The following is a 144,179-nucleotide window of genomic DNA, read 5'->3' as shown; positions in this document are numbered from 1 at the left end:
ACTTATACTAGTAATCTAACCCCACCAAATCAAGCCAGACAATTCTCTAACACAACAAAATTCACAAGTTGCCTTATATGTATAGATCAAGAGAGTTTCCACTCCAAAGAATTCCCCACATAATTGAAATCATAGTTTTAGAGTAAATATATGTAAATATAAACATATATGTATTATACATGCATATACACCCTAAAATTTACTAAGTACTTTCCTCACAATTATTATCCCCAGTTTAGATTTGGGGAAAAAAAAAAAAAACAAAGCCTCAGAGAGGTAAAATGGCTTGCCCAAGATTACATAGTCAGTAATCAATGGATAAACATAGATTAAACCTACTATGTGCCAGGTACTGTGCTAAGCACTGGGAAAACAAAAAGAGACAAAAGACAGTCCCTGACCTCAAGGAGCTTACACTCTAACTGATAACAAGGATAACAAGGAAACAAATATGTAGGAACATGCCATATACAGGAAATAAGAGTTAAGAGGGGTTTGGGAAAGTTTCCAGTAGGAATTGGAATTTAGTTGGGACTTAAAGGAAGCCAGAAATGTCAGTAGGTGGAGTGGAGTCTTCTAGGTATGGAAAGCCAGAGAAAATGCCCAGAGCCAAGAGATGGAGTATCTTGTTCATGGAACATCCAGGAGGCCGGTGTCACTGGATAGAGAATTCTTGTTGGGCAGTAAAGTCCAAGAAGACTGGAAAGGCAGGAGAGGGCTAGATTATGAAAGGCTTTGAATGCCAAACAGTAATTCTTGTAGCTGAGATTTGGACCCACGTCTTCCTCACACCAGGACAGGAATCTTTTTCCATGGCATCAAGGGAGTCCTTCAAAAATACAGCCTCCTCTATATTGAACGATATTCATGCCAGTGTTATTTGTAATAATAATAAAAAAACCTGGAAGATAAATATCCAATGGTAGGGATATGATTAAATAAAGTATAGTACATTAACTGTATTATAATGCAATTAAGATGGACAAGAGGAAGAAAAAGAAATCCAGAAAAACCTTAATGAAATAATATGATGCAAAAATAAATAAAGGCAGAACCAGAAATATGGAGTACACACAAACTACAACCATGCAAGAGGAAAAGTAAATCAGGATGAAACAAGGAATCTTGACAGAGACTTAGAAGGAGTGACTAAAAAGTGGTTATGTTGTGAAAACCCCAGAGAACCAGGCCTATAAGAACAAAATATGATATAAATTGTCAGATGTGGTCACAGCATCTGATATTTCTATATAATTGGGTTTTTTCTATATGACAGGAAAAGAGTCAGTCTTGTGTGGTATAGCTACCTAAAAAAAAACTCAGAGGTATCTCAAGGTAGGAACAGAAAGTTTATTTCAATTCTCGAGAATTGGGTGTTCCTCTCACCAGGATATTTCTGATGAAGGAAGACAAGTACAGAAGCAGAAAGCCAGATTAAATAGCCCTAACAGTGAAAATTCCCCCTCCCTCCAACTATCCAATATTTGGCTTACAATCTATGCACGAAAATCTATTCCCAGAGACAGAGAACAAAGAAACAATATACATATCCATCACCTTAGTTTGCTGCAAAAATGAACAATTTAGAATGTGTGATCAAGCTAAACGCTGCCGTGGGAAGGAGCTAGACGCTGCTATGGGAAGGTCACCATGACTGAATTCAGGGGTACAGGGGGGTTTCAGACTTGGAAATCTTTAACTGCTGATGTCAGACTGTGAGAACAAGGGTACTATAGAAATCTGTACTTATCCTATACTGTCTCCTGAACTTATCTCCAAGTTTAGGATAACCTTATCCCAAACCTAAATTACACTGAGAAGTCTTCACAGGGGCATCCCACTCAGTCTGAAAGTCAAGGTTGAAATGACTGTGATTTAAAGACAAAAGGTATCAATAAAATGTAGTTTTAGAAAAGTAATTATATTTTATGCTTTTAATTTGATTAATTTAATTATAGTTAGTAAACAGGTCTAATTATTTGCATCAATGTTCAATGTTATGTTTATATTGTCATTTTCAAAAATAGAAATACAGCTTTTCAAAAAGTTATATTCTAAAAAATGTAGCTGTTATTCTGTGGATATGACCAGGAGTGAGACCATATGAAGCCTTTCCTGGTTCCCTGGCTGTTAGTGCCCTCCCTCTCAAAACCACCTTGTATTCACTTAGTTTATATTTGTATTTTTTTTCTTTTTGTATTTATAAAGGTCCTTGCTATCTCTCCCCTTCCCTTTTAGAATGTAAACTCCAAGAGTATCTGGGATATTTTGCATTCTTTTTTCCCTAGCACTTACTACAGCAATGCTTGAAGACTGGTTGATTGACCAGGCAACTTAACAAAGTTAAAGGCTGTTGTTTGGGACTTTGATTATTGATCCAGAGGCCTTAAGAGAGTGATCCATTACTTGGGACTTTGATTGAGGTTATTTTTACTCTGAGACACATCTGTGACTCAAAGTAGTATAGGGGATAGAAAGCTATTTCATAATGCTGCCCGAAAAACTGTTTGACCCTGAGCAAATTACTTACACTCTCTGATCATCAGTTTTCCCTATATTTCCCTATTATTTCTGTTAAACAGAAATAATAGCTTAATATAATGTTTTGTAAACCTTAAAGCACTATATAAAGATACTAATATTATAAGGCAGTAAACACATATACCAGAGGTTCAGAGAGCTCTAGAAACAGCTGAAACAAAAACGAAAGACGTGAATATTGGAATGGCCCTGAGGTACACCAACCCAGCCCCAACCCTAGGGATAGCAGCCTTGGAGCAACAATGGCAGGCAGAGTTGTCCACCCAACTTGAATCTATACATTTGTTGTTGTTGTTCAGTTGTATCCAATTATTTGTGACCCTATTTGGGATTTTCTTGGCAGAGACTCTGGAGTGATTTGCCATTTCCTTCTTCAGTTCATTTTACAGATGAGGAACTGAGGCATACTGGGTTAAGTGACTTGTCCAGGGTCACATAGCTAATAAGTGTCTGAGCCCAAATTTGAACTCAGGAAAATGAGTTTTCTTGACTTCAGGCCACCTCCACTCTATCCACTATACCACATAACTGCCCCTTGAGTCTATAATAGCCTGACTCAATCAGTGCTCCAGTAAGAAGACCTAGTGTGGATAGAATGTTGGACACCTGAGTTCAAATCCACCTTGGGCACTTATTGACTGTTCTTATTGTGAGCTTTCTCCTACCTTTTCTGATCTGGGAAGACTGAAATTCTTTAGTGAGAACGGTCACAGCAATCAGATCATGAGAACATGCCAATTAACTATACATCTCTGATTCCTGTGATTCCTTCCCTACCCACCACACTTTGTCTTCTCCAGTTAGAATGTAAGCTCTTTGAGAGCAGAATTTTTATATTTATGCCCCCAATATATAGCATAATGCCTGGCACACAGTAAATAATTAATCCTTTTTCATTAATTCTATCACCCAAACCATCAGTTGCCAAATCTTTTCAATTGTTTCTCCGCATCATTTTGTGAAATCATTTTCTCTACCTTCTCCTTTTATGCGGCCACTGTCTGGGTTTAGGCTACAATCACCTTTCCCCCGGACTATTGCAATGGCTTCCTAATTGTTCTCCCAGTCTCCATTTTCTCTCCCCTCTCAAATCTGTCATAGCTGCCAAATAGATATTCCCAACCACAGATCTGATCATGTTTCTCCTGCTCAAGAATCTCTAGTGACTATCAATACTAGAAGTACTAGGATAAAATATAAACTCCTCTATTTGGCATGTAAATGCCTTCATAATCTGGTTCCAGTCTACATTCCCAACATGATTTCATATTGCTCTCATTTATATACTCTTTGCTATGTCCAAACTGATCGAAATGCTGTTCCTTACATCAAACATTTCATCCCCTCCTCCATAATTTGTAGACATTCTCCTCCATGCCTAGAATGTTTCCCATCCTTACTTCTACCTCTTAAAATCCCCAGTATCCTTCCAAAGTTAGCTCGAGTCCCACTTTCTATGTGATGTCTTTCTTGATCTTCTAAGTTGTTATCACTCTCCAATTCCTGAAATTATTTTGTATATATATTGTAGTTGAGAAACTGTATGATGTAGTGAATAGAGATCTGGCTATTAGAAAGGCTTAGGTAGAAGGCCCACCTCTAATTCATACTAGCTGTGTGACTCTGGCCAAGTCACTTAACTTCTCAATCCAGTCAATTCTGTGAGATGATAAACTGCAGAATATTTGCATGTCCCAATGGGGAGAAGAAGTTTCCTTACCAGAAATTCTCCACACCAATGAAACCACAAGTACACATACTCCAGGCCAAAAGAAATTTTTATATTCATTTATCTATGTATACATTATTTTTGTCTTTCACACACATTCCCACCCCCAGAATAATGTAATCTCTTTGAGGAGAAGGATGTTTCATTTTCTCTTTATTTCTTTTCACATATGTGTGCGAGTGTTTGTGTGTGTACATATACACACATATAATTTCCAATTTCTACCATATAATAAGAACAATCTCTATGGCCAAGGGGCTAGTTCTGATACCTTCTCAAACCTTCTGAAGCAAACTTCCATGAAATTCCGAAAAGCATCATCCATTCATAGAACTTGATGGCGGATGTGAGCTGCTATATAGGAATGAAGAGAAGAACTGTTTCACAATAGTTTTGATGAGAGCATTCCTTCCCAAGATGCACATTCTATTGCCTCTACATCTGGTACTTCAGGCAATGAAAGAGTAAGGCAAAAGAAGACAGAAATAGTCTCTTAAAATAGTAATTAAAATAACAATAGTGCAAACATTTGTCAACTAAACATCAGAAAATTTCAGCAATTATCATTTTCCAAGTGTATGTTTAATTAAGAATTGAATTATGGAAACAGTAAGTGTATTGTGTGCAAGTACAATTTTCATATAAATAGTAATTGGCGGCTAATAGATTTAGTCTACTAATTGGAAAAGAGCCAGTTTTCTGCCCAGGCAATTAAAAATAGACTTCAATTGCCTAAATGTGAATGAAAGATAAACCTGCTCTAATGTTATTGCTGTTGGGTTTTTTTTTAATTTTAGTAACATTAACAAGGTTTAATAATAGATATGCAAATCAGCACAGGTCTGAAGGCTTATATTCTGAAAAAAAAAAAGGTGAACTCAGACATGAAAATAACAGGCTAGCATCAAGAAAGAGTTTAAATTAAAATGTCAGTTGTGGTCCAGGAGGCTAATGCTGGTATATCTTTCTATATATAGCATGTGTTGATACACGCAAATCACATATTTTAAATGTATGAGGAGGTGATTTTTACAAATTAAGGGAATCACACAATAAAAACTTCCTCAAAGTAAAAAAATCCTTTAGGATTACCAAACACTAACTCCTAATTTATTAGTTTCATAAGTTGAGATATGTTTCTTATTTTCTTAAAGTATGACACATCTGCATTTGTACTTAATTGTCACCATTATCTTAATTATTAATATATTATGAATGAATGAAAAAGTATTTATTAAATGCATACTATATGGCAAATACTGTGCTAAGCCCTCAAGATACAAGAGACAGTACCTGAATTCAAAACACTTGCTTCCTAATAGAGGAAGATAATACATATAATGGCACAGGGGTGCTGAAGCCAGCTTGAACCCTCTCTCAAGAGTTAATTGTTACCTTTTCAGTGTGAACATGTACACCTCAGAAATCAGTAAATGCTACAAACCAGGGCTTGATTTTTTGTTTTGATGACTGTTGACTTAAGAAAGTGATGGTGAAAAGGTTAATAATGCAGATTAAACTTAAAAATGGGTCATTAAACATTTACCAGCACACCCTTAAACATAGGAGACTTGTAGATAACAAGGGTTATTTTGTTTTGGAAAGGTACAGGATGTTGGAATGGAGACTTAAAAGAATGGATTGACATACCATTTCTAGCAACAAAGGCAAAATTAATTTGATTATGGTTTCAAAACTGGAAAGTAGAGGTGAAGAAGGGGAATGACAAGGTAGTTGGTGAGAGAATAGTGATGAAGTATAGTATGGCTGTAGCCAGCCTGGATATAGTGAACTTTGTGAGATGCTCACCAATCAGGAAGGGTGGGAGGCCACCAAAGGTAGGAGCTATGGATCTGAAAGGGTTAAATCTTCCAGGGCATGATCTTTGGTCTAGACAGAAAGGAGTCTGGTGAAAAGATGGAGAAAAATATTGGTAAGCCTTTTAGCCTAAGTGTTAGGCTGATTAATAATAGTATGTTAATCCTTGTGTCACAAGATTCCTAGTGTAGGTGTCTATGCCAAGTTAGAGGAGTAGGCCTATGCTGGGGGTGAATTTTTGTAGTTCACATTAGAGGCATAAATGATGATTATCAATATAATGAGTGATTTGATTCAACAAACCTGTAATGTTTAAATTAAGTTAAAATTAAGTTAAAATACACCAAGTTATATTTTAAGATTTACATGTATAACATGTGGAAAGATATTTAAAAACATAGTTATGGATATTCAGCACTTTGTATTTTTATAACCAAACACATACTCTGCCTGAGAGATAGATCCTTATGATATGATCTACATCTGTAATAACTAAGGAGGAGAAAACTGAGGCATGAAGAGAATGATTGCCAAGGGCACAAGGTTAGAATCATCCTCCAGCTCTGACTCCACCTTACTATCTGCCCTCACATTAAAGAGCTACACATATATCTTTTTTTTTTTTGGCATAGGGTTCTCCATTGGAGCCAGGATCAGGGGTGACTGGCCTTCAAGTATAGGTGAAGTATGACATCTGAATGCCTCAATTTTTAGAAATCTTAGGAAACTCAAATTGTGAGGAGATAATTTAATAAGCTATAATCACAGCTTCCATAGTATATGTAAAATTGGGGATTAGGGCATTCTATTCCCCAAACTCTCCCGAAAGTTGCAGGACAGCTCTAGATGTTGTCATGGGGGTTGATGGGTTGCAAACTATAAACTATGACAATAATAGCCAGTAAGTTATATGAATGGTATAAACTAAGCAAACTACTTTCTAGGTCTTCCAACTTTCCTGCCTCTCAGCATTTTATAATAATTTTTGTCTTATGTCTATGAACTATTGCAAAACAAAGTAATCAGAACCAGGAAAACAATATACGAAATGATCTCAGCAGTATAACTGGAAAGAACAAATAAGGGTCAAAACTGAATGGTTGGCCCTGGAGAAGAGGTATTCCCTCCCAATTTTGTAGAAATGGAGTGGGGGGAGTGCCATGGGCATGTTATTGTTCAGTCATTTTTCTCTCCTGTCCAAGTCTTCATGACCTCATTTGGGGTCTTCTTGGCAAAGATCCTGAGTGATTTGCCATTTCCTTCTCCAGCTTATTTTATAAATGTAGAAACTGAGGCAAACACAGTTAGGTGATGTGCCCAGGGTCACACAGCTAGTATGTTTCTGAGGCTAGATTTGAACTGAGGAAAATGACTCTTGCTAACTTCAGGCCTGGCATGCTATCCACTGTGCTACCTAGCTGCCCCAATTATTATACTATGGGCATAAAATGCTGCAAATAGTATCAGATTCATTTGATGTATTGGCTAATTTGAACTACTTTCCACCCTCTTTCTTACTTATTTTTTGTTTTATGAGATGACTCTGGAGCAGAGGCAGGGATGTATTGGGAAATGAAAGCTTGTAAAACCTAAAGATATTAATATAATTTTTTTAAAGTTTCTGTTTTGTAGAGATGAGTGGGAATGGAGAGCTAGGATATCACAAGATCACTACTAAGTCACCTATACTCAGGAAAGAAATAAAATAGAGGAGGTAGCTCAGAAGGTAGGTTCAGGTTTACCTGAATAGGACATGTGCTTAAAGCCTCTATTTTATTGCTGCTGGGTGGGGGAAGGGCACCAAGTCCCTTGTCACACACCTCCAGAGTCTCAAATAGTTTAGTCAGGGAAAAAGAAGAGAGAGTAGAAAGAACACTGGATTTGGAGTCACAGTTCCTGAGTTGGGGAATGGTTAAACAAGTTCTGGCATATGAATGTGATGGAATACTATTGTGTAGGAAGAAATAATGAAAGAGATAGTTTCAGAAGAACCAGGAAAACTTGTATGAAATGATGAAAAGTGAAGTGAGCAGAAACAAGGGAAAAATGTATACCATAATAGCAGTATCATAATGATAATCAACTTGGAAAATTTTAGTATCTGATCAATGCAACAACCAACCATAATTCCCAAGGATTCATAATATGAAACATTTTATCCACCTCCAGATAAAGAGCTGATGGACTCAGATTGCAAATTAAAGCATATTCTCTTCTCTTTCTTTTACTTCTTTCTTTCTTTCATTCCTTTTTTCTGAATATGGCTAATTCATGAATTCATTTTGCATATGTATTTATAATGTGTTTCATTTTTCTTGCTTTCTCAATGGGTAGAGGAGAGGGAGAGGAAAGGGAAAAATTCAGAATTGAAAATAAAATAAAATTGAATTTAAAAAAGTCTGGATTCCAGTTTTTGAGTAAAGAATTCTCAGTACAAACTGACAGTGCATAACAGTGAAATTATAATAGTCTTTGGAGCAGTCACAGAATAGAGCTCAAACGGCTGTTGAAATGTTTCTTGCCAGTACCTGAAGTGAGGAGAGAACATAATGAGATTATGTATGTTGTATGTATTAATTAGGGTTGAGTGTGTCTTGTATTTAGGCGATTAATGGACTCCTTTGACACTGACATGAACAAAACCTTCTTGTTCAAGGACAACAGTGGAAAGATTGGTTAAGTTTTCTCAAACCTGTTTGGGCCTAGGCACTCCTGGACTGCTAAACTGTTAAACTTCCCAAACATGCACCAAAGTCTTTTTCACCAGCTAGAGAGGAATTATGTCTACAAGATATTCTTCGGTCTATACTCAATTGGACCAGCTCTTGATTTTACTTCCTTCCTCACCTTTTCCTGGGGCTAGCATATACCTGATGGTCAGTGCAGTCTCCTATAGTGTTTCCCATCTTTCTCCTGCATAGTGTTGATTACAGTGGTCTTGCAACCAGAGTCAATCATTTTAATAGGAGAAAGGCACTCTGCCTCCTCCTCCTTTGCTATTAGCTGATGGTACAAGTTATTCAATAAAGACTAGGGGTTAAGAGGTGGGAGGGAGAAAGTAGATAAACACACAATACATACTTCCTCTTCCTTTCCCCCCCCAAAAACTCTTGCAAGTTCTCCCTATGACCATATAGGTTAAATCCTGACTAGGAAGTACTTTGCAATTTCGCTCAACTTAAAACCCTGGCTACCTCATATATATTACAGCAAATGCATCTTATCCTCCAATATCACCTTGAACAATCAGAAGCTGTAATTTAACTCTCCACAGCAAATTCTAAAGCATGCCCAGCCTGACCTCTTCTTTTCCCATAGGCACACCTTCTTTTTGTCACACCAAATACTGGGCCAGGCTTCCAGAATACCTGTGAAGTAAGAGTCAGAAGACAGATATTCTACGTTGGATTATTCCAAACTGATTTTCCACCAGTAATGAAGCATAAGTTATTTAAATTGTCTATAATTATATGCATTACAGATTGTCATTTCCTTCTCTGAAAATTAACCATAACACAAGATTATAAATTGAACTGAAGCTATGAAGGTAATCACAAAAGAGTCCTGACCATTCGGGGCTACTCACCTGGGCCTATTTCAGCAAGAGGAGAGAAACTAAACTTTATGTCCGAATCAGGTTTCAACTTACGTAATTACATCGTCTCCTTAAATTCCCTGTGTAGCTTTCCACAGCAGAAAGTATTCTTCCTCACTCTATCTAGAAGTAGAGCTCATAGAGACAGAGGACTGAAAAATGATGATAATTGGACATCTAAAGTGACCTTCGTCTCAACAAGATATTACAAATAAACCACCTTCAGAAAGATAGCTGACTATCCTTTTTTCTGATTTGTGTTCTGGTAGCTCACAATGGGTAAAATCAGAAAGTTCCTCCTCATAGGTAGCCTAAATCCATCTTATTACAATTTGATCTAGTTTCTTGCTGTTTTGTCTTCAATGGAAATATAGAAGAGTTATTCACCAATTAATTCTATCTGTAAGAATGTGGGTTGAGGGAAATGGTCTCATAAGGCCTAATAACATACCCCTTCACATACATGAAGTTCCCCTTCAGAGGCAACATGGCATAAAAATTTATAACACTTATTTTTGCCTCACTCTCCCTAAGTTGAGCAAACTATATCTCCCCCTCAGGATTCTAGTAGTATTCATGAGGAGTTGGGTCCTCTTTCTCTAATGCTGTCAGCTTGAGCCCCTATTCTGGCCTCATTCCCCAGAACTGTTAGCTGCCATCATCTAGAACCCCAGTTCCATTTAACCAACTAACATTAATTAGCTTTTACAAAAGGGTATTCTTTCAAAATATAGTACAAACAAAAGTACAAATATTCCCCCTACACACACACACACAAGTCAGGGATATAGTCTCCCATACATTACCTCAATCTCTGGGGACACTCAGCTCAGACCTAACAAAATTTCTACATAACAATGGTCCCATCAAGTTCTTATCCAAATGTAGCATTTCTATCAGATGAATTCTTCTTTCAGCTACCACTGGGCTAGATGCAGAAGGTAACTCCTCAAACGCTGGGGCATTTATGCTGAACTGGCTGGCTGCAAATTAGCACATACTTCACTCCCAGACATCCTGGTGGTTTGTTCTCCTGACCTATCAAAATTCACAAGGTTATAGCCTTCAGTTTCCTTCAGTTAAAACAGAAGAACAAGCACTGAAGCAAAGAACCAAGAACCACATTCACAGATTGCATGTTGGCCTTAGATGGGGAGGGCCTGAGGCCTTTCCCCTTAGAATCTTGTCTGTCTACTATCACCATAATGTTGTCAGTCACAAAGAAGACAGATTAAAGAAAAGGAAAAGATTCTGGCACACTACTGTCTTTCAAATGAATATCCCTTTCTAACTATGTGGCCAATCAAAGGGACTTCTCTTTATCACATGGTGAGCAGACCAGAACCAGTTATAGAATATGTTGTTATTGATGTTTGCCCTTTTCTAAAAGGACCGGTGACATCATGGGGGATGGCTTCACTTGTGCTTGAATTGGATCTAAGTAAGGCAGAGCTGCACAAAGTCATCAGCTTCACTCTCTCTTCCTGAGTCATCAAAGTCCAATGGCAGAATGACTGGTGATGTCCTGGGATGCATGGATCACCATAGCTTCTTCAGTGTCTGTTTCAGCCTCCTTCATGGCTATTGGAACAAATTGTTTTTATCTGCCCATTCCACCAGAGAAGTCTTTACATTCTAAAGAATGTGTATGCATGCTCTGAAGTCCATATGGAGAATTACATTGCACATGCTCACAAGGGTTAGGCTTATTGGCCAGTTTCCTCAACTTCCAGTTATAGATGAAAATATTCTAGACATGAAATCAGGAAGACCTGGATTTAAATCCTATGACAGATATGTACTAGTTGTATGACTATGGGTAAGTCATGTAACTTCCCTAAGCCTCAGTCTTCTCATCTGTAAAATGGGGATAATAATAACAACTATCTCAAGGGGTAGTTGTAAGGATCAAATGAGATAACGTATATAAAGTGATTTGCAAATCTTAATGTGCTAAATAAATGTCAGTTATTATTATTCAACTTTATCAGTTTTCTATAAACTCTCTAAATAATTCTCATCTCCTTAATCATTTCCATTTTTTTCCCCTGGAACTTCTATAAGTTTTCCACCTAATACTTAAATTGAAGTATCCAACAACTGGTTTTAAATGTTATTATTTAAATTAGCTACTGCATTCTCTATAAAAGTGGCTACGTTATATGGAGTGAGATGACATATATGGTCAAACCCTTGGTGATTATTGCCCTAAATAAAAAAGTATCATTTATGTTACAATACCATAGCTCCTTCATGTTGAGCTCCTCTTGAGCTTTTTCTGATAAATTCATAGAATCATAAAATGTCAGAAATGGAAAGAACCTTAAAGATCCAAACCCCTTCATTTTGCAAATGAGCAAACTGAGGCACAGAATGCACTTAATCGAAGGTCACAGCTGGAAAAGTAGTAGAGGCAGGACTGGATCTTATACTGTCCTACCTTAACAAATTTTTCAAAAATGGGTAAAAAAGAAAATCCCAGTGGTTATAGTTGTTATAATATCTAAACAAGAAAGATCAAATTCTTTCTAAAACATTAATGTCTGTTTAACATTTGCACTTCATACTTTGAAAAATGAGGGAGGATGGACGTTTTATGGATGAAGATAATGAGGCTCAGTAAAATATTTTGTCCAATTTCTTAACAATAGCTATGGAAAATTGTCCAGGCATTATTACCCCCATTTTACAGATGAGAAGATTAAGACTCAGGTTAAGTAATTCAGCCATAGTCACATGACTAGATAAGGGTCAGAGTCATGATATGAGCCTCCTGACACCACCATCCAAGAATTTGTCTACTGTACCATGTTATCTCAACATCTATTTTCTTAGTAAGACAGTGTCCAATCCAGTTTTTGTTTTTGTTTTTGCTTTTTTAATACTAGAGTCCAGATTCCCACCCTACGGTTCCAAATCTGTTGCTCTGTCCACTATATCACACTGGTGCTATCTTTGGGTTTTTTCCTCCAGATCAGTTTTTGCAGTAAGCTAATACCAACAACACAACCTGTACATCTACTAAATTAGGTCAAATTAGTAAAATATTCAGGAAGTAAACTGGGCCAAAATGATACTTGTTTAAATGTACTTCAATGAAATATGGGGGGTGATAGGAGGGAAGATTATGTTTTGTGCAAAATGTTATCTGTTGCCATTACTGTTGTTGTTCTTTGTCCTTTGTACTCTAAGAGGACCAAAATGATATCACTATGTTGGGGTCAAGGTACAGGGCTTCTAACTTTGGCTAATCAAACTAATATGAGTTTGGAAGCCTCTACCACAGGTGGGGCATGAATAGTTCATTTGAACATTTGGAGTGGAGATGTCTCTAGAATTGAGCATCTCATGTTTCTTTTGTGCTACTGAAATTCTGCTTTGCTTATAGATCACAGTGTCTTCTTTGATGTGGGCATGCTATGCTTGTCAATCCTTTGCAGTATCTCGCATGTCTCACAATTGATAGTAATGTTCTTCACAGACACCTTGAGAGTGTCTTTGTACTCTTCTGCTGTCCTCTTTGTGAACCTTTGTCTTGTCTGAGTTCTCCACAAAATAATATTTCAGGTAAACATACGTTTGACATTCAAATAATGTGACCAGCCCATTGGAGTTGGACTTTCTGCAGTAGAGTTTGAATGCTTGGCAGTTCAGCTTGAGAAAGAACCTCAGTATCTTACTTGCCTGATATCTTACCTTGTCAGGCAATCTTCAGAATCCTCCTAAGACAATTCAAATGGAAGCAGTTCAGTTTTCTGGCATGGCACTGGTATACTGTCCAGGTTTCACAGGCATATAACAATGAAGTTAGCACAATGGCTTTGTAGACTTTCAGTTTGGTAGGCAGCCTAATACCTCTTCTTTCCCACACTTTCTTTCTGAACCTCCCAAATGCTGAGCTAGCTCTGGCATCAATCTCATCATCTGTATGGACATCCCTGGAAAGTATACTGCCAAGGTAAATGAACTTATCCACAGCATTAAAAATTTCTCCATTTGCTGTAACCACTGGTCCACATATGGATATGCGGTGCTGACTGGTGGATAACCTCCATTTTCTTGGTGTTAAGGCCAAAATTAACACAAGTAGCAGAGAATTGATCTATACACCATTGCATCTCAGCCTCAAACATTACCTTGAATGCACAGTTGTCTGCAATAACAATGATTTTTTGGTAGGGGCTGGGGAAAGCGTGGTTCTTTGACTTATCTGGTGAAGGGATCTCCTCGTGGAGGAACTCTCTCTACCAAGGCAGATTAGTATGCTGCAATTTATCATCTTAGGAAGTCAGTTATTAAGAGATGAAGTGACTTGTTTGAGAACAACCAGTGTCAATCTTCCCCAAACATACATTGTTAAAAGAAGACATCATAGTGTCCAGTCACAAAATTATCTCTGTTGGTGATGATTGGAGGCAGTGACTATGCTTGAAGAAGGCAGGGGATGGGGGTAGGAGAAGGAAGGAGGAGTCTAAAGATATTTGTAAAGTTAATACCATTAGCACTTAAATCTGGGCTTTTTTGGGGGTGGAGGGAGAGCAGGCTTACTCATACCAGCAGATTCATCAAGAGACTCCTAGGATTATCATAGATCTTAAATACAGGACTTTTCTCCAAGGAATTTCTGGAAGCCAAGCAGGCAGAGAAGGCAGATCTCCAGGCTCTCTGTAGATGAACTGAAGCTTCTAAGGAGACAAAGAACAAAGGTCCAACAAAAATCAAAATATTCACATCAGCACTTTTTGTGGTAGCAAAAAATTGTAAACAAAGTGGATGTTCATCACTTGGGAAATGGCTGGCAAAAAGCTTTATGGTATTAGAATGTAATAGAATAGTAATCAGAAACCAGTAATTAGAGAAATTCAGAGCAACATGGAATGACTCCTATGAACTGATACAGAGTGGAATAAACAGAACCAAAAGAACTATATGCACTATGATTACAATTCTGCATGAAAGAATCACTGTAAGGAAGCTAAACTCTGAGGAGCTGAAACACTAATAATAGTCCTGGAGGACAGATAATGTCATGGCAAAGAGGTAAAACACTGCTCCTAAGACACTAATGATATTGTTTGCATTGTCAGAAGAGGTCTCTGCTTGATGGTTTTTCCTGTTATAGCTAGGTGGTATAGTGAATAGAGTGCCATATTTGGAGTCAGGACTTAGTGACTTCAAATCCAGCCTCAGACACTTACTACTTGTGTGACCCTGATCAAGTCACTTAACTCTGCTTGCCTCAGTTCCTTATCTGTAAAAAGGAAATGGCTAGGTGGTGCAGTGGATAGAGCACTGACCTTGGAGTCAGGAGGACCTGAATTCAAATCCAGTCTCACACCAGACACTTGACACTTACTAGCCGTGTGACCCTGGGCAAGTCACTTAACCCAAATTGCTTCCTCCCCCTCAAAAAAATGATAAATCACTGTGGTATCTTTGCCAAGAAAACTCATTTGGGGGTCATGAAGAGTCAGACACGATTGAAAAATGACTCAACAACAACAAATTTTGTGTTAAAAGGGAGGGTTCAATGTGGAGAAGGATAGAGAGGTATTTCATGAGATAACTATGATATAAAACCAAAAGTTATCAGCTAATCATTCTAACTAATCATCAATTAGTCCACAAGCATTATTATATTCTTACTATATACCTGGCACTGTGCTTAGAGAGCTACAAAGAAAGGCAAAAAATATAGTCTATGCCTTCAACTTATTTAAAATAAAAGTAATTTTTGAAAAGAATAAATTATGTCACTAACCTTATTTCCTTTTATTGACAAGATTATTAAGCTAGCAGATCAGGGATATATATATATACACACACACACATATATGTGAGTATATGAATTATATATATATATATATGTATCAAAATTGTATGTATATATATTACATATGTGTAGATAATTTGCCTAGATGTTTATGAAATATTTGATAAATTCTCTCACATTATTACATGGAAAATAAGGAGAGATGTGAGATGTGGGCAAAGTGATTATATAATTTGGTGTATTCAAACCTAGGTGAAGGGCCAGAGCCAAAGAGTAGTCATGAAAGTTTCTGTTTTAACTTAGAAGGAGTTCTACAGTGCAGTGCCTCAAGAACCTCAAGTTTGAACCTAGCTGTTCAAAATTTTTATCAGTGGCTTAGATCTAAGCATAGACGACATGCTTATCAGATTTGCAGGTGTAAATCTGGAAGAGATAGCTAACGTACTGGATAACAGAATCAGGATTTAAAAAATCTCAACAGGCTAGAACATTGGTTCAAATCTAATAAGATTAAACTTCACAGTGATAAATGTAAAGTTTTACACTTGGGTGTAAAAAATAATTGGATCTTGGGCTGAAGTGACCTTACATGCCATCCTGTTTAACATACTTCTTTTACAGATGTGAAAATTTGGAGAGAGCTTAAGTGATTTGCCCAGGGCCACACAGACAATGAGTATCAGAGGCACGTTTTAAACTTAGTTGTTTTTTTTTTCTGACTCCAGGTTTAGCCCTCTAATCACTATATCATATTGCATTTCTCAGATTTTTAAGACAGAGGAAGCATGGATGAATAGACTGCAGTTCATCTGAAAAAATTCTAGATAGTTTAGGGGAGTGTAAACCCAATATGTCAACATGGTGACCAAGAAAGCAAATGTTATGTTAGGCTACATGAAAAGAGACAATGCTTCCAAAAATAAGAAAATGGTGGTTCTACCGTTTATCTTGTCCTCTCAGATCACATCTCGAGTATTATATTCAATCTGGGAACCACATTTTAGGTAAGACATTGATAAACTGGAGAGTGGCTAGAGGGGAATAATCAGGATGGTGAAGGTTCGTGTCTTATGAGTTCATTCTAGATGAAGTTCAGTTGAAGGTATTGTAAACAGAGTCTGCACAGAGCAGACTTAGTAGGGGGCATTATAACTATCTTCCAGCATTTGCAGGGCTGCCATGTGGAAGGAAAATTCATCTGGCTCTACTTGGGCCCAGAGGACAGAACTAGGGGCAATGAATTGAGTATTTATTTCCAGAGGCAAATTCAAGGTTGCTGTTAGGAAAAACTTCGTAACAATTAGCTAGCAAAAGTAGAATGAAAAATTGTGAGTTCCTCCCAACTTGAGATGTTCAAGCAAAGGCTTGATGACCATTTTTCAGGTATATTGTAGAGGTGATCCTTTTTCAGGTGTGCATTGGAATAGATAACTTCAGAAGTTCCTTCCAATTCTGAAATTCTGTGGTCTACAGATAATTCCTTCTACTCTTTTTCCCTTCAGTGCATACTCTTTCCTATTATCCCATTTCTCTGATTCAAATATTGGCCAATGAGATATGGTTTTTCAATTTTGCTCCAAGAGACATGAATATTTCTTTCTTCTTGCCCCTTCTATCCCCAGTAGTTAGCGAGTTTGCTGAAGGAAGATTGCCCTGCACAGTGAACTCTGAAGTAGATATACCCTTTATACTAATAAGGAAAAAAGTAAAGGAAGGAGTACAGTGCTACTCCCCCCATTTTATCTTTTTTGTGCTTATTTCTAGAACAAGAAATGCCTAACTGCTCTTGGCCAAGAAGAGGAGAGAGCCTCTTGGTAGAGAGGTGGTAGACTATAGGTGCTGAATGAAGCATACGGGGTCAGTGTATTAGGTTGTTTCTGGTAACTATATTTTTTTAGGGAGGATTTTATTGGTGGTGATGATAGTGTGTGGGTGGAGGCTGAGGAGGAGGCAGTATTCCTTGAGAAATCATACCGATGCAAAAAAGTATTCAAAAAGCAAAATAATAATAATAAAAATTTACAAAAAAGCAAAAAAATAATAAAATTTACAAAAAGCAAATAATAATAATAATAAAGTATAAACAAAATATCTATTTTTAAAAAGTGGAAAAGACAAGTGAAAAGGGAGGGGGGAACAAACTCCAAAAGAAAATGAGCAGGTTCTTGCTTTCATTCATTTATCTCTTGCATAACCTCAGAGTATTATTATCCAGTTAGTTAAACAATTCATAAGAGACTATGTAGAAACTATATGGTGTTCAATATGTCAATGAGGCAGGAATGATTGCAGTAAAATAACTGGGGGATAGAGAAAGGCACCTTTTAATGTTGCTTGTGTCTTGAAAACTTTATATTTAGTTTATGAGGCATTGGACACTTATTTTCCTCAGCTCTCTCTAATATCTTCGATAGAGAGAATGTGTTAATTAAGGAAAGCTACCTACATTTTGCATATTCTGAAGTAAGGGAGGTAAGTGGAACCCTGTGGCTTATTTATCTTCCTGGTGTTTTGGTCTCTTTCCAAATCCTCATGAACTCCAGGGAGTCCTGTTTGGATTTTGGACCTTATGATGAAAAATAAGGTGACCTTACTTGTGCCCAAAATTGTGTTTGTCCTGACCTCTGCCTTGTTTGTCACAGGATCATAGATTTAGAAATGGAAGGGACCTAAGAGGTTATCTAGTCCAGCCCCCTTATTTCATAGATGAAGAAGCTGAAGTTTAGAGGGATAAAGACATGCTCATGGTCATATAACCAGTAAGCATCAGAGCCAGGAACTGGAACAAGATTGTGTAGTTTGAAGGGAAATAAAAATTATCATGCATTTTGGTTAGTTATTATGTTAAAAGATAACTGTACACATCCTATGCTATTCTAGACCTAAAGAACAAATGTTACATTTTACTCTTTACTATTTAGAAGTCATACCAAAGTAATCTGATGGCAGGAGGCATCTGATTTTTATCAATTCAATCCAATAAACATTTTTAATAGCTTGCAATGTACAATGAATCATTCTAGGGGCTGAAGACTGGAACAAAATATGTAAAATGTCTCTCCCCTCAAATAGCTTCCATTTTATTAGTATGTGTTATTAGTAGTATTATTAGTATGGATATGTACTCAGATAAATAGACACAAGAGAGGGAGAGAACACTAACACACCTTATGGAAATAAAGAAGTTTCAGAGAAAAAAATGGCAAGTGAGCTGAGAGGGAAAGAAGAAAAGGAAGCTCATTCCAGTCATATCAGTGCCTATCAAATACTCTAGAGGGTTGGTTGTTTTTCCTGGCTTGAATTCTTTAAAAAAAAAAATTGAACTTAACAAACATCAAATAAAACAGACATTTCCATTTTTATAGTAGAACAAAAAAAAAAGAGGGCTGTACATGAAACTGTGGGCCTATATTATGTCATATCCAACTTGTTTTTCTTTTTAAATATATAAAAATTCAACATGCAACTTTCAAAGTTGTCCTGATTGTCTGTGATTATTTCTGGCCTTCCTTCTGTTCTCTTCTGTACATTTAAAAAAATGTCTCAATGACCTTCTTTTCTTTTAAAAAATATTTTGGCTACCCTGTCGCTTGCCCCTTTCCTCCTCCCACTCCTCATTGGATAAAAAGAAAAAGGAAAAAAAAAAACAAAGCCCTTGTAACAAATATGCATAGTCAGGCAAAATGAATTGCCACATTGGCTATGTCTGAAAATGTCTTAATCTGCATCTTGAGTCCATCACTTCCCTGTCAGGAGATGGGTAGTTGCTTCATCATCATTCCTCTGGAATAGTGATTGGTCATTGCATTGATTGTACTCTGTAAATTTTAAAACAAGTCAGCTGATTGCAACCAGCTTATTCACAAGAATACAGTAAAAAAAATCTTCAAAAACTCTTTGTAATGCATGGATTACTCCATTTCTGATTGGCTCCAGAAGTCAAAAAGCAAGGAAATTGTATGATTAGAGTTGATAATCAAAGACTGGTCTCCTCCTTAAGTGAAATTGCTAGACCACTGAAAGTAAACCACAGTGCCTTAGTTTATCCATCTGTAAAAAACCTTCACCAACAGGAAAGCTTGTTGAGTACAGTGAGATATTGGCATGAAAGAAGCTAGATTCAAGTGCAAAAAACTGTAAGCAGAGTTAATATATCACAGGAATAATGAGCTCTGATTTTGGGAGAATGAATTAACTTCTCATCTGAATCAACTCATTATTATCATTCCTCATTTTTGCTCACATATATTAAATTATGAGTCTTGCATTCACAAAGGAAATGTAATGAAGCAATCATCAGTGATGAGGCATATTTCAAATGTAAATCAATAAGCTAGTTCAGTCTTAGGTTTGCCCTTCATACAGCACATTATTTAAAAGCTCAGCTCTTTGAACATAAGTATTGTTCATGCCCCAGAAGTGGCATAGGAAATGCATAAATAGCTCTTAGGATTCTATCAGTCTTATCCTACTAGAGGGAAGAACACGGTTACCATGAGACTCAGTAGGACACAGTTTTTAACACCATCTGGATTTTAGCCACATGAGGCAACTGGGACTTCATTTGTGTCTTGGCTCTGAATACTGGCATTTCAAACAGGTTAATGGCACTGGAAAATGTGACCTGCCAAAAAACAAAGGATTGACTCAATGGAGCATCCCTTATTCTTAGAGAAACCAGTACAACCAGTCTTTATAGCAGTTCATTGAAAGGGAAGTGGAGACATAGAAACTGTCAGACATCCAGCGTCAGACTAAAAATTGGTTTGAGAACTCAGAGGCCTGAGAGAAAATTTCAGGCTTCTAGTCTCTGCTCCAAGATACCTTGGCCTAATATATTAGTCTCACTGCTTTCAACATTATCATCATCATCATCAAAATCAAATAACATCGTTAAAAGTCTTTTCATACTCTCAGACCTATATATGTAGTGAAGTCTAATATGGAAGGGGTGAATTAATATATTACCCATTCATGTAACTACAGACCCCTTTTACTTATTCCTTAATCTTTCTCAGGGATTCTTAACCTGGGGATCTACGGACTTGATTTATATATGTGGGTGTGTCTCTGTGTGTGTCTGTGTGTATATGTACATAAATATGGTTTAGAATAATTGGTTTCCTTTGTAATCTTACATATTTTTGATTTATGAATTTCAGAGCATTATTCTGAGAAGGGGTCCAGAGTTTTCCCCAAATTGCCAAAATGGTCCATGACACAGAAAGGTTAAGAACCCTTGATCCATCTGATGATAGCTTTCAGGTAATTTTACTGTACATTAGCACCTGTACCAGAATTAGACTGATGATGATGATGATGTTAATGATAGCTCATATTTAAGGTTTGCAAAGTCCTTTATTTGCTTTATCTCATTTGATCTTCATATCAGCCATATGCTGCTTTTCTCCCCATTTTGCAGATGTGAAAACTAAGGTACAGAAAGATTAACTGACTTATTCAGAGTCACAGAGTTAGTGTATAAGAGAATTCTAACCCAAGACTTCTTGACGCCTAGTACAGGGGTCATTCCATTGAATCATTCTGCTAAAAATGAACAAAAGAAGATGAACTTAAATTTAGAATCTAAAAATCAGACAGTCATGCCACTGTACTTGTTATCCATTGATAGAAATGGTTTGGTGGGATAGGAAGGTAACAGCTGAAAAAGGAGCGTATGCTTTATAAATTTAAAGGTGGAAGACACCCTAGGGGCTATCTAGTGCAACCCTTTAATCTTACAGATGAAACTGAGATCCAGAAAGGTATTCCTCTCCATATTTACTTAGTTACCAAGTCTTATCATTTCATTTTCTCAACAGCTCTAACAAGTCCTTTTCTTCCTTTCATACCATAACATAGTCTCACACCTCACTCCTCTTCTCATACTCTTTGATCTAGTGACACTGGCCTCCTTTTTCCTTCAATAAGACACTCCCATCTCCTGACTCCTAGTATTTTCTCTGGCCATCCCCGATGCCTAGAACATTCTCATCTCAGTTTCCAGGCTTCTCTGGCTTCCTTCAGGCCATACGTATAATCCTACAAGAAGCCTTTCCCAATTCTCCTTAATTCTAGTGCCTTCCCTCCAAGATTATCTCCAATTTATCCTGTCTTTATGTTGTTTGAACATCGTTACTTGCATGTTGTCTCTCGTCTTACATTGTGAGCTCCTTAAGAACAGAAACTGGGTCTCCTTCCCCCTTCTTTATTTAGCACAGTGCCTGGCAAATAGTAGGTGCTTAATAAATGCTTGTTAACTTGGCTATCTGGGCTACTACAATAGCCTCTTAATGAGTCTCCCTGCATCCAATCTCTCCCCTCTTTAATTCATCCTCTATCTAGATGCCAGATTGATAATCCTAAAACACAGGTCTGACCATGTGTCTCTTCTCCTTCAGAAGTTTGAGTAGCTTTTCATTGCCTATATGATAATGTATAAACTCCTCTAGTTGGCATTTAAAGGCTTTCCTAAATTGACTCCAGTTTATCTTTCTAGGCTGATTATACATTACTTCCCTTGTGTACTCTATGCTCCAGGCAGACTAACCTACTTGCCATTCTTCGTACATGACAACCGTGTTCCTGCCTCTGTACCTTAGGACGTGCTCTCTCCCATTCCTCATTGTTCTCCCTCCTCAATTTTGCCCCTAGGAACTCCTAACTTCCTTCAAGACCTAGCTCAAGTGTCACCGCCTTCAGTGCTACCTTACCCTCTACCCCTAAATCCCTATGTATTTATTTTGTTTTTATCCTGTACTTATCTGTGAACATGTTATTTCTCCCTAGCAGAATGTTAGTTTCTTGAGGGCAGGAAATATCCTACTTTTGTCTTTGTATGCTCAGTGCCTACCACAGTGCTTAACCCATGGTCAATATCTAATAGATGCTTATTGATTGATTGTCCAAGATCACACAGTTAGTAAGCAGCAAAGATACAGCTGGGGATGGTCCAAGGTCCCTTTGGATTGGATTCTGTGTCATGGTGGCAGGATAGCAGCTAACCTTCCTTCTACCTATCATATATAATCATATATAATATATAATATCATATCATATAATAAAGCTGGGAAAAGCCTTGCAGAGGTCATTAAGTTTTCCTCATTTAACAGATGAGAGAACTAAGGCCCAGGGGAATGACATGCTCACAGTCACACTGCTAGCAAAGTGTTTGAGCCTGGATTCAAATCCAGGTCTTCCTGAGTCCAAATATAATGCTATCTCCTCTACACCATGCTTCCTCTAGTCCTTATGCCTAATAGATTTTCACAGCTTCCCACAGTTGGACAGCACCTTTGCCCTGGTCTAAGGTTTGCCAGAGAACTTGTTCCCCCTGCCCCCCCTCCCAGTGATGGTGAGGATATTATGGATGTTCAGTGAAATATGAGCAATATAGGCTTCTGGTTGGCATGGGCATCATCTGCCTCATTATAATCCAATCCTCTATTATTGCAGATAATTGAGACTTGGTTCTCCATAGCAAAAGTGGAAATCTAACAGAGAAGGGAGACAACAGCATGTTGATCAGGATTTTCAAGACTAGGCATTAAACCTGAAGTTATCCTTCAGACAGGACTTTGGATCACTACTGATCAACTCACTATTATTCAAAGTTCCTACCCAACTTAATATGTGGTTTAAAGATTCTGATTCAAGGGGCAGTATATATAATTGGAAGTAGATTTAAGGAGAAAATATTGGAAAATATGACTGTCACATTTTGTGCTTTGTTGTGTTTGCTTGTTTTTAACCAATTAAGTCTGAGAGACAAAGCAAGCTTTCATTAGAAACTGAGGTCCAGATGGTAGAAAGGAAGACAGGTGTTAGTCTCACCTAGTGTACAGGGGGAACAATCTAAATAGGGTGAGAGAAACTAGGGAACATCAAGGGAGAAATTAACATGACCTTAGTTGGCGAAAATTGTATTTAAAGATAAGAATAATCCCATATTTTGGCAAAGTGAGACTTTGGACAAAAACAGACCTAAGTGAAGCTATAGATATTGTGAAACTAACCCCTAAAATGCATTATGTAATAAGCAGCAGAAAATCTTTTGAAAACTTGCCTTTTGAGGCTAATAGTAATTTTGCTGAGCAGCTGAAAACAAAGGCTAGTATTCCCTTAAAATTCACAACCCAAACTGACCATGCTAGTGGTGGCCTTTTTGAAAAAAAGCCATTGGATCAGCTTCCTGAAGCCTTCTGGAGTTGGGTCAGGGCTTCTTTGAAAAACATAATCACAGTTTTGGAGTTTGAAGGGACCTTAGGGATCATCCAGTTCAACCCTGCTGCCCCTCCCCCATTTTATAACTGAAGCAAGGTGGTTGAGGAAAAGAAGTTAATAGTCAGTAAGTAGTATGCTAGAAGGTCTGAAACACTGGGCCAAACTCTGGCAACACATAACTGTCCTGATCAAGGAAATTAAAGTTGAAGATAGCTTTCCACAGCACTAAAATCAGCTCTTACCAATGGTCCCTATAGTAGGAGTGTGGGGTTTGGAGTTAGGAAGACCCGTGTCATTTCAACTCTAGGTGCCTCAAGTAATGTCTCAGGACATATCAATTAAATCAAAGAAGAGATTTAGAAGTGTAAAGAGACCTTACACTACATCTATTCCAACCTCATTTTACAGATGAGGAAACTGAGGTGCAGAGATGTTAAAATAACTTGCCCAGGGTCATACAATTGACAATCCGAGAATTTGAGCCCAGTTCCTCTGAGTCAGTCAATAAACATTTATTAAGCATTATGTGCCAGGATTCTAAATCCAGCTAAGTCTCCACCGGAATAGGTTGTCTCAAGAGTCGCAATATAGCTATCCACATCCAAAGAAAACTCTGGAGTTTGAAGCATACTATTTGCTATTTTTTTTCTTCTGTTGAGTTTTTGTTTCTTCTGTTAGTTCCTCCTATTTGTTCTAATTCTTACTTACAACATCACTAATGTGAAAATATGTTTAACAGGAATGTAAATGTATAGCCTATATCAGATTGTATGCTATCTTGGGGAGGGTGCTGGGGAGGGAGGGGGAGAAAAATTTTAAACTCAAAAGCATATGGAAGTGATTGTTGATAAATAAAAATAAATTAATTAAAAAATAAAAAGAGTTGCAACATAGTGGAGAACACTCCCTATGTTGACTGAATCACAGAGCCTTTCTGTTTTAGGGTACCAATGGTTCTTAGGAGAAAAAAAAATAATGAAAAAAGAAATTCTGCTAAATTGAACTTGAAGAACCCATCACAAAATGTGATAATTCAGGGCCCCAAGGAATGTTAAATATGTGATAACAACATCTCATGTGGTATCTAGTGAAAATATGGTTAGAGGAGGCATCCTAGTTAAGTATTTAAACTAGATGCATATGTTAACATTTTCATGAGTGAGTTGAGGAGTGTATACCTGGAGGCAGAAGATGCTTTTTTGTGGTATCCCACATGATATAGTCATGGTATGATTTTACTATTGGGTTGTTCCCTATTCTCTCCCTCCCCCTTTCAGTCACACTGTATGGCATGTATTAAAATTTTGGTGTTTAAAGTACTGATCTAGCTCTGTAACAGACATACTTACTAAAATATATAGTAAATATTGATGTTCCTGTTGGTGGGGGATGATGTTGTATTAAGCCTGTTTGTTTGACAGCTTTTCTGTAAACCTATATGATAGTCTTAGAAGCACATAGGGGGCAGCTAGGTGGTGCAGTGGATAGAGCACTGCCCTGGAGTCAAGAGGACCTGAGTTCAAATCTGGCCTCAGACACATAACACTTACTAGCCGTGTGACCCTGGGCAAGTCATTTAACCTCATTGCCTAGCCAAAAAAAAAAAAAAAAATCACAGGACTTAAAGCTGGGATGGTTCTTGGAGGTCATCTAAGTTCATCCAGTTTTTCACATAAGAAAACTGAGACCCAGAGACAGTGATTTGCCCAGTTATGTGATAGTAGGTAGTAAGAATCAGGATTCAAACCTAAGCCCTCTAATTCCCTTCCAGCTCTAAATTGTGTGAAACACCGAACTAAATAGCAAATACTGCCTCTCATGTAACTTCAACCATCCAAAGGATTTCATTTAAAAATTATTTAATAGGGTCTACAAAAACACTTTGTATTAGAGTCAAGTCAGAACTTCAGAGTAACCAAGAATAGACCTCTTCCAAGGAGAAAAAAGTCCAAATTCAAATACTTAAAACAAAGCCTTGTTATAATCATAGAATCAGAGAATTCAGAGCTGAAGAGATTTTAGCAATCATTTTGCCTAACCCTGTCATTTCATAGATGAAATAAGTAGTAGAGCTCGGATTTGAATCCATGTGCTTTAACCCCAAACCCAGTTATTTTTCCCCAAACTTTCCTTAAACTTTTAGTGCTCAGGATCCAAAGTTTTATTTTTTTTAAAATAAAAATACCCTAAAATTCAGAGGAAAATAACCATTGTAGTTAATTATTGGACTTCTTTGTGCTAAAAGTAAACTCATAGTTTCATTTTTGGTATACTTCAATAAAACTTTAAAATGTTAAAAAACACAGTTCAGGGTGCAGTTTTTGGAGCCTCTTTCAGTACCACAAACTAGGAAACTTATCTAATCTTGATTTGTCTATTGATTTTTTGGGTAGCTTTCTATCACTCCTGTCGAACCTATTATTCTGCTGTCATAAGAATCTTAAATTCTCTAGATATGAGATGTTTAATCAAGGGTTGTCGAAATGCCTGAAAATAATACATGCCCTCAACAAGAACACTGCTATTACACTTACTGTAGAATGTGATCTAGCCATCTAAATGAGTAAATTTTTTAAAAATCCATTTCTTGATTCTTTTTCTAATCACAGAAATTATGATCAAGATCTGTCCAACGGAATGTAAGCTAGGCTTCCCAAGAAGGAACCTGAAGTAAAATAATCTTTGGAAAGCAGAGGACGTTAGGATAGTAGACTTAAGAGCTGGAAGGAGGGGGCCTTTAGAGATCATCTAGTCTAGTCCAACTATCTCATTTTACAGATGAGGAAACTGAGGTCCAGGAAGGGGAAGTAACTTTTCCAAGTTCCTACACTAGTAGCAAATAGAAAAGACAGGACTTAAAATACAGGCAATCTAATTCCAGATTCCATGCTTTTTCTACTACACTTCTTGATAGATTTTGTGGAAGGTCTGCTGGTTTGCTCTAAACTAAAACGGACATTACAATTTCTATTCCCCTCCCCAATCCCCTTCTTTGGGGGTGGGGGAGAAACTGGAAAACTAGGGCATAGGGATTATGTAATTTGTAAAGCCAACACACAGTGAGTCAGTGTGTCCAGACACCCCATCAGCACTATCCTGGAAGCATCTGGGCCCTGCTCACTTTATAAGCGGCAGGGAAGCTTCCTGCTTTGATTGTCTCCTCTATCAAACACGGACGCGGGGAAAGGCTCCAAAGTGTGCGGCAGAAAGTTGGCTGGCAGCAGCGGGGCTAGGGCAAGAGAGGGGGCAACCAATCTCGGACGGCTTCTGTATAGAGGAAGAGAAAAAGGGCGGTTAAAAGAGTAAGATGCAGCACCCCATGCGACAAATACGCCTTTTAAACAAAATAAAAAGATTGGGTTTTAAAGTTATTACTGGGGACAATTTCTACGGACCCCATTAGTTGGCAAAAACAATGCTCATCATTCCAAATGGAAAACTCCTCCAGCACGAGTGAATCGCCATCCCCATTAGTCCCGGACGCAGCCGGTTCAGAAGCAGATCGCCCTCCCCTCTTCCTTCCCCTTCCCGTTCCTCTTCCCCCTCGCCAGCTAACAGGTGGGACGAGCGACAAGCCACCAGACGTCTACCTCCTCCCGATGAATGCTGGGAGGGAGAGTCCTTTCCGGTTGCCCTCGGGCTTAGGCCACCGCCTGCCGCGAACTTCAACTCCCGTCAAACCCCGGGAAAACCGCATCAGGGTCGCGCGACATCTGCCGGGATTCGTAGTCCTTCGGCTTCCTGCTTTCCATAGACTGGAACGGATAAGGAAATCGGCTGCGAACTACCAGGGCGAAGGTACGGGTGGCAGCGAGGGGTCAATCTGCACCGGGCTTGGGGTTGGTGGCGAGGGAGTCGGAGGTGGTTGGGGTTGGGTGGGGTGGGGTTGGGTTGGGGTGGGGTGGGGGGGAGGGAGGGAGGGAGGAGATCTGCACTCACTCGCACACACGAGGAGGTGGGGGGGGGGGAATTTGAGCCGCCGCCGTCGCCTTTGCTGCCGCCAAGGTAGAGTCGGGTCCAAAGCTGTAGCGGCGCCGCCGGGGTTTGTGTCTCTCTTCCCCTCTTCCCTCTTCCCTCGTCCCCTTCCCCCCAGTCAGCGCGCCCCGCTCGCCCCCCGTCCCTTCCCCCCTCCCCCATTTCCCGCCCTCTCCTTTCCACACACACGGCCCCCCCGACCATGGATCCGGGCAGCGGCGGCGGCGGGAGCAGCAGCGGCAGCAGCAGCAGCGACTCGGCGCCCGACTGCTGGGACCAGGCGGATATGGAAGCTCCGGGCCCCGGCGGCGCCCCCCCGGCCGCCACGGCAGTCGCGGCCGAGGCCCAGAACCTCAGCGCGGCCTTCAGCCGGCAGCTCAACGTCAACGCCAAGCCCTTCGTGCCCAACGTCCACGCCGCTGAGTTCGTGCCGTCCTTCTTGCGGGGTCCGGTCCAGCAGCCGCCGCCACCGCCGCCGCCCCCAGCCGGCGCCACCGCCGCCCAGGGAGACGGCACCGGAGCAGGAGGCCCCGCCGGCCCCAAGGGTAAAAGGCCCGGGACTGGGGCGCAGGGCGGGGCAGCCCCCGAAGTGGGAAGGGAGAGGGGGGGCCTAGGCCCCGCGGAGGGTGGAAAGGAGACCCAGGGCTGGCGGGCCGGCAGCGAAAGGGGGCAGGCAGGAAGGTAGGCCCCGTGGGGAGAGAGGAAGAGAGAAGGGGGAGAGCCGGCAGGAGGAGAGAGCCGGAGCTGGGGAAAGAGCATGGCCCACCCGGGGGCGGGGGGAGCCCACATGGAGTGGGGCAAGCCCGCCTCCCCGAGCACGGGGTGGGGGTGTGTGTGGCGTGGGGGCTGTGAGGTGGGCTCCGGAGGTTCCCCCCACGTGGGGTGGTGACAGCGGGCACATGGGGCCCGGCCGGGGCAGCCAGGGTGGGGCAGTAGCAAGCATGGGGACAGCAAAGATGGCTAAGGAGGCCGGGAGGAGGCCGCACTTGGGATTGTGCGGTGTGGACGGGAGAGGAGGGAGCGAGCTGGATAGGTAGGCTTCAGCCAGGTGGAGCAGCGTCTGCCATCTCTGCGATAGCCAGGACAGGAAGAAAGCAAAATTAGTGTGTGTGCCTTTAAGAGAGATCCGGAGAGTTGAGGGAGGAAAAAATCCTATACTTTTCCCTCATGTTTAAGTAAGGTCTGGTAGAGAGCTTTCATTGTCGTAACTTTTATCACTAAAATTATAACTATATATTAACTTTATAGCATGCCATATGCCCCTGAAGAACCCAGAGTGCATTGCAGCCTTTTGATAGCTCAGAGATTTTAATACTTTTGGTATAAAAACTTTTTGTTTAACAAATTATTTTTATAAGGTGTCAGAATAACTTAGGGTGGGGGACCTTGCTTAGGGACTGCTTTGTTTTGATGTTTTAAATTGTACTTAATTGGTTTGTATGCTCTTTCTTACCAAGTTGTATGTTTTACACCTAGGCAAATCCCAAATTCCTAAATATTAAAAGTTTCCATTCATTGTCTTAAAACCCCTTCATGTTGCTCAGGATACCTGGTGTTTGCCGTTTTACACATTAGCACTTCAGTAATTTGCCCAATTTTTTCCCCTCTTCAGACACTTGGACATTTATTGCAACTTAATAACTGGCCTTTTTTTTTTTTTGGCTCATAGTTTATTAACCATGTGCTCTATGATTTAATATTAAATAAAGATTGGACTGTCTTGTTAAATTTCCTAGTACTTATAAATTTCTTAAATGGTAGTGCTGTATATCTTCTAGGTGTTGGCTCTGAAGAAATGTCAAATGAGTCAACATGAAATACTCTAACCATTTAATGGTGATGATTTTGAAAACTATCAATGTTGCAATTGGCTGCATGCTCCTGAATTTTATTGAATTTTCAATATTTATATTTTGGGTAATGGTGAGCTAGATCATAGATTTACCAATTATTTATGTAAGCTATGGACAGACTTTTGGATTTCTTTTAAGAGAATTTGTGTTATGGTATTTCACAGGTAAGTGTAAATTGTAAAGATGCTATAGGAGTTGAGTTTGGATTGTGTTGCTTTGGAAATGTGTTAAAGTTGGGACAGAAAATCATGAGGTTTACAAAAAATTTATTTGTAGAGATTTAAGCACACTTTCATTTAAAGGACTTTTACACCAGCATTTTGTAGTTTAAGGATTTTGTTTTTTAAAAATACCTGTCTGGTTTTACTTTAGCTCCAGGTTTCATAGGTGGTCTGTGTTTTTCTTTTCTTTTTTTCTTTTTTTTTTAAGAAAAAGCTAAGCTTGTATTCTCTTCCTTGAAACAGGACACTTTGTTAATCTAAAACAATTCATTTAGCAGCCTGTAAATAATACTAACTGCTGATGCTTATGTAGTGCTTTTGGAATTGATGTTTGTGGCCTTTTTTTTTTTTCCCCCCAAAGTTTGCAAAGTGCTTTACAAGTGAATGGCTTAACACCTTTATGAAGTAGATACTGCTGGTATTATTCTCTTTTTACAAATGAGGAAAACTGAGGTTTGGAGAGAAGTTAAGTGAGTTTCTCATGTTCCACACATCTAGTAAGTTTTGTATCAGGATTGGAACTCAGTTCAGTTTGGACTCAAGTCCAGCACTCTTCTCTGTCAACATTAAAAATGGCTGTTACCCATATCTATTTGTGTGAGCTTGTGAATTCTTTCTGCCACACCATTTACTTTACTAGCCCGTCCTGCCCTTCTCAGGAGCCACAAGCATCACTTCCAAAACTCAGGCCAGTTTTGGCCTGACTTGCCATCCTAATAGTTGAGTTGTTATAAAAGTAGTTAAGATTTACTGTATGCATTTCCCTCTAAGCAAATGAGAGATAATTTCTGTGTGTGTGTATCTCTCTCTTCCTCCCTCTCTCCCTCTTCCTGCAACTTAACTTTTAATCCTTTTCTGTTTTAGTAGAGGTTAGGAATTTTAAAATATAGGGATTTCTTCATGATTAAGAAAATCCCTGAGTCCAGAAGGTACTACTTTACTTAAAAAAAAAAAAAAAAAAGAGCCATATTTTCTACCAGAAACCTATTTGCTGTTCTGGACCTTGCCAATTATATCTTTGAAATGTTGCAATTATATTTTAATGTTAATGCTGTTATGAGAGTATGTCTTTTAAGAAAAGAGTAGATGCTTGTAGATTAGTATTTCCTAAACTGAGGTCCAGTGTCTTTTTTGATAGAATTGTAAAGTTGAATGTTTTTGTTCAGGGCCAGAAAATCACACCATCATGGAAGGATCAAGTAGTAGAGTCAAGCAATTTTGAATACAGCCTAGAGTGAATCTTTCAGGGGGAACCCCCCTGATGTATTGTAGTCACTTGGCAGTGAGGAAAGGACACATCAGGAATCTAGCATATTTTTTGTGTTTAAAAAGCTGTGGAAGGACTTAAGGTGAAATTTAAGTGTATGTTGTCTACGCTACTTAAGTGCCAGAAAATTTGAAAACGTTTGTAAATTGGCACCATAGTTGACTTCTTTAAAAGGTGTTTGTCTTTTCCTTGGTCTTGTCTTGGATGAATAGCTGTGATTTTTCCCTATAACCAGTATAGCTGGTTTGACTTTTCCCCCGCCCCCCCTTTCAGGAATACCTTTAGTATTACCCCTCTATAGCCAGTAGAGGGGGTTTCTTTTGAGCAAAGTGTAATTTACCTTCATAGGAAATTAAATTCTACTTTGTTGTCATCATTGTTTCATCAGAAATTGAATTTAGGATTCAGGGTTGACACTTGGGAGCTGTATGAAACCTCTTAAAATCTGTAAGTATATGATTCAGGGGAGGTGGTTGAGTGATGCTAATTTAAGTGTAGGTATAGCCCTTCAAGTATCTAAACAAAAGTCCTAGAATTAGAATATAAAAGTGAGCCCAAATGTCAGGGTTTATGTGCATTAGGATAGGAAATTTTGTATGATAGTTAATCACTGTGTAGTATGATATCATGCCTAGCTTCTTTTATAACTTCAAATAGCTCTATTTTTTTTTAAACTTCCCTATGGTCTTTCTTCCTTCCTGTGCTTTTCTTCTCTACGTTTTAACCCTTCCCCCCCAGTAGCCCATATGGTGCTTCTGATCCTTAGAAATTTGGGGCTTAATCTCTTCAGCTCTTTTGGATGTCATTCTTACAAGTGGCATTAATCTCTCTGGGCTTTAGTTGTTTTGTGTGTGAGTTGAGGGGGATATGCTAAGTGTCCTTTAATATCTCTACCCAATCTAGGATTCTCTAAAGTTAATCTGGCTGCTTCTATACAGTGGGCTAGACTACCGGAATATTGAAAACTTTATACCTGGTGATAATTTTCTTAATCTTAAAGGTTTTGGTCTTTGTTTTATTTTTAACATAATTGCTAAAAAAAAAACAACACCCAAAATATATTCACAATTTCATTAAAATAATAATCATGTCATTTTCCTTGTCTCTTTTTTTAAACTCTAAAACTGTTTTCGCAGTGTTATTGAAGTTACATCTGGGTCATCATAGGTCCAAGAAGATCAGCTTGATAGACTTGCATTTGTAGGTTTGAAGGAATTAGACTTGGGATTTGTGGGTGGGGTTTCAGGTTTTGTCTCAGAAGTCCTGAGTTGAAGACCCCTGGTAATTTTCCAATTAGTTTTATCATAACTGAATCTCAGTGTATCTAGTGAAATCACTCTCTCTAGAATTTTAGAATTGGAGGGTCTATAGAGATCATCTATGCTTTCATTTTGCAGATGGGAAATTGAGGCTCAAACAGATGTGAGTAGAAACTACTGTTTTTTCCCTTGTGCTGTTGCCTTTGAATTCTTCTGTAAAAGTTTATTATATGGCAGCCAGTGGAATATGAATTGATTGTCCTTATGAAGAATAACTTAAGATGCATTACTTCACATGTGCAATTATTTGTACACAGGAAAACCTCATAAATGATGGAACTCTAGAGCTAGAAACAACCTGAGATAATTCAGCCTAATCTCTCCTTAAAGGACACCAAGATATCTCTGCCCAAATCACACAGCTGATTAGTGGAAACAGTACTAGGCTGTGTACATCATGGTCGCCCATCCTTTCTCCATCCTGATTGCCCTTTCCTAAACACATTTCAGTTAGCCTATGTACTTCTTACATGTACTATTTAAAACAAAACAAAACAAAAAACAAAATTGATGCCGAGGCCTGAACAGTTTCCTGAATTATTAAACTAGGCTTTTTTTTTCTCTACTATGTAGGACGCCTGTAATAATATTAGCAGAATAATGGTCACTACTGAAAATACATCCCTCCCTCTCCCCCATGTATATCTAGTTCTTAATAGCGTTTTACTTTTATTGAGTACTGTGACTTTATGGATTCAAGTAATACTGATACCACATGAGAAAGACTGGGACCTAGTAGATAGGAATCCAGAAGATCTGGGTTCAATTTCATGTCAGATTATACTGATTCTGCCACTGTGGATGAATAATTCTTGACTATAAATTGCTGACTAGTTGCAAATCTGCATTGGTAGCTAGTTTCATTGTTAAGATTTCCCGACACCAGTGAATTCATAGGTCTAGACATTTGTTATCACTGGTGCCATTGGGTTAGGACAGGGTGGGCAAATATTTTATTAAACACTGTATAAGTAAAAGCATCAATACTCTGTGAGCAAGCATTTATTAAGGTCTTACCATGTGCTGGTATTATGCTAGGTGCCAAGGATACGCAACTAAGAAGTCTTGATGTCTTGACCAGTTTTAGGATTTTAAAAGATGTATTGTTGGTTTCAGTCATTTATAGTGTTTCACATTTGTGGAACGCTTTACAGATACTGTGTATTCAATAATGGGGACTTCCTGAGTGCCTTTCTCTTTAGAAAATTTCAATAGCTACAAGCAACTCTTAGGTCTTAGGCTCTTGTAGTTCACAAAAGGTGTCTGTTGAAGTCATGCATAAGATTCCTGACTGAGTTTTACCTTTTCTTTGTTTGGTAAACTAAAATACTTGAAAACTGAAGTAGATAGGAAATTTTTCTTTTTGTTAATTTTTAAAAGTCTGAACATAAAACACTAAAAGAAGAGCATAGGAAGTTACTTTTGGTTGTAAACAGGTAGATAAATTACAATAGAGAGGAGAGATCTAATGAGCAGGCTGAAAGTTTGTTAGTAACTACCTTTTTCTCAGGAATTCATCATCCTAAGTGTTTATAGTGGTTTTTTTGTCATTTTTTTTTTTAAAGCTTACACTGTCTTAAGTATCAAGAACAACTGATATTTGTTTCATGGTTTTAAATCCACCCTTCAGAGCTGAGGGGCAGCCTTACTGGTTTGGGTTTCTGTCCAGACTCTGACGCATACTGACTTTTGTGACCCTGGTCAAGTCACAACCTCCCGGGATTCTTATTATTCCAGAGTAGGTGCAGATCTCCATTGATGGAGGAACCTTCCAATACCAATGAAATTACAGGTCACAAGTCCCCTGTCCTTGTCCCTTCACCCACCCACCCCTGTCCTGTGACTGAGAGACTCAGCCTTGAGAACTAAAGGAATAAATGCTGGCAGCTGCTGAGACTAGAAGGAGGTAAGGTTTGGAGGGAGTCTGTCCAAGCACATTGTATTTTACTCTGCCCAAGACAGCAGCTTATTACAGAATGTTCTTTGTTCTGTCTGCTAGAAGAGAGGGATGGCACCAGCACTTAAAGTTGAAATGTGGTCTGAGAAGTTTGAAAAATGTGGTGAAGGATAAAAAAGGAAGATAAGCTTTTGGGAGGTAGGGGTGAGGGGCATTGTTTCTGTTTGTAAATAGGAAATGCCTGCAAATATGACAGTAGTATTTCTACTTAGAAAAATGAATTAAAATAGATTTGGTAACATTTCAGGAGTAGGTCAGAATAGTAATTATAGAACTTCTTTTAAGTTTCAGCTATCTCTGATTTAGATGTAGAGATTCATTTTGTACCTTTTTGAAAATCGTTGGACCTGTTTTGTTAACCTGAGTCATAAAACTGGGGAAAAAAACCAAAAACAACAAATCAAAATTTGTGGGAGAATTCAGGGATAAATTCAGTAGGTATATGAGTACCTACAATGTTAGTACTGTGCTCATGGTTGTAGTTTTTATTCTCATTTGAGTTTAACCAGAGCAGACATATATATGGATTTAAGATACCTTTTTGATACTCCTTGTCATCTGATGATTGTACTTCTAAATCAGTCAATAAATCCATCACTTTGTAAGCACTTACTATGTGCCAAATGCTGTGCCAAGCGTTAGGGATACACAGGCATATGTATGTGTGTGTCTATGTAGATAAAGTTAAGAGATTTCAGCACCATTCTGCCATGAGCATATTTTTGTGCCTTTGAAAAACAAGGTCAGCATAATCTTCATATATCCCTTAGTCCCTAGTTTTGGGCCCTGTCCTACCCAGTGTGCATTGGGGAACGGTTTAAGTTCTAGATTTCTCTGTAGATCTAAAAAGCTGTTAGAGGTAGATGGGGGGGCGGGGCATGTGTGTGTGTGTGTCTGTGTCTGTGTGTGTGTCTCTGTGTGTCTCTGTGTGTCTGTGTCCTTGCTCGCATGTGCATTACATATGTATGATACTAGCAAGTCTTTTTTTAAATAGTGTAGTTTTATGATTTGTGATTTCATCAGTTTTTAACCAAGAAATGTTAGCTTATAGGATTGGCTAATTGATTTCTTCTTATAACCTATTTTATTGTAGTAGCATTTTAATTTTCAGTTTTAAGTGGAACCATTTCTCAGCATAATTCTGTCCTGTGATATCTTTGACAGTATGGGTAGTGTTCCTGAATTCCATATCACATTCCAAGATGAATAAGAAATATTGACTTTTTAAAATTACACTTATTGTAGTATAACTGGACCTCATTTTTTCTTTTTTTATTTTTTGTAACCATTTTTGTTACCATTTTTGTAAAATTTAATGTGGGCTATATGATGTTAAAACTTCCATCCTTATAGATAACTTATTTTTAAAATAGTTTTTCTTTTTACCTTATTAGACTTTTGTGAGATGATCTTGCTTTATACCTTGAAATGACTTATTTAAAAGATGGTGGTATATTTGTGGGTAAAAATATGGAAATATATTTCCACTTAAGTTCTACTTTAGTGCTTCATTACACTGTGGAGGTAACCCCTGGTTCTCCAGAGCTGTTAGCAGAACTCAAGTTTTGACAAGCTTTACTGGAGCTGCAAAGGATTTTTGTATAGGACCAGTAAGGGGCCATGTGTATCTTGAAAAAGAACCATCATAGATGAGTTTGAAGGGACTCATCATCAGCAGATTGACAACTTGGTGTTAAATATTTTCAACCATGGAAGCTCATAAAGACTGTATACCAAACTGTAGAAGAGTTGCTAATAACATGTGTGTAATGAAAACACCAGTCCTTGAAATAAGTATGGTGGTGTAGTGTAAATGCAGCACGCCTGTGGAAAGGATACTGAATTTGAGATCCAAGGACCTTAGTTTGAATCTCAGCCCTGCCACTCTACTCCCTGTGTGACCTTATTAAGTCATTTAATCTGTGACTCAGAAATAAGGAGGTTGAACCACATGGTGACCAATGTCCATTTTAATTCTAGAGTGATGATCCTAATAACTTCAAGGAGGGAGGAGTTTGAGGTATAGGGTTCAGTTCAGTAAATATTTATTGGATGGGGTGCCCACTGTGATCATAGCAATGGAAAGTGTATACAAAATACAACCCTTTCTGTTATGGAGTTTATAATTTAATAGGGGAATATGACATCAGTAACTACGGTATAGAATTATATTTAGTACATGCAAACTCACACAACGGGAAAAGGGGCTATGTAAAGTCAAAAAGTAGAAATTAGTTCTTAACTTTCTGGAGAAGGCCTCCTGGTGGAGGTGGCAATTAAATTGAGCTTTAAAGGATACATAACAGTTTAATGGGTAGATAGGAAATTCTAGGCATTGAATCACAGAAACACAAAAATATAGGTTATTTATAAAACAAGTCGAATTTGTGGGAATATATGGAGGGCAAGTGACATAAGAGATTATTGACAGCCTTAAATTCTGGACAAAGGAATTTGAATTAGTAAGGAGTCCCTGAAAGGTTTTGAGCTGAGTCAGATCATCAGCTCTATTAATAAGGAAGATAAATTGGCTGTAGTGTGAAGGAGGAGTGAAGAAAAGTATTGGTATATAGTGGGAAGAACACTGGATTTGAAATCAGAGGACCTAGGTTCCAATCCTACCTTGGTCGGTTACCATCTGTGTGACCTCAAGCAAGTTGCTTGGCCACTCTGCTCCATTGTAAAATAAAAGAATTGTTCTAGATATCCTCTTAAGGCTTCTAGCTCTAAATCTATGATATGCCACCAGTGCTGGTTGGAGGCTGTTGTAATACTCTGGGCAGGTAGTTTGGTGGCAGTGGAAATAGAATATATGGGTAAAATTTAGGAACTAAAGAGGGGAGGAAGAGAGTCAAATATTAAAACATCAAGGATTGAAACATGAGAGACTGGTGCCACTAACACAGATGATGAAATCAGGAGAAGTGGGTTTTTGGAGAAAGAACATATGCTCAGTTTGGGATGTTTTGATTTTTTTTTTGTTTTAAAGATACTATTTATAGAAAAGAAAACAGGCCCAGAGAACTTTGATTAACAAGGTCTCCAGATTTGTTTGTCTAACTAAGTCTCTTAAATGGGTCTTCACCATAATTTTTAAAAATAATTTATTAGTAACATTTTATTTTAACCTAACACTTAATCGATGCTAATTATGAGGCATATTGCCCCAAAATACTTAATTTTAGCAAGATTGCTTAATAGTGCCATAGCTATTGATAACTGTCACATTTTTTGTAGATTATTGAAAGAAAGGAAGGCTATATACTTTAAACGTTAACTATTGCATTTGACACAAGTTTTATTGCTTTGGTGTAGGATACCTTTAATGAGCCAGGATTGGTTCAGATTTCATGACCAGTGGTATCTGAAGAAGGCCAGGGAATATGTAGAATGTGAGATTATACTTGTTTTCTTAGAAAGATTGACATTTTTGTCAGTAAGCGCTGTTCTGATTTGAAGTGAATTTTCAAATTCCTTTCTTTTTTTTCTTGTGTCTTTGAAAATGTTGATGATATAGAGTATTTTAAACACTTCCCTTTCCCCTTACATCTGTAATACTATATTTTACTTTTAGGATGGTTAGGTAATTAGAGGGATGGTTGACATTTTACTTCTATTGCTGACTTTTCAGGTTTTCTACTTTCATTTCTTATATTGTGTGAGAAAAGAATCTTAGGATGCAATATTGGCCAGACTGGTTTGTTGAAGATAAGAGATTTTACAATTTATTTAAAGTATCAGGAGATTTTAACTTATTTCTCAAATTCCTACAAACTGTCTCAATCTTCTTTTTGGAGCTGGTTCATTTATATTAGTTTCTCTTTACTGGGCTCACTACAGAAATGAAATATCGGGTGTGAGGAAACAAGCCAGAATGATAGTTAACTACGTAATAAGGGGGTATGAAGGCAAATTTTATGTCATGAGGATAGTCTGTTTACAGTCTAGAATTCTTATAATTGCTCACCTTTTATAATACCTCAAAGTAGCTCACAATAGTACTTGACAGTTTATTGAGTTGTCTTTTTTTTTTATCACAACAGCACAATGAGGTAGGTAGTATAAGAATTAACTTCATTTTATACTTGATTAAACTGAGGCTCACAGTAATGACTTGTCTATGGTCTCATGTCTAGAAGTGTCAAAATAGGTTTTCTTTTTTTGGGAGGTCTTTTCTTTCAAATTTTTATTTTTATTGATTTGACAATACTATCCAAGCCTCAGACTGAGATTGGTTAGCAAAATCACTTAATGGAGTGATTGCTTGTCGCTTTCCAGTTTTATAGTTTACTGATTTGTTAGGATATGTCAAAACTTTGGTTTTGATTCAGGTTTTTTTTCCCCCCATAAGATCATGTTCTCCCTAATTTCATGAGAGGTGACACCTTCCTAATAAATATTTTTGCATATTTAAATGTATATTAAATGTAAACATCATGTTATTTAGTTCTAACAGATGGTGATGGGTTTGGGAGCTAGATTAAGTGAACATTGAATTGTGCAGTTGCTTAAAAATTAATAACCAATAACGAATGGGGGAGATGAGTAAAGAGGTATCCAAAAAAGGGCTGTATAAGAATATGCGTAGAACTTGGGAGTCAAGCAAGTGTCTTGCCAACAGGTTCTGAAACTTTATGGTAACAGCTGAATTTGAACTTTAACAAGAAAGTTTTTCTTTTTTTTCCAATTTATTTATTTTTAGCTTTTGGCATTTACTTTTATAAGATTTTCAGTTCTAAATTTTCTCTCCTCCTCCCTCCCCAAGATGGTATGCAATCTGATATAGACTATACATGTACAATCATATTAAACATATTTCCATATTAGTCATGTTGTGAAAGAAGAATCAGAACAAAAAGGAAAAACCATGAGAAAGGGAAAAAAAAGAGCAAATAGTATGCTTCTATTTGCGTTCAGACTCTATAGTTCTTTCTCTGGATGTGAATAGCATTTTCCATCATGAGTCTTTTGGAATTGTCTTAGATCATTGCATTGCTCAGAAAAGCTAAGTCTAACAAAGTAGGATGCCCTTTTTCAAAAAGGAAGTTTTTTTTTTTTAAATTCTCTGTGTAGTATTCAAATGACTGGGAATTAGAGATGATTCCTAATCTCCTAAAGCAGTGAGATATAAATAACTGGTTTGCAAAGTCTAGACAGGTATGAAAGTTCTTAAGATTTTTCAGAAGCTGGCCTGTTCCAGATGCTTGAATTTTAAGGCATATAGCTTGCTTACACAGAGAATGGAATACTTAGTGTCTTAATTAAGAGCTTTTCCTCAGTTGGTATTGGTGTATGTGGAGGGCATTAAAAAGCTGACATATTGTAATATATCTTCTCTTCCCATAATGGAAAGAAAAGTCCTTTTTGAATCTAAACTGAATCAAATCACATAATCTCTCATTTCTTGTGAATCACAAGTAGCATTGCTGCTTCGTGATCTTCCCTTGTAAAAGGTTTAATGCTCTTTAGTTTACATAGATAAAGTAATGGCAGTTTTTATAGACTATTTGCTATTTACAGTTACCTATTTCATGTTATAGAATTGACTTATATCATATCTACATATCTGAGCTTTACTTGTCTTTTTTTCATGCCTTAGAGCTTAACTGGTTGTCTCATTTCCCAAACTAATTTGGTCTTGGAACATCTGAGCTTAATATATATTGATAGAAATATCCAGAACAAAATAGAGCAAATTATAAGCCAATTGTTACATAAAAATTTCCACATGTATTTTGGAGACAACTAGCATAGACTTCTTTAAAATGTAATCCTATTTGCATTTTGTAGGACACCAGGGTTCCAAGAAATGTAATTTTATAAAATCTTCTCCTGGAGAATTTTTTCTTACCTTGGACTCCCCCCTTTATCCCCAGTGCCCTAGGACATTGTTTTGCGTGTAGTTGGCACTTAGTAGATGCTTTTTAAAATTGAATTGAATATCACATTAAGCCAGTAAGAATTGTATAAGCATAATTACATTCTTTTTCTAATTTTGAGTTTGATAAATATGTATTGGTGGTACACATTCTAGGAAATTTTCATTTTTGAATACTTGATAAGTTTGTGTTATTGAATATGGCAATCGTATTGCCAGTTCAGAATTGAAAATTGGTTTTTTCTTGAGGATTTCAAAGTCCTTTTTCCAGTTACATGATCTGAGCTATTAAGAACTCTTGGTCAGGTGTTTGCTGCTAGCAGACATCTGGTTAAGAATCCTTCCTAACTACTAGGATATTGTGGAACCCCCTCAGTGTCATAAATAAAGTTAAGTTACGTTAAAGACATAAGAAGGTGGCATAAAGGTAAACTGGGAAGGAGGCGGTCATATTGCTGAATCCTTAGTGTTACGTGTCATATTGCTTTGACTTGATGGCATTACAGAGATACTGGTAATAATGGAAAGGACCCTGGAGTTGAAGACAGAAAATTTAATCTCAAGACGTGGCTTAGGAGCAGCTGGGTTGCACAGTGGATAGAGAGCACTGGCCCTGGAGTCAGGAGAACCTGAGTTCAAATCTGGCCTCAGACCCTTGACACTTACTAGCTGTGTGACCCTGGGAAAGTCACTTAACCCCATTGCCTAGCCAAAAAAAAAAAAAAAAAAAAGGCATATCTTAGCAGCTAATTTACCTTGCATAAGTTAACCTCTGAACCTCATGTTATTTCATCTATAAAATGGAGTTATTACTTGCTCTTTATTATATACAAGCGTGTTGTGAGGATTAAATGAAGTAATATATATATGAAAATGCATGATAAATTGTAAAACATGTAAATGTCAGCAGTTAACAGAGAAATATTTCTTTAGCTTGCCTTTTAGGTTTTAAGAGGTTCACGTTCTTAATCTTTATGTTAGGAGAACTTATGTTTTAACACATAAGTTCTACAAAATGGATGAGAAGACATTTGGTTTTTTTAGCTCCTCTGGAATCATTGTTCTCATTAATTAATTAAACACATGTAATTCCACATAGTAACTTATACTGATTTGCCTTCAAACTTTAGTTCTGTTATTAAAGAGGTAGAACTGATATAGATTGGTGTAGTATATGTAGAAAATTATGAGCAAGAAAGTCTTTGTATCAAGTTGCTTTACTGTGTAGGACAAAATTATTTCATTTTCTAAAAAAAGAAACTTGTAACTTCATCAGTCATAGAGATGGTTATAAAGTAGATAAATCATTGGCATAATTATGTATAATCACAGCCATAGAACCTTGTGATTTTTATATATTTGTGGGACCAAGGGAGAGAACTGAGCAAAGGATTTTATGAATAAAGTTAATTTGGTAGATGCCTTGAAAGTGCCCTGAGTATTTTGCCTCTTGGCTTAGCAAATACTTGAATGACTTGGATGCCAGCACTATACTGCTAGCTATCTCTGGGTTTTCGAGAACTAAAGGGATATGTCTTATTGGAAAACCATTGAACTAAGACAGCTTACAAAGATATTTGATTTCTGCCGAAGTCTCAAGATTCTTTATAGACACCCTTTTTTAAAAGATTAGGGTCTGACCTCTAATTGAGCCCTAGGTTGGTACTCAGGATGTATCACACTTGTGTTATATAAATGTAAATCTGAAAAAGGGACTGCAGAGTTCAGAGCGGGGATTTGAACAGAAGTCTTTTGAGTCACTTAATAAGTATGTATTGAGTGCGTACTGTATAGAGTTACGCTGGGTCTTGAGAAAGCACAAAATTTAAGAAGTTTTTAAAAAGGTAAATCTTTGCAGATTTTCATTGATTTTTTTTGCTAGTATACTTTGTGTCAGAAAGGAAATACTATGTTGTATTTTTAAAATTTTTTGTAGTTTTAAGTTTCTCAAGTTCACTTCTAAGATAAATTTGAAGTTTTGTGGAGTTTGCATTGTCAAGGAAAGTTTTTCACAGAATCTCAGGAAGGGACCTCATAGGCTATTTAATCAAATAAGATTTCCTCATTCTTCTCCCCCTCCCCCCCATACTAGAAGGTGGTGATTTAGCTTTTGCTTAAACGCTGTTCAGTAGGGCAAGATTGGTACTAAATTTATTTCTTTTGCAATTCAACTTTTAAATCCTATTCCATCGGATGAATTAACTTCCCAAGTTTTCTGTGCTCTTCTGTCCTGTTAATAAAGAAGGACAAGGGTGTGTGTGTGTGTGTTTTGGGTAGAGTGAAGAAATACCATATCCGTTTTTGTTCTTTAAATGGTTAGGTTGCTGGAGTTACAACAGATTTTAACACAGCAGAGATTATGGACAAAGTGTTATAACAGTAGTAGAAAATAAAAGAGTGCATTGCCTACATTGTAGGAAGTAGAGTTTGTTGTTGTAAATTCCTTGAATGCATAATGTCATAAAGTTCTGCAGTTAATCATTTAAATGTTATTGAAAAATAGGCTATTTAAATTCTTCTGTCACTCAAACCTGGAAAATTATTTTGGTCATAGTCTTGAAACAGCATTACAACAGTATTATAGTCCACTAAAAGTTGATAGTGGTTCAGACCTAAATCTTCAGACACTTAACATGTGATTGCTTTGTACCATAACCTGAATATTGGTTTAACATCAATATCCAGAAATGGCTAAGTCCTGAGGCATGTCAATATTCCAAAGATTTGAAATGCCATCCAGTTTTCTGTTGCCATTTCTAAAACATATTCTATTTGACCTAGAGAAAGGACTTTAGATATAAAGCACAAAGATGTATTTGGACAAACGAAAGGTCATGTGTGTGTATGTGAGTGGTTTTCAAAATTAAGTTGATTAAAAATCAGGAAGTTAGTTTATTTTTCTTTGTTTTTAATTTGAAGCACTTTATTTCATGTACTCTGCCATCTAATGACACTGCCCTTCTGTTCCAGTGGCTCAGTGTTATCTCTAAGATCAAATATGCGATCCTCTGTTTGGTGTTTAACGTCCTTCATAACCTGGCTCCTTCCTGCTTTTACAGTCTCACAATTTATTCCCTTCCATGTATTCCATGGATAGAGTGCTGGGCCTCCAGTCAGGAAGACTGATGATCTTGAGTTCAAATCTGGCCTCAGACATTTACTAGCTCTGTGACCCTAGGCAAGTCACTTAACCCTGTTTGCTTCAGTTTCCTCATCTGTAAAATGAGCTAGCAGACGAAATGGCAAACCACTTCAGTAACTTTGCCAAGAATATCCCAAATGGGGTCAGAGTCATACTGAAAAACTGACTGAACAACATGTACTCTACCATCCAATGATGTTGCACTCCTTGCTTCTCCCATGTAACACTCCATCTCCCAACCCTGGGCATTTTCACTGGCTGTCCCCCACACATGGAATTCTTTCCCTCCTCTCCACCTCCTGCCTTCAATGGTTTCTTTCTAAGTTCCAGGTAAAATCCTACATTCTACAAGAAGCCTTTCACTAATGTCCTTTAATGCTCATGCTTTCCCTCTAAGATTATCTCCAGTTTATCCTTTTTATGTCTTGTTTGTACATAATTGTTTGCATGTTGTCTCCCCATTAGATTGTGAGCTCCTTTAAAGCGGGAGCTACCTTGTCCCTTTCTTTTTTTAATCACTAACTTTTAGAACCATGCCTGGCATACATAATGAGCACTTTAATGGCTTGTTGACTGTTTTTTGATGTTTAAGTGGATTGGTTTGTCCAAACTAAAATCCTGCCCAAGTAGTTTTCTTTATCAAAACTCTTAGAAAGATATTGGATAATATCTTTTAACTTGTTGTAAGAGTATTAGGCTTCCAAATTTATTTCTTTTTTTTTTATTAATAAATTTATTTATTTTTAATTTTCAACATTTACTTCCACAAGATTTTGAGTTCCAAATTTTCACCTCATCTCACCCCTCCCCCCACCCCAAGATGGCATGCATTCTGAATACCCCATCCCCTAGTCTGCTTTCCCTGCTATCTCTCCCCCCTGTTCCCCTTCTATTTTCCTGTAGGGCAGGATAGATTTCTGCACCCCGTTTCCTGTATTTCTTGTTTCCCAGTTGCATGTGAAAACTTTTTTTTTTTAAAACATGTGTTTTTAAAACTTTGGTTCCAAATTTTCTCCCTTCCTTCCTCCCCACCCACCCTCATTGAGAAGGCAAGCAATTCAAAACAGGTTATACATGTGTAGTCATGAAAAACACTTCCATAGTAGACATGCTGTGAAAAACTAACTCTATTTCCCTTAATCCTATCCCACCCCACGCCCCCCCGTTTATTCTATTCTTTCTTTTGAACCTGTCCCTCCTCAGAAGTATTTGCTTCTGATTACTCCCTTTCCCAATCTGCACTCCTCTCTATCATCCCCACACTCTCTTGTCCCCTTCTCCTCTTATTTTCCTGTAGGGTAAGACAGATTTCCATACCCAATTGAGTGTGTATGTTATTCCCTCCTTAAGTCAAATCCTATGAGAATAAGATTCACTCATTCCCTCTCACCTTCCCCCCATTTCCCCTCCACTGTAAGAGCCTTTTCTTTTCTGTTTATTTTTGTGAGATAATTTACCCCGTTCTACCTTTTCCTTTCTCCTTCTTCTAGTATAATCCTCTCCCACCCCTTAATTTTATTCTCTAGATATGATCCCTCATCTTCAACTCACTCTGTGCCCTCTACCTATCTATCTATCTATCTAACTATCTATCTATCTATCTATATATATACACAAATATATATAATTTTTTCCCTCCAACTACCCTAATACTGACAGATCTCATGAGTTACACATATCATCTTTCCATGCAGGAATGTAAACAGTTCAACCTTAATAAGTCTCTTATGATTTCTCTTTCCTGTTTACCTCTTCATGTTCCACTTGAGTCTTGTATTGGAAAGTCAGATTTTCTATTCAGCTTTTGTCTTTTCATTAAGAATGCTTGAAAGTCCTCTATTTCACTGAATGACCATTTTTTCCCCTGAAGAATTATACTCAGTTTGGCTGGGTAGGTGATTCTTGGTTGTAATCCTATCTCCTTTGCCCTCCGGAATATTATATTCCATGCCCTGCAGTCCCTTAATGTAGAAGCAGCTAAATCTTGTGTCATCCTGATTGTGTTTCCACAATACTTGAATTGTTTCTTTCTGGCCGCTTGTAATATTTTCTCCGTGACCGGGGAACTCTGGAATTTGGCTACAAATTCCTAGGAGTTTTACTTTGGGGATCTCTTTCAGGAGGAGATCAGTGGATTCTTTCAATTTCTACTTTGCCCTCGGGTTCTAAAATATCAGGGCAATTTTCCTTGATCATTTCTTGAAAGATGATGTCTAGGCTCTTTTTTTGATCATGGCTTTCAGATAGTCCAATAATTTTTAAATTCTCTCTCCTGGACCTATTTTCCAGGTTAGTTGTTTTTCCAATGAGATATTTTACGTTGTTTTCTAATTTTTCATTCTTTTGGATTTGTTTTACAGTGTCTTGATTTCTCATAAAGTCACTAGCTTCCAATTGCTCTATTCTAATTTTTAAAGAAGTATTTTCTTCAGTAATCTTTTGGACTTCCTTTTCCATTTGGGCAATTTTGCTCTTTCGGGAATTCTTCTCCTCATTGACTTTTTGGACCTCTTTTACCATTTGGGTTAGGCTATTTTTTAAGGTGTTATTTTCTTCAGTATTTTTTTGGGTCTCCTTTAGCAAGCTGTTGGCTTGCTTTTCATGATTTTCTTGCATCACTCTCATTTCTCTTCTTCCTCTGCTTCTCTTCCTTGCTTCTCAAAATCCTTTTTGAGCTCTTCCAAGGGCTGGGACTGATTTCATATTTTTCTTGGAAGTTTTGGATGTAGGAACTTTGACTTTGTTTTCTTCTTCTGGATGCATGTTTTGATCTTCTTTGTCACCAAAGTAAGATAATATAGTCTGACTCTTTTTGCTCTGCTTGCTCATGATCCCAATCAATTAATTGAGTTTTAAACTCTTTGTTAAGGTAAGAGTCTGTTTCCAGTTTGGAGAATGTACTGTCCCAAGCTTCGGGGGTTTGTACAGCTGTTTTCAGAGATACTTCTAGGGACCTGAAAATTTTCAGTTCTTCCAAGGTGCTATGATAAGGGGCAAGGTGTTTCCCCTCCACCGCCACAACAAGCTCTACCATCCCAGTGCTCCTCCTCGCCCCAGGACCACTCCTCAGAACTGTAACCCAGATCCAAGCATGGGCAAAGCAAGAGATTCCTGCCTCAGCACTGGCAAAGAGATCTTTGCAATCCCCCTCTTATCAGCCACTCAATTCTCCCTCAGTCTGTGGGCCGGAAGCTCAGGAAACAGCCGCGGCCCAGGGGGCCGCTGAAACCTAGCTTCTTCTCTTACCTCAGTCACAGACTTTTCCCACTGACCTTCTAAGTTGTCTTTGGCGTTCCTGGGTTGAGAAGTCTGGAAACCGCCACAGCTGCCTGCAATTCAGTCCTCTGAGGCCTGCGTGCCCACACCGAACAGCGCTCCTCTCCCAGCCTGGCGCAATTTACCTTTCCGATCAGCCATCCAGTTTGTCTTGGGCTGGAAATTTGTTTTACTCTGTTTTTTTGTGGGTCCTGCTGCTTTAGAATTTGTTCAGAGCCGTTTTTTATAGGTATTTGGAGGGGTTTGAGGGAAAGCTCAAGCAGGTCACTGCTTTCCCTCCGCCATCTTGGCTCTGCCCCCCCCCCAAATTTATTTCTTATGAATGAGATTTTAATAGTCTACTGTATATTTGTTTTCATTAATGGACAGAGAAGATAGTAATTTTTAATGTGTTAGCAATCTAACATCTAGTTTCTTCATCATTTCCTATTGTTTACATTGTATAGTTGGATTTGATGCTTTTTCATTGTGGATTCCATTATTAGATAATTGGTATAGTGGATAGAGTGCTGGACTTGGAGTCAGGAAAAACCTAGGTTCAAGTGCTTCTGAGCTTCAGTTTCCTTATCTGGTAAAATGTAGTTAATATTTGGATGTCTAATTCATAAGATTGTTGTGAGGATCAAATGTTTTTGCTTTTTTTGGTGAGGCAATCAGAGTTAAGTGACTTGCCCAGGGTCACACAGGTAGTAAATGTCAAGCGTCTGAGTTCAGATTTGAACTTAGGTCCTCCTGACTCCAAGACCAGAGCTCTATCCACTGCGCCACCTAGCTGCCCCTATATGGATCAAATGTGAAAAAATTTTTGCAAAGTTGATTAGTTGACTTCTGAGTAGTACCTAATATCCAGATATTAAATTGGTGCTCTATCCTTAATGACCCTTTTGGCAGTCAAATGAAACCCATAAACCCCCTTTCAGAATGTTTTTTAAGTAAAATGCATAGGATTATAATGGAAACCAATTGTGTTGAGATAGTTATCACAATTAAAAAAAAAATACGTTCTGGATCCCAGGTTAAGAACCCTGGGTCTTTTACCTTTCTTTAAATGTATTTATCTTCCATTGTGGCATACTGTATAGGAGGTAATATTGTTAACGGCTTCCATCATTCTTTGTAAGATTTTGTAAACAAGGTTGTCACCTATATTGGCTGCTGCACATCTCTGCTTGGCAAGTAGATCAGATGCTTTCTGACTGAGGTGGTTTTTAGACTGTTTTGATCTTTCCTTTTGGCAGTAAGTTTATATTAGCCAAATTTTATTACAAAATTGTCATAATTGGTGTCAATTCCATCCATTTTCCAATTTTTTGGCAAAGGTAACTTGTTTATATAGGCTGGAGTTCCTTTAATTGCGTTTCCTATTTTTCTTTTAGCTTTGTATTGATTTTAATGTTTTCTCTAAATAAGTCAATAGTCTTAAGTATATACAAACAACTAATTTGGAAGTAATTCCTACATTAGTTGGTTAACATTTATTAAGTTTCCGCTTCATGTTCCAGGCACTGAGGATGCAAATACAAAAATGCAGTAGTCTTTACCCTCAAGGAACAAAGCTCTTTTGAGGGAGACTACGTGTAGTATATGAGTCTATACAATATATGTGTATATATGATTGTATCAACAAGAAAATTAGCTACTTCCTGTCTTTTAAAAAGAGAATGTATTTAATTTGTGATGTTATTTTGTGCTTACTCTGCATGTTATGCCAGGCCTTCTGATTCTTGAAGGAAGTATTTATTTAGGTCATGTCATCATTCCTTACTCCTGAACCATATTTTCTCCATTTTTTTTGCTGTTCTTATTTAAAGCTTGCCATAGCATTGAAGTTACTGCCCATCAAAGTGTGTGTTGATTTAATGTAGAAGTTATTACGGAGCATTTTATTTCCAAAAAGTTCTCTGTAAAAGAAGGGGGTGTAAACCCTTTGGTTTAGGTAAACCAATACAGTAATCAAGTTCAGTAGCATATGCATTGTTCTGCATTCATAGTTCCCTATGTCTGCAAAGAAGGGAGGTTCATTGTCGTATCTAATTTGGGGCAAACTTGATTGTTATAATTATACGACGTTCAGGTTTTTTTTCTTCCCATTTGTATTGTTAATCAAGTACATTGGTTCTGCTTATTTGATCAGTTCATGTTAATTATTTCTTATAGCACAGTAATAATCCATTACAATATGTGCCACAATTTCTTCAGTCACTTCCCAGTTGATGGACAGCTATTTGTTTCCAGGTTTTTGTTACTACAAAAAGAGCTACTATAAATATTTTGGTGTAAGCAGTGACTCTTTGACCTCTTTGGGTAATATGCCTGGTAGTGGGATATCAAAGGATATGGATATTGTAGTTATTTCTTAGCATAATTCCAAATTGCCTTCCAAAATTTGTGGGACTAATTCCGTAGTTTGATCAACAGTACAATTGTGTGTCTGACTCCCTACAACCTCTCTAACATTGACTACAAATTTATTGTTTTGAGGTGAAGCCTCAGACTTTGATTTGCATTTCTATTAATAGTGATTTGGAGCAATTTTTATTGGTTAGTAGTTTACAATTATTGTATGAACTGTTTGTGCTTTTTTTAAAAAATTTATTAGTGTTTTTTTTTTATAGTCTTTTGAAATTTTGAGGTCCAAATTCTTTTCGTCCTTTTGCACCCCCTCTGCCACTCACCAAGAAGGCAAACAACATGACATCAATTATACATGTGAAATCATGCAAAACATTTCCACATTAGTGATATTTTTTTTAAAAAGGCAAGAAAAATAAAATGAGAAAATTATACTTCAGTTTTCAGAGTTTGTCTGTTCTCTCTTTGAAGGTGGATAGCATTTTTTCATCATGAATCCTTTGCAGTTGTTTTGTATCCTCTACTTCTTTTACTTCTCAAAATCCTTTTTGAGCTCTTCAATGGCCTGGGACTGATTCATATTTTTCTTGGAGGCTTTGGATGTAGGAGCGTTGACTTTGTTGTCTTCTTCTGGTTGTATGTTTTGATTTTCTTTGTCACCAAAGAAAGATTCTATGGCCTGATATATTTTTTTATTTATTGCACAGTTTGCTCAAGTTCCCATCCAATTACTTGAGTTATAAACTCTTTGTTAAGGTAGGGATCCGCTTCCACTGTGGAGAATGTACTGTCCGAAGCTTCAGGGGTTATGTGCAGCTGTTTTCAGAGATCCTTCTAGGGACCTGTAAATTTTCATTTTTTCCAAGGTGGTATGATCAGGGGTGAGGTATTTACTCCTTTTCTGGCCTGTGCTCTGGTCTTTGAGTGACCACAAGCACTCTTTTCTGCCTTGGAACTGTGAGGATTCCCTGTCCATCACCACTACAAGCTCCACCAGGCCAACGCTCCTCCTCACCCCAGGACCGCCACCCAGAACTGTGACCCAGATCCAAGCATGGGCAAAGCAAGAGAATCCTGCCTTAGCACCAGCAAAGAGATCCCTGCAATCCCACTCTGGTCAGCCACTAGATTCCCCTTCTGTCTGTGGGCTGAGAGCTCTGGAAGCAGCTGCCACTCCAGAGCTGTGCTTGGGCTGGGACCAAGCATCTCACCGTGGTCATAGACCTTTCCTACTGACCTTCTAAGTTGTCTTTGGCATTTGTGGGTTGAGAAGTCTGGAAACCACCATAGCTGCCTGTGATTCAGTCCCCCGAGGCATGGTCTTTGCCTGCACGCCCACACTGAACTCCGTTCCTCTCCCATCCCAGCGTGATAGATCTTTCCAGTCAACCATCCAGATTGTCTTGGGCTGGAAATTTGTTTCACCCTGTCTTTTTGTGGGTTCTGCTGCTCTAGAATTTTAGAGTCATTTTTTTACAGGTATTTGAAGGGGTTTGGGGGAGAACTCAGGCAAACCAAAACTTTAAATTTTTCCCCAGGACTTGGAGGTGGGTATGTAAAGAACCAGAGAGCTTAAAAATAAACCTAACGATGAGGGGGCAAAGCCAAGATGGCAGAGTAAAAGGATTGACTTGTTTGAGCTTTCCCCCAAATGAGGCCTTTCTTAGAGAAACTTGCTGTAAAAAATTTTGATATTATTTTATCATCTGTGGTACCTTTTAGTAAAATGTAATTTCCCTGATTATCCTTTCTAATTAGGTCTGTTTTTGCTTTTGTTTTGTCTGAGATCATAATAGCTACCCCTGCCTCTTTTTTTTTAAACTTCAGCTGAAGCATATTAGATTCTGCTCCAGCCGTCTATTTTAACTCTGTGTGTGTCTTTCTGTTTCAAGTGTGTCTCTTGTAAACAACATATTGTTGGCTTCTGCTTTCTAATTCGTTCTGCTGCTTCCATTTATGAATGAGTTCATCCCATTCTTTTCTTTTCTTTTTTTTTTTTGGTGAGGCAATTGGGGTTAAGTGACTTGCCCAGAGTCATACAGCTAGTAAGTGTTATGTGTCTGAGGTCTGATTTGAACTTAGGTCCTCCTGACTCCAGGTCCAGTGCTCTATCCACTGTGCCACCTAGCTGCCCTCTCATCCCATCCTTATTCACAGTTCTGATTACTGTGTATTTCCTTCCATTGCATTTTCTTCTGTTTCTTCTTCTCTTTCTTTTTATCTTGTCCCTTCTCAAAAGTCTGTTTTGCTTCTAACCACTGTCTCCCTTAATCTGTACTTCCTTTTATCATCCTTTGTATCCCTTTCCATTTCTGTTCCTCTATTGGTTAAGTAACATTTCTATACACAATTGAGTGTGTGTTTATATTCTTCCCCTTTGAAAGAATTCCTATGTGAGGTTCACAAGTGTGAAGTTCAAGCATTGCCTACCACTACTCTGTGCCCCCCCCATTTTCCCCCTTCACTGTAAAATCTTTTCCTTGCATGCCTCTTTTATGTGAGAAAGTTTTCCCTATTCTACCTCTCCCCTCTCTCAATGCATCACTCTTTCTCACCCCTTCGTATTTTTTGGAGATCATCCCAACATAATGCACACTCATACCCTCTGTCTGTGTAGACTCTTTCTAACTGTCCTAATAATGACAAAATTCTGAAGAGTTACATGTATTATCTTCCAGTGTAGGAATGTAAACATTCTAACTTTATTGATTCCCTTATGATTTTCTTTCAGGTTTACCTTTTTATGCTTTTCTTAAATCTTGTGTTTGAATGTCATATATTCTATTCAGCTCTGGTGTTTTCATCAAGAATGCTTGAAAGTCTTCTATTTCATTAAATATCCATTTCTCCCTTGAAGGATTACAGTCAGGTTTTCTGGGTTAAGTTTTTCTTGGTTGTAATCCTAGCTCCTTTGCCTTCCGGAATATCATTCCATGCCCTCTGCTCCTTTAATGTGGAAGTCACTAAATCTTCTTTGATCCTGACTGTGACTTCACAGTATTTGAATTGTTTATTGCTGGCTGCATGAAGTATTTTCTCTTTGACCTGAGAGCTCTGGAATTTGGCTGTAATATTCCTGGGAGTTTTCATCTTGAGATCTCTTTCAGTAGGTGATTGGTGGATTCTTCCAATTTCTGTTTTACCCTCTGATCTAAGCTATTGGGGCAGTTTTCCTTTTTGTTGATATTTCTTGAAATATGATGTTTAGGCTCTTTCTTTGAGCATGACTTTCAGTTAGTCCTATGATTCTTAAATTATCTTTCCTTGAAGACATGGGAAATTTGGGACACTAATGCATTGTTGGTGGAGTTGTGAGCTGATCCAACCATTCTGGAGAGCAATTTGGAACTATCCAAAGGGCAATCAAACTGTGCATACTTTTTGACCCAGCAATAGCACTACTAGGTCTGTATCCCAAAGAGATCATAAAAAAGGGCAAAGGACCTACATATATAAAAATATTTATAGCAGCTCTTTTTGTGATGACAAAGAATTGGAAATTGAGGGAATGCCCGTCAACTGGGGAATGACTGAACAAGTTGTGGAACATGAATGTAATAGAATATTACTGTGCTATAAGAAATGATGAGTAAGCAGACTTCAAAAAAAACCTGGAAAGACTGACATGAACTAATGCTGCATGAAGTGAGCAGAACTAGGAGGACATTGTACACAGTAACAGCAACATTGTGCGATGATCAACAATGATTGACTTAGCTCTTCTTGGGCAATTCCAAAAGACTCATGATGGAAAATACTATCTACCTCCAGAAAAAGAGTCTGAATGCAGTTCGAAGCATATTATTTTTAAGTTTGGGTTTTTTTTTTTCCCTTTTATTCTGTTTCTTCTTTCACAACATGACTAATATGGAAATACGTTTACATGATTGCACGTGTTTATAACTTATCAGATTGCTTGCCATCCTGGAGAGGGGGATTGGGATGGAGGGAGAAAAAAATTGAAACTCAAAATTTTATACAAAAATGAATGTTGAAAACTCTTTATATGTAATTGGAAAAAAGAAAATACTATTCCCCCCCCCCAAAAAAAAATCCCATCTTGATCTGTTTTCCAGGCCAGTTGTTTTTCCAGTGAGATATTTCACATTTTCTATTTTTTTATTCTTTTAACTTTGTTTTATTGTTTCTTGATGTCTCATGAAGTCATTAGCTTCCGCTTGCCCAATTCTAATTTTAAGCAATTATTTTCTTCATTGAGCTTTTGTACCTCTTTTTCCATTTGACCAATTATGCTTTTTAAGGAGATTTTTTTGTTTGTTTGTTTTTGGCTAGGCAGTGGGGTTAAGTGACTTGCCCAGGGTCACACAGCTAGTAAGTGTCAAGTGTCTGAGGCTGGATTTGAACTCAGGTCCTGCTGACTCCAGGACTGGTGCTCTATCCACTGCACCATCTAGTTGCCTCAAAGAGTTCTTTTTCTTCAGTGAATTTTTATACCTCCTTTTCTGTTTAGCCTATGCTGCTTTTTAAGGAGTGATTTTTTTTTTTTCAGTGAATTTTTGTGCTTCTTTTATCATTTAGCCCATTCTGTTTTTTAAGGTGATTTTTCTTCGGTATTTTGTGTGTGTGTGTGTGTGTGTGTGTGTCTGTGCCTCTTTTATCAAGCTGTTAACTCTCTTCATAATTTTCTTCCATTGTTCTCATTTCTTTTCCCAATTTTTCCTTTGGCTCTATTAATTTCTTTCTTTAATTCTTGCAGGGATTCTTGAGCTTGGGGTGAGTGAGCATTTTTTGTTTGAGGCTCTGGCTGTTTTCACATTGCTTTCTTCTCAGTTTGTGTCTTGGTCCTCCCTGCAGCTATAATCACTTTTTATGATCAAGTTCTCTTTTCTTGTTCGCTCATTGTTCTGCCCTATTTCTTAACTTTGAATTTTATGTTAAAGTTGTGCTTGGTGCATGTTATGGTAGGGAGGCGCTGTGCTGAACTGTAGGCTTTTTTCTGCTGCTGTTTTCAGAGCTAGTTCTGAGGGTCTGCAAGTTTTTGATGCTTTGGTGATGTGATCCTAGAAGAAGTATGGTTACTTCTGTCCTAGTCTGCACTCTGTTCTTTACCCAGGAAGGACCCCTGGTCCCCTGCAGCCACAAGCTCTAGTGCTGTTTACCTTGGAACAAGGGACCACGGCCCCTTGCTTCCTTGTGACCACACCCCTGTGCTCCTCTCCACTCTGAAGCTGTGACCCAGAACTGCATATGGGCAGTGAAGTTGCCAATCAGTGCTAGCTGTGCTCAGTACCTGCAAAGGATGCTCTATTCTCTTTCTGACCATTTGTCTAATCCCCTTACTGTCCCTGGGCTGAGAGCTCCCAAAGCTGCTGATGTGGCTACTCTCCCTGTCACCATTTGTGGACTCCAGACAAACTTCTAAACCAATATTGAAAATTCCTCTTGCTAACCCTCCCGAGTTTTCTTAGGTGGAAAAAATGTGTCACCTTGACCTTTTTTTGGATCTGCCACTCCAAAAATTTGATTTGAGGCATTATTTTAAAGTTATTTGGAGGGGAATGTTGAGAGAGTTCAACTGGGTTGCCTCTAATCCATCAACTTTGGCTCTCCCTATCCAAAACTGTTTGTTCATATCCTTTGACCATTTATCTGGTTGATATCTAGTTGTTTTCATAATATCCTTTTTGCAAATACCATCATGAACTTTGTAATACAAGGTGACTAAATAAGTGACCTATGAAATGATGTTTTTTGTTGCCTTTGCATGAATGAAAAAAGCAACTCCCTGAAGTCTTTTAAGAGCCTACCCAGGGGGCAGCTAGGTGGCGCAGTGGGTAGAGCACTGACACTGGATTCAGGAGGACCCAAGTTCAAATGCGGCCTCAGACACATACTAGCTGTGTGACCCTGGGCAAGTCACTTAACCCCATTGCCTAACCCCAAAAAAACAAAGCCTACTCAAAGAGAGCCTCTTAAATATCCTTCCATTTTTCTGTAAATTTTTTATGTCTTATGGTTTTGTTTACATTGAGAATGTCAAGATGGATACAATTCTTTGCTCCAGTAGTAAGTCTTCTTGGTCAGTGGACTATATATTACATTTATAGTATCAGCCAGATAAGTTAACATTTATAAAAAGTCTCAAAGCTCTGCCCCCTTTTCTGCCCCTCTGCCACCACTGTCTTTACATAAAGCAGACTGGAGCCACATAAGACTGAGGACCATTTGTCTTTCTCTTTGATAATGGATTGTAATGTTCAAATAATTCATTACCAGGTGGTCAGCCTACGGATTTTGAGCCTTTCTTTTCTTAGCTCCTTGGACGGCAGAAATAGTCTGTTGTTCAGACCATGCTCTTTTGGAATAGCCTTAGAGTACCTAGCATCACCTTGCTTGGTGGAGGCATCAGAATAGGACTTTGTAAAGTGTATGTCACTAACCAGTTGCTAAATTAGGAGTATACTTGAGTACTTGAACACATTTTCTCTTGTTTTGTTAACTGTTAGCTCCGAGAACAAATGGCCAAAGAGTCAGAGAGGTTTTGCAGTTGCTGTTAACTTTGAAAAAATCAGGGAGCTCACATAAGTTATCAAAACCACACAACCAAAGAGCTCACAGTGGTCATAAGTAAAAAGCTTTCTTTATTCCATGGGAAGTTGGAAACTAGCCATTTGCTGGGGCTCCCTCTAGTGGGAGACCCACTTTAGTGTGGGCAAATCTCAATACATATACTAGTGGATACACAGTGAGCTGTAGCTCTGATAATGAGGGGTAATAGCAGCAATGATATGCATTTGATTAGTAGCAGGACTTCTTGACCAGAACACAGGTGCTTGTCCAAGCTCAGGGACCACCTGATGCTGGTGTGAAACAATTCTGGGGTTTTGCTGTGGCTGAGATCATTCAGAGGGTGAGCCACAAAGAATTGTTGTTATGTCAGGACATAACTTGCTTGGCTGGGCCTGGAAAACAAGAGAGGGTGGTTTTGGCATGGGGATCCTGACATTACATAGTGCATCAAAAAGGACTTATACTAGAATGTTTTGTTAGTATTCTCTGAACAAATTTATTGTGTCATTTTGATATTGTTTTAAATTAATTTGAAAGAAAGGTTTTATATGTGGAGTAGCAGGCCCGAAATTTCTTTATCTTTTCTAAGCTTTTTTCCCCTAGGCCATCAAAGCAGAGAAATAGTACTCTTGCTGTGCGTGAATGCGTGTATGTGTGTAATCAGGTTTATACAAAAACAGACTTGAATCTGGCTTTCATGATACTTTGCAGCCTATATTCTCTGCCACTAACTAGCAGTTTGGTATTAAACAAGCTGCTTTACTTCCTGGCTCTTAGTTTATTCATGTGTGAACTGAAGAACTTGAACTAGATGATATCTAAATGCTCTTCTGATCTGTTCTTTAATTTTTTTTTTTAATGGTTCATTTCCTACAGTAAGCCTGAATTTGTGATTTGAGACTCAGTTATAGAAGCTATGGGTTATTTCTTAAATATAGAATTGGAAATAAGAAGGAAATAATCTAGGCTGTTGAGTAGTAACCATGTCTACAAATGTTGAGAAAAGTGTATAATATAGAGCAGTATCTTTTACAAATGATGTATTTTGCCGCCTTAACATTTAATCTAGCTAAATGTAATTACAGTATGGCATAGTTTGTGTATGTTAACTAGATTGACTTTTGTAGAAGTTGAGCTTTGTGTGATGTTACGTTTGCTATCAGCTGCATCCTCTGTTAGACCATTTTGCTTAACTCTTTTAAAAAGGAAACTTTACTGAGAAGTAATGGTTGTTTCATAACACGGTGTATTCCCTCCCTCTGTCAAGCTATACTTGCTTTAATTCACACTCTAGTAATTGATAATAACTAGACCTAACCTGGGCAACATTTAATTTGTACAATCCATGAAGAAAGAGTTTGCAAAACAATTAATGGTATAAAAAAATTAGATTGTATTTAAACTATTTGAAGTGTTAAGTACATTGTTTGTGGAATCGATATAATGGCTAAGGGTCCCCTTCAAAGAACTTAAAGCATTTAGTTTAGCATTGGGGGCATACTGGAAAATTAAACTATTTAATGACTACATATATGTTTAATAAGAACTTATTTTTATTAAACAGCACCTATGGAACCTTCTCAAGAAGAACAGTCAGTGTTGTATAAAGGTAATTTTCTATTATGCTATCTCTTCATCAGAAGTCGTTTGTTTTGGGGTTGGAAGGATAGGTTTTTTTGGGGTTTTTTTTTTTTTTTTTTTTTTGGTAAACATGCATTATATCTCAATTTCCTGTTTAGGTTCAAATTCAGCTGTTAGCATGGAAGTTTCAGAACCTGTTGGTAAGACACTTTCTGACCATATTAATACAGTAATATGAAACTTTCAATCTCAAGATTTAAGGTGCAAATGTAAGTGTTATATTATAATGGCTAAATTGAGCACTGGCTTAATTGAGTCTTTGCTATTAAGTGCATACGTAGAATGTATATTATGCTTTTCAGTTACTTTTGGGATGATTTTAATTTGACATGATTGTTACTGTGGTAAATGTAATGATCACAACTGTAACAAGACTAAGTGGAATGCTGTTAAATAAACTTAAAGTATTTGTACTTGTTCAATGTACTTTTGGCAAAAACTTCCATTTTACTCTGTGTTTCATTAATGTTTTCTATTATTACCAAGCTGATTAACGGAAGTTTAGACCAGATTTAAATGACAGTTTTTTAGATGTCCAATGAATTTCTTCTTGAATTCCTAGTTTTTAATTGTTCTTTCCATTAAATTGCAGTCATTTTCAGATATTGGAATATTGGATGTCTACATTAAAGAGTTTTAAATTCATGTTTGTCTTTGCTATTTTTCCCTTATGAAAATGCTCCTTAGCTAAAATAGAAATCTCATAATTTCTGAGAACTTTCTGATGTCAGTAGTCAACTGTTTTAACCTGTTATCAGCTTCAGAAATAAGTGGAGATATTCCTGCTTTTATGTATGTAGCAGGGCATTAGAAAATGAAATTTTTTCCGGTAAATATCTTCATAAAAAATATCTGTGGTTGGTTGTAAAAGTGAGTTCAAAAATAAAATTAAGACATTTGTCTTCTTCCAGTAGAAAATGGAGAGACAGAAATGTCCCCAGAAGAATCATGGGAGCACAAAGAAGAACCTAGTGAAGCAGAACCTGGGGGTGGCTCTTTGGGAGACGGAGGGCCTCCAGAGGAAAGTGTCCCGGAAATGATGATGGAGGAGGAAGAAGAAATACCAAAACCTAAATCTGTGGTAGCACCACCAGGTGCACCTAAAAAAGAACATGTAAATGTAGTATTCATTGGGCATGTAGGTAAGTAGTAAATAGGTGAAGGCTAGGGGATTATTATATTATAGTTGCATGAAAATATTCAGTTTACTGTGGCATTTCAGTCATTGATAGCTTGCATGTCCTATTTTATATGTATTTTAGGAGCTAAAACCTTTTTTTCCTTTGATTTTTGATAAAATCTACTTAATACAATAATTTCAGTATCCACTTTCTATGAAATAATTAACCAGAGGGTTTTCTGATTCTTTGGGTCTGCTTATCTAGCCAGAGACATATTTACTCAGATATTCTCCATTGCTGCTATTTGTTTTCTGAATGGGGAACTGGAGGTGGGAATGAGTGTAAAGAAGAAGAGGCTACTTTCTCAGTGATAACCCATCACTTGTTTTCATGCCACTTTTACAGATCCCATTGGTGAGAAATTACAGTTCATGCTGCACTTGTGCTCTGTTAACAGGAGCTGAGGGAGCAATTTACTCAAATAATTCTCCTTCCCCCTGCGCAGTATCTCCCAGGTCAAGAAGATTATTGGATCTTGAATATATACCATGACTGAAGCATCAATTTCTATGGAACAAATAAAATTATTTTCTGGTCTTTACTTTTGTTTTTGTACTTTTGGTTTGACTACTTTCCTGTATATTTTGAAGAATGGGTACTCAAGACATGGGTATAGAGTGCCCAGATTCAAATGCAGCAAGAAATAGAAAAAGAGAGGGGCAGCTAGGTGGCGCAGTGGATAGAGAACCGGCCTTGCAGTCGGAAGAACCTGAGTTCAAATCCAGCCTTGAACACATCATACTTACTAGATGTGTGACCCTAGGCAAGTCACTTAACCCCAATTGCCTCACCAAATTTATTTTTATATATCTATATATATCTATATTTTTTTTTTATAAAAGGGGGGAGAGTATTAATGCTCAGTACTCTTACCATTCTTGGTACAGATTATTTGGAAAGAAAGTGTAAAGCTGACATAGTGGTGATTAAATGTAGGTTGTCCCCATAATGCCTTTTCTTTTTTTTTTGGTGAGGCAGTTGGGGTTAAGTGACTTGCCCAAGGTCACACAGCTAGTACGTGTCTAGTGTTTGATCTGAGGCCGGATTTGTGTAATTCCTTTTCTAAATGCAGTAGTGGTCCTTTATGATAGCATATGTATCCACTTTTACTTAACTTTTTAATAATTTATATTTCTTCACTTTTTCTAGATGCTGGTAAATCAACTATTGGAGGACAAATAATGTAAGTTGATTTTATTTTTAACAAATCTCTTTAATGTTATCAAAGTTCAAGGGTAGAAACATAAAAACTAAGCAAATCAGTCCCAGCCACTTAAGAACCAGCAACTTTAAAACAATGTTCCCGTCAAGGAAGGTTGAACCAACCTCAGTCATCTCCAAACCAATATTTACAGCAGTTGAATCCTTAGTCTTCTACAAACTTTTGAGTTTCTTAATTTCTTAATTTAAATACCAGCTTATTTGCTGAAAAGTCTCATAGTGTTGTTAAGGATACCAAAAAAAACAACTTTTGGAATTCAAAATTCTTGATTGATTCACTGAAGATGTTGAATGTAATCGACTTGGAGATTTTAAAAACTAGTTCTGAAAGTAGATGGGGAAATGCTTTCTTCTCTTTACCTATTAAGTATCAAGAACATAGCTGGACTGCCCTCCTCTCAACCTCCACCCTAAACCTTAAAATAATTAGATTTTTTCTTGTTGACTGCTTTAAAAGTTTTAAGATATGCACATATGTGTGTGTTTGTTTGTATGCATTTTTCAGGTATTTGACTGGGATGGTTGACAAAAGAACACTTGAAAAATATGAACGAGAAGCTAAAGAAAAAAACAGAGAAACTTGGTATGGAAATTTTTATTATAGTAATAACAGAAACTGCTGGAAATTTGCTTAATTTTGTCTAGATATTGGGCCATAGTGACCAATTTTGTGGTCCCTGTTAGTATAATTATACTATTCTCTCTGTTGGAATAGTTCCCAAATTCAGAGTTATTTGGTGGTAAAAGTGTGTTTAAAAATTTGTGTGTCTATATTAATGAATTCTAGAATCTTTGAAAGGTAGAAACTTTGGGTTTTGTGCTAAAAAACTAGACTGCTTTTTGTTCAGGTTTTCCTCCATCCTTCCCAGTTGTGTAGAATAAGGCAGTAGGAAGGTGATGCAAAAAAATGCAATTTATATCATCCTTTGAAACATTTATGGAGGGAGTGGCAACACTCGTGCAAACTCCAAACAGTATATCAAATACTGAAAGGAAAATGGAATTTTGTATTCTTTCAACATGAATTAAAGTGGCATGACAATGAAGAATGATTTGAATTCCTAATTGGTGCACAAAAACTAAGGTGGTCATGCAGGTTAGATAGAAATTTGTCATTATTTTATCATTCAGACCTACGTATAAATATTTGTAAAAGCAGGAGTCTTGTATGTCTTTGTGAATAGCCTTGCTTTTCTCCTAGAAATTATCAAGTGGTTTTTTTGTCTATATATTAAGTTCTATTATCTTAATTATACAGACATATCCCCAGGCAGTCATACATTTTGCTGCATTATTTTTTTTTAATAAGAATGCTATAATTTTTGCCCACAAATACTTTGAGGTTGTTACTCCCATGGGATTGATAGCTCTGACATTTTTATTTTAATTTATTTTTCTTACATATTTCGGTTAATTACAGTGACTTGGAAATGATGAGTTTTGAGATCATTTGATTGGTCCTATTGAGGGTCACAGTAATAGCAATTTTTATTACTTGGTTGCTTTTTCTTATGAGGGGAATTGAGAATTGTCAATATGTAGACAAATGAATTTTACTTTGAATCATCTTATTTGTGGATGTTTCTTTCATTGAATTTTGGGTGGGTAAAGTTTTAATTCAGAGATTCATTCATGAGTGTTGAAACACTCGTAATAGATGAGTATCATCTTCATTAAGTTGCCTCAGTTCCTCATCTGTAAAATAAGCTGGAGAAGGAAATGGCAGACCACTCTAGTGTCTTTGTCAAGAAAACCCCACGGACAGTATAATCCTAAGGGTCAATAACTGTCTTTTTTAAAGAGGGAATGGGGTTGGATGGAATTCATGTGATTCCAAGTGGGGAATATCAATTCTTAGATTACTAAGTTACTCCCCAGCATATGCTTGCATGTAAATTTTTTTTTAAGGAATGATATGGAGAAAATCTTAAATAATATAGGTGCAGTTTTAAAAATAATATATCTTTAAAATTGTACTTCTCATAGGTACTTGTCATGGGCCTTAGATACAAATCAAGAAGAACGAGACAAAGGTAAAACTGTAGAAGTGGGCCGTGCCTACTTTGAGACAGAAAAGAAGCACTTCACCATCCTAGATGCCCCTGGGCACAAGAGTTTTGTCCCAAACATGATTGGTGGTGCTTCTCAAGCTGATCTGGCTGTGCTGGTAAGAGAATGTTATCAGTCAACTTTTGTTCTATTACTGCAGTTTAGTTTGAATTCTAGAGATTTGAGTTCATTTTGAATAAATTGGCAAGTGGTAGAGTTCATAGTCACCAACTTTATACTCAGTTATTTCTTTCCCAGGAGTCTGATGATTATGGTTTTGTGACTGGAATTAATACATAGAGTTGTGACATGGAGTTAGATAGATCTTCTTTTCCCTGCTCCCAGCTCAGTTTATGTACTGCTAGATCAGAACCTCAAAGAAATTACTTCTTTACACTTAAGTGTTTTGTACATCTCCATATGTTCTGTGGGTCAGTTTCCATCTGGTACCTAGTACAGTGCTCTGCACGTAGTAAGTGCTTAATAAATATATGCCTACTTTACAGTGTACTTAATGAAATTTTCAAAAATCAGTACTGTCATGAATGTTGTAGAGTATTGTGTCTGTCTGTCTGTCTGTCTTCTCCCCTGTGTGGCTCCCACTCTGGCCCCCAGTGAAATGAAAGATGAATGATACCTGGGGAGGAAGGTTGGGAAAATGTTTTATTATATGAATCATTTTGTTGAAGTGGTCAGTAGTTAAGCCTCATCAATATGGTATATGTTGTTGTATAAATGAATCGATTAACACTACACTGGTGAGGGTGCTGGAAGAAATATTCTTTCATTTAAAAAAAAAAACCCCAAATCTTTGTTTTTCTGATACGGTTTTGAGCAGATTTGTGTACCTGAATGTATGTGTGTGTGTATGCGTGCATGCATGTGTGTGCACATCTTAACTATTTTATATTTTACGTTTTGTTTGGATATAGTAGATACCCCAAAACACCACTCTCCAAAAGTACTTTGTTTGAATGAAGTTAAGCACAAAGGCTAATAAAAGCAATGTCCATGCAAGCTGCTTTCTGCTTTTGTAGGCCAAATTTTCTGAGATCTAACAAGTATTTGAATGTTGTTTGCTAATAGCAACAAACATTAAACATCTACTGGGCTCAGTGCTGGGTGGAATAGTGTAGTAGGGATAACAAATGGAGTTAACTATAATACTCAGTATTAAGTGAATTCATTAATTGCAGAAGTACTTTTTAAGGTCCAAAAGGGAAAGTTGTTAATATTGAGCCTTGGGGGCAGGTGGGGCTGAATGTCAGGAAAGATTTCATGGAAGAGATAATATTTGAATTGGACTTTAAAAAGATGAATAGGAAGTTGCTAGCTGAATGGGGGCGAGGATGTTCCAGGCATTAAGAAACTAAGCAAAAGCACAAAGTAAAGCAGGGAACCAAACTTTTCTGTATCTTTAATCTGTAAGATAAAGCTTGAAAAATAAGAGTGAGAACCACTTAGTTCAGGGCGTAGATTGTCTTGCAAAGAATGTAGCATTTCATTCAATAGGCAGTAGGGAGCCATTGAAGATTTTTCAGTAAATGAGGAAAGGAACCATCTGTGTAAGATTATTCTGTCATGAATGTGATGGATGAATTGAAAAAGAAAAAATGGAAGTGGCAAGAAATACAAAGCTATTACAAAAGTCTAGGCAGGTGTTAATGAAAGACCTACCTGTACTAGGGTGGTGGTAGGTAATACTATAGGGATAGTCTTTCTTCTTTCTTTCCTCGTTTCTTATGGTAGATTCTATTATGGCTGAAGTATGTAACATTTTCAAATTGGAAATGTGTGTACTGAAGAAAAACTGGGTTGTTTTCTTGGAATAGGTAATCTCTGCCCGGAAAGGAGAATTTGAAACTGGATTTGAAAAAGGAGGACAGACAAGAGAACATGCCATGTTGGCAAAAACAGCAGGTGTAAAACACTTAATTGTGCTTATTAATAAGATGGATGACCCAACAGTAAATTGGAGCAATGAAAGGTGAATAAAGCTTGTATTCATTTTTTTCAGATATCTTGCTATTTATTCATAATCACTTAATGGAGAGAACTGTGGTTTTCTCAAAAGTGTTTTATTTGAAGCTCTTAAAAAAAAATCACTAACACTTTGCTGATAACTTAAGTTATTTCAGGCCTTTCCCCTGAAAAATCTCCTTGGTAACAAATAAGACAAGTGAAAAAGGCCAATACACAAACTGTGTTTGAAAATTTATGGCTCATTCTATACCTATTGTCTACCATCTCTGCCAATTTTTGGGAACATGCTTCATCCCTATGTTCTTGTAACTGGTCATTACATTGATCAGACCTGAAGCCTTTACAGTGTTCATATAAATTATTCTCCTAGTGCTGCTTTCTGGGTGTGAGCTTATACAAATCTTTCCAATTTTTCTCAATGTTTTATATTTGCCATTTTTTGTATTTCAGTATTCCAATACATTGCTTTTTTTTTTCTTTTTTTGCTAGGCAATGGGGTTAAGTGACTTGCCCAGGGTCACACAGCTAGTGAGTGTTTTGTGTCTGAGGCCTGATTTGAACTCAGGTCCTCCTGACTCCAGAGCTGGTGCTCTATCCACTGCGCCACCTAGCTGCCCCCCAATACATTGCTTTAACAATTTTCTGTCTTCCAGTCAATGGGAACCTATTTTTCCTTTACGTCTTTTCCAGAAATTCTGATGTGCATATTTTTATATCTGTGGGACTTTTCTTACATCTTTGACCTCCTAGGGATCATAGTGGCATTCCTGGGTCACAGCAATGTGTAGTTTAGTTCAGTTTATATAAAGTTTAGGGACTATTTAAAAGTATGATGGCAAATTGTTTTCTGGAATAGCTGATTGCATTCACAGCTCTGATAGCAATACATTAATATACTTGTCTTCCCACAGTCCCTCTAGCATTTATCGATTTTGTCTTGTCACTTTTGTCCTAATCTGATTGTACTGAGGTGGAATCTTGAGTTGTTTTAATTTGCACTTGTTATTTGTGATTTTGAGCATTTTTTATATGGTTGTTGATAGCTTGCATATACCAAGCTTTCAAAAACTTTAAACTGTTCGTAAGCTACTGGGAATCATTTGTATCTTCTTTTTGAATTCTCCTTAATGATGAAATGTTATATAATTATCTTTTTCACAATTGGCTAATTTTTACTAAATATTTTTAGATATGAAGAATGTAAAGAAAAGTTGGTGCCATTTTTGAAAAAAGTTGGCTTCAATCCCAAAAAGGATATACACTTCATGCCCTGCTCAGGATTGACTGGTGCAAACCTTAAAGAGCAATCAGATTTCTGTCCTTGGTATATGTAAGTATCTTTAAGATTGAAGAAAATAATGACTATACAGTGTTCTTGTTTAATGAGGTCCATGTCCTTTAAAGACATGATGATTTTGTGAGATATATTTACAGTAATAAAGAATACAACCTTGCTGTTTTGAGGGAAATGATTATTGTTTAGAATCATAATTTTGGAATTAAGATCTGGGTTAGTCTTAATTTTATAGGCATCATCAGATGATTGCTTCAAAAATATTTCCTCACTAGTCTACATGACATAGAAACGAAAGTAACAAATAGATAAAGACCAGATGTTTAATGTAACTAATGCTTAAGTAACTAATGCTTAACCACAGTGGAGAGAACAGTGGCTTTGAAATCAGAAGACATGTTTTTTAACTAATTTATTAGTTAGTGGGGTATTGGGAAAGTCATTTCACCTCTCAAACAAGCCTCAGTTTCTTCATTTATAAAATGGAGTTTGTACTACATCTTTTACAAGATGATGATGAGGCTTTCGTGAGATTATGTGTGTAAAACACCTGGTACACTATAAAGTGTTATAAGTTCCTATCCTAGGAACCAATTTGTGAAAAACAATAATAAATATTGTTAAGGGGAAAAGCTCTTTGAAATGAATAGAAAATATTGTTAAAACAGTTATACTTATCTTTCTGCATTAGTTGCCAGTACCAGATCATTCCGATTTATAACTTTTCTGACTTGTCTTATTGGGCAGAACTAGTGTTGTTAATTGTTGTATATCTTTTCAGTGGGTTACCATTTATTCCATATCTGGATAATTTGCCAAACTTCAACAGATCAGTTGATGGACCAATCAGGCTGCCAATTGTGGATAAATACAAGGTATCAAGAAAGACAATGGTTAGATGAGGGTGATTTAGTTCAGAATAATTTCTGCTAACAAAGTAGCATAAAGAAATTTAAACAATGGATTGTATTCTCTTTAACTTCTCCTGGGGTTTTTTAGTAAGTCATTTCGATTTTTTAAATCCTGGAGTTGCTCTTATTAGTAGTTTGTGGATACTAGCACAGAACCTTTCTCAGAGAGTTGATTATATTCATTCAAATAATGATTTTTGAAAATATGCTACTTACTTCAAATTTGAGATCCTTTACTCAGGTCCTTGGTCTAATTGTTTTCCCTTCTTCAGTCAGCCCTAGTGATTGTTCCATAAAAATTAGTCTGAATAATTACTTTTTTACAAGTATGGCTTCCAAGGTAATCAGTAAGGTTGAAAACATAACCAACAAATTATGCTTGTATGTCTAATTTTTAAAAATCTATTTCTAAAGGATATGGGTACTGTGGTCCTGGGAAAGCTGGAATCGGGCTCTATTTGTAAAGGACAGCAGCTTGTGATGATGCCAAACAAGGTAAGAATGAAAAAGTTCTCTTCTAAGTAAGTGGTAATGCTGTATTCCATTTTAATTTTTTTCTTGAAAATGTCACTAAAGATTTGGAACATGAAATATAGCAAGACCTAGTGCCTTCAATCAAAGAAAATTCACCATTCATCTAAGTAAATGTTTCATCACAGTCTTTGGGAAGAGAAAAAGAAATGGGTGAAATTGGCAGGGATAGAGGGTGATGGAACCATGGCCAAGTGTCATTCAGTTTAAAAGTAAATACAGTAGGACTCTTCCATAACTTTCATCAGGATCTTAACCTTGGTAAATGAAGCTTTTACTCTATATGGTTAAGATGTGGTACAGTGTCTACAGCTGTGCCATATAAACTATGTTGTTGGTTGATTCTAATAGGTTCTTGTTCCTCTGATTTCAGAGATCTGCCAAGACCCTAAAAGAGGCCCTTGATAATTCCAAAAATAGACATTATCAGTGTTTCATTAAAATATGTGAAACCCCAGAACTTGATTGTTATATTGTAGTTTAAATATTGTGCTTTCTAGTTAGTGTTTGAATTAGTGGCATCTAGCCTTTGAGTTTAAAAAAAGTCTTATTTATACATAGTTTTTTGCCTTACATATATCTTGCCAGCCCATAATAACATATTTCTACCTAGAAATTTATTATTTCAATTAATGATCTCTGCATTGTTGTTATCTTGAATGTATGGAATCAGGGGAAAAAAACACTCAATAAATTTTCATTGAACTGAATTGATATTGACTATGGAGTAGTAGTGCTAGACAATTAACTATTTCCTGATGGGCCAATTTAATAGGTGGGCTATTGTTGGAGACAGTTGTGCCTGATAAGGATAATTGCTTTTATTCCCACAGAGAAACCCCAAAGCTGCTAGTCCCATTTGGCCCTTAGTGGAACAGAATGGCCTAGCAAGTTGGAGATTAGACTATTAGAAGTGTACTTTGTACATCTAAAACCCAGTAAGAATACCAGTTTCTTCATTTCTAGGCTTTCGGTGACTGGCCTGAAATCTTTTGTAAGCTCAAAATTGGCTCTATTCTAGTATTCCATTGACCCTACCCCAAAACTGTAATTCCCTCTCTCCCTGTCTCTTTTCTCTCAGCAAGAAATCATGTAGTCTTACTGTTCAGAAATATAAATTGTTAGTTGTTTCAAAATTATAAAACTATCAGATATTGAATAGATATGAGTGAATAAATAATTTGTTTTTGAATTAGAATACCTAATGAGCTAGGGAGTTATCAAAGTTCACTGCAGTTAAAGGATACTTTTTTCTTGTTTGAGAAATCATGCCAGTTTCTGAGATGGATGTGTAGAAAGGGTTATTATAGTATTGGTCCATCACTTAATGAGTATTAATATGTACCTTAGAATCATGTGTCTTAAGGAAACCTTGAATTAACTTAGTCTTTTTCCCAGACTTGAGCCAGAGTCGCAATTCAAATTACCCAAACATATCAGAGAAAGGAGATAGTACCATCTCACTTAGGAGCCCGTTCCAATGTTTAATAATCCTCTATCTGGAAATTCTTCCTTAATATTTAATTTAAAGCCTTCATGCTGCAGCTTAAGCCCATTTCCTCTCGTTCTGTCCTCAGTGGAGATGGAGAACAGCTGGTCACCATCCTCAGTATAATAACCCTTCATATACTTGAAGAAGTTGTTTGACTCAAACCCACATTTGGCAAAGGAATCTCGAGATAAAGATTCACATCACCTTTAGATTAGCTCCATTGGTCTTAACCATTAAAGGACATTTGTGTGTGGGGGTGGTGCTGGATTAGTTGAGCATAAAATAGTAAGTAAAGATTTCTTGTTACACTTCTGTGTGGTGGGGTTGTTAGTGTCGACCCCTTTGCTCCCTTAAGGTAGACAGTTTAGTTAAAAGTATAGTCCTGTCTTTAAATTCATATACAAGAAATAAATGTCCTTGCCTATTTTCTGTGTAGAATCATGGTGGGTGGGAGTGGGAGAAGTTGCCTTTAGAAAGGTTTTGGTATAGAAAATGTTGATTCAGAATTTCACAGAGATCCCTTTCTAGTTATTCATTAATATAAGGGTAATATTTTAGAAAGGATATTGCTTCAACACTACTGATTATTTTTTCATATGATCTGCTTTTAAACTCAAATGTCTAAATAGCTTTCAGAAAATGCAGACTTTTAGGTTATTGGGAATTGATAGACATTGGGAGATGTCCCATGAGATTAAGGAAGTTGGACCTTAGAAGAATCAAATAACTAATTCCCACTTGTATTCGTGGTAATAAAGATCTACTAAATTAAGTGTAAATTAGGGGCTTTATAATAGAAGAATTAATATACAAATACAGGCCTTGATTGCTCCTTTGTACAGTATCAGAATAAGGCAACAAGCATTTATTAAGTTATTTTATGCCAAGTACTTTGATTACCATGTAAAGATGTGAGGAATTGCTTTATATTTTGATTTGCAGTTGTATTGTTGGTATATTTGTTTTATTTCCATCATTGGTTTTGAATGGAATAATCTTTTCAGTACAAGATACTTTTCATTGTTTAATCAGTAAGTAAAAAACCTAGCTATAAGACTTAAGCAAATATTCATATGTAATTTTATAAATTATAATGTAATGAACACATTTTTCAAATATCAAAAAAATCCAATCTTGGTTTCTTTAAGCACAACGTGGAAGTTCTTGGAATCCTTTCTGATGATGTAGAAACTGATTCTGTAGCCCCAGGTGAAAACCTCAAGATTAGATTGAAGGGAATTGAAGAAGAAGAAATTCTTCCAGGATTCATACTTTGTGATCCTAATAATCTTTGTCATTCTGGACGCACGTTTGATGCCCAGGTAAATGCAAGTGCACATATCACTGCACATTAAATCTGATTATAGAGTACTTTGTTTCTCTGACTATTGTTATATATTTTATTTGCATTTTCAGTATGGTGCTGATTATCAAAGTAAGTGTATGGAGGAGAAACTTTACCAACCTATAATGGCACCAAATTAACTGAATCCTTAAAATAATGACTTTGCACATAAATAACCTTTGTTCAAAACAGTCTCAATGCATAATGTCTTAGTTTCTTTTATTCTACATATAATCTGCAATGGGGCACTAAAGCTATTTCTCAAAGAGCTCTAAATTTTAAATAAACTTTGCTTTTGACTTTTAGAAAGTACTATTTAAGTTGTCTTATTTGATCCTTACAATAAACCTGTGTTAGGCAGGGGAGGAGGTTGTGTCCTCATCCTATAAATAAGGAAACTGAGACTCAGAGAGTTTCATTGACTTGGAGTCAAATAATAATAAGTAAATGGCTAAGCAAAGCAGCATTACAAACTGTTGAACTCAACTCTAGCATTTAGCTCATTTTCCTTTGACCTACTGTCAGGTAAGTAATTTTAATGCTACAAATGCTTGACCAATTTAGTTTGACCAATTCAGAAAAGTCAGCATGTCATCTTATACCCTCCTTTAAAACTTTCCATGTTCTACACATACCATAAGTAGCCTTTAAAATAACTATTCATTACAAGGAACAATTTATACTGAGTAACTACAAACCTAAAGCCGTTATGCTGTTAATGGTAGGTTAAATTAGTGCCAGTTTCTTGTTTTTGTTTTTGTTTTGTTTTGCCATTTTTTTATATGCAAGAATGCATAATATGCAAGACTGCAACTTGCTTTCTCTTTAGTACCTTTAAGCCTGGAAAAATAGTAATGAACTTTGTGTTGCTTTTCAGATAGTGATTATTGAGCACAAATCCATCATCTGCCCAGGTTATAATGCGGTGCTGCACATTCATACCTGTATCGAAGAAGTCGAGATAACAGTGAGTTTGTAATAAAATCCACTTTGATTGTCAGACAGTCACTATGAAAAGATGGTACCTAGTTGAAAATGAGAGCTGTTTAAATCCTTGATGTTACAATTCCTCCGTAGTGGCATTTTTGGAATGTTGTTTGGAGTATGGTTTTGGTGTTGAAATTCTTGCAGGGATTGTTAAGTTTTTTGAAGTTAAGGCACATGACTCAGGAGTGGGGGGGACAGAAATTAGTGGACACTAATCTGATTTATTTTTTCTTTATTTAATATAAAATATTTGTTTATCTGGTTTGATGTAAAGCTTCTGGACTTGTGTTTTGGATAGGCCTTAATCTGCTTGGTAGACAAAAAATCAGGAGAAAAAAGTAAGACACGACCACGTTTTGTCAAACAAGATCAAGTATGCATTGCCCGTTTAAGGACAGCAGGAACCATCTGCCTTGAGACCTTCAAAGATTTCCCTCAGATGGGTCGTTTTACCTTAAGAGATGAGGGTAAGAGGACTAAAAAACAACATGTTTGTAACTCATTGGTCTACTGAGATGCTTATGCTTTAGTAAAGTTCATCATTAGAATCTTGCATCATTGTGGGTTCAGAGAGGACTTGAAACCATAGACTATTAGAACTAAAAAAGACCTTTGAAATCATATATTTTAATCCACCTTTTATTGGTAAGAAAAGGGTAAAGTGATTTGTTGGAAGTCACAGCTAATGAGTGCCAAATGATTTAGGACTGGAACCCATACTTCCTGCCTCCTTCATAAAGTGTGCATCAGTGATATAGCGTAGCTATGGTGGGCTGCTTAAAATTGAAATCTCAAATATGATTCCATAGTACCAAATTTTGAAAATATTTTATATGCTAAATTAAATATATGCAAAAATTAAAAATTTTTACTTCTGTCTGCTTGATTTTAATTGCTTGAGCAGTTTGCTCAAGCTTGCCTTCTGTGAATAGAATGTTTTTTTTAATTAACCAAAGTTTTGAATAGCACTGTGTATGATAATTTAACTCTTTTCATTATCTAACCAAATCTATTTCATTTGATGATCTTTGGTTTTGAAATGGGTGATGTTGAAACTTCATGAGAAACTTAACTGAGGAATCATGAAATTAATGCTACTTTTGAGAAAACTCACTTTATTGGAGTTACATATTTATATAGGGTTGATGGGGGAGGTAAGATAGAATACACTTTTATTTTAAAACTCCATACCCTCTATTACTCAGAGCATTTAGTACATAGGGACATAGATTGATTTCTCTTTACCATTGTTACTTTATAATTCTTTGTAAAAATAATCTTAGTGACATTCATCAGTTCATCAACAAATATTTGTTAAGCACTTGTATGCCAGATAATATGCCAGGTACTAAGGATAGATAGGTGAATGTGGAACTGTCTGAGCCTCCAAGGAGCTTACATTCTGTTGTTAGACAAGTGTATCCAGAATAAAGAAAGACAAGGCAGTCTGAGGAGGAAGAACAGTAGCGCTGGGAGATTCAGGGGAAGTTTGATGCGGGATGTGGAGCTTGAGCTGAGTTTTAAAGAAAAGGAAGGGAGAAGGAACAGAGGTGGGAGACACAGGTGTGTAAGAAATGACAGGATAGTACTATGTAATGTGACTGGAAAGGTAGGTTGAGGCCACATTGTGAGGGGCTTCAAAAACTAGGAAGGGGTTGGAGTTAATTGAGTAAGGATGATCAGAACTACCCCTAAGGAAAATCATTTTGGTAGTTTGGGAAGATGGCATAGAGTAGAAGAAAAGATTTGAGAGGCAAGGAGAGTTTTTAGGCTGAGTGAGAGGTGATGAGGTTCTGCCCTGAAGTGAGGTGGTTCTGAGTAGGGAGAAAGAAATGCATTGTAGTATAATGTTAAAACATTCTCCTTGTCCATTTGGTTGTAGTCAGGATAGACAGACATAAATGAAGACGAAGAAAAAGATCAGATTGTGTTAGACACTTTTAGGCCTAACTTGATTCAGTAGCATTTTCATCTAGAAGTTCATATTGGTTGTTGTAATCTGTTTTGTTTTGTTTTTTAGTTTAGATATTCCACCAAATTCTCAGAAGAAAAGGGGTGGTAATCCTCATTAATCTATATATGTTCCCTCTGTGTTACATACATCAATAATAACTGTTTCTTTGTCCTAAACAGTTACACTTATTTTACATTATAAAGTTCTAGTGATAGAGATTACACCTTCTGTGTCTACCTTTTGTGTTTAACCACTTATATATGTTATCTAAAACTTTCCATTTGTTGACGTAAGATGTCAGTAAGCCTTTTGAATTTTTCCACTGTAAATTCTGACTTACGCAGTTGTTTATTATACTATAGTCCATACCATAACTAGTAAAATATTGCCTAATAAAAAGTTATTCCTTTGGACTTAAATTTTTTTAAGTTGATTTATGTATTGAAAATGGGACCTCAGGAGGTCAGAATGATTTTGTAATTTGTCTAGACTGTTAATGAAAAGGTGGTTTTTTATTTTTATTTTGTCATTGTTGTTGTCTTTTAGGGAAGACCATTGCAATTGGAAAAGTTCTGAAACTGGTTCCAGAGAAGGACTAAGCATTTTTCTCGATGACCCTGCACAATACTGTGAGGAAAATTGACTCTGCAAAAGCCTACTTCACACCGCCTTCTCTTATTTTCTGCCCATTGATAAACTTCTCCCCATGTTTTGCAAAGACAAATTTCACAGCAAAAGTCCACATTATGTCAGCTTTCTCATATTGAGAGCTCTGCTATGCCACTGTTGAATTTCCCCAGAGTTTTTTTTCTCCTCCCAAATTCTGCTTCCTTGGACAGATTTGGCAATAGCTTTGTAAGTGATGTGGACATAATTGCCTACAATAATGAAAACCTAAAGGAATTTTTTATTTTTAATTTTCCCCTTAGGCATATTTAGACATCTTTTTTCCAGGCAGATCATTCAGAGTGTGCGAGTGTGTGTGCACATGTTACAGAGACAACTACCATGTTAATAAAATATTCAATTTGAAATCCTTTTTGGTATTTGAATTGCTTTTGAATAATGTTTTTTATCTGGATGTAACACTGTTGCATTAGCTTTTTAACTTTCCAAGTAATTGAATACATTTTATTACTTGGACTTTTCTAAACTACCCCACCCACCCACCCACTGTTTTAAATGAGGCATTTACAAACAATGTTCAAGGTTGTTATTAAAGGAAAAAAATTAGTTTTGTCCCTTTCGGTGGTTAGTGCATTCATAAAACTAAAATACGTTTGTTCAAACATGACACTGCTTTATTAGCTTTATGTCAGTTTTATTTTCTGCCAAAATTAATATTTAGGTTTGTTTACTTGATTTCTTAAACACATTGTTTTGAAATGACAAACAGCATTCTGTGGTTTTATAAGTAAAACATAATGAAATTCTTCCCCTCTGTAAAAATCTAGTAACCAATTAAATCAGTGGAATTCACAAAAAAGAAAACTTGCAAGATCTGGCATGAAGTGCCTCTATTAATATTTATAGAAGCTGCATTGAGTTTGAAAACTGCATCAGTGAAAATTGCCAGTTCTTACAAGTTACTCAGTTCACTCTCTGTATTGGTAACTTTGAAGGCTGGATAATCCTTGTTGTGTAAAGCTAAATATGAATTAAGAAAATCAACTACCAAATATTTATGATCATAAGAATTTGCACATAATGATATTTGGAGTGAGATAAGTAGAATCAAGCACAGTTTAAATTTGTGATCTAAGCAGTTTGAACAAGAAAGCTGAGTTTTCTTCAATCTAAAACTGAAATTAATTTTTTTATTGAGCCACCTATCGGCATTGTAGTTCTTCTTAGGTTGAAGGTTAACAATCTGCCATAACTATGACTGAAAAACAAATTTCAGGTGAATGAAAAATGGGAAAGAAAACTTTCAAAATATTACTAGAAGCCCCTAATTTAATTTTTAGTCTTGGCCATCTATTGAAGAGTTGACTTTTTTAGATTGTTACTTTCCCCTAATATAAGATACTATGTAATTGTGTATTTAAATAATGGAGAATCCCCTCCCTGTAACATCCCTCAGAAATGAAAAAGCAACAGTCAATGACTATTTCCATTCAAAAAATTTAAAACTTAAAACATTTTAACCCTTTCTGTTTCTTTGTAACTGTGGAACCTCCCATTCATTTAACTTATAAGGCTACATTGTATGGACAGAGCAAAATTATTGTCCTTCAGTTTCATATGATAACACCTGTAGCTACCATAATGCATGAAATTTAAATAAATTTTATTATGTCTGCAAATCTCTGGGCTTTTATTTCTGGGAAATCTGAGAGCTTTAATTGAATTTTATAAACTCTTGTATTGACAAATGAACAAGAGCAAAACACTAGCTTTTTTTGGATTTCAAAGAGTCTAAAAGTTAAAGAATCAGTGAAATTCTATCCAAAGATTATTTTCCATTTTTGATTGAATTTTTTAACCAGATGTTTGCTGTCAGAGTGTTTACACTTTCAATAAACTGCTTGTTGCCAAGACTGTTAAAAAGAATGACATTAACCATGGAGGGATATGCTTATAGTTAACAGCTATATTCAAAATCAAATTTTTAAAGTTTTTTTTAAGTAGAATTTTCGTATTTGAGTAACATTAAATTAATTATTCTACAGAAATTTAAACTTGGATAATTGACTGGAATGTGTTTCACATGAAAACATTCCAACTTAAGAGATGGCAAATTTTAAAGCCAGTCCCCTTTGAGTCTAGCTGATATTTTGCTCCGGGGACTATAGATTTTGAAGTGATTTGGTAGCATGTAGAAATTTGGCAGATTGCCTTTTAGCCTTCTTTAAATGCTGAGCTGTCATTCTCAAGTCTGCAATCTGCTTACGTATTAATGGTCAAGTGGCAGAGCAGTAGGGCAGTTGCCTATGTGTTTAGGATATAACCTAAACATTTTTTTTGTCTTGAATATAGAAGTATTAGATAAATGATTTTCCTTGAAAGTTCCTCAGAGATTGCATCTTTTTATGTTAAATAATATGCTTCATCAACTTTTCATGCAAAATCGTTTTGCATAATTTTTTAATTGATGCACTGAATTTGGGTGAAGAATGCAAAGGACAAGACTGCATTTGTCTAGTTTTTGGAATATAGTGCAATTGCTAGTTATAAGTTCATCTATGTAATGAGGTTTTCTAAATAATTGCCACCATAAATACTTATTTATTTCAGTGGAGAAACAAAAAAAAAGGCATACTTACTGATTTTAATTTGAAAAAGGACTTATCCAGCCATAAGAATGGAAATGTTATGTAAATTGCAACTTGAAAGAGTTGGACTGAGTATGTTGTCATGAAATAAGACATTGTCAAATGATAGATGGTATAGTGATTTCAAGCCCATGTATGTTTCCTTTATCTTGAACTGAAAGTCTGGATAATGTATATGATTAAACGCAAGAATACCATAAATGTTCCTTAGAGAGCCCAGGTTGTTCACTGTAACATGAAACTAATTCATTTTTGTCTACTGGTAAATGCTGTAATGCTATGAGAACTGCTCGTATGGGACATTAAAGACCATATGAAGTGAGCTGTTACTGGCAATAGCCCCTCAAGTGGAGTACTTCCAGATATTTGGGTCATACTTGAAACCAAATGAGGTTTGCTTCAAAAAAGTATGGTAACTCTAACATCCTGAATGAACTTTTGAGGAATTAGCTCTTCCACTGGTGATCTACAGGAGCACTGGTTATTTGGCTGGCATCCTTCATACAAGATTTTTGATGACTTCTCCACAAAAGAGCTCTCCAGCAGCTTTTCTCAGTGGCAAAGTCTTCCCATTGAACACAGCTACTTGGATGGTGACTCTACTGCTTTTGGTAGGGTCCTTAGGTGATCATGGTTTTAAATGCAGTTGTCAGTCTCTTTAGTATCTGGCAACTTTTAAAACTGATTTTTTTAATAGCTCTGGTTACAACACTATAGTTCTGATCACATTGGCTAATGTTACATTCAGCATGGGCAGACAATACCAGTGCAAACTGTCATTAATCCTCTCACAGACATATGTAAGGTAGATAGTGATCAATCAGGGGTGATATTTGGTATTTTTTTTTCACTCTAGAAATCTTGGCTTAGATTTTCCTCTGCTAATTTTTAAGTGAAACCTAGCAGTTTGATATCTGATAAATAGTGATAATGATTTTCTTACAGAAGTCACACCATGGTGGTAACACATTAGTCTATTCAGTTCTGAGCAATTCAGAAAATGTGAGAGTTGCATTTTGTACTCCTTATACATTTCAATGAATAGTAACCATTACCCAAAATTATTTTCTAACAGATTTTCAGAGTAGTTTCAATTTGAATATATTTACTATTAGCGTTCAAGTTGGCCAAATATTGATGGAATTTTGGTTCTAAGATATTGCATTACTTTTCAATATCATAGAACTCACTGAGTCTTCCTTATATTAATAAACTTCACACACTTCTAATCCTATACTTCCTTGAAACATCAGTATGCTAAAGAGTTATTGGTGCACTTAGGAATTGAAAAAAAAAAGAGGAATTAAAGCAGTTTTTATGATACCCTATAAGGATAATAGAAGCATTTGGTTTTTGTTTGTTTGTTTTGTTTTCTTTCATTAAGCTGCAGATGCCAGACTGAGAGACCTGTATGAGTGCTACCTGTTTTTTTCTGATCATCTAGCACTGGTCACGTGTGCCTGCTAACATTGAACTATCAGGTTTGGAGAGAGCAGACATGGAATAGGAATGTTTTCCCTCTGCCCATATTTAGCTTTAATTTTCTAAACTATTGTTAGCTTAGTCACTGGTAGATGAAAAAGCTGTTTTGTTTCAAATACTGCTGGCCATAGGTTCTCACTACCTCCTTTTCTGCTACCCATGAAAGGGAATACATTTGTATTGGAGTTATAACTTGTGAATTCCTTGGGTAATCAAATTTCTCCCCTGTTATATATATGCACATTAAGTAGGAATTATGAGAATTTAGTTGTTAGACAATTATTTTTTCCTTACGTATATTGTATTTGGTAAAAACAAGATTGGCTGTGGGTCACAGACAGCCTTTATTTTCATGGATGAAAACTGAATACTTAACACAGTGTATTATCAGATATTCATTGGTAATGAATTGCCAAATGTCTACTCCCTCTTTGTTTCTAGTAGACTTGAGTTTCTTCTGTTAGTTCCTGTTTAAAAAAAAAAACCATAAAACAAAAACAACATAGAAATATTTCAAGATTTTCTGTGACTTTGAGTTTATTTTTCAGTGGGGAGGATAAAGGGATTGGTTACAGTATTTTAAAAGCAAAGTCAAGGAATCTCTCTTTAAGTGGGAATTTTGGGGATCTGCAGTTAAAATTCTTTTTCCATATGATTTATAGCTACCTACTGTGCCTAACATGATGCCTGTGTGAGGATTACGCTTAGTCTGCTCTTGCGGCTATTCATATGACAAGTAAAAAATTGCCTTTGTAATAACAATAAAATATTGTCATCTTCCCTTTTGAAGGATTTGTCTCTTTGTTTATAATCGCTTTCATTGTACCACATCATGAGTGCAAATGTCCATGCTTTTGTACATTTTTTAATTTATTTTTGTACTCTTTATTGGGCTTAGAAGCACCTACTAAGTAGTTTTATTAGAATGGCTCTTCTAAGTTCTGTTGTACCAAGAAATAACAAATTTGCGTGTTTTGGCTATGCTTGCATACCACATGCAAGGCTTTTGACTGGTTTATCTGACTGAATCTTGCAAAGCATAAAATAGCACTCCAGGAAGTTGGAAATACTTAATAATAAGTCATTATAGTATGCAGGTTTTTCTATACTGTTCCATTGGGAAATGTCAGTGATTTAATCAGTAGACCTCATATGTACCTCAATATATACTTTTTTACCAGGTAATGCTCTAATCTATGAAACTTCAGGATTTTTACCATAGAGACCAAATAGTACTTTCCCTTTACTCTGGGCAAAATCAAAAGAAAAAGTATGAACTGAAGAAGTATATACAGTGGTTAAACGTATAAATGGCAGCAAGATATTTCTTAGATTTGCTGTTTTTCCTTTCTTATAGCTATCAGCTCTTTTTTGTAATCTCTACAACCAGAACTTTAGGTAAAAGGCATTATTCCAAATTTTGCATGAGCAGAATCCAAACATATATTTATGGCACAGAAGAAACTCACTTGGGGTTTAGGCTTTTTGATGCTTAGAATTTCAATGTAGATATACAGTCACCAAAGGGAACAGTTGAATTTTATTGAGTTGTAATTGCTATAAAAGGTAAATAACTGGATAGTTTTCTAATAACCAAGATTAAGTTTCTGATCTAAGTTAAATTGGGCCTGGAGCAAGCCTAACAAATAGTTTTGTCTTCATTTGGAATGATCTACGTTGTCCTTTGACATCAAACCACATACAGGTATTATATTACAGGGTGGGTAGCTTACTGTGACTCTAAGACCTTTGTCCTTCAGATTATTGTGTTTTTTTCCTAAGCACAGGGTGTCCTTTTTTGAGGGATTATAGGTCTTTCCAGGGGCAAGGCAGTGTATCCACCTTTGATGCTATTTTTCAAGATGAGGAAAGTAATTATCCCCATAATCTGGAATACTTGAAGCATTTAAAAAGTATATTATTTAGGTCCTAGTGCTTATTATACTACGTTAATCCCTTTGTTTTCAGTTACGGCATTATTTTAAGCACATTACCATTGGATGATAATGGTGATATGTGGACAAGTTAAATAAAATCTGTTTGGACTACTGTACCATCCCTTTTTTAGTCTCCCTGTATTTTTTATTTGCAGTCCAGATTGTTCCACATGCTTCTTATAAAAGTGAAATTTTCTTCTGTCTCTGTTAAATGAAGCCTCCATACTAATCTTTCCCTGGACTTGTGGCATTAAAACTTCTTGTTCTTACTTCTAAGGTCTTGTCTAACACAACTGTTTTGTGTGATAATCACGTTCTTTTGCCTGTTTTCTTAATTTTACGCCTGAAAAAAAATTAGCAGTCTACAACTGCTACCATTTTTAGTTATGTTGTCTGGGTTAACTTAAATTCAGCAATTATAAAATTTTAAGAGTGTATACATATATGTGTGTGTGTGTGTGTGTGTGTGTGTGTGTATATATATCTATATCTATATATGTATGTATGTATGTATATTTGCTAGTAATTCCCCAAATACTGTTGTGAGGAATAATAGTGTGATCACAATGGGTGTCCTGAAGATAGGGGATACAATATAAAAAAACCAGCATTACATATAAGCTCATCTTGGAAAATTTTTTTTTTAGTATTTCCTAATTTTTTTTAATGTTTTCTGTTCCATTAATCTTGGGAAAGGGTAGGTTCTTGATTTTTATTATGTAGTCTATGGGTATTGTGAGCTGTATTTATAGCTTGTTTTTAACTGGAAGAATGGCAGTAACATTGAAAGAATGTAGTGTGGAAAGATCACTGGTCTAGGAATTAGAACTTTTGTTTTAATTACTGCATTTCCACTACTATGTCACCTTGGATAAGTTATTTGGTGTCTTGGGCCCTCAATTTTATCAGTAAAACTTGTTAGGGGAAGAGAGAGACCAGATATTGCTCATCTTCACACCAGAATTTTAAGTATTTCTTTCATAGACTCTAAATATTAATCTCATTTTAGAAGACAGAATAAAGAGGTTGCAACTTGCCCAAATGAGAAGAGCCAGGGTTCTAACCCAGGTGCTTTTGATGCCAAAACAATGTTCTTTCTATATACCACACAACAGCTTTAGAATAGAAACTTGTAAGAGAGTGATTCTCATAGGGAATAATTTTGTAGTTCAGTCGTTTTTCAGTTGTCTGACCCTGCTTGACCCTGTTTGGAGTTTTCTTGGCAAAGATACTGAAGTGGTTTGCCATTTCCTTCTCCAGCTCATTTTACATATGAAGAAACAGGTAAATAGGGTTAAGTGACTTATCCAGGGTCACAGAGTAATTATCTGAGGCTAGATTTGAACTCAGGAAAATGGGTCTTCCTGACTCCAGGCCTGGATTCTATCCAGTGCACCACTTAGCTACTCTAGGGGAATAATTTAATGTAGGGGAATAATTTAATGTTTGTATGTGAATTCTTCTAGGTAGGAAGTTTGTATTTAGAAGTTGGAAATATTATGTTTAATGTTTTTGTTAATTACAATACTTGAATTTAATCATGTAAATTGGTGGCAGCATGCAAACAACTTTGAATTATGGGTAGAAATGAAAGGAACAAATAAAACTGAACCAAAACAATCCAAAACCATTTGAGTGACAAATTTGACCTCTTGTTACCTGCTCTTTTATGGAGCTATTAAGGAATAGATTATCTAGTAACCAATAAAAGATGAATTAAAAAACCCTTTTCTATACTTGTACAATGAGTCACTGGTCACTCATTTTAATTCCTACATCTCCCTAGGCTTCCTCATGTTCTTGACCTATTATGACAATCCATGACCTAGCATTTTTGTTTCATTTTGTTTTTTTTGTAGTCATTGGGGTTAAGTAACTTGCCCAGGGTCACACAGCTAGTAAGCGTCTGAGGCCGAATTTGAACTTGGGTCCCCCTGACTCCAGGGCCAGTGCTGTTTCTACTGCGCCACCTATCTACCCCATGATCTAGCATTTTTAACTGGTATTTGTCCTTTTTTTCTCTTGTTCCTCTGTAGCTACTGAAAGTCAAAGTTCTCTATACCTACTATCCATTTCTTCTCTCTGATGTTAAAGGAAGAAGTGTTTCCCCTGTTTTCCAGGGAAAACACTACCCCCACTTCTGCTCTTAAATCATTTCCTTCCCATGTGCTCAGAGACCTTGTTACTTCAGTTCTTCAGTTCAATCCAGCAAGCATTTATAAAGTACCTGTATGCTTTCTAACATGTTCGTGTATTCTGTTAACTATTTACTTCCTTTCTCTTTTAAATATAAACTACCTTATTTATCTTCACTTTTACTACAAAACTTTTCAATTGATTGGACTGTATACATTTCCTCTATTTCTTCACATCTTGTTAATTCATTTTACTATATACTTAAAATTCTGCCTGCACCTTAATGGTGCAAAATCCAGTGAATTTTTTTTATAATCCTAATTTCTTTGGTCTCTGCAGCTAATAACACTATTGGGAACTCCCTTGAAATTTGCTCTCGTCTCAACACTACACCAATACTGAATTCGTACCTTTAATTTATTCCCTATTCTAGTGTTTCCTCTTTTCCCTGAAATAGGATTATCACCCAAAGTTCAGTCCTAAGTCAACTTCACTTTCTACACTATCCATTAGGGAATTTCTGCTTTCCCAACTCAATTATTACCTCTAGGTTGATTAATTTAAAAATCCATAACCTCCAGCCTACACTGCTCCTGATATCTAATCCTTGTATCTACAGCTACCTTTAAGACAATTCCTCTTGGAAACACTACAGCTTCCTTTCCCAGCTTCATAATACCTTGATGGTAACAGACAGACCTCAGTCTGATAAAGCATGAATGTTTGCTAATTAGCAGATCCAGAAGCCAAATGTGCATTAGAAAAACTGACAAAAGACAAATTGGCTGGGTCCAAAGTGCCCATTTTACCCAATAAAAACAAAACTGCCCCTGGTTTCGTAACCATACGTAGAAAAGTTGTAGGATATTAAAACTCAAAGTGAATAGAAAAGAGCAATCCTGGACCTAAGACCTCATCCCAGTACAGTCAGCCATAAAACTGCTATGGATTCCCCAGAAATAAAAGGACTAATCACTCTTAAAGACATCAGTTCTCACTCTGGCATCATCTTAAATATCCCTCTTTTTAAATGTTACAGACTAATTGAAAGTCACTCAATAACATCCCTTTTATTAACACATCTCTTACTCTCCCCTCACTATACAGCTCCCCCAGTCAATCCACATTTATCAAGTGCTTTTAATGTGCCAGGTACAGTGCTAAACCCTGGGAATACAAAGACAGAAATGAAATAATCAGCCCTCAGAATTTATATTCTGTCTGGTTGGCTGGTATCGATAACTATTATTCTCTGGTCTGTCTTTATCCAAAGTACATCTATACCTTTGTTTCCTTATCTGAAAAAATGGGGATAACAGCACCTACCTAATCTGATGAGGATCAAATAAGATAATGTATACCTGATAGATGGTGTGCACATGGATGATGGAATACTAGGTACATATCCCTTGGGATTTAGTATGTCTTTTGGTCACCAGATGGCACTCTATCTACAACTGAGCAACCTATTCCCTATGACCTCCAGGCATATCAACATGCTTTTCTCTAGCTGGCCCCCAGTTTTCATCTAGAATAGATCTAGGGTAGTGACTTGAAATATGCCACACACACCAACTGTCTCTTAATGACAATGTTTCGATGTTGTTTATTGAAACGTTATGATAATTCAAGTGGTAACAGAAAGCAAACAAGAAAAATTATAGAATAGAATTGATGATGTGCAAAATCAAATCCCTTTTCTCTCAGCAGAAGGGATAAAGTAAGGAAATCATTGGCATGATTTTAGAACCCACTGAAATTTCCTTGGCAACTGCTCTAAGGAAAAGTGGGGCATGTTGAAGTTGAATGTATCTCACTATTGCTATGGTTAATAGCCCAGCGAGTCCCAAATCTGATCTGATCTGCTCCACTTCTTCTTTACTTCTCCCCATCCACTATTTCTCCAAGTTTCCATGTCAGCCCAACAATTCTCCAGGATTTGTTTAGTTCTCACTTCCCCTTAGCCTACATACCTGTATCCCAATCACTTCAAAGGAAAACCCCAAATAGAGAATAGATGGGTATCTCTTTTCTGCTCCATGCCCGCAAAAATACAACATTATAAGTCTCTTGAAGGAAAATGGAAACCGAAAGATTCCGGGAAATGTATTTCCACATACATTTCCTATCTTCTCCAGGACTTCATTAATTTATTAACCCCCAAACACTAGAAAATCTGTCATTGTCAAGTGCATTGCAAATCTAAAAACACTAAATAATTGTGAATTATCATCCCCATGCCCGTAGGAGAAGGAAGTTTATCAGGTGCCTACTATGTGCCAGGCACACTAAGTGTTTTTACAAATACTATTTTATCCTCACCATAAGGTAGGTACTATTATTTTACTCATTTTGAGTCAGATAGAGGTTAAATCATTTGTCCAGAGCCAGAAAGCATGTGTCTGAGTTTGAATTTGAACTCAGGTCTTCCTGACTCCAAGTCCATTGTTCTATCTCCTGTGACACCTAGCCAGGAGAAGATGTATTAATCCTGAAACTTTTGGTGGCATACATAAAGGGGTCACCCCCTAATTACTCAGAAGAAAAGAATCAATGTCATGCACAGTGGCAGCTGTGTTATGGTGACAAGCAATGGATTTCATGTCTGAGGACTTGGGTTCAAACACTGCCTCAGCTACTTATTACCTGTTTAATCTTGGCCAAGTAACTTAACTCCCCTAGGCCTCCTTGTCCTTTTCCATCATATCGGGGGAAGAGGTTAAGGGGGGTGTGTGTGATAGTGACAGGCTTGGACTAGCAGGAGTGGGGAACCTGTGGGCTCAAGGCCACATGTGGCCTTCTAGGTCCTCGGGTGAGGCCTTGTGACCGAGTTCAAGTTTTACAGAACAAATCCTTTTAAGGGAATTTGTTCTGTGAAGTTTGGATTCAGTTAAAGAACAGCAGTTGAAGACCTAGAAGGCCACATGTGGTCTCGAGGCCGCAGGTTCTTTACCCCTGGATTATCTTTCAGGTCCCTTCCACCTTTAAATCCTATGTTTTTCTCATCTATTTCACTCTCTTTTGCCACAAGTTGAAAAGTACTTTTTATACCCTTAAGAGCTCATTCTCATCTTAGTAAGCCTTCTTTTGAGGAGGCAAACTAGGCCATCTTTAGTCTGAATTCTTACCTAGCTTTTAAACATTGAATGGGTGTTGCTTCAGACAAACTGAGACCTGGGAAAGACCTTAGCTTTAAAAGGCTAAGGTCTCACACTGCATCTGCGGCCATCTCCAGTGGTCCAGACCTTTATTTTGCCACTTAACTCTGATGACCCTGGAGGAGAGAGTGAAGCCGATGACTTTGCACAGCTCTGCCTCACTTAAATCCAGTTCACTTGCAAGTCAAGATATCACCCTCCTGATGTCATTGGACAAACAACAACAGCCTTCTTGCCTCATTGTGTATTCCCCATCTCGCCACATCAGACAAAGGGTCCTAAACAGTTTAGCCACTGCAGCTTCCCTTTCCAGGTTGCTTGACAGTATGTTCTACCATTGCTTTAAACTCAAATGTATCTAAAACTGCAATCATTTCCCCCTACCTAAACCCAAACACTTTTAAGTTCTTGACTTCTGTCAATGTTACATTCATTTACTCAGTCACTCTAAGTTTTAAAACTTCAAAATCATCTTTGATTCTTCCTCATTCCTTGATCACCATATCTGGTTACTAAGTCCTAGGTCTCCTCAACTTTATTTTTTATATTAAATTTTATTTTATTTTCATGAAGATGCATCTTCTCTTCTTCCCCTCTCCCCCTTCCCTCACTGAAAAAGCAAGAAAAACAAAGCCTCTAATATAAATGTGCGTATTCACTCCTCCACTTTCAAGACCCTCTACAATCTGGCTCAAACCTACCTTCCCAAAAATTTCAACAAAAATTTATCTTTTGAGGGCAGCTCTCCTAGGTTTGTGGAACAATTTCCAAAGATTAGAAGAGCTATCAGTCTCTCTAACTCATTCCTTCAAATTTAACAGTTAAATGCTCTATATTTGCATAGATATCTAGTAAACATTGCCTTTGAGCTATTAAAAGTTTAAAGCAAAACCTAATGTATATCTCCTGTATATTTCAGGATGGTTTGTTTTTTATTTTATTTTATTTTTTGGGGGGGTTGAGGCAGTCAGGGTTAAGTGACTTGCCCAGGGTCACACAGCAGGATGGTTTATTGAAGGATACATTACAGCCAGCTATAACTTAGAGAATTAGCTGGATATTGGGTTCACAGAGTGACAAAGCAGCCAAGGCCTTTGGAGCGCTTCCAGGGGAGAAGCATGTTCCTAGCTCCTGGCCCTCTGCCAGTCATTGATAGACCGATACAAGCGCCAGCATCCACAGGAGGATTACAATATAAGTCATCTGAGGAGAAATTGCTATTATAAAAAGAAAAGCTTTGCTTCCGATCCAGCATATCAGAGTTCTCACTTTACAATTGGTCTTGAAGATGTGGGAGCATTGACTAGACAGGGTGCATTTGACCAAGTTCACAGGAAGTCCTTCCTGAACTCATGATTGATCTTTCAAGCACCTTGGCCTTGGCACACATTCAAGACAGATGCAAGTAGCCCTTATCTGAAGGAAAACTTATGATGGGCAAGTTCTCATAATTAGCCTAAAACTGGCATACATGCAGTGATTTGAGAGATGCAACAGTTAACTAAAAATCATACTAAAAACAACCTTGGAAGAGGCTGTGGGTTTTACAAAAATTACAAAGAAAGAAAAAAATTTAAACTTTTAGCATGTAAACTCTGAGGTTATAATTGGCTATGCTTCCAAAAGAAAACTATTAACTATTAACATGTAAGCAAAAAAAAAGTTACAGTAAGCCATACTTCAGAAAAGTGTTTCTTTTTCTAAGGAGTCAATTTCCAGTTGATGGAAACAGGCAAGGTCATAGAGAAGCCCAGCTCTCCCAGATAACCTGAGCAAATATATGAAAATGACCCCAGAAAGACTAATGTTATAAAAGACCAAGGAGACCAGCACAATAGCAGATAAACCACTTGCTAGAAGTGGCAAGGTGAGGAGGTGGGCCAAGGAAACCAATAAAAGCTCCCATAAATGGACCTGAAAGTAGTCAGCCCACAGTCTGATGAGGGATATTACAAGCTATCACAAACGCTGTTAATTGGAGAGCTAACCTGTCAGAGCAAAAGTGAGTACATAATCAGCCACAGTAGGTTACTGTGCATGAAACAGTGCTTGACTATGTACATCATTATTTGTATCACTGGGATCCATGGAAGGATACCTGGATAACTACAGTGCCTCAGGGGCCGCAGAAGGAGGGCCATGCAGAAGACTTGAGATTCACATGATCTCCAGCATCTCATGGAGACCTAGCAAGGTCACAGCATGGGACAGAAATCAGTTTCCAACTTGGGCTCATCCAAGGACAAGGTAGGGTTTGGCAAAGGCCAGAACCTGCAGTGGGCCATCAGGTCCTGAAACAAGCCAGAATTAAGGCAAAGAATGAGACCTAATGCTAGCTACCCTATTTGTTTCTGCGATAGCAGTAACATACAGAATACAAAGGGAACAAAGCCCATCCAAGAAGGGAGACAGGACTGCCCCAAGAACAAAATTCCGAACCAGGAATTGAAGTTGAAAATGAGTAAACAGTACAAGCAAAGTCCCGAAGGAAAAAAAGTCGTCAGAATGGTTGGATCAATTGACAACCCCATCAACAATACATAGATCTCCTTCAACATTTCTTATTTTCTTTTTCTATCATATTAGCCAATCTGATAGGTGTGAGGTGGTACCTCAGAGTTGTTTTAACTTGCATTTCTCTACGTAATAGTGATTTAGAACATTTTTTCTTATGAATATAGCTTTGATTTCGTTGTCTGACAACTGCCTCTTCTTATCCTTTGACCATTTATCAACCGAGTGACTTGTATTCTTATAGATTTGGCTCAGTTCTCTATATATTTGAGAAGAAATCTACTTTCTTTAACCCTTTAACAGTTTTTTAAAAATTTGTGTCATTTCAAAAAAACAAAATATTTTTTTAAATGACATCTTAAATTTAATAATTTATTGTAAATTTGTGGGTTTTTTCCTGCATTGAAATTTTGATAATGCAATACTGCATCATAAACACTATATAGTATTTTATTGTAAACAAGTTATTTCAAGCACATATCAGAGATACCTGATGCAGATATTTTCCCCCAGTTTTTTGCTTTCCTTCTAATTTTGGTTGCATTGATCTTGTTTGTGTAAAACTTTTAAAATATAATATAATCAAAATTATCCATTTTACCATTTCCAATGCTCTTTATCTCTCGTTTGGTCCTAACTTCTTTTTTTAATCCATAGATCTGAGAGGTAAACTATTCCACGCTCCCCTAGTTTGTTTATGGTATCACTTTATGTCTATATCATGTACCCATTTTGACCTTATCTTGGTATATGGTGTGAGATGTTGGTCTCTCAACTTATTTGGCCTGTCACCCCCTTTTCAAACAAAATTACTCAGTGTGCCCCCTGGAAATCTACTTTCTTTAACCATTTCACAGTTGGTTTTTTTTTTTAAATTTGGTCATTTCAAAAAAATAGAAAATATATATTTTTTAAAATGACACATTTTAAATTTAACAATTTATTGTAAATTTGTGGGGTTTTTTCCCCGCATTGAAATTTTGATGATGCATTATTGCATAATATAACTGTATAGTATTGTATTGTGAACAGTCATTACATGCACATATTCCTGCCTATTCGAGCTAGACTTTCCGACATTGCACAATGCCTGCCTCCCAATATTTGCTTGCTAAGACCTGTCTGTGGACTTGACCACTGATCAGTTATAACTTGCATTTTGTGTGTTTATTTGGAAAATAATGTAATTACTGTGACTTCACTCTGTTACACAACAGATAAACATGTACGAATGGTTTTTCAAAATTTTATCTTCTCTTCTTTCCTTATGCTTCCACGGCCCCCTTATTTTTATTCAATGCCCCCCAGTTGCACTCGAGGCTTCTACCCCTCCCCCCCATTGTTCCAGTGTTCCCCCAGGAGGTGGTATTGCCCATTTTGGGAATCTCTGGCCCACTCTATACCTAGTTTTTGCCATATTGTTTTCCAGTATTCCCAGCAGTTTTTGTCAAATAATGAGTTTTTGTTCCAAAAGCTTGGATCTTTGGGTTTATCAAACACTAAACTACTAGGGTCATTTTCTACAATGTATTGTGTACCTATTCTGTTCCACTGATCTACCATTCTATTTCGAGTAACAGATTGTTTTGATGATTTGCTAGGGCTAGGTTACCTTCCTTCACATTTTTTTCATTGATTCCCTTTATATTCTTGCCCTTTTGTTCTTCCAGATGAATTTTATTATTATTTTTTCTTGCTCTATAAAATATTTTGTTAGTTTTGTTAGTTTGTAAGTAGATTAAGTTAGGTAGAATTGTCATTTTTATTATATTGCCTTGGCCTACCCATGAGCAATTGATATTTTGAAAATTGTTCAGATCTGACGTTATTTGCATGAGAAGTATTTTATAGTCATGTTGATATAGTTCCTATATTTGTCTTGGCAGATAGACTCCCAAATATTTTATATTGTCTACAGTTATTTTAAATGGAATTTCTCTATCTGTTGATGCTGGACTTTTTCAGTAATATATAGAAATGCTGATGACTTATGTGGGTTTATTTTATGTTCTGCAACTTTGCTAAAATTATTAATCATTTCAACTAGTTTTTTTTTAGTTGATTCTCTAAGTATACAATCATATCATTTGCAGAGTGATTATTTTGTTTCCTCACTGCCTATTCCAATTCCTTCAATTTCTTTTTCTTCACTTATTACAATAGCTAGAATTTCTAGTACAATATTGTATAATAGTGGTGATAATGGGCATCATTACTTCACCTCTAATCTTATTAGGAAGGCTTCTAGCTTATCCCCATTACATATAATGCTTGTTGATGGCTTTAGATAGATACTACTTCTCATTTTAAGGAAAGCTCCATTTATTCCTATGTTTTCTACATGTTTTTAATAAGAATGGGTGTTGTATTTTGTCAAAGGCTTTTTCTGCATCTGTTGAGATAATCATATGATTTCTGTTGGTTTTGTTACTGATATGGTCAGTTATGCTGATAGCTTTCTAATATTGAACCAGTCCTGCATTCCTGGTATAAATCCCACCTGGTCATAGTGTATGATCCGTATGATATATTGCTGTAATCTCCTTCCTAGTATTTTATTTAAAATTTTTGCATTAATACTCATTACAAAAATTGGTCTGTAGTTTTCTTTCAGTTTTCGCTCTTCCTGGTTTAGGTATCAGCACTATAGCTTGTGAATCTATCTGCCCCTGAGGATTTTATCTTATGAAGTTTATTGATGGCTTGTTCAATTTCTTTTTTATAAGATGGGATTATTTAAGCATTCTATTTCCTCTTCTATTAATCTGGGCAATTTATATTTTTGTAAATATTCATCTATTTTGTTTAGATTTTCAGATTTACATATAATTGGGCAAAACAGCTCCTAAAAATTGCTTTAATTTTCTCTTCATTGGTGGTGAATTCACCTTTTTCACTTCTGATACTAGTAATTTGGTTTTCTTCTTTCCTTTTTTAATCAAATTAACCAGTTTTTTTTTAAATTTTTTATAAAACTCACATCAGTTTTATTTATTAGTTCAATGGTTTTCTTACTTTTAATTTCTCTCCTTTGATTTTTCAGGATTTCCAATTTGGTGTTCAATTGGAGACTTTAAATTTGTTTTTAGAGTTTTTTTTAGTTGCATGCCCAATTCGTTTATCTGCTCTTTCTCTATTTTATTTATGTGTTTAGAAATATAATTTTTCTCCTAAGTACTGCTTTAGCTGCATCCAATAAATTGTGGTATGTTATCTCGTTGTTGTTGTGCCTATGATATATTCTTTGATCCATTTATTCTTTAAGATTAAATTATTTCATTTCTAGTTAATTTTTAATCTATCACTGGCTTTTATTGAATGTAATTTTTATTGTATTACGTCTGAAAAGGATGCATTTAATATTTCGGATTTTCTGCATTTGGTTGTAAGGTTTTTATGCCTTTATACATGGTCAATTTTTGTGGAGATGCCATATACCACTTAGGAAAGGTATATTCCTTTCTATTCCCATTCAATTTTCTCCAAAGGTCTAGCATATCTAATTTTTCTAAAATTCTATACACCTCAACTTCTTTCTTCTTTATTTTTTTATTAGACTTTTCTAGTTTTGAGAAAGTTGAGATCCTCCACTTAGTTTTACTGTTTCCTCCTGTAATTCATTTAACTTCTCTAAAAATTTAGATGCTATACCATATGGTGCTTATATGTTTAGTATTGATATTACATCATTGTCTATGGTTCCTTTTTGGCAAGATATACGTTCCTTCTTTATCTTTCAGTTAGATCTATTTTTGCTTTTTTTTAGTCTGAGATCATGACTGCTAGTCCTGCTTTTTTTTGTTTTTACTTCAGTGGAACCATAATAGATTCTTCTTTAGCCCCTTAACTTTACTCATTGTGTCTATATGCTTCAAATGTGTTTCTTATAAACAGCATATTGCAGGATTCTAGTTTTTAAACCATTCTATCTGCTTCCATTTTATGGGTGAGTTTATCCCATTCACATTTAAAATTATGATACTTATATATTTCCCTCTATCCTATTTTTCTCTTGTTCATCCTTCTCTACCTACCTTTCACCCTGTCCCTCCTCACAAGTGTTTTACTTCTGACAACTGCCTCCCCCAGTTCATACTCCTTTCTATTAGTCTCCCTCCTCATTCTCTTATCTTTATTCCTTTTTACTTCCCTATAGGGTAACATAGATTTCTATATGGTTATGTTATACCCTGTTTGAGCCAAATCCAATGAGTAAGGTTCAGGCATTGCCCACCACTCCCTCACTTTTTAAATCTCCCCTTCTGCTCTTTTATAGTTCTGTTTTGTTGGTGGATTATCTACCCCCATTCTATTGCTCCCTTCTCTCTTCTCCCAGTGCAATAAGTCTGACCCTACTATAATTGATCATCCATGGTTGTTAAAGTCGATTTTCTTAAAGTATGACTATGACACTGCCACCCACTCAAACTACAGTGACTTCTATTGTCTTTTGTCATTGTTGTTGAGTCGTGTGCCATTTTTCAGGACCCCATGGACCATACTGTTTATGGGGTTTTCTTGGCAGAGATACTGTAGTGGTTTGCCATTTCCTTATCCAGTAAATGAAGGCAAATAGAAGTTAAGTGACTTACACAGTCACTTAACCCACTATTTGGTTAAGTCACACAGCTAGTAATTGTCTGAGGCTGGATTTGAACTCAGATCTTCCTGACAATAGGCCCAGCCCTCTATCCCCTGAGCCACCTAGCTGCTCCTTCTATTACCTTTAGGATTAATTAAAAACTACTGTTTGGCTTTTAAATCATTTCATGACCAGGCTTCCATCTACTTTTCCAACCTGGTTAGTCATTATTCACCTTCTAGCACTCTGCAGTCTAGTCAGACTGGCTTTCTGTTCCTCCCATACATTTCCCTTTTCTGTCCTTTGCACTGGTTGTCCCCTGTGCCTAGAATGCACTACCTCTGAATCTTCATTTCTAGTAAATTTTGTTTCCTTCAAATCTAGGCTCAAATACAAATTACTGCATGAAGGTTTTTCTAACATTAGAGTGCTAGTGGCTTTCACCTCTCCAACCCCTCCAATTACCTTGTATTTATTTCGCGTATGTTTATGTTTTCCCTCATTGCTCCCCCCAACCCTCAATATCATTCGTGGAAACTCCTTGAGGACTGAGATTGTTTCATGATTGATTTGCCAATCAGATGGATGAGGTGGAGCCTCAGAGTTGTTTTAATGTGCTTTTCTCTTATTAGTATTGGAACACTCTTTCATATAGTTGTTGGGTTATTAGTGCATATTTCATTTGAAAACTCCTTGTGCAGATACTCTAATTAGAGAATGTATGTGTGTGTGTGTGCATGTGTAATATGTGTGTGAATTTCCTATATGTCTTAGTTGTCAGACCTTTATCAATATTAGCTACAAAGGTTTTGTCCCAGGTAACTGTTTCTTTTCTACTTCTATCTTCATTAATTTTGTTTGTGAAAAAGCATTTCAATTTTGTAATCAAAATTATTCATTTTATCTTTGATGATCCCCTCTCTCCCTTTATGTATCCATTCTCTACCTAGTCATGGTTGTGAATAGTATTTCCTTCCTTTCTTCTCTAATTTTCATGATAAGACTTTTTATATTAACTTTATATATCCATTTCCTGCTTTTCCTTCTTCGGTTTATTGACTCTCAATCCTTAATGACCTCACACTCCCCATCAGGACCTACTGTGTCATTTTTATTGCTTGCTTGTGGCCCAGACAAGCTCTGCCTAGGAGATAATCTTCTAGCATGAAGGCACATCAATTCACTACTGGTGGAGTTGTGAATTGGGCCAGCAATGTCAGAAAATGATTTGAATTATGCAAAAAAATTGCAAAAGTTTTCAGACTCTTTGACCTAGCAATCCATTGATAATAAGAAAACCCCAACTGATACAAAATACTCATAGTACTATGTACCTGACAACTGTGGGATCCCTGAACAAATTGTGATTTATGAACATATTAAAGGAACATTCTTTTGCCTTACGGAATGAAATATGGGAAGACTTGCAGGAACTGAATAAAGAAGAACCAAAAGAACAATTACTCCATTAATGTAAATTACATTTTTAAATGCCAAAAAAACTTCAATTTAAAAAATTGGTTAATGTTGGTACTAACTTATAAAACATACATTTCATTTTTAACAAACAGAAAAATAGTGATATTAGGTACATGTATAATCAGATACAATCATTCTCTTGTTTTACTTAACTGTTCTGGGGGAGAAAATACTCTCATAGCTACAAAGAGAAGAATGTTAAGTATCCAAATTATTTACATTTTTTTTTTCAGATTTCCTCCTGTCCCTGACTTTACTTCACTACCTAAATATAGGATAGGTTCCCTCTAATGTTTTCCTACTCTTACGTTCTCCCTGTGCCACAAGACTTTTAATTGCATTATTTTGTTTGCTGGCACAATTATTATATTTTTGTTATTTATTACTATTTTTAAACTACAACATTAATTTTTTGACATCCTAGAATGCATACCGTTGCCTTAGGCAACAAAACTTATGGGAACAAAGATTTCAGAATGCTGATCAAAGCAGTGAAAAATAATGACTTCAAGAGATTGATGATGAAACACACCTCCCATTTTTTGACAGAGAAGATGGAAAAGAAATGCACAAGGAGATAGGCATTCTCAGACATGGCCAATGTACTGACCTTTTTTTTTTTCCTGGACTATACATATTTGTTATAAGGGAAGGATTCTATTGGAGGGAGAAGGTAAGTTAGTAGGTAGCAATATTTACACTCAAAAAAGCATCCAAAAACATTTTTAAATGCATGGAAGAAAACTGCAAAAGGGGATACAAACAGAACTGTGTTATTAATTTGTTAAATTATGTATTTTTCAGTATATATGGATATTCGTGTGTCTCTGTGTGTGTGTGTGAACAAACATAAACACACAAACACCCTACTCAGATGGATCTGTGATTTCATCAATTTGGGAGTTCTTTACAATAATGAAAATTGCATCCCATCTGTGCTTGTCCATCCTGTGCAATTCATCCATGTTTTCCCACAGGTTCCCCACAAGGTTCACCCAATGTGCTAGAGCCTTTCTTCTCCTTTGCCTGACACTGCAAAGGTATCAGTGGAACACTTTCTTCCTTCACACGACCAGCACATCTGCTCTTCCTATCATAATTCCTTGATATCTTTTACTCCTGTTCTTCAGAGTTCCTCAATGCTCATATATTGCATTCTGCTCACACCCACCATGATCCTCTTCAATTCCCTCTATGTGATGCCCACGTTTAGTTCTTCAAAGGCAGTTGTATTCCATGGCTTAATACCATATAGTAACACCCTGAGCATCTAGGGTGAAAGGAAAGGACAAGTATCCCCAATAATTAGGATGCAAGTGAGAACAAGATGAATGCAAAGTAAAGATCCAGGCAAAATGCTAAGAAAAATTTGAAGAAGGAGGGATATTGGTTGTACTATATATTACTAGGGATAGTAATGCTTGCATACTTGTGTTCCTTCTTCAGTCAGGTGGAGTGATTCTATTTCTTCATGAAGGTAGAAACTGAGTGGGACCTTCCCCAAATAGAGGGCAAAAAGGAGTATATTCCATGCATGGGAAAAGCATAAGCAAAGGCATAAAGATTCAGATGGCATTAAGAATGAGTAGTCCAGTTTGGCTAACATAAGCAATATGTGAAGGTGACTGTGAATATGTGCAGGTAAATTATGAACTCCTTGAGGTCAGATTTTCACTTTGCCTTTGTTATACTTTGTCCCTAGCTCAGTGCCTTCAATACAGAAGGTGCTTAATAAACACTTGTTGGATTGAATCCATTGGGTATAGTGTGAATTAAGGTTAGGCTGATAGACAGTGGACTCAGACTGTGAAAATCCTTAAAATGTCAGGCAGGGGCTTATACTTTATTTTGGAGGCAATGGGGAGTCACCAACAGATAAGTAGTGGGCCATGATCAGAACGGTCAAGGCATTAAGAGAGGAAGTATAGCTACATGGAGAGTTAACCTTAAGGGCAAGAAAATCTCTGTTGAAGTGCAGCCTCAGAAATATGGATGTGTGACTCTGGACAACTGACTTAGCCTCTCAGTGTTCTAGATAATTCTTAAAACCTATAAATTGTGAAGGTGCTAACCTAAATAATACAGGGACTTTTCTCAAAAGGAATTCCTCATACCAATGAAATAACAGGTCTGGTCCCTATTCTTATCTGTGGCAGAAGTGTCAAGGACACTTTGAAGTTGCTTCAGGGGCAGCAAAACCTGTAAGGGGGCTATTTCAATGGTCCAGGTGAAAAGTTTTGAGGTTCTGTACCTGAATGATTTCAGAAGGAGTGAAATGCTGGGATGGTGGCAAGACATATTGCAGGAGTACAAAGAGGCTGGCAATTGCTTGGATGTGTAGAGTTAGAGAGGAATCAGGGATGTCTCCAAGATTAGGCGCCTGAGATTCTGGGATGGTGGTAGTGCCATTAACAGAAATAATAAGGAGGAGTCAGCTTCGGTCCAGATTTTAAAAATGCTCTTATTAAGCAAGAATGGTACTGTAGTGGGTTTCAAGGAAACCTATAAAATAGGTTTCAGTTCATGCTGCATTTAGCCAGTATTAACTCCCCACTCCTCCCGCCCCCAACTTAAGAGGAAAATGCAATCACAACAGAGTCACAGTTCCAACATCAACAGAAGGGAGAAGAAAAAAATAATACTAAGTCTTGTTAGCATCCCAAGATGAAAGAGTTGTGACGAGGCCAGCTAACATGAGCCTTGAAAACATCCTAGACACATAATTGGAAATGACCTTAAAAGCTATCTACTCCAATACCTTCAAGTGCCTTCCCCTAAGGTTCCACAGATACTAAGTGGAAGATCTGAGGTTGGAACCCACGTCCTCTCACTCCAAGTCCACTTGTAATAATGGAGCTGACAGAGGTGAAGACTTGGAATCAGGAACACAGGTTCGAAGCCTCTCTCTGACGACGGCGTGCACCTCAACGAGTCATTTAACCTCTCTGGCCACAGTCTCCTCATCTGTAAAATGAAGTGGGGCCAGAATCGATGACTAAAGGCCAGCTCTAAATCTCTATTCAGTTCCCGTTCTGTCCCAATGGTCCCAGGGAGAGGGAAAACCTGGAGACTTTCAGTGCCAGGACGTGACCGGAAGGAGCTCATCTGGCGACAGGCTGTGACCCCGGCCGTCCCTCTCCGCCCTAGGGGTGAGGTTTCAGGACTTTTCTTGGGCTAAAGGGATGGATAAACGCTGCGGAAGCAGAGAGCTCGATAATTAAACGGCTAAAGACCTAAGAGTCATAGGCGGAGATTGCTGGGTGGGTGGGGTGGGTGGATACCAACATTAGCGAGAAAGGACGTCTGCTCTCTTCCACGACCTGCAGGACACAGAACCTGAAAAGAACTAAGTGAACAAACGATGGCGCAAGCGCAGGTCACACAAAGCAACTTCTGGACTCAAGCTCCCAAGGAAAGTACCGCGGCGCGGCTAATTCTACCTCATTTCCGGCGCCCTTTTGGGTAACCGGAAATTAGAAATTGCGCTTGCGCGTAGGGGCGCTTCCAGCTACCTTCTGCAGGTCTCTTTCCTGCGCCCTCGGACACGTGTGGCCGGGGAACATGGGTGCTCTGGGAGAGGAGAAGGAAACTCAGCTCGTGTCGCACGAGCAGGTAGCACTGGGCGGCGACGCAGGACATATGTGCTTCTGGGGCTGCGGTTGGGCGACCGGGATGGGGGTGGACCCTGGCACAGGCCGCAGCCTCCGGGTGAGGCTGCAACCTGAGGCGGCGAAGCGGGGCTGGCCCGGGCCCGGAGCCCCCGCGGCGTTGTTCTCTAGGCTTCCCTCTGTAAGGAGCGCGTTTTCTCGACACGCCCCCGCCCGTCTCCTTGCTGGCGAGCGTGACGAGGAGAAGGGGCCCTGTGGCCGGGCCGGGCGGGCTCCCGAGATCGTCGTCCGCCCTCTTCGCCGTCTTCCTGCGGCCGCCTGAAACCACCGCAGCCCCGGGCCTGTGATTGTGTTGTCGGTGGCCCGAGGTAGCAGGCTTAGGGTAGAGCTTGGGGCCCGGTCTGATCGGACTGACCCATCCGTCTGTCCATTTGTTGCTTGACGTCCACCTGCTGCGTAGTGTCCCACCTCCATCCCCTTCCTAGACTCGGCTCTCCCCTGTTTTACAGGTTTCTTTTGCTTTTTCTGTGTCATCCATCTCTCTCCCCTTCCCCCCATTAAATGGCCACCTCTGCCTAGACCATCAGGAGGCAGCGAGGTGGCTCCATGGATAGGAGCACTTGGCTTGGGATCAAGAAGACCTGAGTACAAATCCTGCCTCAGAATAGCTGTGTCACCCTATGCATGTCACTTAACCTTCTTTATTTCAGTTTCCTTATCAGTCAAATGAGCTGGAGGAGGAAATCCACTCCAGTATCTTTACCAAGAAAACCCCAACTGGGATCATGAAGAGAATGACATGACTGAATAACAGCAATGTAGAAGATTCTCAAATGTATCTGTATTCAGTTTCAGTCTCTCTCCCTGAGCTTCACTTTTGGATCTACCATCTACTTGATAGACATTTCTATCTGGGTATCTGTCAAGCCCTTCAAACTTTAAGATCCGAAATTCAGCGGTGACAAAGGCCTTCCCCAGTACCTGAAGTGCACTCCCTTTTCATCCGTAGCATGCCATTCTTACTGTCAGCTAAGCACCAGCTCTTCCGTAACTTCTTCTCATGTACTCTTTAATTCTGAAATTTTTTTATCTTTGCCTTTTCCAAATTCTACTTCATCCTTGCTTTTTTGCATACTTGTCAGTACTATATAATTTTTCATCTTTGTACCTCTGTGCCTAGTATAGTGCTTGCCCGGAACTTAATAATCAGGTTGAACTTGTTAGTTGGTGTTATATTTAGTTACTATCTTATTGCTGTGGTGTTGGGGGAGGTGGTGGGGAGAATTACTATTGGGAACTACATTTAAAGACTTCCTAAGTGTGGAAAGTTTCATTAATTCAACAGTCATTTATTAATCGATTGCTTTTGCATGCAGTTAGCCAGGTCTGTGTATCTGTGAACAGATATAGTCTATAATTTTTCTTCTATACAGGATTTATGGAAGGGCATGGACAAAAATTGCTCAGTATGAGAGGGTATGGATGAATTGTATGTAGTCTGTAGTAATTGAGGAATACTTAATGAATGCCAAATGCTTAGGTGCTTTTGGGGCACAGAATGGGTACTTAATATTAATTGAACTGAGTAAAATGACATTTAAGGTTTTTGTCAATTCTGAGATTGTACAACAAATGTTAAAATGTAGGGCCTGCCCAGCAGAAAAGCATACGTTGAAATAAAAAAAAATGAATCTGATGCTGAATCATATAACCAAACCAAATTTAAGCATTTTTTTAATCTTTGCAGATCAAAAAGGCTACAGAAGCTTTGTTGGGATATAGAAAGAACAAACACAATGCTAATACATTGCTTTTGAATGAAAACGAGAATGTGTTTTTAATGGTGACATTATGGAAAATTCCCCCAAATGGAAAAGAAATCAAAATGTAAGTTCCTCTAAAGCTCTATGTGTGCTTTTGCTTTTAAATGCTTTGTTTCTTTGTCCCATTAGCAAGTGCTTTTTATTACTTGCCACTACTTGGCAGTTTCAATAATAACAGTAACTTATACACATGTAGTGCTTTATAGTTAACAAAGGGCTACATTTGCATTATCTCACTTGTTCTTCACATCATTCCTGTCCACATGAGGAAAGTTCAAGATAAAGAAGTTCAAGATTACTCTTCTTTTACTTGGCAGAGCCAGAACTTCACAATCCAGTCTTCCTTGCAGTGAATTTTCTTAGGCTTCATCCCACTTCTACTTAAAATCCAGGATGTTATTTGTATCTGAGTGATAGGAGTGGGGAGTGTCAGAGGAAGGGCCCTGTCTTCCTTTTTCTCTCTATTCTGTCCCACTTGTTGAACTCATCAGCTCCCTTGGGTTCAGGTATCCTCTTTATACAGATGATTCCCAGGTGTAGTCTCCTAAATGCCGGTCCTGTGTCACCAACTCCCTTTTGATCATCTGAGTTGTCTTTCAAGCATTTCAGAATCAATGTGTCTAAAATAGAATCTTCTCTCTCCTCTGAACCCACCTGTCTTTTGAGCTTCCCTATTATAGTCAGTTCTGCTATAATGCTTGTTTTGAAAACATGAATTTGTTGCAGTGGGATTACTAAATAAAGGAAACAAGTTGAGCATAATTCAGATTTTATTGGCTTATATGCATTTTCATCTGGGAGCAACAATGAGAAAACAGACTGGTACCACTTCACAATAACTCGCAAGCTAGAACCATTCTGGCCACGCTTTGGTCCACTCCACCCCTTGCATCCTTGAGTTGTGGTTGCCTGCCGAAGACATCCTTTTACTAGTAGCTCTTGACTTTTCCCTGAGATATCCAAATCCCTATTCCTCTAATAAATGAACTCAACTGAGGTAGATGGGATTTCAGGGTTCAAGCAGGGAGGCACTTACTGGACCCCCCAAGATGGAGAGGGCAAACTGGACATCAGAGGGTCAGAGGTAGTACCAAAGCTCCTGGATCACTTCTTCAGTGGTTGTGAAGAAGCCCCTCAGCATGGTGCATCCCACTTCTAACACCAGAAATGTCAACTGGCTAAAGCCCACCCATCAAAACACAGAGAAGTTCAAGCTGGGTTGAAAGCAGAAAAGTTTTATTAGGAGGAAAACCAGATGGTAGTGCTGGGGGACTGCAGTACAAAGTACAAAGGAGCCCACAGCCCAGGAGAAGCTGGGGAAATTTTACTTGAAAACCACAAAGAGGAATCAAGGAGGGGTGGAAAAAGAAAGGACAGTCTTTCCCAGGAACCAGTGGATATAGAAGCAGGATGTTTTGCAGGAACAGTTGACCTCAAACCTGGTTTGGGCCAGTTTTGGGGGGCACAGCTCAGCAAGGTCAGCCAGTAGACACCAGCAAGGACATCTGTGAGTGAGCAAGACTTTGGCTACTACAGGCTCTCAATTGGCTCCTTTCAGCAGACAGGCTTACTTTATGTCCAGTGCATCTGCCTGGGAAGGTGACTCATATAAAACATGCATTAATCTCAGGGTTATTTCCATACACTCAACTTTGAATGAGTAGGGTTTTTTTTTTTCCTCATAATCTTAAGAAATTAGCATATACATCTCTATTGAGGACTACCTTTTTCCAACTAAGACTTTCTAGGCCTTTCTAAGCAGATATCCAAACCATTAACTCTGAAGAAAATAATATGTCTGGTCAGGAGTTCTTAACCTGGACTCTGTGATCTTGTTTTTGTGTTCTTTTTTGTTGTTTTTTTTTTAAAGAATGTTTATCCCTCAATTAAATGTAAAATAATTTTTAACATTTTTTTTATAATTGTTGAGTTCCTAATTCCCTCCCTCTCCTTCCCTTTCCCCTCCTTGAGAAAGCAAGCACTTTGATATAAATCATACATGTGCAGTCATGCAAAGTATATTTCCATGTTAGCCTCGTTGCAAAAGAATACAGAACCCCCCCCCCCAAAAAAAAGAAAAATAAAGTTTAAAAAGTATGGTTCATTCTGAATTCAGACTTTGAGTTTTTTCTTGGCAGTCGAATAGCATTTTTCCTAAGTCCTTCAGAATTGTGTTGTATTATTGTATTACTGAAAAAAGCTAAGTCATTTGCAATTAATCATTGTGCAATATTGTTACTGTGTACAATGTCCTCCCAGTTCTGCTCACTTAACTTTACATCAATTCATATAAATCTTCCAGGTTTTTCTGAAATTATCCTGCCCATCCTTGATTTCCTTAGGCCTGGTCTCTGCCTGTCTCTAGCTTGGGAACCCCTTAGAGCCATGACAATCATGTACCAAAACATGTTCAGCCATTTTCCAGTTGATGGACATCTCCTCAATTCCCACTACAAAATGAGTTGCTAAGTATTTTTGTACATACAGAATCTTTTCCTTTTTCTTTGATCCCTTTGAGATACAGACCGAGTAGTGGTATTGCTGGGTCAAAGGTCATATAGTCCTTTGGGCATAGTTTCAAATTGCTCTACAAAATAGATCAATTCATAATTCCACCAAGAGTGTATTAGTGTGCCAATTTTTTGAACTTGTTTTAAACTTTGATAACTGATTACCAAAATAATCCATGATAAAAAAAAATTTAAGAAGTCCCACTTTAAGGTATATGTTATAATTACATGAATTTTAAACACATTTGGTCGTATGCTTTATTTAGCCCCAAATTTGTTGGTATCTGTTTGTGATGGTTTTCTTAAATTTTGTTTTCCTATATCAATGAGAAATGTGTTTTGTCAGTAATGAGTTATTAATGGTATCTGCTTAGTGAAATATTTTAGAAATGAAAATCTTTCTTGAATAAAAAGTAACTGTCAATTTCATTTTGCATTCTTTCAGACACAAATGTTTATCATCTGGCCTACCTATTAGCTAGATACTGGGACTTTTTACCAGGGCTCTTTTATTTTTACAGACCTTTGCCTCACGGTATTAGACCTGATACGAAAGAAGTTTGTTTATTTACCAAAGATGAATCCAATTTAACTTCAGAACAGACAGAAAATTTCTATAAGCAGCTTTTGAAAAAGAATGGGATTACAAACATTACTGAGGTAAGACAAAGTTAATGCTTTTTAGGACTTCCCCAAATGATGGGGATTTGTGTGTGTGTGTGTGTGTGTAAAACCTGTTGATCCCTCTGTAAAAGTTTGTAATGTAGTTGAAATGATAATTATATTTCTTAATTCCTTTTTTAGGGACATTCTATTGAGCAGTTATAAAGTACAGATAAGTTAATTCTACTTTTAAAAAACATGGAGAATAAACCAGGAACTGTTTCTTGGGAAAGTTCACAAATTAGAAAAATGAGTGTGTTATATAATTTATATTTATACTTTTAGTTATTTCAGGTACTGCCTTCCTTTATTTTGGTTTTGGACTCTTGGTTTCCTTACATTGTAAAATTTAATAGGATTTATTAAAGTAGTTTTGCTTTTTAAAAATTTTTTTCCAATTACATGTAAAAATATTTTTAACATTATTTTTTTCAAATTTTGAGTTCCACATTTTCTCCATTCTTCCCTTCCTTGACCCATCATTGAGAAGGCAAGCAATTTGATATAAGTTCAACGTGAGCAGTCAAGCAAAGCAAATTTCCATAGTACTCATGTGGTAAAAGAAAACACAGCAAAAAAAAAATCCCAAGAAAAATAAATTTAAAAAAGTATACTTTGATCTGCATTCAGTCTTCATCAGTTCTTTCTCTGGAAGTGGATCATTTTTGGGTCATTTTATTGCTGAGAATAGCTAAGTCATTCACAGTTGTTCATCATACATTATAGTTCTTACTAAATTCAGTCTTCTTGTGTTCTGCTTGCTTTACTTTGCATCAGTTCATATAACCTTTCCCCTACCCCCAAGGCAATCAGGGTTAAGTGACTTTCCCCTCATCACACAGAGGTAGTAAGTGTCAAGGGTCTGAGGCCAGATTTGTACTCAGGGCCTCCTGACTCCAGGGCCAGTGCTCGATCCATTGCGCCACCTATTTGCCCCCATAAAAGTCTTGATATAAGTTTTGCCAGGTTTTTCTTAAAGCATCATGCTCATTACTTCTTATTGAATAATAATGTTCCATCACAATCATACCACAACTTGTTCAGCCATTCCCAAATGATGGTCATCCCCTCAATTTCCAATTCTTTGCCACCACAAAAAGACATGCTATTAATATTTTTGTACATATAGATCCTTTTTTTTTTTTTTTAATTTCTTTGGGATACAGACCCATTAGTGGTATTGTTGGGTCAAAGGTTCTGCACAGTTTTATAGCCCTTTGGTCATAAGTTCAAATTGCTTTCCAGAATGGTTGGATCAGTTCACAACTCCTCCAACAGTGCTTTAGTTTCCCAGTTTTTCACTTTCCCCTCCAAAATTTGTCATTTTCCTTTTCTGTTATATTAGCTGGTCTTATAGGTGTGAGGCAGTACCTCAGAGTTTTAATTTGCATTTCTTTAATCAGTATTGGCAGTGAAGCTCCATTTTGTACCCAGTGCCAGCCAAGTGTCCCCAGTAATCTTCTGACCAGTTGTCAGACCCCTTACAATCTATGGGCTGAGAGCTAAGCATTCCTGAGCCTGGAATGGTCCCCCTCTCATTCTAGTGAGATAGACCTTTCCTGCTGATTTTCTAAGTTGTCTTGAGCTGGAATATTGTTTCACTCTGTCCTTTTGTCAGCTCTGCCACTCCAGAATTCGTTTTGAGGCATTACTTTAAAGTTGTTTAGAAGGGAATTTGTGAGAGTTCAGGTGAGTCCCTGCCTTTACTCTGCCATCTTGACTCTGCCCCCCAGCTAATGAAGGTTTTCAAAATATTTAGACCTCTTCCCAGTCATCAGTGATACATAAATTTATTTTTTGTACTTTCTAGGTCATCCCTTACACAAGATTAAAACATGAATATAAACCTTATGAAGCTAAACGGCGCCTTTTGAGCAGTTTTGACCTTTTCCTTGCTGATGAAAGAATTAGACGACTTTTACCCTCACACATAGGAAAGCATTTCTATCGCAGAAAGAAGTAAGTTGTTTTTCTTTAGTGAACTGTTCAATTATTGCTAGCCTTCCTCAAATGATTTCGTGATGGTGGTTTGGTTTTGTTTTCTTCTTAGGGTACCTTTATCAGTAGACCTCACGACTAAGAATTTGTCAGAACACATCAATAAAATTGTCCAGGGAACTTCATTAACTGTCACTAATCATGGTTGTTGCAAGTAAGTAATAGTGTGTTTGTTTCTTTAGCTTGAAACAATCTTGTGAATTTTTTAGGATATTTTGTAGATTGAATTTTTTCTCCACATTGACAACAGAATCTACTCCTTAGAGTTTCTGTACCACTTTAACTGGTTAGTGTTAACTTAAGCGTTCGTTGAAAATGTTAATTTCTATATTTCTATATTTCTTATTTCTATAGCTTTTTATTTGCTCTCTTTTTTAAATTCATGAATGCAATCATCATTTCCCAGTTATCCAGTTTTCCATTTTATCGGAGGAAAATCTTATCAGTTCTGTTGACATTGTCACCTGTTATGCCTAAAAATTCATTTCAGGAAGCACCTAGCAAGTGCCTATAGTGTGCTTGGAACTGGGGATACAAAAACTAAGAAAGGTATTTCCTGTTCTGAATGAGAGGGAAGAAGTCATCAAAGAGATAAAATATGTAGAAAATTAACAATTTTTTTTAAATAACAATTGGGGGGGGGCTAGGCAGTGGGGTTAAGTGACTTGCCCAGGGTCACACAGCTAGTAAGTGTTATGTGTCTGAGGCCTGATTTGAACTTGGGTCCTCCTGAATCTAGTGCTGGTGCTCTTATCTACTGCATCACCTAGCAGCCCCTTGGCTGATGCTTTTTAATGCAGCCAATGAAGTGAAAAACGTCACCAAATCACGTTTTCGTGGTGTGGTTTTGTTGGCTGTTTTAATGTCCATAGCATGGTGGAAAGGGCACTACCCTTGGAGTGCACGGACTTGGCTTTGCTTCTTACTGCCTGAAAGACCTTAATCAGGGCTTTTAACTATTCTAGTCATTCATCTCTTCCTCTGTAAAATGAGAGCATTGGATTAGGTAACCCCTGAGGTTTCTTCTAGGTCTAAATCGATGATCCTAGGAGCCTAAGAATATGCTGCTTTGGAGATAGAGTTCATTTAGATTCACTCTGTGCCAGTGTTTTCATCTGTTAGTGTAGCTGATTAGGCCTTGACTGTTCTTTGGATGATTAAATGATTTGGTTGAATGTAGCAGGCTGGGCTATGGTGGTACTTTGGACAGAGCAAAATTAAATTCATTGGCTTATACATTAAAATTTACTACTTAGTGTTTTCCTTTTACTGCAGTCATTTGTTTTATACAATTTTGCATGGGTTCACGAGATTTTAATCACATATTCTTTAATTTTTTAGCATGAAATTACATTCTTACCATATTTGGTGTTCAGAATACCTTTGAAAAATAGTCCGTTTTCCCAAGTCTAGCTGTTATTATAACCCATAGTTTTCTTTTTTCTTCTTTTTTGGGGTGGTAGTAATGATTACAGACATTTATAAACAAGCAAAATATTAAGACTTTAATAGAACCACTTCAGGGCCTTATGTAATTATACTCTCTCTCTGACCTCTGATGATAAAGAGGTTCAGAGAGGATACATAGATCATTTCACCATATTAGAACATAGGCAGTTTATCCTTATTCATATTTATCTTTTTATACTTATCTTCTCTCCTGTGTTTGAACTTCAGAGTTTTATGCAGCTTTTAGTCTTTTTATCACAAGTACTTGGAAATCCTCTGTTTCATTAGAGGTCCATTTTTTCCCATGTAGTTATACTTACTTTTTTTGGGTAAGTTATTCTTTTCGTTTCTGCATTACACTATTCCAGGCTGTCAACTCCTTTATAATGGTGGCTCCTTAAACCATGTGGTCCTTACTGTATCTGACTCTTTCTTTCTGGTTTATTGGCAGCATTTTTTTCTTGGACCTTGAATCTGAATTTTGGCTATAAAGTTGCTGACACTTTACATTTTAGGGTTTCTTTCAGGAGATGACTAATGGATTTCTACTTTGCCCCCTCTGGTTGTAAGAGATTTGGGCAGTTTTCTTTTTAGATTTCTTGAAATAGGATTTTGAGGTTCTTCTTTTGGTCATAGTTTTCAGGAAGGGCAATGATTCTTAAATTTTTTTCTTCATGATTTATTTTCTAGGTCTGTTTTGCTATGAGATACCTTATATTTTCTTGTAGCTTTTCAGTCTTTTGGCTTCGTTTTTATAGAGGCAACTACATGACACAGGTTATAGGGCTCTGGGCCTGGAGTAAAGAGAAAGAACCAAGTTCAAGTCTGTCCTAAGATCCTTATTAGCTGTGTGACCCTGGGAAGTCATTTAACCTGTTTGCTTTCATTTCCTCAAGTGTAAAATGGGGATAATAATAGTACCTACCTCCCAGCATTGTTGTGAGCATCAAATTAGATTGTAAAGTGCTTAGCACAGTAACACGCACATAGTAAGTGCTATATAAATACTAGTTACTTTTTTTTTAATTCTTACTTCTTCATATCTTAAAGATGCACTGGCATTTATTTGATGCATTCTGGTTTTCAGGGAATTTGTTGCTTTGGCAACGTTTTACTTCTGATGCTAGCAAGTTGTTAATTCCCTTTCTATGTCTTTCTTTCATAGCTCTCATTTTGTTTTCTTATTTCCCTTTAGTGTTCTCATTTCATTTATAAAAACATTATTTAAAAACCTCTTTTTTTTTTAAAACTCTTGCCTTATCTCTTCCAGAAATTCTAGTTGTGTTTTTCTTTGAGACTTTTACAGATATTTTGGAGTCATTCTCTTCTGGATTTATTTCTTGAGCTATGATAGCTTTTTATGGTAGGGTTTCTTTTTTTTTATTTGCTCATTCCTCTAGAGCAAGGACACATGTACTGTGCAAAAATCCAACATTCAGTTGACAAAGACCTAACTAAAAGTGGAGAAACCAGCTAAATGTCGTTTTAATTGGTCAAAGTAAGACATTGTAAGTCAGCCTAGTATCAGTAGAACACATGCCTGAGCATTTCTTCACAAAATAAAATCATATCAAAAATATGTTGTATCCCACATAATTCATACACCATTATATTTAATGTCTTTACCACCTAGTGATTTCCCTTTTTATTAAAATGAGGGAAAAGTTTTCATTTTTATGCATAAGTCTTATCTCTTTACTTTCAGTACCGCACGTGTGGGTCACACAGGAATGCCTGTAGATCACCTAGTGGAAAATATTGTTGCAGCTGTAGATGTGCTTTCAGAAAAGTTGCCCGAGGTACTATGCTTTGGATGTGCCAGTTCTTACTGTGTTAAAAGATATTCTTTGGATAGCATACTATTTTAAATTTTTCTTTATTCACAGAAGTGGGAGAGTGTAAAAATTCTACACCTGAAAACAGAAAAATCTCTTTCCCTTCCAGTCTTTTCTTCATTTGTCTCCCATTTGGGTTCTCAGAAAAGTAAGGTAAGTAGTAGATTTAGAGTTAGCCTAGATATAGATGACATAAAACTGCTAAATGTTGAACTCTCTCTAATTATAGTGTAGGAAGTAACCATTACATCCCTGATATGGTAGTTAAGAATTTTCACTAAAAGTTTTTGATGGTTTTAAAATACTTTTGTATCCATGCTACCACAATTGTGTGAGATACTTGTTTTTCTTACCAGCATCAGTTGGGTTTGGAATGTCACTAAGTTTTGGGGAAATGATAGCTTTCTACTTTGTGGGTTGTCAGAGTCCCTTAATCTCCTCTCCCCCCCCCCCCCATATGGAGGCAGCCCAGGGTGAACATCTGTCCTGGCACCAAAAGAAACCTTCCTGAGCTCAAACTCTGACTTTAATTGGGCATATGACTGTAGCAGGTCGCTGACCCTCCCTGGGTTGGTTTTCTCATTTTCAAAATAGGTCTATTAATTTGCATCGTTGACCAGGATGTTGTGAGCAGAGTGACAGACATGTGAATTATAGTAGTTGTATTCCACGAGCTCATTAGTATTTGCACAAAGTAATACAACGAAAGAATTAGTGTTATTATTTCTGGCAGAGGGTGAGGTTGAAATTATTGGGTATGGTTTAGGAATAGTCTCTGCATAATTCATAAACCACTGACTCACCTTCAGATACTATTACAAGTAGCACCTGAAAGGCTTTGTATTAGAGATTTCTAGAATGATACTTTAGAATGAGATGAATTTTGAAATAAAAATGCTTCAAACTAAAATTTTGCTCATTTTCACTGATTGATAGAAGCAAAAGCAAGACAAGAAAGTGGCCCCCAAACCTGCTCAGGCTGCCAGGAAGCCTGAAAGTGAGTGTGCTTTGGATGGTCACAAGCTCGAGGTGGAAAAGGAGGGCAGAAGAGAGCCTGACTCTGAGGATGAGATTCCACAGCTGGTTCCATTTCAAGCAACATCGCCTCAAAAGTGCCCAGAGGTAATTTTGTTACTTTTTAAAAAATGCACATGTTTAAAAGAAACCTTTCTATGCAAGATTTTAAAGTAAAAAGTACTTTGATAGGAAACACCCAGGCATAGGGAAGATTGTCTTATTTTGTTTTAGGTTTTGACACCTATAGCTTTAGTTAATGAAATACGTATCTGGAAAAATAGTCCAATTTTTTTTTTAATGTGGTGAAGAATGTTTAGTAGAGTTTTTTAGTGGCTGTGAGTTCATATTTCTATATTATAGTTCTAAGAAACACTAACCATAGTTATAAACCTTGATTATTAGCAGTGAAATCATGAGAATTTCCAACACTATTTTCAAAAATGATTGGGTAGGATCTCCCCTTAGATGTGTTCTGTCTATCCTAGAGCATTTCTGAAGCCATAGAATTTAGGCTGCCTAGTGATTTCCACACTATAGATCAAATTATGCTACATATCATAGGTTCCTTAGCCTCCTTTGTTACAACTCTATGTCTCATCTTATATAATTTTCTTTCTTCCTGCCTTAGGTTTCAGGTGGGCTGATTAAAAGTGAATAAAGCAAAAGAAAATTTTTTTAAAAAGTGAATAAAGCCCTTGTCCTTCAGTATGAATTGGCCCTTTTTTCAGATGTCTTATAATCTTAATTCATTTATATACATAACATCCATTAGTGTATGGGGAGGTTCACTTTTAAGAATGAGGAAAGTGAGACACCAGGCTGCTAAAGTATTAGGCAAGTGCAAAGTCAGAATTCATGTCGAAATCTTCTGACTATCCATTTGTCCAGTATGACCCTGTATCTGCCTCCTGTGGTAAATGAAAGGGCGATCCATACTTGGAGGGGACAAGGGGTATCTTTTGTGATTAATTATGGAAACATGGAGGGAGGAAAGACTACACTGGGTTAATGTGCTGGAACTCACATCCTGCTTTCTTTGAAGAATGGGAACTACTCGTTTATCGCATAGGCTTAGTTATGATGGTCTTTCTCTTTATCAGCTTCAGGAAGCAGTGCTAACACAAGAGTCTACAGAACAGAACCTCAGCACTGAAGTACCGCAAGCTAAAACTCCTGGTAAAAAGAGAAGGGCCTTCAAGGCTCTGGAGACTCCAGAACAGATTGACAAAGCTTCCACAAAGGTGAAGAAGACTCCAGCCCCTGGCAAACCTAAGAGGCCAAGGATCCAATCCCCAAAAAACCTGAGAAAGAAAGTAATTCCTCAGTAGAAGTCAAAGCCCTGGAATACACTCCCAAGAAGTTAAGAGGTCATTTACTACTCATACTAAAGTAGGGAAAATTGATTTTTGCTTGCTTTTCTAGTTACTTCACACAGTGAAAAAAATAAATGGAATTCAGTGCCACATCAGTGTGCTTCAGTTCCCTTAATATGCCGTAGCATTTGTTCCTGAGCCAGTTTTCCTCATGTGTTTAAAATATGTCTGCTTTACTGATTTTCTTGCAAATGTTAACTTTAGCCTTATGTCTTAAACTGTTTCTTGTCAGATTTAATGTATTTGTTTACTGTACTAGTAACTTAAAATAAGTCTGGCTATTCCGGAAAGCACTCAGTGAATTGATACAGAGTTAATGAAGGCAAGAAGACTGCTATTTGCATTTGTAAGACCTTTCCCCTTTCTCTTTTCCCGTATTTTCTTTAAGGCCAAAAGATTCCAAGCTTATAATGTAGGTTATCTATAGAGTTAGAATATTCAGAATAGACTAGGTCTAATGGTTGAAAATACTGTTTTGGGTTGGTTTTTTTTTTTTTAAACAGTAAAAATGCATTATGTTTGCAATCTTGGAACTTTCACTGTTTATGATCAAAACCAAAGACAGGAAAAGAAATTTATGTGCATTCATTTCATTCCTCTACCTTTTATTTTAGTTTGACAATCCCAGAAACGAATAGATCATTTTAAAGATTTTCCACCCAGGAACAATTTCTCAGTTAGTCATAGTTTAAAATATAGATAGCAGAATAAAAAAAAATCAAAATAGTGAAGGAACCACTATAAAGTTTAGATAGTTGCTATAATCTCTTTGGACTACCAGAAGACTTGGGAGTTTGGCAGTATATTTTAGTCAATAGAATGTGCTTATATTTTGCTTTTTTGTCTTAAACTTTCCTACTTCTAAATAAATGTAATTGAAAAAGTGTTTGAGTGCTGTTTAGGTATTGTTTCCCACTGAAGTTTTAGTAAGCAGTAGGATTTTTAATCACATTTAAGAATGTGGAATGGATTTACTTTGTGTTCTTTTCCTATGGAAGTATCATATGAAGAATTCTTCTTAGCCTGGGGCACCTTCCCAGGTTGACCTTATTAATAATCCCAGCATCTCAGAGTTGGATGATGTAAGCAAACCCTAAGCAGGAATCTCCTTGAGGACATTGCTAGCAATTTACTGTTACTTCTGAACAGCCTGATCTGCAAGTTTTTCCTTTCACTGAACTGAAACCTGGCTCTCATTTTAACACATGACAGGGGGGAAAGACATCTGACATCAGAAGACCTGAATACATGTCATAACTGATGGCTTTCTTTACCTGTGTGACCTTGGGCAAGTGACTTAATCACCCTTGGCCTCACTTGTAAAGTGCCAGCCTTATATCTGTCATCACTGCTCCTGGTTCCTCCCTTAAGGACTAAGCCAGGTAAATCTAAACTCTGCATGATAGCACAGAGGATAAAGCACTCAGGTCAGGAAGACCTGAGTTCAAATACAGCCTTGGACACTTAGTAGCTGTGTGACATTGAGCAAGTCATAACCTCTGTTTATTTTCCTCCCAGGGTGGTTACAAAACACCTAGTACAGTGCCTGGCACATAGTAAGCACTGTATAAATGTTAGCTAACATTATTCTTATAGGCACTGTGCTAAAGTCTGCTGGGGGTGGGGACAGGGGTGGTTAGGGTAAAAAGAAGGGCAAAAATAGTCCCTACCCTCAAAAGTTTATAAGTTTCCTGTTCTCCCACAAGGTCCTACCTTGAAATCCCCTAGTTCCTTCAACTAATCTTAGTGTTGATAGTATTTCTAATCACTGGACAATAGATTCAGAGATGGAAAAAATTTTAAAGCGTGTAGTAAGGACTTTGTGCAAAATTCTATGCTGAATATATTGGGTATACAAACATAAAAGCAACGCTTCCCTGCTGTCAAGAAGCTTTTTTTTTTTTCAAAAATCACAAACATTTATTTCCTGGAACTTACAAAGAGCTTCAGTTTCATTATTTTAGCTCCATGCTGTCAGGCTTCCTTGTGTTTTATATTTAGTGTGGGGATCTTGAGACTGAGAATTCATTGGCACAAATGATAAGAGTGTTGAAGCCCACATCTTTTTGCTATGTCTTCGGTAGCATCATCATGTAAATAAGAGACTTACATTCTAATAGACCATAACACATGTAGGAGGTTTCACCTGCAAGTCAAATGGAAAGCCCTCATGGTCTGTAGAATGTGACAGCAAAGCAGATGGTAATGGAGGAAATAAGCATTTTTTGAGCTAGGTTTGGTGACTTTCAGGAAGAATAACTATAGTTACCTAGGAATTATAAGAGGTTAAAAAAAGGAGCCAGCAATAAAACCCGGTGTGTACTAAAGAATGGAAAAATAAAGACAAACATTTGCCCTCAAAAAACTTGTATTCTGTCTGGAGAGACAACATGGACACATAAAAGTATTTATGAGACAAGTCAAGGAACTTTCCCAAGGTCCATGCAGGTCAGAGGTGATGGGACAACTGTTCTAAAATAGATAATCCAAAGATCGAATTGATTGAAATGAGGGGGAAAAGAGTCAACTCAGGCCCAAGCAACATCCTCTACCCACTGTCCCTACAGTAAGGAGAACCACCCAAATTTAACTTAATAGTATTTTTTTTTCCAATTACATGTAAAGATAGTTTTCAACATTGATTTTTGTAAGATTTGGAGTTCCAGATTTTTCTCCTTCCATTCCCTCACTCTTCTCCAGGACAGCAAGCATTCTGATAGAGGTTATACATGTACAATCATGTTAAACACCAAAATTTCATGATGGGGATAGCATTCGTTATGGCCTCCCATATCCTCCAGCAGGTGAGGCTCAGAATAAACTGCAACCTGTGATATTAGGGAGGGAGGCAGCTAGGTGGCACAGTGAATAGGGATTAGAGGCAGGAAGACCCAAGTTCAAATCCATCCTCAGACACTTTCTGTACAACTCTACATAAGTCACTTAAACCTCTGCCTCACTTTCCTTTTTTTTAACTTTAATATTCTATTTTTGCCTCAGTTACAGATAAAGACAATTTTAATATTCTTTTTTCAAATTTTGAGTTTCAAATTCTCTTCCTTCCCTCCCCACCATTGAGAAGGCAAGCAATTTGACATAGGGTATACATGTGTAATCATGCAAAACACATTTCCATGTAAATCATGCTGTGAAAGAAAACGGACCAAAAAAAAAGAAAAATGAAGAAAAAGTATCTTTGATCTGCATTCAGGCTCCACCAATTCTTTCTCTAGAGATGGACAGCATCTTTCATCATAAGTTCTTCAGAATTGTCTTGAATCATTGTATTGCTGAGAACAGCTAAGTTATTCACCGTAGATCACCGTACAATAATGCTGTTACTGTGTATAATGTTCTCTTGGTTCTGCTCATTTCACCTTGCATCAGTTCATGTAAGTCCAGGTTTTTTCGAGAGCCTCCTGCTCATCATTTCTTATAGCACAATAATATTCCATCACAATTATATGTAACAACTTGTTCAGTCATTCCCCAATTGATAAGATATCCCTTCAATTTTCTTTTTCTTTGCCACCAATAAAAGAGTTGCTATAAATATTTTTGTTCATATAGGTTCTTTTCCTTTTTCTTTTTTACTTCTTTGGGATACAGAACCAGTACTGGTATTGCTTGGCAAAATGGTGTGCGTGGTTTTATAGTCCTTAGACTATAGTTCCAAATTGCTCTCCAGAATGGCTGAATCAGTATATAACTTCACCAACAGTGCATTAGTGTTTTAATTTTCCCACATCCCCTCCAACATTTGTCATTTTCCTTTTTTGTCACATTAGCCAATCTTATAGGTGTGTGGTGGTAGCTCAGAGTTGTTTTAATTTGCATTTCTCTAATCAATAGTCATTTAGAGCATTTTTTCATATGACTATAACTTTGATGACTTTGTCTGAAAACTGCCTGTTCATATCCTTTGACCAAATATCAATCGAAGAATGGGTTTTATTTCTATAAATTTGACTCAGTTCTCTATATATTTGAGAAATGATGTCTTTATGAGATAAACTTGCTATAATTTTTTTCACAGTAATGATTATGTATTTCTCTTCATCCTATCCTCATTTATCCTATTCTGTCTCTCCTTTCACCCTGTCCATTCTCAAAAGTTTTGCTTCTGATTTTTACCTCCCCAGTCTTCCCTCCCTTCTATCAGCCGCACCCCTCTTCTCTTATCCTCTTCTCCTCCTATTTTCATGTAAGGTAACAGATTTCTACACCCAACTCAGTGTGTGTTATTCCTTCTTTGGGCCAATTCCTGTGAGAGTAAGGTTCATACTTCCCTCTTCCCTTCCCCCCACTTGCTTTCCACTGTAAAATCTCTCCTGAGCTGTTTTTATGTCAGATAATTTACCCCATTCTACCCCTCCCTTTCCCTCTCTCTCAGTGCATTCTTCTTTCTCACCCCTTAATTTAATTTAATTTTTTGGATAATCATCCCATCATATTCAACTCACACCTGTGCTTTCTATCTATGTGTACTCCTTCTAACAGCCCTAATAATGAGAAAGTTTTTAGGAGTTACAAGTATCATTTTCCCATATGGGAATGTAAAGAGTTTAACCTTATTGAATCCCTTATGATTTCTCTTACCTGTTTATCTTTTTATGCTTCTCTTGATTCTTGTATCTGAAAATCAAATTTTGTATTCAGCTCTGGTGTTTTCATCAAGAGTGCTTGAAAGCCCTCTATTTCATTGAATATTAATTTTTTCCCCTGAAAGATTATACTCAGTTTTGCTAGGTAGGTGATTCTTGGTTGTAATCCTAGCTCTTTTGCCCTCTGGAATATCATATTCCAAGCCCTCTGACCCTTTAATGTAGAAACTGCTAAATCTTGTGTTAACTCGACTATGGCTACATGATATTTGACTTGTTTCATTTTGGCTACTTGCAATATTTTCTCCTTGACCTGGGAGCTCTGGAATTTGACTATAATATTCCTGGGAATTTTCATTTGGGGATCTGTTTCAGGAGGTGATCAGTGGATTGTTTCAATTTCTATTTTACCCCTTGGTACTAGAATGTCAGGGCAATTTTCCTTGATGATTTCTAGGCTTTTTTTTTTTTTTTTTTTTACCATGACTTTCAGGTAGTCCAATAACTTCAAATTATTGGATCTATTTTCCAGGTCAGCTGTTTTTCCAATGAGATGCTTCACATTTTCTTCTATTTTTTTCATTCTTTTGATTTTGTTTGATTGATTCTTGTCTCATAGAGTCATTAGCTTCCACTTGTTGAATTCTAATTTTTAAGGAATTTTTTCTTCAGTGAGCTTTTGTACCTCCTTTTCTATTTGGCCAATTATGCTTTTTAACGAGTTCTTCAATTCAGTGAATTTTTGTGCATAGTTTTCCATTTGCCCAATTCTGCTTTTCAAAGACATTCTTCTTTTTATTGGATTTTTGTGCCTCTTTTTGCCATTTGGCCTATTCTGTTTTTTAAGATGTTTTCTTCAGTATTTTTTTGTACCTTCTTTACCAAGGGGTTGAATCTTTTTTCATGATTTTCTTGGACCACTCTCATTTCTCTTCCCAATTTTTCATCTACCTCTCTTACATGATTTTTAAAATCCTTTTTGAGCTCTTCCGTGGCTTTGGGCCAATTCATGTTTTTCTTTGAGGCTTTGATGTATGAGTTTTGGCTTTGTTGTCTTCTTCTGAGTTTGTATTTTGATCTTCCCTGTCACTTTGGTAACTTTCTATAGTCAAGATTCTTTTCTGCTATTTGCTCATTTTCCAGTCTATTTCTTGAATATTAACTCTATGCTAAAGTGGGGCTCTGCTTCCAGAGTGGAAGAGGCACAATCCCAAGCTTCAGGTTTTTTTTTTGTGTATGTGTGTGTGTATTTAGCTATAGCTATGTAAATATATTATTATATATGTAAATAGATAGCTATTTCCAGAGGTAATTCTGGGGACATGTAAGTTTTTAGTTCTTCCAAAGTGTATGATCTAGGGAGAGGTATTTATTACTCCTCTCTTGGCCTGTGCTCTGGTCTGTGAGTGACCATAAGCACTCTTGTCCACCCTGGAACTGTGACCAGGGTCCCTGTTCCTGTGCAACCACAAGCTTTGGTGTGTTAATGCTCCTCCTCACCCTGGGACTGAGACCCAGGACTGTGACCCAGATCCAAGTATGGGCAATGCAACAGAGTCCTGTCCTGGAGGGACCCCTGTAATCTCCTGACCCGTTGTCCAACCCCCTTACTGTCTGTGGTCTGAAAGGTCTGGAAACCACCCCTGCCACCACTGATTCAGTTACCCCCCAAGGCCTGCTCCAAGTTTGCTGGGACCCATTCTGCGCTGGTGGGGCTGGTGTTGGACTATGCTCCACTCTCATCCAGGGTGACAGAGCTTTCCTGCCCACCTTCTAAGTTGTCTTGGGCTGAAAAATTATTTCACTTCATATTTTTGTGGGTTCTGCCAGTTTAGAATTTGTTTTGATCCATTATTTAAAGGTATTTGGAGGGGTTTGGAGGAGAGCTCACGCAAGTCCCCCACCTTTTCTCCGTTATCTTGGCTCTGCCCCCCAATCCTCAGTTTCCTTAAGTGAAAAATGGGGATAATAATGGCACCTACCTCCCATGGTTGTTCTGAAGATCAAACGAATTTTATTTGTAAAGCATTTAGTGCAGTGCCTGGCACAAAGTAGGCACTTAATAAATGCTTATTTCCTTCCTTCCTGTGGACCAGTTCTAGCTTTCGAAACTATGACTTCCGGTGTTCTAGATTTGTTCAGACCTATTTGGTGCCTCTGCCTTGTCTTTCCCTGCCCTAATCCATCCCCAGAGCCACCAAAGTGATTTTCCCCAAAGTACAGATCTGACCATGTCACCCCTCTACTCGGTAAACCCTCGTCACTCTCTGTTACCTCAAGGATCAAAGACAAGCCTCTGTGTGACATTTAGAGCCCTTCACAACTTCACGCTTCCTATCTCTGGAGTCATCTTACACATTTATTCCCCTCTTTACTCCAGCCACACTGACACACGTAATAGTCTATCTCCCTGTCCATCCACTGGCTGTCCCTCATGCCTGAAATGCCTTCCCCCTGCACTGCTGCCTCTTGGAATCCCTGATTTCCTTCCAGAATTAGCTCAAGCTCCACTTTCTGCAAGAGATCATTCCTGCTTCCTCCAAAGGCTGGTGTCCTCCCATCCAAGCTTAACGTGTGTCTGTTTTGCATCTCTCTTGTACTCTGCTCCAGTGCTGAGCACATAGTAGGCACACAACTAAATGTTTATTGACTGACTGCAGGAATATAAATTCCTTGAGGGCAGAATCTAAAAAAATGCAAGTTTTATTGTATTTTTTTTTTACCTTGCATATTACTGTTTTATTGATGCACAGCAAGGCATTGTAACTTTACTGAACTTCAGGTAATCAGTGTAGCTTGGACATTGATACACTTTTAAAGTTTCATGGCAAATAACAGACACTCACAGCTTTATTAGCAAGGCTGCATCACAAGGTGCTAGATCAATGTTGAGTTAGTAATTCAATTTTAGGATTTCATTTGAGGGGCAGGGACAGGAAATGGGAGGATATAGAGATGAAAAGAAAAAGGAATAGTACCTCCTAATTCCTCCAGAAACAATATTTTTCCTGTGAAGTCAGCCATGAAAGAATGGTCAGTTTCTCCTTCAATCCCCCAATAATTATGAGGAGCTTTATTTAGTATAAATTTATTGCAGGTTTTGATAAAGGAGATATCCCCAAAAAGTAGAATATTTCCAGCTTGCTTCTCTAAATTCCTCCCCTGTGCAAATGTGACCATATCTAGTCTCCCTTGAATAGCTGAAGAATTGCATAATTACTAGCAGTTTCATGTATTATATTGTATTATATACTATACAAAATACAAATATTTCCAGTGAAGGTTAAAAATTTGCATAATTTTCATTTTATTAAAGGTACAACAAAATTTAGTACAATTTTATCATAATGTTCAAAATCATTAGTCACTATTTACATGGTTGTTTTCCTTTTCCTTTCCTAATGGTGCCATCACCTTTGTACAGGGCTCTGAGTCTATCTCACAAAACTTCAGGTTTCTGTCAATAGAAGACGATAGTAAAGCTTTAGCTCTAGCCAATCATCCCTTTCTCACACACATGAACATAGGAATGCCATCTATTTCATTCCTAAGGTGGCCAGTGATCAGCCAAGATCCATAACCATGTAAATAGTGACTTTGTTGTTCTTTGTTTGTCCTTCATTCTCAAAGAGGACCATGACATCAGGAAGGTGATGTCTTGACTTGCAAGTGAATTGGATTTAAGTGAGGCAGGGCTGTTCAAAGTCACCAGCCTCACTTTCTTCTCCAGAGCTATCTGGGTCCAGTGGCCAGATATAGATCAGGATGGCTGGAAATAGGGACTTAGAACCATCAGGAAAAGAAAGCAAAAACAGCTGTCTAAAGGGTGATTTGGAAACAGCAGGGTTTTTAAATGGCAAATTTCAGTGACTTGGCAACAATTCAATGGGGAAAGAATACCTCAGTCACTGCCTGGCTGCACACCTGTCCTGCTTAGAGGGAACACTGATACTCAGTGTTTGGAACATACGTGTGTTTAATTTAATAAATGTTGACTGATTGATCAGTACAGAACACAGTTGATATCTATCTTCAAAATACTGAAGACCCTGATTAGGACTTCATAAACCACAAATAATATCTCTACCTCCTCCTCCTCCCTTGTCCTTGGACCCAATTTAAGGAAATTTCTAGATAATTGCCCATAAGAATATACTGGTTTTGATGAAGGCAACTAGGTGGCACGGTGGATTAAAGTGCTAGCCTGAGAGTCAGGAAGGGGGTTATGAGAATGCAATAAACATTTATTTGGCACCTTCTGTATTTCCAGGCACTATGCTAAGTGCTGAGTCCAAATCCTGCCTCAAGCTCTTAGTAGCTGAGTGACACTGGGCAAGTCATTGAATCTTTCTGAGCCTCAATTTCCTCATTTGAAAAAAATGGAGATAATAATAGCACCTATTTCATGTTATTGTGAGGATCAGATAAAATGATATGCATAAAGCACTTTGCAAACCTCAAGATACTATTAAATGTTAGTTATTACTACTGCATAGAGCACCTTGGTATAGTGGAAAGTGTGGTGTAGCCATTAGTTGTGAGTCAGGGACCTGGTCTGTGTTGGTTCTGCCATTAAGTAGTTTTATTAAGTAGTTTTGGACAAATCATTTAACTTCTTAAACTCAGGTAAAAATTTGGGTTACTTTATTCAATTCAATTTAACAATTATTTGCACCCATTATGTGGAGAATGCTGTTCTTTGTTCCTGTGGCTGCTAAGATGGGAGGAGAATGGCATCAGCTCTATATTCTTCCCTACTCTACATTTCAAAACCTTTTGACATCATCCCTCATTTTCTCCTCTTTCATTTAAGTCTGATGACCCTATTGCCTTTCTTGCCAGATGCCCTCTTGGCAGATTGGCCTTTCCCCCTCCAAATGTCCACCCCCTATCTCTCATCATCATCATCATCATCATCATTATCATCCATGCCATGACCCTAGGCTCCATCTTGGGCCCTCTTTTTCTTCTTTACTCTCTACTCTCTCTTGATAATCTCATCAGCTCCTAGTTTAAATTACACAGATTACTCCAAAATCTATATATCTAATATTTACTCCTCTTTTGACCTCCACTTGTCTTGTCACTTCAGTTGTATTCAACTCTCCATGACCCCATTTGGGGTTTTCTTGCCAATGATACTGGAGTGGAGAGGAAACTGAAGCAAACAGAGTGAAGTGACTTGCCCAGGGTCACATAACTAGTAAGTGTCTGAGGCCAGATTTGAACTCAGAGAGTTGAGTCTTCCTGACTCCAGGTCAGGCATTCTATACACTGAGCCACCTAGCTGCCCTTTGACCTTCACGACTGAATCACAAACTATCTTGGGTATCTACACCTCAATGGTATTTCTAAAGCATTGGTTTGACCAAATTCCCATCCCTTGTCTTCAACCCTATTAATTCTAGTAGCCCATACAGATTCTTCTGCTTGGTATTTAAAGTCCTTTATAATCTGGATCCAGTCTAACTTTTTCAACCTCATTAAACATTAATGCCTTCCACATACCATCCAGTACAGCAGATTGATCTCCTTACTATTCCTCACACACAACCTCATTCCTGGAATGTACTCCTTTCTCACCTTTTCCTCTTAGTATCTCTTATAAAAAATTTAGCTCAAACTTTCACATATATTTATCTTGTGTACTTTTATATAAGTACATGCTATCTATATACATATTATCTGTCCCTACAAAATATAAATTTCTTGAGGGCAAGGACTGTTTAATTTCTGTTCTTTATATCCCAAGCAGAGGGCCTTGCACGTAGTAGGTGCTAATGTTTGTTGATTGACTGAAAGATTAAACAGGTAAGGTCTCAGAAAGAAAAATGTTTTACAGTCTCATATTGTCTTTGTGATCAAGATAGAGAGATGTGGTGTCAAATTCAAATAAAATCAAAATTCCTGAAGGCCTCATACTGATATAGAAAATCACGAACTAGAATTATCTATATTGTACTGTATTTTTATTCATTTTGTTAAACATTTTCTAATTGCATTTTGATCTGGTTCAGGCCACACTCTGGAGTTTTACACACTGGGCCAGCAGCCCTCAGGTTTGCCTTCTCTGGTAGGTGATAGTAAGTTCATTCAGGACCAGATCGAATGACTAGATGCATTAATGAGTCAATGTCAACTTGAAGAGAGGTATCTAGTGGAATTTCTCAGCAACCTGGCCTGGATCTGAGGCATATATGTGCTATATGTGTGTATATGTATGTAAATATATATGTATGTGTATATATACACACTCATAATACATATTTATATTTGTGAATGACAAAGACATAGATGTCATTATCAAATGTGTAGCTAACATTAAGCTAAGAGGGATGGCTAATATGTTGAATAGAAGGGTCAAGGTCCCTAAAAAGTTCAACAGGCTAGAATGATAGGCCAAGTGAATCTAATTAGACTTCAACAAGGATAAGCAAAAATATTACATGTGTTTTTGAAAAATCAACTCTAGAAGAGGGATGTGTGAGAAGACAATAGTTTGTGTAAAATTCAAAATAGACACTAAATGGATATAAAATTAGATTCTGGACAAGATGGATGATGACTTCCAAAGGATAGTTACTAGTGATTCTATGTCAGGTTGGAAAGTAGTCTTCAATGGAGGCCCCCTGGGATGTTTGGCTGTTCTTGAGCTGTTTACAATTCTTTATCAATGTTTTGAATAGATGATGTGGGACAGCTAGATTGTGTAGTGAATAGAGTGCTGGGTCTGGAATCAGGAAGACTCATCCTCCTGAGTTCAAATCAGGCCTTAGACATTTACTAGCCATGTGACTGTGGCCAAGTCACTTAACTCTGTTTTCCTCAGTTTCCTCATCTGTAAAATGAGCTAGAGAAGGAAACTGAAAAACGACTGAACAACAAATAGATGATGTGCTTTTAAAATTTCAGATGACAAAAAGCTATCACAATGGATGCAGAGACAGAATTCCAAAGGCTTTTGATAAGGTAGAACAACTGGGTGGTATCTAATAAGATGACATTTAACAAGGAAGAATTTAGAATCTTACGTTGGGGTTCAAGAAATCAACTTCACTGGTACAAATGCAGGGGAGATGTGGCCAGACAACAGTTCATTTGAAAAACAGGTGGGGACTTTTGTCAATTAAAAGCTCAATATGAGTGAATGGCAGGATCCAGAGAAGGGCAGCCAGGAAAGGGAAGGATCATCTTCATGGCATATGGGAATCATCTGAAAGAAAAGGGATGTTTTAGTCTGGAGAAAAGACTTAGTTTAGAAAGGGAGGAGTGGTGCCGCTGGTGTTAGACATTATAGCTGTCTTCAAGTGAATTCAGGTTGTTGCATGGAAGAGGCATTAGGCTTGCTCTGCCTGGCCCCAGAGAGAAACTAAAAGTAATGGAATACATTGAAGGTGCTCAAATGCAAATTTAAGCTTGAAGACTTCCTAACAATTTCATTGTTCAGTTGTTTCAGTTGTGTCCAACCCTTTATTGATCCCACTTGGGGTTTTCTTGGCAAAGATTCTAGAGTAGTTTACTATTTCCTTCTGCAGTTCATTTTATAGATTAGGAAACTGAAGCAAACAATGTTAAGTGACTTGCCCAGGGTCACACAGCTGCCAGGTGTCCAAGGCTGGATTTGAACTCAGGTCTTCCTTCTCACTGTCTCCCCTCCTAACAATTAGAGCTATCCAAAAGCGGAATGGAACCCCCAAGGAGGTAGTGGGTATCCTACTTGAAGCTCAGCTGGTTTATCATTTGTCCAATATGATACAGAGTGGATTTTTGTGCAGGTCCTGTTTTGCTTAGATGATCTTTAGGTTTCCTTCCACCTTTGAGACTTTGTGAATCAAAAGTATGACACGTCCATTAGAAAGATAACACAACTTTAGGCTTTATTAAGAGAAGCAGTGTTGACAATGAAGTAGTATACGTTTGGTTCTACCTGCAGAATTTAGGAAAGTTATTGACAAATGGGTATGTATTCTCAGGAGAATGACCAGACTATATAATAATCTGGTTAAAATAACTGGGAAGGTGAGAATCCTATTTTACTTTAGTCTACTCAGACCACATCTGGAGTACTCTTTCTTTTACTTTCTTTTCTTCTTTCTTTCCTCTTTCCTTTCCTTTCCTTCTCTCCCTTTTTTCTCTTCCTTCCTCCCCCCCCTCCCTGTTTCTCTCTGTCTCTGTTTCTTTCTCTCTCTCTCTTTCCTTCTTTTCCTCCTCTTCCCTATTCTTCTTTCTCTTCCCAGTCTGGACGTACATCATTCACTCACTAGTTCAATCCTAATCCCAACTGGCATGGAAGCTTTACTCTGCTCTGTTTTTGTGACTTGGGCTGGTTCACTTCTCTGCTGGGGCAGCCTAGTGGCCCTTGGCTCATGGAGGTGCTGGACTTAGTATGGACCACCAATTGGCTTCAGACCTACTGCGGCTTAGAACTCCCATACTCAAGTAACCTGCCAGCCTTAGCTTTCCCAACAGGTGGGGCTACAAATACAGGCCACCATGCTTAACTAATGTGTTTCTATATGCAATGGTTTAGGAAGGGTTTTGACAAATGGGTAGCAAAGCAACCAGGATACAGGATGATGAGCTCAAAGTAGTCAGAGATGTTTAGCCTAGAGAAAGAAAGCCTTGGGGGAAAATTATAGCAGTATGTAGGGCCAGTCACATGAAAAGCCTTGTTTTTTGTGTCTCCAAAGACCAGTACTATGTATCAGGAGTGGGTAGTGGAGAAAGGGAGCATTCTTTTCAATACAAGGAACACCTTCCTAACAATTAAAGTTGACCCCAAGTGGAATGGGCTCCTCAGCAGGGAGGTGGGTTGCCTTGTGAGTGAAGAGCATCAAGAAGAGGCTAGGGGATCCTTTGCTGGGGCTCTTTAGAGAGGATTCCTTGACTGGTATAGGATGAATGGGCTGGACTAGAGGACCCTTCCACCTGTGAGATTTCTGTGAGAATGAGTGCCTGAGGGTAAAGAGCCCACAGTGAGAATGACAGAGGGAGACAAAGATGATAGTGAAAGAATCTGGACACCCTAAGAATAGACTGTCTTTAGTGATCAGAGATATCCAGACCGAGAAAAATCTGTCAGAATATTTTTCAAGTGTGTCTAAGACTGGATCTGTATCTATTCTATGAAGGGAAGCAACCGGTTATGGTGGTTTAACTCCTCCGGTTTTGGTGGGCATAGGGTGATTCCTTCCCATCCCATGCCTGGGCCTTGGGGTACTGAAGTCCCAAGCTCCTTGGGGTGGTGTGCTAACAGTGGAGCTCTCGAGATTTTGATTCAGCAGAGACTGGCATTGGAACTCCAACTTTGTGGCCTTAGTCAAGTTCCCAAACCTCTCTGAGCCTCGGTTTCCTCTAAACAGAGCTAATGCTATCTATGCTACCTACCTCACCCTGCTGTTGTGAGGATCAAATGAAGCATCATGTATGATGTAGATTTGTAAACCCTAAAGTCTCTCCAAATATCAGCTCTCCATTTGTCTGTGTGGTTTACATGTTTCTCTAGCATCACCGCCTGGCGGAGTAATATTGCTCCCTACAAGAAGACTGACCGGAGTATAAATTGCTTCCCTGATGACTCCATAGGAGCAGAGACTATCTTTTGCCTTTCTTTGCATTCCTAGTACTTAGCACAGTACCTGGCACTGTGACTGGTAAAAGTCACACAATTAGCCACTTGCTGTCCTAATCTCCTCGATTCCCTCAATTTCCTCAGCACAAAGTAGGCTCTTAATAAATGTTTATTGACTGATCTGAGAAAGAAATAGAGGAGATAAAGGAAGGCCTTAAGAGCCCTCAAGTAAATGCCAACAAAGTCAAGGGGTATGTGAATTTTAACTTTGTTCTTTTAGAGGTGACTCCGATCAGCCAGGGTTTCTCCAAACTCCCTTTCACTCTATAATTAATACAGGCAATCCTTTCATTGTCTGGGGATTAATTTTTTTTTAAATGTACAAAATTTTTTTTTGTGCACTGATTTCTCTATCTTGGACATTTCCACTAGACCTCAGAAAATGCTAAGCTGCATCTTAGTTAAGGTTTAAGTCCAGAATTTTTTAAAGTGCGGGTGAAAAAAACTCCAACAATAACAGAAAAAAAAGCTCTGAACTAAATTTAAAGGCATATAGAAAATGCATGTTCTTACTGAATACTTCAATTTTTAAAGGGAACTTCTACATGAGAGAGGCTTAAAGTATACAATTCTAATTTCCATCAGTATTGGTTGAGCACCTTCTGCATGCAGAAAGAATTATTAGGCACTGGAAAAGGTATAATTAATAAATAAGACAAGGAATCTGCTCTCAAGGAGTTTAGAGTATTGAGTGGATAAGAACCATATATAAATAACCATAGTACAATTTGAACTATGAAAAATGCTTAAAAGAGGGCCTAATCAAGAAAGGCAGGAAGGACCATTACAGTAGTTCTTTTTTTTTTTTTAGCAGCACATTTTTAAAAATCAGTTTAATAATTGATGTCTTTTTTATATCTCCATAATTTTCCTCAATAAAAATCAGCCTAACTGGTCATTACTTTGAAAAAGTCTGAAAACATGTGCAATGTACACTTGTGGAACTCCCATCTCTGCAAAGGGATAGAGCAGACATGTCGTCCCAAATCTCTTCCTTTGACCCCTGCTTGTCCTTTATAATTTTGAAACCCTGACTTTTGATATTATTTTTTGTGGTTGTTCTGTTTACATTGTTGTAGTCATTGTACACATTGTTTTCTTGGCTCTGCTTACTTCTCCCCTCTTCCCTCTTTCACTCAGCAGGGTCTACTTAACAGAAAATGGACTACAGAGTCAGTTGCAAGTTTTCTGCCTGAACGACTCAATTTTCCTTTCTATGATTCAAACAATAGTAGTTGCTCGCTATCTGACCTTCAACTACTTGACAAACATTGCTGTAGTTTCTGGTAGGATACTATAGTGTCAGAAATTTCTCTGTAGCCAACTAAGCAAGTTTAGCATGCCATTACCTTGAATGTTTTGCAGATAGCATTTCCAGGTATAAACTATTTCTATATCACAGTCCAGAAAGAATACTAAATGGAATGATAAATTGGTCTGTCCAGTGCCATTCATGCTGAATGAGAGTAAATGAAACTGGAATGTTTATCCAAGTCAAGACCCCAGGTCAGTACAAATGATAGGAAGTTTTCTCCTTCCCAAAACAAACCTCTCAACATGAACTCTGGATCATTTTCTCTCTCATCCAGCAGGTTTCTCTCTAATCTTTAATCTCTCCCTATTTGCTGGCTACAAACACACTTTCCTTTTTTCTTTCTTTCTTTCTTTCTTTTTTTTTTTTTTTTGGCGAGGCAATTAGGGTTAAGTGACTTGCCCATAGTCACACAGCTAGTGTCAAGTGTCTGAGGTCAGATTTAAACTCAGATCCTCCTGAGTCCAGGGCCAGTGCTCTATCCACTGCACCACCTAGTTGCCCCATCTCCTTTCCTTTTAGAAACAAAACTATAAACAAAACGAAACACTCTTCATTTGGTCCGACTATCCCTGCAAGTTACTGCCTTCTATCTCTCCTCACCCTCTTGGTGAAACTATTTGAAAATGCCTCCACTTATCTACTTTCACTTCTAAACCCTCTGATCTGGCTTTTGAATTCTTTCTTCCACTGAAACTGGTCTCTCCAAAGTTATCACTGATCTCTAGTGCTGATTCTCATCCAGGATCTCTTTTCCAGTATTTGATGCTGTCAACAGCCCTCTTCTTCTGCCTATTGTCTCCTCTTTGGGATTTTTTTTATACTGCTCTCTCTTTGGTCCCAATGTCTGCTTGACTGCTCCCTTCTCCCTCCTTTGATGCATCTTCATCCAGCGCAACTCCACCCAGGGTATCCCCAAGGGTCAGTCCTGAGTCCTCAAGGCTTACCTGAGTCCTCAATACTATCTGACTTGGTGATCTCATCAGCTCCCATGAGTTTAATTATCTTTCTGCAGATGATTCCCAGATCTATATATCCAGCCCTACTCTCTCTCTCGAGTTCCAGTTTTTGAGTCACCAAGTTGCCTTTTGAATATACCAAATGGTGTCCCATAGGCATCTCAAATTCAGCATATCCACAATTGGACTCCTTTATCTTTCCTCTCAAACTTTTCCTCTTCTCAACTCTCCCCTTACAGTTAAGGGCACCACCATTATCCCAGTGAGCCAGGCTTGCAACCTCTGTCAGCCTCAACTTCTGCCATATAACCGAATTCTATGAATTGTTCAATTCAATCATGTCTGACTCTTCATGACCTCATTATTGAGTTTTCTTGGCAAAGACACTGGAGTAAGTTACCATTTTCTTTTCCAGTGGAAGGCTTGGATCTTCCTAACTCCAGGCCTGGCATTCTATCCACTGAGTCACCTTAGCTGCCTCCAAATTCCTAATTCCCTAGCATCTCTCAATTATGCACCTTTCTCTCCTTTCGTATGTAAAATGCCTGTGTAGTCCTCATCACCACACACCTGGATTATTGCCATAGTCTGCTTGCTGATTTCCCTGCCTCAAGTTTCTCCTTCTGCAATTTATTTTTCATTCACTTACAAAAGTGACTCTCCTAAAGCAGAGTTACTCCCTGACATAAACTCTAATGGTTCCCTATGATTTCTCTTTTTTTTAAATGCATAATTTACTTGTTCCCTATGATTTCCAAGATCAAATACAAAATCCTTTGTTGGGCATTTAGAGCCCTTCACAACCTGACACCTTTTTCACCTTTCCAATCTTACATTTTACTCTCTTCTACCAACTCTACAAAGGCAGCTAAAGAGTGAAGTAGATAGAGAACCAGCCCTGGAGTCAGGAGGACCTGAGTTCAAATCCGGTCCTAGACACTTACTAGCTGTGTGGCCCTGGGTAAGTCACGTAACTTCTATTTGTCTCAGTTCCTCATCTGTAATGAGCTGGAGAAGGAAATGGCAAACCATTCCAGTATCTCTGCCAAGAAAACTCCAAATGGGGTCATGAAGAGTTGGTCACGACTAAAACAACTCAAGAACAACAGCAATAATTATGATCCAACTATAGTAGACTACTTGTGTCTCCCACAAAAAGACATCATCTTGTGTTTTTGCTTTGGCTGTCTCCTGTGGTGGAATGCTCTTTTTCCCAAATTAGTCTGACTCCAGGCTTCCTTCAAGTTCAGTTCAAATCTGACTTTCTACAAGACCTTTCCCAACCCCTTTGTTAGTATTACATATAATTTCTTATGTATGTAGTTATTTTACATGTTATTTCTTTCATTAGAATGTAAGCTCCTTGAGGGTAAGGATTATATTTTTTTGCCTTTCTTTGTTTTCCTTGGAGGTGAGGATAATAATAAATGCTTGTTGACTGATTCCATTTGATCTTGTCACTGGACTTCTTTCACTATTTCCTCTTGTCTCCTACCCCAGGCCAAAACTCCTCTCCTCCTTGATAAGAGAAGAAATTGCCATAGATGGAAGACTTTGGTGCTACAGAGATCCCCTTGCCCCAGAGAGAGCAACATGAAGATAATCAATGGACTAAATACAACACTGACATTTTTCTTTTAGCAGTGCTGCTTGTTATGGTTCTTTGACAAATTAGGCCGATCATATCGTTTCACAACAGGCAAAGCCCATTATTGCCTATACTTGATTATATTTTGAAGGGCGTCTTTGTATTGGTTATTGGATTCCTATTTTTTTTTATACACGTGACTTCCGACTACACAACACAGATGGCAGACTCGGAGGAATGCAGCCCAGGATCTTTACAATTAGCACTTACTGTTGCCAATGGGTCCCATTATCCACATGTGAACTTCTTTGTCCATTATTTTAATTTTCTTAGGTCTGAATTTTAAATTCTAAAACCATCAGTTTTAATAAACACAGATTCCCTTAACAGTGTTTTGGACTTCTTGGACTGTGAAGGCACAGTAAGAAAACTTGAAAAATTTAAGCCTCTTTAGTCATAGGATCTTACATCTAGAGCTAAAAGAAACCTAAGTGGCCATCTCTAATTCAATCCCCCACATCTTACAAATGGGCAAACTGAGGGCCAGGAACTTCATTTATCTAATCCTGACTTTGTCCCAAACAAATGATAAGAGACAAGCTTTGTAAAAGTATAGACTTCCTTAGATGGTTTTTAAGTAATGGGTAGCACTTAGGTAATGCTTTATGGTTTATGAAGCACAATATGGTATATTATCTCATTTGATCCTCACAACAACCTTATGAAGGAGGTGTTATCATCCCCATATTACAGAAGGGAAAATAGAGGCTAAGAGAGGTTAAGTGACTTCCCTGAGGCTACATGCCTAGTGACCTTAGACATCTCAGGTAGGTTTCCAAGTGTAGCACTCCAGGCACCCACCTGCCTTTTAAGAGTATTCCAAGGGAGCTGACTCTCAAAACCTGTCTGCTTCTTGTTACTTGATTACATGCATGAACCAGGTAAACAGAACGTGAATTTTTCTCATAAAGCTGTCAACTCTGGTAACAAATGACCAAAGAATCACGGAGGTTTTGCTACTGCTGTTAACTCTAAAAATACCAAAGAGCTCACACAGATTATAAGCAAAAAGCTTTCCTTATTCCATTGGGGGAGGGAAATTAGACATATTTCAGGGCCTCTCCTGTAGGAGATCCAAGGCAGCGGAGCTAAACCTTGATGTATATGTTTGTGGCTAGACAAAGAATCAGTGTGGTATAGTAGAAGAGGTGAACATAACCGCAACAGTGAGGAAAGGTTGCTAGTGACCAAAAAGTCCATTCGTTGCAGGTCTTCATGTCTGGGCCTGCTGGTGCTTGCCCAAGCTCAGAGACCATTAGTTCTGTGATTTAGTTGTAGCAGAGTTCATCCTGAGGGTGAGTGCAAAGGATTATTGTTTTGCCAAGCTCTGGGCACAGCTTGCTTGCTAAGCCTTAGCTCTGGAAAACACAATGTCTTCTAGTATTAAAAAGAGAGGGGTGGGGGGTCTTGGATCTTAACAAAGCTAATACCCTGTTTTATCTATTTTTTTTTCCTGGAAGTGATATTAAACTGCTGTTACTCTCAATATCAATGCATTTCCAATTTTCTCTGTGTAGCCTTGTTTCTCAGAAACTGTACTTGCCCAAGTAACACTTTCCTCATGTTTTTTTTTTTTTAAATAAAGGTAATGGTATGAACACCCAGTAAGCTGATCTCCTTAACAGAAATGGACTCCTGGACCAATTTCAAGTTTTCTTTCTGAATGACAGTCTTCTACTTTTGTGATTCAGACAAAGGCAAGCTATTTCTTCACCTTGAACTAACGGCAGCTTCAGTGCAGAATGTGACATTCTTAGAAGGCAGAGACTTATGTTGTCATCTCTAATATGTCCCCAGCACCTCACGCTATTCTTGGTCTATTAACAGGTTCTTCTCTGCTAGAGGAGATCACCTCCAGGAGCTGTCTAAGAATTACATTAATTATTAAATGGTAAAGAGCACGTTTCTGAAACAGTGACTGATATCTATGGAGGATGACTTCATTAAGAGTACTTCTTAGGCTCTCCTCTGTCTAAAATATCCATCCATACTGTTGCCTATAAGTAGTCCTAGATGAGATGGACTGCTGTTGACAGATGACTGGCAACAATATTGAAATGAATAAAATTCGAATTCATGTTCAAGACAAGATCCTGGCAATTTGACGAAGGAAAAGTTCGTGGCTCTAGAGATAAAAGGGACCTCAGAGGTCATCTAATCCAAACCCTTCATTTTTCTTTTCTTTTAAAATCAGCTTGTTGAATTTTATTAGCCACGCAGTTGGGTTTGTGCATAGAAAAGTCGACAAAAGCATCAAAGAGCCATCTCGTTTCAGCTGTCAGGGGAGAGAGAGCCCCACTCATTTCATACATGAGGAAACTGAAATCTAAGGAAATTGAGAGCTTGCCTGAGGTCACACAGGTAGTGAGTGGCGGAGGGGGACCATTTAACCTTGAGTCTCTGACCCTGCAGAGTGTTTTCTCCACTGCACCACCCCTATCTCTGAACTATACTTCCCTTTGTCCCCGGATGTCTTTAATATTCTTTTTTGTTCCTCACCCGAGGCAAAAATCCCTCCAGGCTTTAGTAACTCAAGGTACTAACACTGAGATGGAAGATGTTGCTGATGGCCAGGGTCACTTTTGCAAGGACTCGCTATTCCAACACACATTTCCCTGGGCTCTCTGATTCTTTGCTGGGCCTGCTTGGTTTTTTGCAAGCCTGCTTATTAAAACTTTTAGATTCCTATTGCTCACCATTACAAACATGAGCTCCAACTATAGGAGGCATATTACACATTTTGAGAAATGTATGCCAAGATCTTTAAATTTGGGTTTGCTGATGCCAAAACTCAGTTGTAAAAATTCGTATTTCAATTTTAACTTCCGCTGTCATGAAGCTTAAACTTTAAAGCTGTTAATTACAAAAACAAAAACTAACAGTTAAGTACTGGAGGAGCTCATAAAAATGTCCAGGGCTCTCTGGCCTCAGCACAACAGCTTTGGTGCCTTGCTAGTTGGTCAGTCAACGATCATATAGTAAGCACTCAGTGCTTACTTAACTATAGTTAGCACTGTACTAGGCACTTAGGGAAGTGCTGACCAACACAAATATAAGCAGAAAGTCCCTGCCCTCAAGGAACTTGCATCTTAATGGGGGAAGTCAATCCAGACAGATAATTGTCAGCATAAGATCATAGATTTAGAGCTAAAAGAAACCTTATAGATCAATGAATCCAATGTCTTCATTTTACAGAAAAGGAAACTGAGGCACAGGCTGAAAGAAATGTGGTAGTTTGATTGGTATGGCACTGAATAAGTAAATTAGCTTAAGTAAAATTGTCATTTTTATTATATTAGTTATATCAGCTTCAAGTCCCAGCTAAAATTCCACCTTCTAAAGAAAGCCTTTCCTAATCCCTCTTAATTCTACTGCCTTCCTTCTGTTGATTATTTCTAATTTATCCCATATATAGTGTGTTGCATGGTGTCTCATTCATGAGACCGTGAGCTCCTTGGGATCAGAGACTCCCTTTTACCCTTCTTTGTACCCCCAGCATTTAGTATAGTGCCTGGGTCACAGGAGGCACTGAATATGTATTTATTGACTGACCAACAGAATTGTTTCCAACATGAATAAGACTGTATCTTCATGTATTTTATTTAAAGAGGCAACATGCTACATAGTGGAAAGAGCATAGGATTTTAATTCAAGAGAGACCAGAGTTGGAATGCTCATTTTATGGCCTCCACAAAGTTCACCTAGCCTTTCTGAGGCACAGTTTCTTCATCTGTAAAATGTGGATAATAGTATAGCCCTCCAAAGTTTTTATCTTGAAGAGTTGTAGTTATTGTGAGGATCTAATGAAGTGTATTGTATCAATAACAGTCTCCCTGTCCCACCAAAGTTGAGACCTACCTAGCCAGAAGATGGAAAAGGCAAAAAACAGACTTTGAAATATAAAGGGCAAACTCTTTCAGATGTAGAAGAAAAGTTTTACACCTAGAAAGGGTCTGAAACTTGAACATCTCAATGCATATGGAGAGGTCATGGATACTATGAACTTATCTTTAGGGCACAGACTGCACTCATACCTTTGTCCCAAGTCACACATCAGTGTTATGAAGATCTGAGGAGTGTAATGGGCTGAATTGGGATTGATCACCATAAGCAAATGTAGAGAGAGGGTCTTACTGAGGGAACCTGTTTAGATCCATGGAGGACTGTCAAACAGGAGTTGTTAGATGTCTTCCTCCTCTTGTCTGAAAGTGACAAAAAGAGGCTCTGAGGGAGTGAAAGAAAGAACAGAAGACATCTATCAGATTGACTAATGTGACAAAAAAAGGAGGATGTGGGAAAATTGGGACAGTAATCTACTTTGGTGGAGTTGTGAACTGATCCAACCACTCTGCAGAGCAATTTGGAACTGTGCCTAAAGGGCAACCAAACTGTGCATACCTTTTGATCTGGCAATACCACTACTAGGTCTGTATCCCAAAGAGATCATAAAAAAGGGAAAAGGACCTACATGTGCAAAAAATATTTATAGCAGCCTTTTTTATGGTGGCAAAATATTAAAATTGAGGGGATACCCATCAATCAGGGAATGGCTGAACAAGTTGTGGTATATGAATGTAATGGAATACTATCATGCAATAAGAAATGATGAGCAGGCAGATTTCAGAAAAACCTGGAAAGACTTGTATGAACTGATGCAAAGTGAAATCAGCAGAACCGGGAAAAACATTGTATACAGTATCAACTGTGAATGACTTAGCTCTTCTCAACAACACAATGATACGAGACAAGCACAAGGGTCTCGTGATGGAAAATGCTATCCACATCCAGATAAAGAACTGATGAACTCTGAATGCTGATCCAAGCATATTTTTTTCACTTTATATTTTTTTGAGTTTTTTACCCTTTCGATCTGTTTCTTCTTTCACAGCTGTAACTAATATGGAAATATGCTTTGCATAATTGTACATATATAACCTATATCATATTGCCTACCATTTTAGGATGGGGATCAAGGGAGGGAGAAAAATTTGGAATTCAAAATCTTGTAAAAATGAATGCTAAAAATTGTCTTTACATATAATTGCCATAAAAATACTATTAAAAAATAAAAGAAAAAATGAACAGAAGAGAACAGAAAGAAGTTCAGAAAGAAACACAGACAAGGAGGATAACTTTGAAAGTTTTATGTTTAATATGGACTCAAAAAAAGCACATAAAATAAAATACATGGGATTACAATGGAAACCAAATACTGAAATACATTTATCAAGGTATAGTTTTACAAAACCAAATTCATGAATTCCAGGTTAATAATCCCTGTCCTGGATACTTTCAGATTTTGTAAACTAGGATCCTAGGTCTACAGAAACCACATATTCTTATTATATCCTTCTGCTTCTAAAACCAATAGTTATGTGAGGGAGACAAAGTTTAAAATTACAACTTCCACCCACATTTATTAAGCATCTTCCATATACAGAGGATCATACCAGGTATTGGTAAGGGTCCAAATAGTGCCTTCATGTAGCTCTCAATCTAATTAACTCAAATATCTTTTTTTTTTTAAAGATAACATTTATATAGTGCTTACTATGTACTTAGCAGTTTCCAATTATTATCTCATTTAATTCTTACATCAACCCTGGGAGATAGGTGCAATTATTACTCCCATTTTACAGATGAAGAAAACTGGGGCAAACAGAGGTTACTGACTTGACCAGGGTTCCTCAGCTAGTGAGTATCTGAGTCAGACCTAACTGACACTCTACCCATGCAAGTAATCATAGATTGAGATCTATGACAAGGGCCTAAGAGAAGTGTAAGACAGGTTCTAATCAATGAAATCAGGAAAGATCATTGAAATAGTTTTGTTTAGCTCAGTATCTAATGATAAACTAAATGTAATTGTATAAGGGGTTAAGCAATCCTATGTTCCTTCAACTGGATCAACTGCTGTAAAGTTAACAGACATTCACTTAGAACTACTTCTTACAAGAATCCCTTAATAATCCTTATATGAACACTTAAAATCAGTCTTAATTGGGAAAGAAATATCTGGGTAAAGATGGCTGACCGAACATGGGCAGACCACCCAGCTCCCTGACATTTATTCTAGCAAAAATCTGAAATTCATATCAGATTAAATAATGATCGAGAAATCCAATGAGAAACGACATTAAGGTATTTCTTCTGCCACAAAACTGCACAAAAATTCAGCAAGAAGCCCAGAGGCAGTAGGAAATGGGCCAGTCAGCAAAGCCAGTACAAACCCTTCCAAATAAACTGGCAGCCTTCCCAACAAGAGAAGATGGGCCAGACACATGCAATATACGAGGGTCTGAATCTGAAGGAAGCAAGAAGAGATTCCTCTATTAAAAAAAAAAAAGTCCCAAGAAGGTCAGGGGTGAGGAGGACCTTGGAAACCCAAGAGAGCTATTACATAAATTTCTTTTTTTCCTTTTTTTTCTTCCCTCCACCCTCTCCCCTACCGTAGAGATGGCTACTATTAGACACAATTATGCATATATATACATATATATATATATTTATATGTGTAAACCATTCTATACATACTTCTATTTATCTGTTCTTTATCTGGAGACAGCATCTTCCTTCATAGGTCCTTTGTAGTTAATTTGGGCATTTATAATAGTCAAAATGACTTATTCACTCAAAGTTGTGCTTAAAATGATATTGCTGTTACTGTATACAACGTTCTCTTGGTTCTGTTCATTTCACTCTTCATTATTTTGTACAAGTCAATCCATATTTTTCCAAGATCATTGAGCTCATCGTTTCTCACAGCACAGTAGTATTCCATTACAATCATATACCACAACTTGTTCAGACATTTCCCAATTGATGGGCACCCCCACAATTTCTAGTTCTTTGCCACTACAAAAAGAGCTGCTATAAATATTTTAGAACACATAGGCTCTTTGCCTTTTTCCCTAATCATCTTTGGAAACAGATCTAGTAGTGGTATTGCTGGGTCAAAGGGTATAGGCAGTTTAATAACTCTTTGGACATAATTCTAGATTGCGCTCCAAAATGGTTGAATTAATTCACAATTCCACCAACAACAAATTAGTGCCCTAATTTTTCCACATCCCCTCCAACATTTGTCATTTTCCTCTTCAGTCATTTTATCCAGTCTGATAGATGTAAAATGATATCTCAAGGTTGTTTTAATTTGCATTTCTACTGGGAGGCCCAGTGCTCAGGTCATTTCAGCCCAGTTGTCCAGGGGTGATGAAGGCTCTGACACTTTGTTCTGAGAGGCCATAGAGGGCCCTAAAGATCTATGACCTCAAAGATACAATGAGGGAACTAACCCTGGGAAGTGGAGGTCAGCACAAGAATTCAGGTAATCCATGCTCAGACCAGGCACTCAAGGCCAATTATCCTACCTAGAAGTGCAGCAGGGAGTGGGACCTGGGAGTAACCCCCCAATTCAGAAACTGCAACTAGAGAGATGATGAGTAAGTGAAAGAAAATATTCTCCATTATCAAAAATTATTACAAATTTAACTCCATAACAATTGCAAGCAGAGACTCAAAGAAAAAAAACTCTACAAGGATTATGTGAATAACTAGCTTGGAAGAAATGAAACAAGTGGGAAAGAAAGGAAGAAAGAAACAAAGAAAGAGAAGTAGAGAAAGAGAAAAAAAAGAGAGAAAAATTCTTGAGGAAGGAAATAGGAGAATAAGTAGCTTAGAATTACCCAGGAAATGAAATACCTAAAAACTAGCATAGAATAGAAATCAGTAACTCCATGAGACAGCAAGATATAATAGAATAAAATCAAAAGATTGAAAATAAAGTAAGATATCTGATATCATAAACAGCTGAATTAGAAAATAGGTCAAAGAGAGCTATTTTAAGGATTATTGGACTTTCTGAAAATTATTTTTTTTTAGGCAGTTAGGGTTAAGTGACTTGTCCAGGGTCAATGAAAATGATTTTTTAAAAAGCCTAGATACACCAGTGCAAGAAATCACAAATGATCCCAGATCTATTAGACCTGGAGGGGAGAGGGAAAACCAGGGGGCAAAGTGAAGATAGAAATGAATGTGTGTGATCCTGACTGTGTCTATACACATAGTCAAGATCACACAAGACCTGGCAGCTTCTGCTAAAAACTAGGAGAGATATTAGGTTACGATATTCCAAAAGGCAAAAACTATAGGCTTAGACCCAGGAATAACTTACTCTGCAAAACTGAGCATTATCCAACAGGGAAAAAAAAGTCCTAATGACTTGACTATGAGAATAAGATGTAGGAGATAAAGTGAGGTTACTATACTCTCAAATGGTTTTGAGTCCTCAAGTTTTGGCAGCAAAATCAAGGAATAATAACAATAACAACAATAATAATAGCTGGCATTTATATAGCTCCTTAAAATCTGTGAAGTGCTTCATATATGTTACTTCATTTGATCTTCACAATAACTCTGCGAGGTAAGTGCAATTATTATACTCACTTCACAGATGAGGAAACTGAGGTTGAGCAAGGTGACTTGCCCAGGGTCACAGAGCTAGTAAGTGCTAGAAGACAGAATTCAAAAGTAGGTCTTCCTCTCTCTAAATTGAACACTCCATCCACTGTGCCAGCTAATAAGCAAGGCAGCTGGGCAACCACCAACCTTGGCGAATGAATTTTAATAATCTCTCAGTGGCCTCTAGTCATCTAAAGTGTTTCTCTCTAAACCTTCCTAACCCTCAGTGTTGTAATAGCATCCATCTATGACTCTTTGGGGACATTTATCGTTAAACAAATCTCCAAAAAAGTTTCCTGTGTACTAGTTTCTCTGTCTCTGAAATGGAGCTACTTTCCCAATGAAATTATTTGAAGTGCTATAATGATAGCTAGCATTTAAAGGTTTGCAAAGCACTTTATAAACATTATTTCATCATATTCTTACAATAACCCTGGGAAAGTCAGTGCCATTATTAATTCCCACTTTATAAATGAGGAAACTGGGGCTAAGTGAGGTTAGGTGACTTGCCCAGGGTCACACAGCTTACTTTGTAAGTGTCTGAGGCAGGATTTGACTTCAGATCTTTCTGGTTCCAAGAGCAGTGACCTTCCCTATTCTATCATCCATAGATCAAAAGGCTACAGAAATCACTATGTACTTCATTTTTTAGAAGTGAACAGCTGTATGAGGGAGGCTCAATGTATGATTCTAACTTCCATCCACATTTATTAAGTACCTTCTATGCAGAGCAATCTACATAGGGATCTCACAACCTAATAAAAGGACATGATCTATCCACAAATAAAAACAGTAGAAAGCAGGTCTATGATGAGTGCCTAGGAGAGGTTCAGAACAGCTGCTAATCAAGGAAGGCATCAAAGACCATTACAGTAGTTTAACTTAGCAGGAGTCTGTCTTCATTCAACTCCAGTGCATTTAATGAAAGAGTGACTGTATCTCTTAATTGAAAGCCAATGTACACGTAGCATGAGTTTATGAATATCCTAAATTTTATTCACAGGTTCCTTGAGTCAGTCATTGAATAGTTAATAAGTCTACATTCTGATTTTCAGAGTTCTTTCATTATCTCTAGCTGAGCCTTTAAATCCTTATTTTAATTGGGAAAAACTGTGACTTGCTCATGAGCCCCTCTCCACCTGAGAATCCACGCTATTCCAATTACGTAATGTGTTTCTAGTATCGGATATATAAAAAAGAGAGGCTTCACAAAGTTTGCAATTTGCCTTAGGTGGTTGTGGTAGGTTGCTGTGTAAGGCATCTTTTGGTTACACAAAACCTGTGTTTGCTTTTTGCTTCTGTGTTGTTCCTGTATCCTAGGTAAGTGATGCTTGAGTCTTTTTATAAAACAAATGCTTTATTTCTTTTAGTTTGATTTTTAGTTTTGTTTTTTAGGAAGCTGTTAAAGTGTTAATTTATTTCCATCTTTGTGTTGCTTGTAAAGTTTTTTATTTCTCAGAAACTATTTGCCTTTTCTTATATTTTTTTTAACATTTTTTTTTTTTTTTTGGCAAGTAGGGTCAAATGACTTGCCCCGGGTCACACAGATAGTAAGCGTCAATGGTCTGAGGTCATATTTGAACTCAGGTCCTCCTGACTCCAAGGCTGAAGCTCTATCCACGGCGCCACCTAGCTGCCCCATTTTCTTATATTGTTAAAACAAAATAAAACACAATGGGTAATTTTTTCCTTTCCCACCCCACCCCTTGTGCCAAAGGTACAAAATGGAAAAATGGGTAGTTCTCTGCTCTTTTGCCTATATGACACAACCTTCCCTTACTCTTTTGATTCAGTCAAAAGTATTTCCCTACTTTACCTTAAACTATTTGACAAAAGTTGCTACAGCTTCTGTTAGTATACTATGGCATTAGAAATTCTTATATAACAACTACTGTGCAAATCTAGGGTTACATTAGCTTGGACGCTTGCTGGAGGGAGACTTTTTAAAAGAAAATAATGTTTTGTTTTTATATTACCTAAATTTCCCCTGTATTCCTTTCCCTTCTTCTTCCTGGAGAGCCATCCCATATAACAGAATTTTTTCAAAAGGAAACTTCCCACCACCCCCAAAAAAAACCCCAATCTTCTTCAACATTGGAAGAGAAAAGAAACTTGTTCAGCTTTGTCCCAATCAATACCCACTTATCTAAAAAGCAGCATCAGGAGCAATGGGTAGAAGTGGTAGGTAGGTACACTTGGGCTTGATGTGTAGGGAAAAATTTTTTATCATAGTGCTATTCCTATTGTAGACCTTAGATTATATTATAAAGTGGCAGTTATCAAAACCATCTGGTACTGATTTTAAAAAAAATAGACAGGTAGATCAATGAATAGACTAGACAAGGGAGAATTTAAAAAATGGAACTCAATAACCCAGTGTTCAATCAAAATGGAAAATGTAAATTAGGAAAGAACTCCCTATTTGATTACAAACTGTTTGGGAAAACTGGAAAGCAGATTGGCAAAAACTAGGCTTAGACCAATAACTTATAAGATATTCCAAAATACATTCAAAATGGATAATTGATATTAATATTAAAGATAGCACTATAAAAATTAGAGTATAATAATAACTAACATTTTTATAGTGCTTATTATTTGCCAGGCACTGTTTTAAGCACTTTACATTTATTATCTCATTTTCTCCTCACAACAACCCTGGGAGTTAGGTGCTAGTATTATCACCCCCATTTTACAGGTGAGGAAACTGAGGCAAACAGAGGTTAGGTGATAGGGTTGCACATCTAGTAACTATCTGAGGCCATGTTTGAAATTGGGTCTTCCTGACTATAAGCCTGGCACTCTATCCCTGTACCACCTAGCTGCCCCAGAAGCAGGTCATATACTCTTCACAACTATGGGTGGTAGATGTGTGTTTAATGGGACAAGAGATAGAGGCAATTACAAAAGACAAAACAGACAATTGATTATATGAAACTGAAAGGCTTTTATATAGATAAAATTAATGTACCTAGGAGAAGAAGGGAAGCTATAGAATGGAGAAAAATCTTTGTATCAAATTCCTCTGATAAGATACTTGTATAGAAGGTATAGGAACAATTCACAAACACATAAGTACATATGTATATATACATATGAATGAACAATGCTATTCACAGATAGAACAGAATGCTTTAGAAGTGGTGGATTTACCAACACTGGAGATCAGCAAGCATATGCTGGATGACTACTTGTAGAGTACTGGGGGGAAGGAGTTGGCTGGAGGGCATTGCTTAGACTAGATGGTTCCTGAGTTCCTTCCAAATCTAAAATTACGACCTTGAGATCTAGCAAGTATCTAGAAATAAGGAACTTGCATTCTAGGCAGAGGTCAAATGTAGAGGGATACCTGGGAGTAATCTGCATAGGGGTGTTAACTGAAGCTATGGAAGTGGATGAGATAGTAGTGGTAAATGGCTCATCTTTACCTATGGTAGCTATTTTTAACTTGCCACAGATCTAAAATACAATGGATGCTATTTATTGTAATAAAGGTATCACCTAAACACTCAGTTATCAGTATGACAGAAAACCTACAAAGGGTCACTGTTCAATTTTGGTCCCATGATGTGTTCAACCTTACCTCTTTCCCTAGGCAAAACCTCATGTTACTGGCAACTGAAAACGACCTTGATGTGATGGAAGAGGAAGTGATCCCCAAATCACCAACTGAGTGGGAAGACCAACAAAAATCTCTCCAGACTAAATACCGAAGTGCTTGGGATATCATTTCTTTTGGGATGGGGGTGATTTTTTTTTGGACTGATTCTCAAGCTGCTCAACTACTTTGGCTACATGCGCACCACAATCTACTCTGAAATAACTTCTAATTTTTTTGGCTGCGTTATGATAGTTTCTGGGCTTCTGGTAATTGCAATGACCGAAGTGAGCCTAAAATGCAGGCAGCTAGCTGCCTCATTTCAGAGGAGGACAAGAGCTTTAAGTAAGACCTAGCTGGTGTTAACAGCAGACCTGACCCTATAGTAATTTATGTATATCAATTATTTTAATTTCCTTTAGCGTGAAGCTTAAAATGCTAAAACTATCCATTTTTATAAACATTTAGATCTTTATCAACTAGTGTCTTTATCTCCTTCCAAAATATAAGGCTTCCCTTATTGTCTTGTTCAGTCGTGTCCCAACTCTTCACAACTCCATGGATCATAGCATACGAGGCCCTTCTGTCCTCCACTATCTCCCGAAGTCTGTCCAAGTTCATACTTGTTGGCATAACACAATCTATCCATTTCATCCTCTGCTGTCCCCTTTTCCTTTTGCCTTTAATCTTTTCCAATGAATCCTGTCTTATTATGTGGCCAAAGTATTTAAGTTTCAGCTTTAGTATTTGACCTTCCAGTGAATAGCCTGAATTGATTTCTTTAAGTATTCACTGATTTGACCTACTTGCTGTCCAAGGGACTCTCAAAAGTCTTTCCATTGCCACAACTCAAAAGTGTCGATTCTGCAGCACTCTGCTTTCCTTACAATCCAATTCTCACAGCTATACATTGCTACTGGAAAAACCAAAACTTTGACTATTGATATACATACTCTGTAGATAAGGTGATGTCTGCTTTTTAATATGCTGTCCAGATTTACCATAGCTCTCTTTCCAAGGAGCAAGTCTTAATTTCATGGCTGCAGTAACTGTCTACAGTGATCTTTGAGCCCAAGAATATACACTCTGATACTGTTTCCATTTCTTCTCCCTCTATTTGCAAGGAAGTGATGGGACTGGTTGCCAAGATCTTAGTTTTTTGATAAGTTTCAAGCCACTTTTTACACTTTTCCTCTTTCACTCTCATCAAGAGGATTCTTGATTCCTCTTCACTTTCTGCCAACAGTGTGGTATCATCTGCATATCTGAGATTGTTGATACTTCTCCACAGCAACCTTAATTCCAGCTTTTGGCCTTATTTTTGTTCATTTAAAGGGGAAAAAGTCCTACTTGCTAGAAAGGTCCAAAAGTAAAATAGGACAACAGAAATAGGTCAGGAATTTCCCCGTCCTGGAGCACTTCAAGGGAAGGCTAGGCGAACATTTGTTGGGGATGATATTGGAGAGATTCCTTTTCTGGTAGGAGTTATACTATATGACCCAACTCTGAATTCTGTCAGAATGGACTGACGAGGGTAAACAGAACAAAGAATGAGAAAGGAAAGGACTAAGCAATAAGGGGACAGAGTCAGGCTTCAAACCCAGTGATGCTCAGTCCAAACCAAAGCACAGTGTTGCTATTTATTTATTATCAGGGGAGTTCTGAGAAACAGAGATACTATGTGGAAAACGCCCTTTGTCAGCCTTCAAGTTTGAGCCAACTGTCTATTTAAGACCGGACTTATTGTCTTACTGTGTGCTGCTTCCAAGACTACGAGAAAGGAGGTACAGCAGATAAGCTGAGTCTGGGGTCTCCAGTGGTTGGAATAGAAACCTTAAATCAAAAGCTCTTAATTTGGAGTCCAAAGGGCTTGTGCATAGATTTCAGGGGGTTCCTGGAACTTAGACCAGAAAAAAAGTAATTTTCACTGACCTCCTCACTTGCTAATCTCTAAAATAAGGTTTACCTTATTTTCACTAACATTTAACTGAAATTTAGCATTTTCTTTCAGTTATTTAAAAATATTGCTGAGAAGAGTTCTATAAGCTTCACCAGGCTGCCAGAAGGTCTGTTACACACATAAAAATGAGAACGGGGCCCAAGCCCTGAAGTAATCATAGCAGTCATGAGTCAACAAACCATCTGGGCAATCAGCATATTTAGTTAGCAAAGCTTAGTTATTTCCTCTTAGCTGCCTCTGCAGACATCCAAAGTGTTTCTCAAAGCCTCCCCAATTCTTAATATAGGCAATTCCTTGATTTTCTTGGGGGTATTTATTATTTATAAAAAAAGGTTTTTTGAAGTTTTTTTTTCTAAATCAATTTTATCTATTTTTGAAATAGCACTCACCAATTGATCTTTTTAAAAGCACTACGAACAAATATTGAAAGCATATGGAAACCACATATTTTCCTTACATTCTTCAGTTTCTAAAAGGAACTGGTGGTAATGGAGACAAACCATACAAACTTGATTTGCACTGACATTTGTTAATGTTATTACTAATACTCATCCCATGAGCAGAGCAATGTACTAGGTGATGTGAAGGTACAGAGAATAAATAATTAATGTTCACTGACTTCAGGGAAGTCACAGTCTATTTTGGCCAGGCGATCCATACACAAATGACAATAATAGAAAGTAATTTATGACAATTGTCTAATAGGGGTATAAAACAGAAATTCATCAAGGAAAGACCATTACATTAGTTTAGTTTAAAGGCACATTTCATGAAAGAGCAACTCTGGTAATTAGTTGAAAACCAAGACAAGTATGAAAACGATTTATGAGTCCCTACTTTTATTCATTGGTTCCTTCAAATCCATCTCCTGTTGTAAAGTTAACAGGCGTTTGCTTACAACTCCTGCTCCTAAAAAGAGTTCCTTCCTGGTTTCTAAATGATCACGTAAATAACTGGCTTCACTGGTGAAAATATTGACATGTTATTACTTGAAGTGTGAGCTTATTTCTGCTTGGGAATTTATGTTCTTCTAATGATCTAACCATAATTCAGACTCCCCTAAATGATACGGGAAAGGGAAAGGCTTTGTAAGCTTGTAGTTTTCCTTATGTGGTTGTAATAGGTTGCCATATAAGCCACTGAGCACATCTCTTAAAACAATTTGCTTTTTATTACCCAGTTATCAGTTTTCCATTTTTTAATTTCTTCATTTTCATAATTTAAATTTTTATTTTATTAGGATTTTAAAATGTTTTTCTAATTGTTTAATAGTAATGATAATATTAATAATAATCAGCATTTGTACAGCATTTTAGAGCTCTTTCCATATGTTAACTCATTTAATCCTCACAAGAACCCTATACAGTTATTGTCCTGATTATACAGATGAGGAAACTGAGACACAGAGAAGTTGAATGTCAGAGGCAGGGTTTGAATTCAGGTCTTCCTGACTCCAAATCATACACTCCACTGTAACACCTTGTTGTCCTATACATAGTTGTATGCCCAATTCATCAATTTATTCTTTCTCTCTTTTATTGATCAAAGTGTTTAGAGTTACAAATTTTCTTCTAAGAACTGGTCTGGCCATGTCCCAAATGTTCTGGTGTATTGACTCATTATTGTTTTCTTTGATGAGATCATCAATTTTTTCTACGGTTTGTTCTTTGACCATGATTAAATTACTTGGTCTCCATGGAAATATGAATCCTTTATTTAAAGGTCCTTTATTAATGTCAAGACATTAGGAAACACCCCGATTTCTAGAGCCAAGGCCCAGCAAGCAGGCTGTGCCCTGAGCCTGGCATAACAGCAGTCCTTGGATGATCTCAGCCACAGCAAAATCCCAGAACTGTTTCATGTAATTATTGTACTGCTTTGACCAACACCGGGTGTTCTCTGAGCCTGGAAAAGCCCCTGCTGTATCCATGTTCTGGTCATGAAGCCCTGCTATGAATCAAACTTGTCACATTGTTGCTTTTGTCCCTCACTGTAAGGGCTACAGCTCACTGCACAGCTATTGGTATAAGTATAGAGATCTGCCTACACTGAAGTGGCCCCCTCCCCCCATTAAGGCGAGGCTCTGGCACATGTGTTCTTGCTTGCAAACCATTTCCCTCACTTTGAAATTAACCTTCTGTTAGATTCCTGACTCTCCTGTCTCTAGCCTGCTCTGTTTGGTTCCAGCCACCCATAGGTCAGAGGCTGGTTCCATCTGGTTGACATTAATTATATTTTTATTGTACCATGATCAGCAAAGGAAGTGTTTAATATTTCTGGTTTGTTGCATTTACTTGTCATGTTTTTATACCCTAACACATAGTTTTTGTAAAGGTACCACTGAGAAATGTGCATATTCCTTTCTATTCCTATTTAGTAATTGCCAGAGATCTATCATACCTGACTTTCCTAAAATTCTATTCAGATCTTTAAGTTCTTTATCTTTTTGTGAGATTTGCCAAGGTCTGGTAGCAAGCACATGACGGTCCCTATTATAGTTTTGCTGTTTTTTCTACTTATGTTTAAATTACTTTTTTCATCAAGTATTTAGATGCTATGACATTTAGTGTATATATATTTAGTATTAATACTATTTCATTATTTGTGGTTCCTTTAAATGTAATGTAGTTTCCCCGCTAATCTGTTTTTTAAACATGTCTATTTTTATGGTTTACTGGTCTGAGATCATGACTGCTACTCTTGCTTTTAAAAATTTTATCTCAAGCATAGCCCCAGCCCTTTAACTATATGTAAATCTGTTTCAAATATGTATTCTGCAAATAACATATTGTATTCTATCTTTTAATACATTTACTCTCCTCCATTTTATGGGTCAGTTCATCCAGTTTACATTCAAAGTTATGATTATTGTATATTTCCATCTATACTATCCTCTTATACTTTCCCCTTTCCTGCCCCGCTCTTTGCACAAAAGAAAGAATTGGAGAAAGAAGAGGAGTGTGATTAGTAATTATGATTAGTAATTATAACTGAAATAGTCTGCTCCTACTCCTCTGCTTCTCTCATCTCTGCCAAACCTAGACACCAATTATTTCTTTTTTATGATCTCTTTATGATCTACCCTCTGAAATTGACATTTGTTTTGCATTCTATTGAATTTGCCTCCCT

The 144,179-nt window shown here is 37.4% G+C and overlaps 2 protein-coding genes across 3 annotated transcripts; both read left to right on the top strand.

Annotated features, from left to right (window-relative positions):
* Positions 1 to 27,841: 27,841 nt before the first annotated feature.
* On the top strand, positions 27,842 to 77,585 carry GSPT1 (G1 to S phase transition 1). 2 transcript variants are annotated; one of them, XM_027839108.1, is made up of 15 exons: positions 27,842 to 28,199; positions 57,015 to 57,059; positions 57,190 to 57,231; positions 58,006 to 58,233; positions 59,422 to 59,455; positions 59,999 to 60,076; positions 61,480 to 61,660; positions 63,375 to 63,529; positions 64,715 to 64,855; positions 65,601 to 65,694; positions 66,145 to 66,225; positions 68,902 to 69,075; positions 69,976 to 70,065; positions 70,384 to 70,552; positions 72,586 to 77,585. In XM_027839108.1, exons 1-15 carry the CDS (start codon positions 27,857 to 27,859, stop codon positions 72,636 to 72,638), a joined length of 1,908 nt encoding a protein of 635 aa, XP_027694909.1. In that variant the 5' UTR covers positions 27,842 to 27,856; the 3' UTR covers positions 72,639 to 77,585. The 2 variants fall into 2 exon arrangements, with proteins under 2 accessions (XP_027694909.1, XP_027694908.1); XM_027839107.1 differs by having other exon boundaries at positions 58,003 to 58,233.
* An 18,514-nt stretch (positions 77,586 to 96,099) lies between these two features.
* RSL1D1 (ribosomal L1 domain containing 1) lies at positions 96,100 to 108,968 on the top strand. The gene is given in 10 exon segments (XM_027839001.1): positions 96,100 to 96,214; positions 97,958 to 98,097; positions 101,065 to 101,203; positions 103,017 to 103,165; positions 103,257 to 103,358; positions 106,359 to 106,452; positions 106,540 to 106,641; positions 107,425 to 107,610; positions 108,606 to 108,779; positions 108,782 to 108,968. Coding segments are annotated over 10 exon segments (1,254 nt in total). The 5' UTR covers positions 96,100 to 96,163; the 3' UTR covers positions 108,899 to 108,968.
* Positions 108,969 to 144,179: the final 35,211 nt, after the last annotated feature.

This window comes from Vombatus ursinus, unplaced genomic scaffold, assembly GCF_900497805.2.
Source record: "Vombatus ursinus unplaced genomic scaffold, bare-nosed wombat genome assembly UNPS02014832.1, whole genome shotgun sequence".
In the NCBI taxonomy this organism is placed as follows: Eukaryota; Metazoa; Chordata; class Mammalia; order Diprotodontia; family Vombatidae; genus Vombatus; species Vombatus ursinus.
This window is presented reverse-complemented; position numbering and strand designations above follow the sequence as displayed.

Coding starts and splice junctions, on each gene's coding strand:
- GSPT1 (XM_027839107.1), top strand. CDS start 27,857: ATGGATCCGGGCAGCGGCGGCGGCGGGAGCAGCAGCGGCAGCAGCAGC. Junction 57,232..58,002: donor GGAAGTTTCAGAACCTGTTG/GTAAGACACTTT, acceptor GTCTTCTTCCAG/TAGAAAATGGAGAGACAGAA. Junction 65,695..66,144: donor CAATTGTGGATAAATACAAG/GTATCAAGAAAG, acceptor CTATTTCTAAAG/GATATGGGTACTGTGGTCCT.